This window comes from Aedes albopictus, chromosome 2 (genome assembly GCF_035046485.1).
Source record: "Aedes albopictus strain Foshan chromosome 2, AalbF5, whole genome shotgun sequence".
Taxonomy (NCBI): Eukaryota; Metazoa; Arthropoda; class Insecta; order Diptera; family Culicidae; genus Aedes; species Aedes albopictus.
In genome coordinates this window covers 385,957,807-386,101,985 of record NC_085137.1, presented here as the reverse complement: position 1 = coordinate 386,101,985, position 144,179 = coordinate 385,957,807, and the positions used below count along the sequence as shown (strand labels likewise).

Here is a 144,179-nt window from a genome sequence, read left to right as displayed (position 1 = left end):
AACGTGTTAGCTTCTTTTATATAACTCATTTTGCAGCTCGTTGCAAAACTACATTTTTCAGTATTCTTCGTATTTATCCAACCCGGCAAGCCTCGTTGGATAAATGTACTACTTGTGCGAAAAAAAATCATTTTTGCAACTCGTTGCATAAATAACTATCATTAACTTTCCACTGCATTCATACATTCAAAAATATCTTCGGAATAGATTCAACGGATGTTGGCAAAGTGGAGGCGTATGACGAGATAATTATGCAGTTAAAGGATAAGTTCAATCACCCTACAGCTGACAGAAGCGAACAGATTAAAATACTATCTGTACTTCCTAAGTCTTGGTCGGTAAATAAAATCACAAGAGAGTTTAACGCACCAATGTATATGGCGAGGCAGGTGAAGGATCTTGTTTATGAACAGGGTATTCTTTGTACCACCGAAAAAAGAAGGGGGCATGGTATTGATGACGATACAAAACAAATAGTAAGAGAATTTTTTGATGATAATGATATCAGCAGGCCAATGCCAGGAACAAATGATTTTGTTTCTGAGGTTCGAAATGGAAAAAAACAACAAGTTAAAAAACGACTTTTGATGACGTCGCTCAAAGAGGCTTATATGATTTTTGTAGATATGTACAAAACTGTGAATATTGGTTTCACAGTATTTACACAGTTGCGACCAAAGCATTGTATTTTACTTGATTCTACTGGTATACATCATGTATGTATATGTACTATTCATGAAAATGTAAATTTAATGTTCAACAGTATAAGTATAAGATGAAATAATACAAAAAATGCTTTGCGATATTTCCACCAGAACAGATAATTGCTTTTTCCGTGCTTGTGAAAAGTGTGCTTGTAATGAACACATTGAAGAGGAACTTACATTGATATTAGAATCAAATGACAAAGAAGAGATTATATTTCTTTCAGCAGTGGTTGAATACTGATCGCTGTAATTTAGAAACGATTATTAAACCTGTTGATGAATTTGTTCCGTATCTTGTTGATAAAAATGACAAACTTATAACACACGACTTTATTCATAAACAACAATCATCATTTCTCAGAAATAAAAAAGATACATTAAAGGATGATGAAATTCTTGCGATTTGTGATTTCTCTGAAAACTATTCATTCATAATTCAAAACGCTGCTCAAGGATATCATTGGAACAACTCGCAAGCAACAATACACCCATTTGAAATTTACTATATGAAAGATAATAAACTTGTAAATGTTAGCTTCATTATCATATCGGAAGTAATGGCTCACGATACAGTTGCGGTCCAGTTGTTCATCTCAAAAATGATAGATTTTATGAAACAATTAACGAACTTTTCTAAAATTTATTTTATGTCTGATGGGGCAGCATCACAATACAAAAATAAGAAGAACTTTGCTAGTCTATGTAGATTCCAGTCAAAGCATGCATTAAGAGCAGAATGGCATTTTTTGCAACGTCCCACGGTAAAGGTCCATGTGATGCTATTGGTGGCACTCTCAAGCGAATGGCAAAGAGAGCAAGTCTTGCTCGAGATTATGGAAAAACCATAACAACTCCACGAGAGTTATATAACTGGGCAGTTGTACAGACAGATAAAAATATAACTAAATTAAATTTCTGTTACGTATCCACTGAACAGTACATTAAAATGTCAGAAGATCTCGAAGAAATATATAATAACGCCAAAACAATACCAGGCACTCAGAAATTCCATAGTTTTTTGCCTATTCCTGGCGAGAAAGTAAAGGCAAACAGGTATTCTAATTCAGAAGATGAACCAAAAATATTTAGTATGATCGGAAAAAAATAGAAGAGAACATGTTTGAAATTGGCTCTAAGACACATATATATATATTTGAAAAATTCATAATTATAAATAATTGTATATTTAAAAGTGCACTTCAATACATATTGCGATCAAACATTACATTTCCTAAGAAAATACATTTGTAATATTTTGAAGTTTTTTATGTATAGGAAAACCCTTCCAAATGATTGAATAAATAACACAAAATCTCCTAGAAAATTGAGTTTCATTGGATTCTGGGATTGTTATGGCCTTTACTGGTTTTATTGTTGATAACAAAATACACTGAAAAAAAAATCATTCGAACAAGAAAAAGTTTTTGTCAGAAAAACTTTTTTTCCTTAAAAGTGCCCATCTTGTGATGTATGGACGGTTGGTAGGGAACATAATTACCTGTCTTGAGACAAAATTTCATCAAAATCAAAAATGGTGTTTTTTTTTAAATCAACTTTGAATTTTTAGAAATGATTTTTTTCAGTGTAGGGCTCATTTTGGATTTTTTTCAGTATTTTTTTCTTAAAATGTGACTTGTCGAGAAAGTCGAGAAAAAAAATAGAAAAATGAGTATGCAAAGTGGCTTATCTGGGCAAGGTCTACACACCAAGAAAGTTTGGTTGTAATCTGAGAGGGTGCTGCCAACATTTGTTCGAGTTGGCGCGAAATCCGTCTATACGTATCTCATCGCGTTCCAACAATTGTGTCAATTGGTTCAGAATTGGCTGAGTTATAGCAGAAAAGTGCCCAAAATAGGATCCCTGCTGAGATGGTTCCACTTCCCTATACAAAATCCCAGAGTTGTCTGTCCTTCCGTCAGGCTTTGAAATGTTTCATAGAATAAAAACTGCAATAATCATTGCACTGGAGCTTTGCATCTGTATTGAATTGGTGCATTATTGCAATGGTGAATCGTTGCATAGGTACATCATCGCATCACAGAAAAAAATGTTTAAAAGTAAACGATACGTAAATCGTGATTGCTGTGAATTTCAACGAATTTAAATGAAAATACGATTTAAATTTGAGTTGAAATTGATGCACATGCCTGGAGCATTGAAAAACACGCAATTTCACTCTTTTATCAACTCAAAATTCCATCAAAGTGCGTTTGCATCTTCGGATTTAAATATAAATTGAAAAGCATCCGATTTTCCATTAACTTAGCTTTAAATTTCCAACCGTGTAAATTTACATTTCGCTTAGAATTAATGCAAATGGCGTCATCTGTTTCAGTTTTGTTTGGCCAGCGACCGAGAGAGTTCATCTTATAAAAAGCACCGGAAGACGCGCTATTTGTTAGTTTTGGGCCGCGATTTTTTGTAATTTAGAACGGCTCGCGAGTGTAAAAAGGATTATGGCTGCTCGGCCAAGTGTAAACTACGATGTATGCCCATCGAATCTGAACAAAAACCACTCATATTAGTGGCACTTGTAACTACAGTCTCCGCGCATCTTCCGGTGCTTTGTTTTGTGATTCGCTTGCGTCGTGGACAGGAATGATGGCCCAGTTTATGATGATTCAGGGAAACTGATGTTTGTCCCTTCACGTAGGGATCAGCGCGTCAATTTGTTTTCGATTAGATCGGTAGCAATCCAAATGGAGCAAAATATAAATTGAGCAAATCGTTTAAATTTAAACGAAGTTGAATTTTACACGACTCACTTTTTAGCTCGTGTAATTTTAAGATCTAACGCAATTTTGCGTTTATTTCGATGCTCCAAAAATGTGCATCGAAATCAACGCAAAATTACACGAAAATTTTAACTGTGAGGTGCATCGTTGCATTGTTGCGTCGTTGCATCGTTGAATTGGTGCATCAGTGCATTGGTGCATCATTACATTGATATATCGTTGCATAGGTGCATCGTTGCATTGGTACATCTTTGAATTGGTGCCTCGTTGCATTGGTGCATCATTGCATAAGTGCATCCATAGGTGCATCGTTGCATTGATGCATTGACGCATCGTTGCATTGATGCATTGTTGCATCGTTGCAAAGGAGCATCGTTAAATTGGTGCATAGTTGCATTGGTGCATTAGTGCATTGATGCCTCGTTGCATTGGTAGATCTTTGAATTTGTGCATCATCACGTTGATGCATCATTGCATTAGTACATCGTTGCATTGGTGCACCGTTGAATTGGTGCATCGTTGCATTGGTGGTACATCAATGTGACGCATCAACAGTGACATGGGGAGACTTGATCCCTCGAGGATTACACACACATTGTGCATGTGAAAAATAAAATTCTATTTGGAAGCCTCTATTCCCTGATAAAAAATATCATAAAAATACGATAAATTTTATTGTTACAACACCATTTTTTCGAAAACTATTCACCATTAAACGTATTGTAATTTACACTGCACACTCACCATCACCCCTATTGTTCTATACCATTCGGCGAATGGTAAATGGCACTTTTACAATAAAAATGGTGGTCGTTATGTATCTTAACCATAAAATTTTGAGATAATTTTCACACACTTTTTCACGAAAAACAATAGAATGTATTGTGTTTTTATGAGACATTTTTAGGGCAATTTTCAAAAGAAAACAATATATCTTAATGTTTTTTCATTGTTCTTACAATACAAATACAATTAATTGAATGGCGTCAAATGAATCGTTGTTGTAATGAAAATACTATAATATTTGTTGTTATTTGTAAGCAGTTTTCGCTTTTGAAAATCCATAGAATTTATATTTTCCGCTAACATTTATATCCAGCATTTACGAGCACTAACGGCCGCCAGAATGAAATGCACATTTCACGATAAGAGTCAAACACTCTGTTGTCTATCTGGTATGTGTTGCTTGGCGGCTGTTGATAAGATCTATCATCAATCTTTTCAAATAACTGCCAAATATCACAAGTCAGACCTCAGGTCGTATGATCCATACCATAAATCGTTCACAATTCATGTGGCCATTAGTATCTGTAAATGCTGAAGAAAAATGATACCGAGAAATATGAATTCTTTGGTTTTTAAAAGACGAAATCTGTTTACATAACAACAAATATTATTGCATGTTTATTTTAACATCGGTTCAATTGACCCCATTAAACAAATTGTATTTGTATTGTTATCAATGGTAGTTTACTATTTACTAGATTCCTTTAATTTATTGGAAAACATTAGAAAAATCGTTGTTCATCTTTTTCTTGTCGTAACGTCCTCACTAGGCTAAAACCTGCTTTTCAGCTAGTTTTCTATAAGTACTTCCTCAGTTATTCATTGAGAGCTTCCTCTGCCAACACGGCTTGACGTCTGTCAGTCGTTGAAGTTTTAGCGAACAACATTCGATAACCGAAACATCTACTGTACTCAAATTTAAAACGAAAACTATAAAAAAAATATGTCAAGTGATTTTCTATTTGATTATACAAACATGATCCAAGCAACAATAATATTTATTGTTATTTATTTGTTACGAATTGTTTTTAAGTGTAATTGAGAAATAAACTCTTTTTTAATAAAAAGTCCATGAGAACTTTGCAGGCACTTTTGCAACTATATAAAAACAACTTAAATTAATTTTTACTGATAGTAACTTTAAATTATTATAGAACTATTGAAAAACAATCGAATCAATTAGTCACTAATAAAGCTAATGTTCACTTATTGTACGAACTATATGGGCTTGATTTCTATTGTAAAAAGTAACAATATATCTACTATGTGTTTTATTGTGAACAATAAAACCAGTCATAAGTTAATAATATTTACCATGTAATAAATGGTAACTTTTTATCCGGGTTTGCTCGGAATTCTAGTATATTCAATGATAAAACTTGTCAGATAATTATTATTTTATTACACACCATTAAAAGGGGGATCAAGTCTCCCCATTTTCAAAATACGGCGTATCCTTAAGGACAAGGTATTTGGAGTACATAGCTCAAAATTTCTAGAGCACCATTTTTTAGAACCGTTGAACGGATTTGTATGAAAATGCATCACGCTAATTGTTCAGTGGTTGTCAATAGCGTGATGCATTATAATCCAAATCCATGCAACGGTTCTAAAAAACGGTGCTCTTGAAATTTTGAGCAATGTACTCCAAATACCTTGTCCTTAACAATTTAAGGAAATCTTATAATTCAAATACACCGTATTCATCAAAAATACAAGAAAACTTGAAAAGAAAATGAATAGGAAGCTTCTGGAGTTATTTTCCCTTTGAAATAACCATGTGTTTAAAAGGGGATCAATCGTGACCCATTTTTGAAAAATACATCATAAGACATGCCTCCATAAAAACACAGTTATGTAAACTTTAACAATAATATAAAGTCCTTCTGTTGCGTATAAACTTGCAATAGATATTTACCTGCCATTCTGTATGAAAAACGGATCTAGTTTTGTATTTTTCCTCAAGTAACAGGTAAATGAGGAAAAAGGGATCAAGTCTACCCAGTCTCCCCTACCTGTGAAATATTTCACATATGCATTGATGCAATAGCTTTCGTGGAATCTTATAAAAGGTTTGCTTCTGAGAGATTCTGTGCTTAAAAATCATCATTGATATGAAATCCTAGAGTTGTCTGTCCTTCCGTCACGCTTTTAAATGTTTCGTTATACATATTGTTTCACACGGTGTGACAGTTATACAAGTATTACCTTTACATTGTTCCGTCGAGCATTGGTGTATTGTTGCATTATTGATGCATCTCTGCATTGTTGCATTGTTTCATTGATGCATCGCTGCATTTCTGCATTGGTGCTCTGAGATACTATACGAAAAGCTTCAAGAGTTGTATTTGAATTATCCTCAGACACTGATAGTTGGTGATTTTAACATTGATATTAGAACAAATAGTTCATTAGCGTCCAAATTCAACAGTTATACGGAAACTCTTGGTCTAAATTGTGTAAGTCTTGAACCAACACACTACTACCCTGATGGGTGTTCTCTCCTTGATTTGATGTTTAGGGACCATTCATAAACCACGTAGACTTTTTGGGGGGGGGGGTCTAGCAAAAGTCTACGCTCCATACAAATTTCAAAATTTTTGTATGGACGAAAGTCTACGAGGGGGGAGGGGGGGGGGTCTTGGATGGCCAAAATTTGGTCTACGTGGTTTATGAACAGCCCCTTACAAGTAATCCAGATTTTGTGCTTAAGTTTAACCAAGTTTCAGCTCCGGGGTTTTCGAGGCACGACATAATTTTTGCATCGCTAAATATATCACGAACTACGAGTGCGTCGGCTCCTCGGTTTTACAGAGATTTTAATAAAATTGATCCCTTGTTACTTCAAAGGGTTGTAGAATCTATTGATTGGACGCTATTGTACAGTATTACTGATGTTGATGTAGCATTGGATTTTTTCAATATGCGCCTTCTACAGGTATTGGATTATTCCGTTCCTGTTCGAGTTTCAAAACCAAAGCAAAATCCTTGGTTCAATAATGGCATTTCAAATGCCATAATGGAACGCAATATAGCGTATCAGTTGTGGAAAAATCAAAAATCGCCTGAAAGCTTAAACCAGTACAAAAGACTGCGTAATAGAGTAACAAATCTAATTAATATTGCTAAGAAAAATTTCATCTCGGATAGCATTGGTGGATCTAGCTCTAGTAAAATTTTATGGAAGAAATTGAAGAACGTTGGTGTCTACAATTCTTCTCGTCATAACGATCAATTCAATAATTCTGCTGATGATATCAATAATGCATTCGCTTCTAGTTTCACCGTTGACAACTCTTCGCTTCCTGTGCCACCCATCAATGAATATGGTTTTATGTTTTCCAATGTTACCGTGGAACAAATTTTTCTTGCAATGAATTCAATCAAGTCGGATGCAGTGAGACTGGACCATATTCCGTTGAGTTTCCTAAAAGCAGTATTTCCGTTTTTGTCTGAGTGTTTTTGTTACGTTTTCAATTTGTGTATAAACTCGGGTAAATTTCCCAAATCGTGGAAATTTGTAAAAGTAATTCCGGTTCGGAAAAAACCACACAATTCAGATATAACTAATTTGCGCCCTATTAGCATTTTATGTGCCTTGTCAAAAGTTTTTGAAAAACTCCTTAAGACGCAAATCTTAGATTTTATTCAACACCATGGATATCTGAGTGATTTTCAGTCTGGCTTCAGGTCAGGTCATAATACTACCACTGCATTTTAAAAAATACATGACGATATTCATAAGGTAGTTGATAAAAGAGGAATCGCTCTGCTATTATTGATAGATTTTTCGAAAGCCTTTGATCGAATATCCCACAATAAACTGCTGCTTAAGCTTTCCCATAATTTTAGCTTTTCCCGGTCTGCAATTAAGCTAATACAATCTTACCTGACAAATCGCATGCAATGTGTATCAATTGATAAGCATTTATCTCAGTCAAATAATATAGTAAGTGGAGTACCCCAAGGATCCGTTCTAGGACCGTTGCTGTTTTCGTTGTACATCAATGACTTACCTTTCGTACTTCAGCATTGTGAGATACACATGTTTGCTGATGATGTGCAACTTTACATCTGCTCTTCTAGTCTAGGCATAAATGACATAGTACGATTAATGAACGCTGATCTCGAAAGAATACTTGTCTGGTCCACCAGAAATCTACTTCCAATAAATGTTGAAAAAACTAAGGCAATCTGTATTGCACGAACGCGTCTGGTTGAGCATAAACCACCCATTATTCTTGGTGGAAATCCAATTGAGTATGTCGAGAGAGCAGTTAATCTTGGGTTTGTTATAACAAGTGATCTTGAATGGGACAGTCAAATAAGTCACACTTGCGGCAAAATTTATGGAAGTTTACGCCAATTAAAGCTATCTTCAAGCATGTTGAGTAGGGATGTTAAATTAAAGCTGTTCAAATCGCTAGTGCTGCCTCATTTTATTTATGGCGCAGAATTCCTGTTAAATGCTTCAGCAAGGTCCATCAACCGATTACGCGTTGCACTAAATAATTGCATAAGATACGTTTATAATCTTACTCGTTTTTCTAGTGTCTCACATCTCCAGAATCAGTTGCTGGGTTGCTCTTTCGAGGATTTTTTGAAATTGCGTACAGTTCTGTGTATATTTAAAATAATGAATTTTGATTCTCCTAATTATTTATATCAGAAACTGCAGCCTTTCCGTAGCTCTAGAGGCAGAAGCCTGATTATTCCGCGCCACAATTCTACGCATTACGGAAACACTTTGTTTGTGAGGGGTATTTCTATATGGAACATGCTACCAACTCAAATCAAAAATAATCGTACACTATATGGATTTAGGCGAGATTGCATTACATACTATAATGGAGAAACACAGCAAAATTAGGGAAATAGTTTATAGTTGATAAGATTATAGTTTATAAGATAATTGAAATTCATACTGATCTAAACTAGTTGTAGTAATTTAAAAGAAATTTGCCTTACTCTGCAACAATTAACGGAATAAATAAATAAATAAATAAATAAATAAATAAATAAATAAATAAATAAATAAATAAATAAATAAATAAATGCTGTAGAAATACAGGTATTCTTCGATATAACGTACCCTCGATATAGCGAATTCGATATAACGTACATTTTGCTTCCGATATAACGTACAACATTGATTTTTTTTTTCAGGAATAACTTTCAGACAAACTACGAAATCACTCAAATCAATGTTTTTTTTTTAAAGAAAGACAATTACACCGTCTTCGACCTTGCGGCCTCTACAGACTGAACATTACACTAACATTTGACAACGGACTACACATATAACACCCAGTGGCCCAGTGGAGAATTTTTCGTCCGACGAAAAGTTTTCCCCAACTGGAGCGGGAATCGAACCCTTACGAGACTCCTAAACGACTGACGCCGCTAACCGCTCGGCCACGAAACCATTGTTGCAGCATTAGCCTTTTTACCCAAAATTTGCGCCATTTAGTGTACGTTATATCGAACCAAAATGTACAGGGGATAGACAAAATGATCGGGACAGGCAAAATTTTCGTTTCTCAAAAAAAAAATCAAATAGTTGTAGCTTTTTGAAAAGTGCATCAAACATTCTCAATTTTTTACTGTAAGTTGATCAACTAGTTGTGCATCAGTGGACAAAATTTGGAAAATATCGGACTATTCTGCACGAAGTTATAACGATTCTAGAAAAAGGTAGACTTATCCGATAGCCAAGTTTGAGCTGTTATATCTCCGGATTCAATGAACCGAATGTAATGAAATTTTGACCATTTATGACTTATATAATGAGCTTTGAAAAACTTTTGACTTAACTTAACATTCTTAACGTGGAAGAAAATTATAACGATTAGATTATTTTCTAATAAAACACCAAATTTTCTTAAATTTCAACATCGTTTCAAATTTCAAGATGCTGATTATAGTTCATTTAAATTCCCTGTTATTGTCTTGAATACAGATATGTTTTGAAAGAAAATATCAATATGGCCCGCAATTCATTGAAAAAGAAATGGGATGAATACTAAAAATATACCAATTTACTCAAAAATCATAATATTAATGAAATCGCTATAACTTTTTCTCTTGTTAATAATTTCCAATTCGGTCAAACGTTTTTAAGAGCTCATTATATAATTCATTAATGGACAAAATTTCATTGCATTTGGTTCATTGAATCCAGAGATATAACAGCTCAAAGTTGGCTATCGAATAACTCTACCTTTTTCTAGAATGCTTATAACTTCGTGCAAAATAGCCCGATATTTTCCAAATTTAGTCCACTGATACACAACTAGTTGATCAACTTACAGTGAAAATTTGAGAATATCCTATGCACTTTTTGAAAAGTTACAGCTAATTGGACAATTTTTGAAAAGTGTCAATTTTGCCTGTCCCGATCATTTTGTCTATCCCCTGTACGTTATATCGAAGCACAAAAAACTAAATGAGTTTTTCATAAAAACTCATGTTTTCCATTATTGGTTTTGTGAATTTCACTGAAATCATTAGGTGGGATTAATTTCACGTCGAATACATCAACACTAGCATAAAAAATATTAAATTTTTCTCTGCTTCGATATAACGTACACTTCGATATAACGTACAAAGAGAACATTTTTTTGTACGTTATATCGAAGAATACCTGTATCTAGAAATTTCTTTCATTCCATGAATCAGAACCCTACAACATTCATATACCAATCAAGGTTGGATACATAATACTATACCTTCTAGCGCTTCCAAAGAAGTGCACTATGCTGAGTGGAATATTTCACAATGCATACATTAGCCTTCAGGGAAGCTTATAGAAATTTTCCTTTCAGGAGATTCTAAGATTTTCTTGATTGGATAAAAAACACATTTTTTAGAAACGTGGCTAGCCACTTTGAGTTCGCTAGTAGTTATTAGATAAACTATATAATGCTTGTCGCACTGTCAAAGTTACCCCGTTTTACGGTATCCTAAAAATCAATGGTCTCCATTCACCGTGCCACGACCCATAGGTTGTTTTGATCATATTCAAACAAAATACATAGTATAAAGCTTCTGATGCACGGTGAACGGGTCCCTTCTATCACGGTGAATAGTGACTTACAACGGAATCAGGCGACCATCCAATTTTTTATTTTATTTAAACATTTGGGAAAATCAAAAACAGCCTAGAAAAAAATGAAGAACGTAAAGTAGCTTATTTAGACAAGGTCTACACACAACGAAAATTTTATTGCAATTTGAAAGAGTGCTACCAGCATACGTTCGAATTTGTACGAAAACAGTCAACGAAAAGATACTTAAATATTGCCTTTTCTGAATTCACTGCATTGCTTCCAATTTCACAAATCGAAATATGTTTGGCAGCACTGGCACTTCTTCTTCAGAATCCTAATGAGACTACTGAAAGGGCTGAAGACATTGCATAGATGACCCGATTGTAGGATAATATACAGAGAAGAATTTCTACTCAGTGTCTGAGTTAATCTTACTCAGAAATCGAAAAATCCTTTGTTTTCTTACTCAGATTCCGTTAAAAGTGGGACAACCCATTGCCAACGGGTTGTCCCACTTTTAGCTGAAACTGAGTAAGAAAACAAGGGCTTTTTCGATTTCTGAGTAAGGTCAACTCAGTCTTTGAGTAGATTTTTTTCTCGGTGTACAAGTTTACCTATTACCATTGAGATGTTCTGTTATTTATTACTACTAAGGTTAGAATATGATACATACAACGGCTATATTTCCTTCTTTGGATACATAGAGTTATAATAAATGATCAACTAGGCGTATTGGAGATCATAGCACATAAAAAAAGATAAGCATCCAGGAAAATTGATATTTAATATCATATTTTTTCTGATGCATTATGTGATTTGATACAAATATCACAACGGCGAGGCCCACTGTGCAGACAAATGAGTTTGAAGAAAGTTCGAAAACTTGCTGCAATCAAGGATGGAAAATGCTGAAGATTGTAGCTGAGCATACAAAAACAAACCAAACCTACTCGTAAACAAAAGAGGTGCGAGAACGCTCGCACTTCTTTACTCGTGAGTAAAGGAAGCCAGCAGGTACTCGCCCGTTATTCGCGAAGCTGCTCTGCGACTTTTGCAGTTTGCTGAAAAATACATCTTCTTGACTGGAAATTCTGCTTTTCAGGGACAATGGTGTACAAAACATTAGTTTATTATGAATAATCACTTGATTTTGTATTGAAACCACACCTAGTTCTTCATGAATAAAAACTCACGAATGTATTTGTTTTCGTTTTGTTTTGTGCTCACGAAGCAGAAGGGTGCGAATAAACTCACACACGACTTACTCTCGAAAATGTAAGTAAGCCTCGTGCTGGGTTTTCACTCGCAAGTTACTTTACGAAGAGAACATTTCCATCACTGGCTGCAATTAGATTACAGTCGGGTCTTTTTTTTACGCGGTTTTTATTACCTCGAAACGTTGGGCAAGTAATGAACATCGTTTGCTAATTTCAAGACTGCGTAGCCGTTATTAATGATAGTTGAAACGATTAGGTATCAGGAGGCCAGCTCCAGAGGCAAGTTATCCTCCATTTGGGACATTTGTGCCATCGCCATACATATAAGCCTATTTCATCATTTACCTGAGGGAGAATGGGACAAGGGATGGAATGGGATTAGGAAAAGGAAAGGTGATAAAATCGGAACGGGTGCCCTAGAAGAAGGAATGAACGCATAAGCGCAACAAGAGCTCATAGCCCATGCCACAACGGGTTTAATCAGTGCCCTGAAAAGGACACTGTAAAACGCATAAACGTAAAGAGAATTTATAGCTCATTGGAGGTAGCTTGTGACGTCATGCGACTTTCAATATGACATTGAAAGGCACGTCATCGAAAGCATCCCCAATATTCAAGAAATCACCCAAGCAAATACTACGTTTGAGTGAGTAATTTCTTGAAAACTTTGTGTAAAAGAGTCACTGTGGACATCCCAAATTGGGAGGCATGTGATTTAACATGAATAGGCATGTTAGCCAGACGAACATCACATATGTATGTGATAATCGACAAAGCGTATCAAGCATTTCAGAAAGAACGAGGTAACCAGATTAATCTGACACTCATTCCATCTTTATACAACGCAGTCACCCAGTCAAAACTAAAGAGTAATTTCACGCCATGAAAATACCCAATAGAAAACTACAAGAGTTCAAAACATGTTTGAAATACTCAAATCCCTCTGGACAAAAATAGGACAAAACCCCATTTGCTCCTGGAGATTTGAAGTAAGCGATTATATAGCTACAATTCTTGAAGCTAGAGATTCGTAACTATACAAAAGAATGGTTTATCCGAAGATATTTTGAACTTGAACAGATCAGAGTTCCATTCAGGTATATCTCGCGGTCCGCACAGACCGCAGAGGGCAAGCTTCTATCAAAGCAATAGTTATGGTATACCACAATGGTGGACGTTGTAGTAACAAAATCACAATGAAACTCTCTTGGAGTAGCAATAGAAGTGAGTTATCCATAAAATGTGGTCGCAACCAATTAGTACAGGTTACCCAGTTTGTTGAGCAGGGACGGCTGAATACGCAAAGTTTGCGAAGAATCATTCAAAAGTGTAAAGAAGGTCAAATGAAGACTCCTCATCTGACACATGCCAATCAGTCAACTATGCTCATGCAGAGTTGGGCTAAATGGCGGCCGATGGCGGCACCAAGATTGACATACATAGGTGCACGGATCAAAAAGGCGAGGGTTGCTTTTGCGAGTTTAAGAAATGTATAGAAAAACAACCAGATCAGTCGACGCACCAAAATCCGAATTTTTAACTCGAACGTGAAATCTGTGCTGCTATACGCCAGTGAAACCTGGTTTGTATCAGCGGAGAACACGCAACGGCTGCAGGTCTTCATCAATAAATGCCTGCGGTATATATGTAATTCGTGCATGGTGGCCTCACAATTGGACCTCCAACGTGGAGCTCTATCGTCGATGTCATCATAAGCCGATAGCGACAGAAATTCGGAAGCGAAAGTGGAAGTGGATCGGCCACACTGTGCGCAGAGGCGGAAACGAAATCTGCAAGCAAGCGTTAGATTGGAACCCAGCCGGACATAGCAACAGAGGCAGATCCAGAGGCTCATGGCGGCGCAGCGTCAACAACGAAATCAAGCAAGTCAACAGAAATTTGACCTGGCCAGGCGATGCGATGGCGGGCAATTGCCCAGGATGGAGATCTATCAATTCGGCCCTCTGAACCAAAGTGGGTGCTCAAGACCCCTATTAAATGTTCGCAAACAAAATATAATCATTCTTTTCAAAACTGTAGAAAAATTGTGACTAGACTGTCAAAAATATCTAGAAAGGAATCATAAGTTTGACAATATCGCCTTTTCTAAAGTTTGGATTTTAATGGGGTTGTGAGAGTGACATAGAAAAAAAAATCATAAATATTTGTGTCGGCCTAAATTGAACCTATAGCTATTTTTATAGACATCTCTTATTTTTAATGACGTGTCTTTTCGAATCGGATTGTTTACCACCCAGCTCTAATTCCTGGTCTTTGACCACCCTATCATCAACTTGCCCACCATTCACGTCAGGGGTTTTTTCTTGGAAGTTTCCAAAGGCCGAGCTAGCAGATCCACAATTATATTTACCAAACAAACTCTGTCTCGTCATCAGTGCTGAAGCCAATTCAACCAACTTTTTCGCAGTGGCAAAAATACGTAAAAGCAAACTTTAAAAAGTTGTACAAAGTAGTTGCTCCATTTTTTTTATAAAAATACTGTATAAATTACTGCGTCCTATTTTGTAAAGTAAAATATTTTCAATTCATATTTCGGATTGACATTGCAAGAGCTCATGCACTTCAGAGACTTTGGAACAATTCCAAATTTTTAGTTGCCACCCGTTACTTAAACAAAAAATGTTATAAATGATGCGCAATTAAACGCTTTTGATAAGCGCTTTTTGCATCACACAAATGCAGCATCTGGACAAACGTCAGTCAGTCAGTAATCTCCACCGAAACTGGTATTAACAATGCTTCAGCTTCATACAGCTCATGCTGATAATACAATATTGGTACGCATTTGCCTTGCAAATTTTACTGAACTCCAGTTCAATCCGGATGACTTCACTCAAATGTGATGCACGTGTCACTTATCATCTCATGTTTTTGCTAGAAGGATAAAATTGCCAGATTATCCGGTTACAGCTTATCATCTAGTTAACTGTTTTTTTGTCTCTGAGATGTATCTGTATCCAAATCTTATGTAATAGAATGATGTGCAACTATCACTGTTCTTGCGAAAGGGCCGGTTATATGATGAATAAAAATTCGGCTATTTATTTACAAAGGGCATGCTTTAATTGAGAATTAAACACTTAAAAATAAATCATATTTATTCGCTCTCCTGGCTTACTGGGAACCGTCTTATATCAATGATGAACGTTGACACACCCATCGCTTAGCATTTTTTATCGCACATGTACTGTGATTTTCTACACCTACTACGTCACTGTCGCTTCGAGCGATAAAGCCCCCCGTGGGCCATGGCTTATGGTCAAACAAGGCTAAATGAGTTCACCCTTTCAGATAATACGTAATTTTTGTGGTAAATTTCGCTGAACTTTGTACGAGATGAGCTTGGTGAGCTCATTGTCGATTCATTTCTACATTCATCAATAAATTTCCCGAGTTCGATTTCGCCGTTCTGCTGAATGATGGAGGTTTCTTATTGTAATGGAAGAAATGATAAAGTCATAACGAACTAAGTCGAAACCGGTTGATGAGGCATGGAAAGTACCTTCGGTAGATACGTATTTTTTCCAATGTAATGTTTTCGAACTTTGAAACTTTGTTCGCTGCGTTGTCTACGTGGACGGAGTCACTGCCACGATTTTGGAATCCATTCCACAAGATACCGGATCGAACGTGGTTTACTTATCACGCATGATTGAGTCGAGTAGGTACCTACACCTGTGAATATTATTATTGGAACAGGTGAGTCTTGCCATCGGCCATTACTTTCAATTGATTGATGTGCCAAATCTTTGCGCATTGTGTGGTTCTTATCATCTTTTTGTTTGCCATTTTTAATATCTACATACTGGGAAGAGCGATCAGTTTTTTTTTCTCGTTCAAATCTGTGACTTATCATTCGAACTGCATTTTGTGATTCCATGAAGGCAAACCTCTCAGATTTTTGATAGCCAAAAAGAATCAACTTCATGGAGAGGATTCCTGCTCTGAGGTCAATTTTTAAAAGTGTTTCGATACCCTCATGCGACATTTTAAGCTTTATGAATATGGAAGTTTAGCTATTCCAGATTCCTGTGAAGATTTCTGTCACGGTAGAACCTTGAAGGAAATTCTTCTAGAATCTTGGAAAAGATTCTCTCAGTATTCTAAAAGGGATTCATCCAGAGTGCTGTGAATAATTCTTCCAGGATCCAGAGAAGAGTTCACTCAGAATCTAGAGAGGGCTCTCCAAAAATCCTGGAATGTTTCTACAGAAACTTAAATCGGGATCTCCAAAAATCCTGAGATTTCTCCAGAAACTTGATTGTAATTCACTCTGAATCCTGAGATTGATTTCCACTGAATGATGAGAGAGATTTGAGTAGACAGTGGAGAAAAATTTCGCCAGTACTTTTGGAGGGAATTTTCCAGAACCTGTGTTAATCCAGAGAGGGAATCTCCAAATTGCTGAGAGTGATAAGCCCCGAATTGAGAGAGGGGTCCTCCCAGATTTTTCGGAGGGCTTCTCCCTGAATCAGAATCAGATTACTCCAGACTCCTGATGGGGATTCTCGCAGAATTTGGAGGGAGACTGTCCCAGAACCCTGAAGGATTTTCTCAAAATACTTGGAGGAATTCATCCAGAATTCTTACAGATTGCCTTATGATCTTGAGAGTGATGTTTCCGAATTTTGGGAGGAATTTTCCCAGAATCCTGAGAGGAATTTTACTACAACCGTGAAGAGGATTTTCTCAAAATCTCACAGAGCTCTGAGTTGTGTTTTCTCAAAATTCTGAGGGGGATATTCTCAAGCGCCGGACTAGCGATACGGAATCGTGGGTTCGAATCCCACCAAAATAAGTGTTTTTTTTTCACAAATTTATTAGGTACGTATATCTTAGAGATTACTCCAAATCAAACCAGAATCATGAGAGGGGTTGTCTCAGCAGAATCCTAAGAGAGATAGCACAATAATGCTATGAAATATTCTCATATAACTCCGAAATAGATTCCCCCAAAGTTCTGAGAGGAATTTCTTACTCCAGATTGCTGACAAGGATTTTCTCAAAATTCGGATGATTTATTTAAGCATATTGAGTGGGATGCTTCGTTAGCTCTTCAGAATCTTGAGAGCGACTTTCCCAGAATCTTAGAGAGATTGCCAAAAATTCTGAGAAACATTCTCACAGGATTCTGAAATACATTCCCTTCCCTCAAGAAATACATTACGATACCGACTCTCAAGAGCCCTGAGAAAAATCGTCCAAATATCCTTGGAGTAATTTCTTCAGAATCCTTGGAGATTACTCCAGATTTCTGATAGGTATTCACTCAGCATACTTGGAGAGATTCACTCAGAATCTTGATAGGGACCACCTTACAATTTTAAGATGGATTTCCTCAGAATCATGAAAAACATTCTACCAGAATCCAGAAGAAAATATTTCTTTAATCCTGAGAAGGATGCCTCCAGAATCCTTAGAGAGTTTGCTCAAGAATCCAGTGGGATATTCCCACACAATTCTGAGTTGGTTCCCCCAAAATTCTAAAAGAGACTCATAAGAGGAATTCTCCCAGAATCCTGAGAGGGATTTTCTTGGAATTCTTGGAGATCACTTCTAATTGCTGATAATTATTGAAAGGAATTCTTACAGAATCCCCAGAAGATTTCTTACAAAATTCCTTAAAAAGTTCACCCACAATCCTCAGAAAGATTACCCAAGAATCCTGAGAAACATTCTCTCATAATTCTGAGAAGAATCATTCTTTTTCTTCTTCTTCTTTATGGCTCTACGTCCCCACAGGGACTTGGCCTGTCTCGCTTCAACTTAGTGTTTTTTGAGCATTTCCACAGTTGTAATTGAAGGGGCTGGCTTACTTTGCCTGCCATTGCATGAATTTGTATATTGTGAGGCAAGCACAATGATACACTATCCCCAGGGAGTCGAGAAAATTTTCCCGACCGGAACGGGGATCGAACCCGCCGTCTCCGGATTAGCGATCCATAGCCTTAACCACTAGGCTAACTGGAGACCCCGAGAGGAATCATCTCAGAACTGATTGGGAGTTTCGCAGAATCCTAAGAGATTACTCCAGATTCCAGGTGGGGATTCTCCCATAATATTTAAAGAAATACTTCCAGAACCATGAGAGGGATTACCTCAGTTCTTAAGAAAGATTGCCTCAGAATTATGAGAGATATTTTCCCAGAATCATGAGAAGGATTCTCCCAGAATTCTGAAAGAAATTCTCCTACAAGATTCCTAATAGAGATTCTCTCAGAATACTTGGAAGGATTCTCTCAGAATCTTGGAAGGATTCACATTAGAATTTTAAGGTGGATTTCCTCAGAACCATGAGAAGCATTCTACCAGAATCCTGAGAGAAAGATTTCCTCAATCTCGAAAAAGATGCTCCCAAAATCCTTAGAGAGATTTCCCAAGAATCCAGTGAGATATTCCCCCAAAATTCTGAGAGAGGTTCCTAAGAGTAATTCTCCCAGAATCCTGAGAGAGACTTCCTAAGAATCTTTTACTTTTAATTCCTGATTGAGAGGGATTCTTACAGAATCCCCAGAGGATTTCTTACACAATTCCTAGAAAGGTTCTCCCAGAATCCTTAGAAAGATTGCCCAAGAATTTTTATAAATATCTTCGCATAATTCTGAGATTCCCCCAAAGTTCTACAAGTGCTTCTCAAAAATCCTGAAAGGAATCATCTCAGAACCCTGATTGGGATTTCACAAAATCCTTAGAGATTACTCCAGATTCCAGGTGGGGATTCTCCCAGAATATTTAAAGCAATAATTACAGAATCATGAGAGGGATTACCTCAGTTCTTAAGAGAGATTGCCTCAGAATTATGAGAGGGATTTCTTCAAAATCATGAGAAGAGTTTCCCCAGAATAATGTAATAAATTCTCCTACAACCGTGAGAAAGATTCTCTCAGAATCCTGAGATCCATGCTAAAGAATCCTGAGAGATGTTCTTACTGAACTTTGAGATGAATTCTCCTAAAATTATGAGAGGAATAGGACGCAATCAGTGAAGTACTAGATTGAAAGTAGTGAGCTGTATTTTTGTATGGTGAGATGATCAGTTCTCCATTTCTGCAATGAAATGGTGCAAACAGCGTGGGTTATATGATTTCTTGACTGATTTGATGCTGTTTGAGCAAAAGTTTTGATAACCGTGTTGTTGAAGTTGCAAGAAATAAATAATACAACAACACAGTTACCCAAACTTTTGCTCAAATAGCATCAAATTAGTCAAGAAATCATATAACCCACGCTGTTTGTACCATTTCATTACAGAAATGGAGAACTGATCATCTCACCATACAAAAATCCAGCTCACTACTTTCAATCTAGTACTTTACTGATTGCTTCCTATTACTTCAGAATCAGGTACCTGATATAGATTCTCCTAGAATCCTGAGGAATACTTCCAGATTTCTTAGAAAGATATTTTCAGAATCCTGTAAAGGATTTCTCTTGGGATTTCCCCTGAATCTCGAGAAATGTTCATCTACAATCCTGTAAAGGGATCGCCCACATCCTTAGTGGGATTGCGCAAGAATCCTGAGGGATATTCTCACAGATTTCTGAGATAGATTTTCCCAAAACTATGAGAGGATTCCTTCAGAATCCTTGAAGCCTACTTAAGATTCCTGATAGGCATTCTCCCAGAATTCTCTGAGGAATTCTTCCAGAATCCCTCAGAGAGGTTGCCTTAGAATGTTGAGATGGATTTCCTCAGAGTCATGGGAGGAAATCTACCAGAATCTCTTGAGGAAGTATGGTACAACCATGAGAAGGATTATCCCAGAATCCATAGAGATGTTTCTCCAAAAACCCGTGAGATATCTTATAATCTTCCTAGAATCCTTATAGGGATTACCTCAAAATCCTTAAAGATAACTCCAGATTCGTGATAATGATTCTAGAGAAGAATTATCCTAGAATCCGTATCAAACCTGCCAGAATCCTTGAAAAGATTCTGAAAGGGATTCTCAAAAATCTTGATAGGATTTCTCTCAGAATCCTGAGATAGATTGCCCAAGAATACTGAAAGATACTCTGAGATGGAACCACCCAAAATAATATGAGGATTTCTACCAGAATCCTCAGAGATTACTCCTGGTTTCTGATGAAGAATCTTCCAGCATTCTTGGAGGGACTCTTCCAGAGGGATTTCCTTAGAATCATGACAGAGATTTCCCCAGAATAACTGGGCCCATATAGCCGAGGCAGTAAACGCACGGGTATTCAGCATAAACATGCTGAGGGTGACGGGTTCGATTCCCGGTCGGTCCAGGATCTTTTCGTAAAGGAAATTTCCTTGACTTCCTTGGGCATAGAGTATCTTCGTGCCTGCCACACGATATACACATGCAAAATGGTCATTGGCAGAGGAAGCTCTCAGTTAAAAACTGTGGAATTGCTCATAGAACACTAAGCTGAGAAGCAGGCTTTGTCCCAGTGAGGACGTTACACCAAGAAGAGAGAGATTTCCCCAGAATCTTGAGAGGAATTATCCTTCAATTCTGAAAAGGATTTTATCAGAATCTTGAGAGAGATATTGCTCAAGAATTCTGAAAGGTATTCTCATAGACTTCGGATATTACTTCAGAATCTAGATACCAATTCTCCCAGAAGTCTGAGTAAATCTCCAGAATACTTAGAGGGAGAAGGATTGCCTCAAAATCTTAAGAAGAGTTTCTCCAGAATCTTGAATGGATTTCTCCTACAACCCAGCGGAGAATTCTCCCAGAATCCTTAGAGATTGCCAAAAAACTCTTTGAGATATTTTCACATAATTCTGAGATAGATTTCCTGAAAATTCTGAAAGGGATTATCAAAATTCCCGAAAAGAAACCACAAAAAATCCTGAGAGGAAATTTTTCTGGACCTTTAGATATTATTCAAGTTTCCTGATAGGGATTCTCTCAGAATACTTAGAGGGATTCTTCCAGAATCCTGAGAGGAATTGCCTCAGAATCTTGAGAGAAAATGCCCTTGAATATTGAGATGGATTTCCCGAGATTGATGAGTGAAATTCCATCAGAACCCTGAGAGGACGACTCCTACAATCGTGAGAAAACTTCTCCCAGAATCCTTAATGCCTAAGAATGCTGTGAGATATTCACAAAATTCTGAGATAGATTCCTGCCAAAATTTTAAGAGAGATTCTTGAAAACCCTGAGAGGAATTCACCCAGAATTTTGAAAGGGACTCCTTTCGAATCTCTAGATATTACATCAGACTCCTGATAGAGATTCTTGAAGGAGATTCTCCCAGAATCCTAAGAGGAATTATCATAGGATTTTTCGAAAGATTCTCTCAGAACTCTTAGGAAGATTGCACAATATGTGATATTCTCACATAATTCTGATGTGGATTCCAAGTTTTGAAAGGGAAGCTCAAATATCCTGAGAAAAAATCTCCAGAATCCTGAGAGGGTTTACCTTTGAATCTGGAGAGGGAATTCCTCTGAATCCTTAGAGATTACTCCAGATTCCTGATAGGACTCTCCCAGAAACGTGAGGATTCTCCCAGCATACTTGGAGGGACTCTTCCTGAATCCTTAGAGAGATTTCCTCAGAATCTTGAGATGAATTCTCCTAAAATCTTGAGATGGAATCCAAGAAACCTTACAGAGATTGCCCAATAATCCTGACAGATATTCTCACATAATTCTGGGATAGATTCTTCCAAAACTTTGAGAGGGGTTCTCAAAAATCCTGAGAAGAATTCTCCAAAAACCGTAAGAGAAACACTTGAGGGATTCATCCAGAATCTTAAAGGAAATTGCCTCAGAATCTTAAGATGGATTACATTAGAATATTTAGATGAATTTTTTCCAGAATCCTGACAGGACGTCTCCTACAATCTTGAGAAGGATTCTCCCATTTCACTTATGCATTTTAGAGGTGGCAGGAGGGTTTGGTAATTGATGGGTTAAAGATACCGTTATTCAAAAAATAAAGATAGATAATTGAGCAAACTTGTCCATGTGAATCGGGTGATGTTCCCACTAAGTTCGTCGAACAACACCTGCCTTCAAAAGCATTTCCCGTTTGGCGTTTGCCACGAAGTCACCGAATGCAATTTCATCATCCAAATTCGATAGCCAAAATAATTATCAATCGGACCACTTTCGCTTATCGCAAGCACCGTACCGTATGGCTGCGCTGCGGTGCTTTTGGGTGGTGATTTGGTGGATGAATTTCCGCATCGGTAGTAGGTGATTCAAAACATCAGTAGGTAGCATGTACTAAACGGATGGTGATAAGTCCGTAATCAGAGCTGGCTTCCAGTCAGCCAGAACGAACGTACGGCGGTCGTACGACTGGGCGATTATAAGAGGTTCGACGAAGACAACGACTGACACACCCTCTCTCCTAGGGGATGGCGTGGCAAAATGGTCAGAATAGGGAAACAATCGATTTAACATCCTCGCACTTTTTTGCAGAAATCTTAAAATTAACTTTACATACACTTTCAATAAATAGCAAATCAAACAAATAAGCTAGCGATTGATATTTCAACTTAGTCTTATCATTCCATTCCATTGGGACAAAGATTGTTTCTGAGCTCAAGTGTTCTATAAACACTTCCACAGTTAATATCCAGAGAACTATCTTTGCAAATTTTCCTTTGTTCATTCGTATATTGAGTGGCAGGTACGAAGGTACTAAAAGACCCTGAACCGAGCAGATCGATCCTGCTACCCTGGACAGGATATTGCTAAATACACGTGCGTTTACCATTATGGCTATATAGACACTGTATCGATTACTACAATAAATTGCCGAAATTGTGGTAAACTGTGGCGCATTTCATACCGATTACCCCTAACTGTTTCGCTAAAGATCAGCTGAGTGAGTATGCAAAAGTAAAGCACACCACATTGATGGCTGATCACGCCAAATGTGGTGTTGTACTCATTCAACTCCGTCGTGCCGTCCTTCAATCATATAATGGATTGCATTATGCGTTATCGGGTACGAGGATGTGATGTGATTTCATTGCCGAGGTCGAGCGAATCGCTTTGCGCAGTAAAGTGCATGCACAGTGGTTCAGAATGTTACAAATAGGTTACATTACATCGGTCACGCCCAATACTCGCTTAAGATCACACTCCACCTGGGCTGCCCATCGTACTCTGCGCTTCACGCCTTCTTGTACAACCGGATCAGTCGCTAACACCAACTTTGCAGGGTTGTTGTCCACCATTCTTACCACATGCCCTCACAACCGTTTCCTTCCAGCTAAGGCCACCTTCTGGATGCTGAGTTCGCCGTAAAGTGCAGCGAGCTCGTGGTTTATCCTTCTCCGCCACACACCGTTCTCCTGCACACCGCCGAAGATCGTCCTTAGCACGCGTCGCTCGATAACTCCGAGAGCTTGCAAGTCCTCCTCAAGCATGGCCCATGTCTCGTGTCCGTAGAGGACCACTGGTCTTACCAGCGTCTTGTACATGGTGCACTTGGTGCGTGGGTGAATGTTTTTAGACCACAGCTTCTTCTGGAGCCCATAGTAGGCCCGACTTTCACTATCTACTGCCGTCGTATTTCACGGCTAGCATTATTGTCAGCCGTCAGTAAGGATCCGAGGTAGACGAATTTTTCCACCAGCTCGAAAGTATCCCCATCTATCGTCACATTACTACCTAGACGGACCCGGCCGTGTTCGGTTCCGCCTTTGCTTTGGACGCATTCACCAACAGTCCGACCTTTGCTGCTTCACGGTTCATGTGGGTGTACAGCTCTGCCACCGTTCCAAATATTCTGGCGATAATGTCCATGTCGTCCGCAAAGCACACAAATTGACCGGAGTTTCTGAAAATCGTTCCCCGGCTGTTGAGCCCGGCTCATCGCATCACACCTTCCAGAGCGATGTTGAAGAGTAGGAATAAGAGTCCATCACCTTGTCGCAGTCCCCGGCGAGATTCGAATGAACTGGATAGTTCACCCGAAACCCTCACGCAGTTTTGCACACCGTCCATCGTTGCTTTAAGCAGTCTAGTCAGCTTCCCAGGAAAGCCGTTTTCGTCCATGATTCTCCAATCTCCATAGCTCTGCGCGGTCGATACTGTCGTATGCCGCTTTGAATTCGATGAACAGGTGATGCGTTGGGACCTGGTATTCATGGTATTTCTGGAGGATTTGCCGTACGGTAAAGATCTGGTCCGTTGTCGACCGGCCGTCGATGAAGCCAGCCTGATAACTTCCCATGAACTCATTCGTTTTAGGTGACAGATAACGGAAGATGATCTGGGATAGCACTTTGTAGGCAGCATTCAAAATAGTGATCGCCCTGAAGTTCTCACATTCCAAATGGTCGCCTTTCTTGTGAATGGGGCAGATTACCCCTTCCTTCCATTCCTCAGGTAACTGTTCGGTTTCCCAGATCCTGACTATCAGCCGATGCAGACAGATGGCCAACTTTTCTGGGCCCATCTTGATGACTTCAGCTGCGATACCATCCTTACCAGCTGCTTTGTTGGTTTTAAGCTGGTGAATGGCATCCTTAACTTCCCTCAGCGTGGGAGATGGTTGGGAGCAGCTTTTTTTTTTAAATTTCAAGTTTTGTACTCATATACGTGTGGAATGACCATGCGTCTCCATCACTAGGAAAATGACGTTTATTTTAGTCATTTTTGTATAAATATTACAACGGGCTTTGGTAAACTCCAGTTAACCCTCGAGCAGTCGACACCACGCACACGTTGTGTACCACATGCGTGCTTTTTCGTGGGTGTACTCAGTACATGACGCGAACGCTCCCGGGTTAATAAAAAATATCAGCGAATTTCACTGCTGCAGAGTGATAATCCTCCAAGAATTGCTACAGGCATTCCTCCATAAATTCCTTCTGATTTTCCTACGGAAGTTTCTTCTCAGATTTCTTCTGGAGTTCTTTCTAAAATTCATTCAGGAGTGCCATCAGAGATATATCTAAGAGTTCTTTCCAACATTTCTGCAGAAGTTCCTTCGAGGCACACCAGGAGTTCCTGCTGAAATTACTCTAGCAGTTTCTTCTGGTGTCTCTCCAGGAATTAAATCTGGGAATCCACAAGAAGTTTCTTCTGTAATTCGTGAAGAAGTTTTTTTTTAGGATTTCCTTTTTGGTGAATTCCTTCAACAGTTCCTTCTGGTAATTTTTCAATAGTTTCTTCTGTGATTTTTCAAGAAGTTCTTCCTAAGATTCCTCAAGAAGTTTCTTAGAGTCTTTCTTGATTCCTGCAGATGCTCCTTCGAGGATTTCCTAAGGAGTTCCTTTACGAATATCCCCTTAAGTTCCTTCTGGGATTAATTCGAGATTTTCCAAGATTGACCAGAAGTTGCTTCTGGAATTTATCCACGAGTTCCCTCAAAGATTCCTCTTTTTGAGAATGTCCACCGTGGTTTCTTCCAGTATTTCTCCAAAAGTTTCTTCCGGAATTCACTCCTTCCTTTTATGATTTCTTTAACCACAGTAGGATGTTGGGATCAATATGAGCCAGATATGCACGCTGAACGTACACTACGCCATCGACGTGCGAAAAACCTAAGGTACCTTAGGAGGGTTGAGAGTCTTCAAGGATTTTCAAGGAATTTTTTGAGTTTCCTGGGTAATTCCTCTGGAAAACTCCAACGTGATGTTTTGTGAGTGATTCAATTGATATTTTCCAAGGGGTTTATCCAGGATTCCTTCAGAAGTTCCCTCTGTGATTCTCCCAGGATTTTTTTCCTCAAATTTCTAAGAAGTTTCTCTAGCATGTATCCAGGAGTACTAGGAATCTTCCAGGAATTATTTTTGCGATACCTCCAGGAATTCCTTCTGAGATTTCTATAAAAAGTCCCTACGGGAAATAGGATTCCCTTTGGAATGTCTTTAGCAGTACTTTTACCGCAATTGGGTTGTTTAGTGAATAAAATATTACTATTTTCTATGGCCCAATCGAAAGAGCTCATTTTTCTGAGTATAACGTGATTTTATTGGATTTCAATACCTTTGTTTTGATGGTTAAATTAACAAAACTGATTTACTTTTCGTGGATAGAATGACAGTTCAATCGATAAAATGACAGTTCGACCCGAACAAAAAAATTTCCCCATACAAACTTTAAATGCATTTTAAAAATACTTTCCGGACTCCAAAAGTTATGAAATTTTGGATTTCGGCAAATTTTTGGGCGGAGAATCAGAATATGAAATAATCGGGATACCCCTAAAGAACCCAATTCGCAGAATGAAATCTTGGTGAAATGTAATCTCAGAAGGAGCATTTGAAGGAAACCCGGAACGAACATCTGGAGGAATCTATACAAAACTGATGGAGATATTCCAAAAACAATTTTGGGGAACGGAGGAGGAACGGCGGGATGGATATCTAAGTAATCCCGGAAGGAGTTCCTGAAAGAATTCTGGAATAAGTTTCCTGGACGAATTCTTGGAATTTCTGAAAGAATGCCTGGAAGCAAATTTTCAAGCATTCCCGGAGAGAACATCCGGAGGAAACAAGGAATAAATCTAGGAGAATTTCCTGAAAGGATGTCCTAAAAGGTACTTTTGGTGTAGTCTCCAGAGAAAATCCTGAAGGAATCCCACCAGAAAGTATGGGCGAAATTCATGAAGGAATTCTAGAAGGAGTTCCTGGAGTAATCCCAGCAAGAGTTTATAAAAAAAACCCACAAAAATAGTTCTGCCGCCAATATAAACACATTTTTTTGAAAACCAATACTATTAAGGAATCCCAAGAGATCAATAATATAATACAAAAATATTGGAAAAAAAAATCATAGATTGAAAATATATTACAGCCAACGAGCCTAGTTTGAGGATGATTGACAAATTACACACATGCACGAAAAAAAACAATAAATTGGTTTCGTTGGTGTAAAAAAGAATGGCACCTTCACATAGAAAAAATATTAAGGAAATTAGCCGTAAAACTATCAAAGTTGCCCCGTTCATTTTTTGCAATAATGTTCGGCAAGCCCCGTTGGATCCGGGATGAATAAATGTATGACTCGTGCTGAAAAAATCATCATTTTGCAACTTGCAACATTAATAACTATTTGTTCACTAGGGTCGTTGCCGTTAGTCTTGGTCGTTTTTATTCTGTTGCTGATTTTCCGTTGCATGTTTTCAAGGGTCATCGAATACCATCCTTAACCTTTGAACATCATTCCTTAACCTTTTTGGGTTACCAAAATGGCTACAAGTGTTTATTTCGTTTGTTATTGTGTTTGAACCATCGATTTTCAGCGAAATTTTGAGATTTGAATAAGTTGACCCATCCGCATCCCCGTGACAGGTCCCGCGAGGCCTTATTGGGGATACTTCTAGTTTTCAACCTAAACATGCCGTGCGACATATCAATCTTCATTATTTCGAGAGAATGGGGCAGAAAAAAATAACTGAAGTATGTAATAACTGATATGGCTGCTCCGGAACACCTGGAACAGGTTCCGCGGGTGCCTCTCAAACACATCAACACACGAAATAATCACTTTTAGTCATTTGGCATAACATAAAACTTCCTCACCCTCTGACCCCAGTACAATCCGGAATATCTCTGGAATGGTTCCGGTTATTGCACGGCCACTTGAGTGTAATAAACTTGCACCAATTTATGATCGATTGAGGGCGACCTTGGATTGTCGGACTACATGGCAGATATTTTGTGTATGTCTACCCGAGCAGAGTCTAACAACAAAATGATAGCAAATCGAAAACTCGATTTGTATTCATCAGCAAATTGATATCGCATTTTGATATCAGTTGGTCTTGACTAAATTTGATTTCAAACTTAGATTTCGTTTTGCTGTTACTTCAAACTATTATAAAAAAAAAATAAGTTTTTAAGTCATTTCAAAACTTCCAGGCGACCTTGTATGATTACTCTAAGAATATACCAGCAGTGTAAAAAGATAGCATTTAGGATTTCATATCAATTAAAAAACCCATATATTTAACGATTTTTCCATTTTTTCGTACTGATAGCAAAAACAGTTCTCAATTTGCTATCACTGATAGCAGGAATTGTTTTCATCTTGTTGTTACAGGAACATTTTTCTGCTTTCATTTTTGATGTTTTAACCGTTAAAACGACCAAAATGACAACAACCTGAGTTATCATAATTTGCAATATCACAACATCAAAATTTGTTTTCAATTTGCTGTTATACTTTGCTCGGGTAATGGCTCATTTAACCCGTTAACGCCCACGGTGTCACACAATTGAAATCTTAAAATAAATTTGTTATCAAAGGTCAAGTTCCATTAAAATAAGCATGATTTGGCGAGAATGGTCTATGGTGTAGTTCCAAAAAAAAATCTTCATTGTAGGCCCTCAATATCTGATAATTTTCTCGAGTTCTATTTCAGCACAACTTCTACGCTATCGTTATATTCTGATCCGTATAAACTGCTCTAAACAAGTGTGAGAGATGATAACCACTCGGGAGGAATCCCTTAAGCAATCACAGCAGGAATCCTCGAAGAAATCTTTGAAGGAATTCCAGCACAAACCCCGGAAGGAATGCAGAAAATAATAAATAAAAGAATCCGTTCAGGATTTTCCAATGCAACCCCTGCAAAAATCCGTGAAGAGAACTCCGGAGTAATCCGTACAGCAATCTCGGAAGCAATATCTGAGGGAATCTAGGGAATAAATCTGGGAAGATTCTCGAAAGGAATGCCTGAAAAATTCCTGAAGGTATCTCGAAAAAAAAACCTCAGCTCATCCAATCTCATCTCAATTCTTCACCCTACTCTCTAGCCTCTACCTTACTTTCTTCTTTTCTCTCTATTCCAACCTTCTATCGTACGCTCTATCATAACCTTCATCCCTACCATCTGACCTACCATCTACCCTATCCTCTACCATAATCACTGCCCTATCATTTATTGTACCCTTTAGTCTATATTGTGCTTAATCGCACCGTCTACCCTAACCTTTTTCTTACCCTCAACCCTACTCTCTATCCTACCCTCTTCCCTACCGTCCACCCTATCCTCTACTCTAACCTTCCACTCCACTCCCTCTTTTCTACACTGAAAGACGGCTTGCGGTTGAAATTAATATTCGGATGGTCAATTTAAATACACAACACCACTAAATTTGCGCAGACTGGTTTTCGTTTTATTTCAACAGATAAATGTTTTCAATTTTACCATGGACCCGATTTACAATTTAAAAAAGTTTCTGTTGGCAACCGGGTTCGAACCAAGAACCTTGTGGTATATGTCTGACAATGATCATCTCTCAGTGTCTTTAGAGTCTTGTCCCGCACATTGCCCGCCCGGGGTAACGCCTGCGCTGTCGACAGACAGCTGCTGATGAGATCATAGCAGGCCACGACTCTGCTTCTTTCTTCGGTCAGCGTTCGCCCACGTCGGACGTGCTGCAGTGCATCGGGTCGCTGCGCTGGGCGATTCTCATCGAGAACCATAAGCCAAATTCCCACAATGGCAATCCTGCCAGGCTTTATTGCGATTTTTTGCAATAAAAATCAAACATAGGTGTAAATGTCATAAAATATCATGTAAACTTACAGTATATGTCATGTAATTCAACATGACTCTGAGTATTTACATGACATACAACGTAAATTTACATGATATATCATGTAAACCATCATAACAGTAAGTTTACATGACGTGTAAATCTCATTATTTTTATCTGTGTGGGTCGCACATCATACTCTCTGCGCTCCACACCTTCTTGTGCCTACCGGATCAGTAGCGATTGTAGTCCGGCATTCTCGCAACGTACCCTACCCACCATGTCCTTCCGGATTAGGACACCTTCTGGACGCTGTATTTTCCGTAGAGTGGCGAGCTCTTGGTCCATCCTTCCCCACCACACACAGCTCTCCTGCATCCTTAGCACGCGTCGCTCGAAAACTCCGAGTGCTTACAAGTTCTCTCCGACTATAGGGGAAAGTGGGGTAAGATGCCATTTTTCAAACTTTCATCATTTTCAATGATAATTAGTCTCATTTGTTAGGCTTTCAAAGTGGTAACAGCAACTAGTCAATATTTGCTCGATACTTCAGTAAAAATATTCACTAAATTAAAGCATTGTCATAGATTTTAAGCGATTTCAAAAACTGGTTCGTAAAACGGAAGTGGTGCAAAAGGCCATCTGCCATGGGGTATGATGCCACTTCATGAAAACATTCAAAAATTACGTCCATCAGTTTTCGGACAATTCCGACTCCCTTTTCCCCCTCTGTCATGCTTTTTTCGTATACTCAATAAATGGAGTGTCACCCCCCTCCCTGAAAAACGATGGTCGTCATATTTGAATGACCCCTAACATGGATAGTGATAGCTCTTTTCCGGCCTCTTAACCTTCACTTTCCCACATTCCTACATCTACTCTAACCTGTTCTTTCCTATTCTCACTTCTACTTTTATATCCTTCAAAAGAAGAATATTAAAGATGTTAACAAGTCCAAAGGCTTGTGCAGTATCTGCTGTGTGGTCCAATCTCCATGTAGGTAGATATCCTATGCACACAACCATTAGGTAGACACTACACTTTCATCATTCACCCCCGGCTTCCACCTGATCTTCTACGAGGGCGGCCTTCCAAACTCTGCACTTCTACGCTTCTCTTCTCTCTTTTTTTATACTTCTTCACTTCCTTGTTTCAACAAAAGTAACATAGTTGCTTCAATCATTTCGGTTGGTGGTTCTTTTCCGACTCTTCAAGAATTATAAGACAGAGTGTAGTTGGGTCACTGTCCTTCAGTATTCGGGCAGTGACCCCAGATATTGATCTCCGTTTTCGTGGCTGTTAACCGGTTCGTGGACAGATCTTTCTCCATCTTCAGCATCTGCCACCCCTTTCAAGCTACTAATAGGTCTTCGTTTTCCCCCTGGTGGTGGGTATTGAAAGTTGCGTGGATGGTGACGTTGTACGGTAGACTACTAAACTATGAACCAGTGATTCCCAAAGTAGGCGAAATCGCCCCCTGGGGGGCGAAAATCACATCAAAGGGGCGAAAATTTGAAAATTTATAATTGGGGGCGAAAATTCTAACAAGGGGGCGATTTTTCAAAAGCTGTAGAATAATTACAACTCTTTAAAACTAAACTAAAACCAGTATCTATTGGTGATTGTAACAAATTTCCAAAAGTTGCTTTCTGTTTTCAGTTACTTTTTCGCAATGTGTTCTTTAGTATGAAATCACATGAAAAACATTGAAATTTCAATTTACAGAATGTAGTTGAAGCAACTGGCTTAAAATCATTAGTCCACGTTATTTGCTGAGACGAGGCTGGAAATTTGAACTAAAAAAATTACGATACAGTAGGGAGAATCTAACCCTCCTGTTATTTTGCATTCTTAAACAAGAAGTATTTGACACATTCCACGCACTTCTACACCGCGGTTTTTGAACTTCATCGAACGGTGTTTCCGGGCTCTTGCTGTCGATTTTGATTCTTTTTGCACCAAAATGAAGATTATTACTTATATTCTCTTACAGTACTCGAAACTTTGAAAACTGTTTCGAGAAAGTACCAAATTTGTTGGCGTTCAGTCAAAATTGCAGTCATTTTTTGCGATGGTGTCCCGTTGTGCTGTATTTCTTGATTTCTATTGAAGTAAAAAGGTCCAATTCACAATTTGAAAGCATTAATTGAATCTTCTATTCAAATCTGATCGTTAGATATGCTAGTTAGCATATATTTAACAGCATAACAATTTTTGGAAGTAAAAGTTTGATTCTCGCGCAAGGCGTAACGCGTGGAATGTGTCATTGATAGGTTTTTTAAATCAGTGCTTACTTTTGATTTGATGCAATATGTTCACATGTTATGTGTGTTACAATTTCACTTATATCTCCAAATATGACATGGGGTGCATAAGTAAGCATAAGGTTTTTTTCGGAAAGATTTCCAAACTTGTTGTTTTTTTTTCAGAATTTGTCAAGACTTATACATTCGCTTTGTTGAAGGTTTTGCAAATATCTTGCAGTTAAAAATAATTTATCGAGATGACGCCTCAATCACTATCGCAGTGAAATTGCTAAAATTTGATACACTACTCAGAATGTTTTACTTAACATCTTTGAATGAAACATAGTGTCTTTGTTACCTCCATGGCGCAGATCTTCAATATTTATGTCAAATTTCGTAATTCCACAACTCTTTAGCAACAAATTATGTTTCTTCATATTTGGTGAATTATTTAAGAAAACATTTAACTTTCGATAAAGCTATATTGCATGTAAAACAAGTTTCTATCAGAAAATAAAATATTTTTTTTTTTCATTCTGATCATGGAACGCTCTCACATTTGCTTAGTATTTGTAAAAAAGTAAAGGAGATACAAATCCTTAAAATTCTAAAAACATATGATAATGACTATTGTTTACGATATGTATATATTGTACTTCAAATTTTAAACAGCAAGTAAAATGAAACTGATGAAAATTTGTGGTTAAAGATCTTGGTGCGTTGAGATACTTTTGAAAGAGTTCCATAAATGTCGTAACAGCAGATAGCTTGGAGGACTACACATTCAATGGAAAACAGAGATTTGGCGTAATTGCAAAGCTTCAAAAACTAACGGGGCGAAACCTTATTTTACCAGCTTCAAGGGGGCGATGGCTCCGACAGGTTTGGGAAATACTGTTATGATCCAATAGTAACTGACGGAAAAAACTACACGGACACTTCCTGCGCTATTTTATTAAAACCACGATTTAAAATTTACACGAAATCTCAAAAACATTCCGCACTGAACTGCGAACACTTAGAAATTCGTCCACTACCTCGAAGGTATTTCCATCTATTGTAACGTTTGCTTCCCTGGATTTTTTTCTATCTGGTAAAATGGACACTTCAGTCTTCTCCTTATTTGTCTCTTTCTCTTTCTCCTTCTCTTACTCTTTATTCCTCTTCTTTTTTTTCTTGGCGTAACGCCTCAACTGGCACAAAACGTTCTTCTCAGCTGTTATTAACTGGGAGCCTTCTCTGCTGATGACCATTTTGCATGTAGTTTTTGTCTATGTAAATATAGGATGCTTACGTTACGGGTAGATTCTGCATCGAGAATTGAGCCCGTAATGCTTAGCATGACGTGGAATCCTTACGTCTAATTGGCGACAAACATATCTAAAGGTCCAATCTGCAAAAGAGAGGCTTTCTTTCTCTCGATTATCTTTAAAATATTACGATGTTACAGTGGACATTTTGACAACTTGTGATGTGTAGATAGGAAAAGGGTTGTTTAATCTATTTTCCGATGCAAGAAGTAAATCAAAATTTATAAATACAAGCACATTATAATCGAAAGAGAGAAGACTTAAAGAGAGACTCCCACCTGCACTTAGGGCCTATAGGAATGTTCGGCCTGAATTAAATAATCAATCTGAACCATAATGTAACTGATAAGACCAGTAATCGACATACACGATTATTGTTTATAGTCACAACAGGAAATTTATTTAGAGAGCGTTCTTTTTACGCAACAAAATACCTACAATTTCTGTTAGAGCTTACGTTTTTTTTTGCGCATGAACATGGCGGAAATGCGTAAATTATGCACGCTCCTGCACTTAGTTTAATCTTGGTTTATCAGTTTATCTTCGAAATTGTTTATGCATTTGGATGAATAATGTATCGGATTTAGATATGGGTTTATATCGATACATTTCCTCATATGACAACATTCTGTATCCATTCAATGGTAACTCAAACCGGATTTCCATTGATAACAAAATAAACCGCAATAGATACAAACTGAATCACGTTCGAAACATCGGATTTATTTCACCGATACTGTGCCAAATTTCAGTTGAATCCCCATCGGACACTATCACTTCCGACCGAGTGCGACCACCGTGCTGATAAGCTTCCGTCCACCTCCATCATCATCGGTCAGGGAAACAATCAGAATCAGCTGACATCGCGAAGCCAAGCCGCCAGTCCGTTCAAGTTTGGTTCGCAACAGTATCGTATGGTCGTCATACAGATGTATGATGTCGCGGTTTTATTCCCCAACTCAATTATGCAACACACCCCGATCCGGCGAATCTTCAAATGTTTTGGGCAAACAATCGCGACGCATCACAGGAATAAGTTGTAAGGAAAATGAAACCCAAGCCATCCATCATCCATCTACCGGGAGAGTGATTTAGAGAGCGCGAATCGCGTGGAACTCACCGCGGGCTGAGAATCACACACCACACCATACCGCATGGACCGCTAAACAACAACGACGACGACGACGACGCGACGCGCAACCGCGAGCGTAGCAGTAGAGCAGTGAATTTCCCGCTCTTATACCATGCCGCGGTCGTTGTTGTGTTGAAGACGGTTTGTAGCGCGTTCTCATCGGCACCTGGGATCATCGGACGATTCCGATCATCTGGCGCATGTGACGCGACGATGACGACGACGTTTCAAGAAGAAATTACAATAAATCTGATGCAAAAACAATTGAATGTAACGGTGTGTTGGAAAATGACAAAAACTTGTAATGTAAAGGATCCATCAGACATTGATAAATAGGGTATTGGTTCCCTTATTAAGCATGTGGCTCCCATTTTCAACCTACGAAAAACAAAGGATTGAAGCGCTGTTTGTTTTGTTTCTTATTTTTGTATTTTTGTATTTTTTGTAAAAGAATGAAATCAATCGGTGCCGTAATCGCTTGATTTCGAATAGGATGAATATGGGAGCGTGAGATTACTGATGGCACACATACCCTATTAGACATGTTGTCCGGCAATCCCAGGTTGCCATCTTTCAGGTTGTGTTGGACGTTTTTTCCCGAGTAGAGGAGAATAGCAAATTTATAACAACAGAATCACATAGCCCAGCGTTTTTCAAACTATGGGTCGTGACCCACTGGTGGGTCGCGGGCTGATTTCTAGTGGGTCGTGAAGGCTCGGGAAATATTGTAATAAATGTGCTCATTAACTTATAAAATGAAATTCTAAGCTATTTCCTAGTTTACAAATACTTTCTTTGAGAATCTGCATGGTTTTTTTCCAGCAATAAGATTTCTAATAATGTATATTCAAACTACAAGTCTGAGTCTGACAGTACATTGTAATGTCTGCATTCTGAAAACAATTCTGAAACTATAAGTTTTCAATCAGAACATTTGAGATTCTAAAAAAAAATAACTTGGATTTTTGAAAATTAAAAAAAAAAAACAAAAAAAGAGTTGATGTTGTTGCTTGCAGTTTGTATTTTCAGTTAGATTTACATATAAAATTCAGCAGCTAAAATTTAAAAAATTTAAAAATTTGAAAATTTCAAGAGGACTTATCTAACTATCCAGTAGTAATATAAATTTAAAAACTCTTCTTTATATTTACTTAGTCGCCGTTAATATAGAATAGCATTTCCAGAATGGGTTGGACTAAATTGCATTATTTTACACAAAAAAGCACGAAACAAAATGCTTGATTTTAAATAATTTAAACGACAACTTTCAGAAGCATTAAGTTGTCACTATGGGGACTGTTTTAAAATCTCTGTATTCTTTATTTCTAAAATGTGTGATAGCATACCTAAATATGTAGTGTTTTATAATATGGAGCCAACCTTGTTTGTTTTGTATTAAAAACTTGCAAGCTTATCTCATTTTCTTAATACAAAAAAAAATACTGAAACTAATCACTTGGGCAACTTAACCTTATTTCGACTTTTCCGAAGAAAAACGAAAAAAGCACTGTAAAAACCTTGAAGTTTAAACAACTAAGTTCTACAACTATAACTGTATCAATACGTATGAAAGCGATACAATAATTAATACATTTATTTAGTCAGGCTAAATTCTCAAAAATGACGTGTGTTATGAAAAGACGTGCTGGTGGGTCGCTAAGTTCTATAGCAATCAAAAGTGGGTCGCAAGCAGAAAAAGTTTGAGAACCCCTGACATAGCCTGTTTTTATATCATAGTTTATTATTATCAACTTAATAGACTGTTTCAGAAATTATAAATACACTAACGATCAACTACCATTTCAAATTGCGTGCATCATTCCGTGAAGCGCTGGCTGCGTCCTGTTGTTTACATCCTAATAAAACAGATAACACCGGTTGTCTGCGTATTTCGCGAGTAATTTTGAAAATGCGCGGCGAATAGAGATAAGTGATATTTCAACACACGAACACTAGCGCAAATTTTTCCTCACAAGTTCACGCTGATTGAAAGGCTGTTCAGATTGCATATGCAAATATTATCCAATCGAATTGGGTAAAACGGGTAAATAATGATAAAACTAACGTCCGGGACAAGAGTGCAAATATTTTCCTCGCAGTTTCACAACTACATCTACAAAAAAGGCACGCATACATTTGAACGTGATTACCTCTATTGTGCACAAATGGTGCACCGTGCGTGGTCTTTCAATCAGAAAATTGGCTAAAGAGGAGAATGTGAGTATTGGAGCTATTCAAACCGCATTACGGAAGTATGGGGAATTGTGTTCTTTCACTGATTCTCCCGGACGTGGTAGAAAATTCGGCACGGTTGACCCTACAATCGATCGGAAGGTGAAGGACAGACTTGTTTGAATCCCAACATGGCCGCCACAATGGCCGAATTAGGCACCTACTCACGATTTTGAGGGCACAAATCTCTTCGTAAACAAAACCAGCGCACCTGATCTTCTTATTTTAAGCTTGTTACGAGTGAGCAAGAACAGAATAATGAAATGCACTGTTGTGTCAAGCTTGCTTCTTGAGATTTGTGCGTTTGAAGTTCTGATGCACTGTTGAAGCGGGATTTCAAGACGTTTGTCCTGAAGGCTTGTTTTAAGCAGCATCCATCAGCTTCGGTTCGCGATGTGGCGAAAAAGGTTGGAACTTCAGCGGCCAGTCGTGGTCACCAGACCCAAATCCGAAAGCATCAAGTCAAGATCATTTGATTGCGATGATTATATCGTTTGATCAGCTCCAGCAGTCTGCAATATGTTTGACGCACCGTTGCACTATGGGGCACCATACGAACAGGTGGCCAAAAATATTTTCTCGTTAATTTCATAATGTCTTGCTCCTATTCGTACGGTTTATGCCTGAAAAATATGAAAAACAATTCGTAAAAACACGCTTCGCTAAGAGATTCAATACCAGATTTAGACTGCACTATGATTGATCTACCGAGAAAAGCACCCATGACGACCAAATGTTTCCTCAGAGGTATTTAATGACCAATAGGGTGATTTTATATAGCAATATCTCAATCATCGCCGACAACTTGATTGGAATTGCAGAATAGCAGCTAGTAGCAGCCAATTTTGATTTCAATTTCTTTCAGGGATCCTACACAAAGACATATATGTAGACCCAAAGCGAAACTTTGCGAAACTTTTCTTGTATGGAACGTTCTGCATGGAGAAAATTTGTTTATTTTTAATGGGGTATCGTTTACAATCAACATTTCTACGTCTGATACGTCTTTCGAAAGGTTTATAAGCAAGCTTTTAGAAACTACTTTAAAAGTATGACATTTTTCATACCTTTCATATCTTTGACTTAAGATATGTAAAGTTGAACATTTCATTCGTTTTACCAAAAATCGGCAATGGTCTCATTCTGCTACCAATATCTCGATAAGTATAGAGATTAGCAAACTAATATACTAGAGTTTACTGGTCCAAGTGGTCTACTTTCAACTGCCGTAGGTAAATTTCAAATTGAATAAAGTCAACTGAATCCCCTTTATGCGTTGGGAGCAAACCACCAGACGGAAATCTTAATATGCTATGTACAGGGGATACTCAAAATAACTGGGACAGGTAAAATTTTCACTTTTCAAAAAATGTTCAACTCGCTGTAACTTTTCGAAAAGAGCATCAAATATTCTCAAATTTTTACTGTAAGTTCATCAACTAGTTGTGTATCAGTGGTCAAAATTTGGAAAAGATCGGGCCATTCTACACAAAGATATACAGTCAGGTCTTTTTTTACGCGGTTTTCATTTACGCGGCCGCGTAAATGAAAACTCCATATAAAAAAAAATTTCATCGTCTTATTTTTACATGATTCGTCGAGAAATGGTGAGACTTTTTTTACGCGGTTTTTCGAATTTTGAACTGAGTTTTTTTTTACGCGGTACGTATCCCCCGCGTAAAAAAAAACCTGACTGTAAAGGTTCTAGAATAAGGTATAATTATCCGATAGCCAACTTTGAGCTGTTATATCTCCGGATTCAATGCTCCGAATGCGATGAAATTTTGATCATTTATGACTTATATAATGAGCTATTAAAAACTATTAAACTTAAAATTCTTCACACGAAAGAAAATTATTTCGATTAAATTATTTTTCTAATATAACACCAATTTATCCAAAACTTCATCATCGTTCCAAAATTCGAGATAGTAATTATAGTGCATTTAAATTCCCTCTAATTGAATTGAATATATTTATGTTTCGAAGGAAAGCAACCAAATAGCCTTCATTAAATTTAAAAAGTAATGGGATGCATATGAAAAATAGATAAATTTACTGAAAAAAAAACATGGAATAAATGTAATCGCCATAACTTTTTTTTCTTATTAATAATTTCAAATTAAGTCAACTGTTTTTCAAAGTTCATTATATAAGTCATAAATGATCAAAATTTCATTGCATTGGGTTCATTGAATCCGGAGATATAACAGCTCAAAGTTGGCTATCGAATAATTATGCCTTTTTGTAGAATCTTTATAACTTTGTGTAGAATGGCCCGATCTTTTCCAAATTTTGACCACTGATACACAACTAGTTGATGAACTTACTGTAAAAATTTGAGAATATTTGATGCTCTTTTCGAAAAGTTACAGCGAGTTGAACATTTTTTAAAAAGTGAAAATTTGGCCTGTCCCAGTTATTTTGAGTATCCCCTGTATTAAGAGGAACCGTACGTATGTACGTACGTTTCCGTGTAGCTGCCGGCTTAGAATAGCACTACGGACCACCTGTTCCGGGGGTAAAAGTCCACCAAACAGGTAACCCAAATCCAAGGTGTCAGGCAATCCGTGCTGATGGATTAATGGTTGAGAGGGTTTAAAACATGCTCGATCTTTAACGAAGCCGGAGCGTGAGTAGATCACCTTTTTGGGTTGCGTTGCGACGAAGGATCTACCAAACTAAATAAACCCTTGTCCTTACTGCATCCAACTATGGAACAGCCTATTCTAGTAATTGAAGGAAAAACTTTGGTCCTTATTACATTTCATATCTTGGTAAAAGTGAAAAGTCTCGGTTTGGTTTTGGCCGAGATGGATCTTGAACCATGGAAAAAATGAATTAGTAATCCTAATCTTTTATTGGGTATTCAATGGTTTGGGGCAGTAGAGACTAGGGTTCCAATGCATGGTCAATATCGGTTGACTTTTTCGTTAAGGGATCCGATGTTGACTGATAAAGGAGTGTGGTAAAAGTGAAACCTTTCAATCAGAATCCTTTCTTGCAATTAAGTTGAAAATGACTACTGTAAAAAAACCGAATACTTTATATATCTCAATAGTGATAAAGTAATACGACATGCACTAGGGTAGTGGACATATATTGGCCCGGGGCAAGTATTTTGGCCCACCTTGGGAATTTTATTAATTTTATCATGTAGATAATATCTACAAATCTTAGCAAATTATTATTGGAACCTTGGCAAATTATTGGAACTTCCAATAAAAATTTGCCAAGATTTTGTAGAGATTATATCAGGCCAAACATTTCAATAGGTCCAATCTGCATTTGAGAGGCTCTCTTTGTTCACTTTCACTTCACACGAAATAATCACTTTCAGCCATTTGGCAAAACAGACCCCTTCCCCACCCCCTGACCCTAGCACAATCCGGAATATCGTCGGAATGGTTCCGGATATTGCATGGCCACTTGAGTATAATAAACTAGCACCAATTTATGATCAATGGAGGGCGACTTTAAAAAAAATCGGATGAAATTTGACGAAATGCCAGCATTTTGAAAATGAGTTGTCGGGGGTCGGGTACGTGAAGGTTTAATAAACCTCGAAACAGGTTCCCCAGGGCCCATTCCGAAGGCCACCATAGGGCCGGAGCGGGTTTGAAGGCCTATTTGTGTCCTGCCGGACAGCTACCATCGGTCTGAAAAAAAAATGCCGTAGACACCAGCATTCTATTTAGCAAAGCATTTGATCTACAACTAATGGGACACCATTTGCAAAACATGCTGCGCTCCCAAAACTAAATCAAGAATATGTCCACCAAAACTATACATTCCTCAGTAAAACTCACTTCGGCAATCTTGTTCACATCAATTCAAAGAAGAAATGTCTAGAAGACTCTATTATTCAAAACATCATAACAGAGCTGATATACGCATTTCAGTTTGAACCTTTTAAAAAGAAGATTTCTGCGATGGTGTCCCGTTACGAAATGTAGCATGTTGTATAAAGTAAATTGGAACCAAAACTCCATAGAACAAGTATTGCATCAGGAAGTACATCTAATAAGCTTGTTATAAAACCTGTTAAACCATATGGCCATGAATATTATATTCGATTGCAGACGTCATTTGTTCACGAAAGTTAGGGGGCGTCCATAAATGACGTAGCTTTTTTTGAGCGATTTTTAATACCCCGCTCCCCCCTCGTAGCATTTCCTCACAAATTCAGACACCCCCCTCTATAAATGACGTAGCTTGTTAAACACCCCCCCCCCCCCCCCCCCCTCAACAAAATTTTCATGTAAAAAAAACTCGAACTTAGCTCTGATTTCACTAATAAATCTATTAAGAATATCAAATTGATTTCAATTAAATAATATTCACCTTTGAATTCACCACGACATTCGAAGGACCTTACAGCAGGTCATTTTGGAATTACTAGAGAAGTTTATTTTGGGATTCCCATTTTTGAGAATGTCTCCCTTTTTAGTTCCTCCAGTACTTCCTTTTGGGATTTCCCCAAGGATTTTTTTGTATTCCATTAGAAAATTCCTCCTTATTGTATTCCTTCAGGGGTTCCTTCAGAGATCCCTCCAATAATTCATTCCGGAGTTCCTTCTTAGATACCTCCAAAAGCTCCTTCTGAGATTTCTTCAGGAGTTTTTTTTTTTCAAAGGTTTTTCTAAAAGTTTATCCATGGTTTCCTTCAGGAGTTCTTTCAAGGTTTTTTCTCCTCTTTTCCACCAGCAGTTTCTTTAGACATCTCTACAGGGATTTTAACCGGAATTTCTTTTGAGCTTCCATAAGAACTTCTTTCTGTGTTTCCTAAAAAAGTTCCTTTCGAGATTCCTCCAGGAGTTCCTTCTTGGCTTCCTTCAGGAATTCACTCAGATATACATTCCAAGATCTCGGTAGGTAACCCCTCCGGTATTCTATCAAAACCCTCCCAGGAGTTACTTCTGTTATTATTATTATTATTATTATTAGCTTTATTAAGGAGATTTTCAGCCCGCGGCTGGTTCATCTTCAAACTACTTCTGTGATTCCTCCAGGTGTTCTTTTTTGGATTCGTTCAGGAATTCCTTCCTGGATTCTTCTGGGATTCCTCGAGGACTTCCTTCTAGGATTTATCCAGGATTTTTTCCCGGGACTCCTTCAGTAACTTTTCCCAACATACCTCCATTCACTCCATCCAGGATTCTTCCAGGATATCTTAGAATTCTACAAGGAATCCCTTTACGGATTCCTCCCATAGTTGCTTCTGGAATTCGTCCAGGATTTTCTTTCTTAGATTGCACCAGGAGTTATATCCAGATAATCTTTTTTGATTCCCCAAAAGTTATTTTCTGGATTGCTTCAGAAATTCCTTACGGGAATCTTTCAATTATTTCTTCCGTGCTTTTTTTCAGAAATTAAACCAGGAGTTCCTTCTGACAATCTACAAATATCTCCATCTAAGATTCTTCCAGAAGTTAATTCAAGGTTTCTCCGAAAGCTTCATATAAATTGCTCCAGGTACTCCTCACGGAATTTCTTTTGAAATTTCTCTATTTCCTTTCATGATTGTTCCAGGAGTTCCTTCTGAAATTCTTCTGAAAGTTCCTTCTGAGATTCCTTCAGATCCTTTTGAAATGTTTTCACAAGTTTTTTTTTTTTATTCTGGGATTTCCAGTAGGAATTCCTGTGGAAATGTTATCCTTCTCCTGTTTGGGAAACCTATGAAGAACATAATGAGAAATTCCTTACAAAGTTACTGGAGGAGTTCCTTAATAAATTGTTGGATGAATTCTTCGAGGAAGTCCTGTAGAAACTATATAAGGAACTCTTGGAATCTTGCCGTAATGTCAAAAGCTTAGAAAAATTTTCCTTTGTAACCTTAGCGGCGTGCAGTGCCCTCTATATCAAGCAGCAAACTATTGGTCTTGAGAAGCATTTCAGCGAAATTGATTTTTGTCTGCAAACACAATATATTATTCTTTACGCAAGATTTCAAAACCACTTTCTCAGATACAGTTGTTGCGTCTGATAGCTGCATGTCTTAAAAAATTAAGCCAACATTTATTTCCATTATTTGTTATTTACAATAATGTAAATGGAAAAAAATCATGCAATTTTTTTTTATTTACTGATGGATAATAATACTTAATGCAAGTAAAAAGTTTATTATTTATGAAATATTTTTTCTATAGGCCTAGTAGAAAGCTACGTAGCATATCTCAAACCCCTACCCCCCTATCGTCACACTTCGTCACAAAATCACAAACACCCCCCTCCCCCCCAAAAAGCTACGTCATTTATGGACGACCCCTTAGTTCCTCGCGGTGTCCCGTTACGCTGGAATGTGTCTGATACACTTTTCAACTATTTTTGCAGTACAAATCGAAAGACGACTGTTTTGACCATCGTTCAATGCAAGGAGACAGTCATAATACAAATAAACAGCTGAGATATTAACGAAAGAGAGTGAAACCAAAGAGAGCCTCTCTTCTGCAGATAGGACCTTTAGACATGTTTAGCCTGATATGATAAAATTAATAAAATTCCCAAGGTAGACCAAAATACCTGCCCGGCCAAAATACGTCCACTACCCTATACAAAGAAAACGAAGTATACCACAATAGATCAAATATTGGTCGCAGTGGTTATGTCCCGTACAGAGAAAAAAACTTATGGAGGAATTCGAAAAGGAACTCCTGAGGGAATCCTCGAAGGAGCATCTGCAGGAATCCAAGAAAGACTCTAAGAAACTCCTTGAGGAATCTTAGAAAGAACTCCTTGAAAAAACATAGAAGAAACTTTTGAAATAAAGCCTGTATCCGCAATAATTGGGACACAGAAATATGGCTGTAACTCTGAAATAGATACATTGAAATTGCTCAAATTTTGCCTGATAATATCTCAATATGTGTTCATTTCACCTGCAAAATTTCATGTGAATCGATGAAGTACCTTTTGTTGTAGAAATGCAACAGTAGAACGCGAGCAATTGAATTTTGTACAGCCCCTGGCAGGGATGGTATGCTCCTCAGTGTGAGTGCAAGTGTGTGCGGTTTTAATATGAAAATGAGCTGCACTGTGCACATTTTCAGTGTGGAATGCCATCCCTGGCCCCTGGTTTAGCTTGTCAGCGCTGTAACTTTTGAATTTGATAAAGAAAATGACTGAAATTTTGAACACAAACCTCTCAATCTACTTTACTTGCATAAGCAAAATTTCAATGTACTATCAACAATTTTATAGTCGAAACATATTGGGGCTGACCGTGATTTTAGCCTCTCAGACAACAATTAGTGAGTACGCCTTATTGTTTTGATTGTATTGTTGAAAGAACTACACCAATAATCATCAAATTTTGCAGGCATAATATAAACATAATCAACTATCTTCTATGAAAATTTCATGAAAATTGGCAGAGACATTCAAAAGTCTCGAATGGGCAAACATCGCACAGAAAAAACACGAAACATTATCACTAACACTATCCCCTATCAACACCAGTAACTTTCAATCCAATTGATAATAGTTGATGAAATTTTGCAAGAAAGTGTCTCTATAAGTATCATAACTGCTTACGAAGTTTCATAATTATCCTCACATAACTTTGAATTGTAGCGGAAAAGAATCATCTAGTATGCGAATGAAAATTGGTGTTGATTGTACAAAATCTTAAAAAACCACGTCTGTTTGTTTCTCATCCACAGTTAAAAGTAATGCATCGGTTTTTATGAAATTTTGCACAAATAATAAACATACATCAAAGAGTTCTCAGTTAATTTTTGGCCAATTTTTATTGATTCAGTACAGAGTTACTGTCGTACTTTTGTGTCCCGATTATTGCGGATACAGGCTTTATTACCAGAAGGAACTGCTGGCGGAATTCTCAAAAAGGAAATCCTAAGGAACTTCTTGACGAACTCAAGAATAAACTTCTTGTGGATATCCAGATTTAACTGCTGGAGGGACACCAGAAGAAACTGCTAGAGTAATTTCAGCAGGAACTCCTGGGGTGACTCGAAGGAGCCTCTGCAGAAATCTAGGAAAGAACTCTTAGATATATCTCTTTTGGCACTCCTGAAGAAACTGCAGAGGGAGCTTCAGAATGAATATTAGAAAGAACTCCAGAAGAAATCTGAGAAGAAACTTCCGTAGGAAAATCAGAAAGAATTTATGGAGGAAGTCAGAAGGAATTTCTGAAGGAATGCCTGAATTGTTTTAATTTTTCTGTGATGAACTACATAACATTTCAATTTTCAAAAACAATTTAAAAACTTCAGTGATAACTATTGATACAAAAGTTACAGATAGGTTGAATTGTGACAATAAAAATGCACCAAGACAAAAAATTGGGTAGCCAAAAATGCTCAAGTCAAATCACTACGGTGTCTTCAGCAAATTTATTGATCATCACACAAGAAACATATTTGCCGAAGACACCGTAGTGATTTGACTTGAGCATTTTTGGCTACCCAATTTTTTGTCTTGGTGCATTTTTATTGTCAAAATTCAACCTATCTGTAACTTTTGTATCAATACTAGTTATCACTGAACTTTTTCAATAGTTTTTGAAAATTGAAATGTTATGTAGTTCATAACAGAAAAATTAAAACAATCGGTTGAGACATAACTGAGATATGGCAATCCAAAGTTGATAACTGTTTTGGATAACGCTAATTTTGACAAGAAAAAATCTAATGGGCAAACAAAAAATGTTTGTTACTCAAGAAACATGAATAGGGACTAACAATACCAAAACAATAAGCCAAATTTCGTCAAATGGTCAAATTTTATCATCTACACAAACAATAGTGTACTCGCAATCATAAGTGAGCTGTACGACCACCGTCAGAACTCTAAGCAAAGATATGTGTCGAATACGAAATTAAGAACGTTGAGGGTTTAAATAACTGTTACCTCGTGCAAGCAAATAATCACTAAAGTACCCCTCGTTCGCGATGCGAAGGTTTTGCTACCGAATGATAGGTGTCGTCGCTTGAGTTCGGTAAAATAGGTAATAAAAGGGTGACCCAAAACAATACATTATAGGCATTCGCAACTACGAAGCATAAATAAAATCTGTTTGCCTATTGGATAACTCATATGATCGTTTGTGTTTCAAAAATGGAAAATATTGTTTTTTTTTTTTAATTTCCCAAAATATAATTATTAAAGAAAGAATCAATCAGCTTTAGTGGTTTGATTCGCACAACAAACATGATCATTTATATTCAATCACATAAAGAGCGTTCATGTGCTACTGTTATGACATAGGGATGATCCTATAGCGCTTAAAGCAAATATTCATGAAAGATCAAAAAAAAACAAATAACAAATAAAAGAAATAAGAACCTTTAACGTTATAACCTTATTAGGGGGATTTACTTAACAGCGTTAACTGATTAAACTGATTAAACGTTTATTATAAATAAAAGATTAGATTTATATGTTTATAAAAGATTAGATTTATATATAAATAAAAGATTAGATACGATGCGAAGAGGACACAAATGTGTTAACTTTAACTTAACAATTCGTGAGTTAAACATTTGAAAACCAATGACGGTACCGGCCATGTCCAAACAGTCATCAATAAATGGAAGGAATGTTAGTTCGACAAACGTTGCTACCGTGGAATCCACAGCATTGCCCTAGTTGTCACAAGAAGATATCAGAAAGCCTGCTCCAGAAGCACGTTATCCTCCTTTTGGGATATTTGTATCATATGTCTCGGGAAGGAGTATTTGTTAGTAAGATAGGATAAGGCGTATATCTTGAAGCCTCCTTTGGTAGGTGATATAAGTCATTGGCTATATGAAATTCGAGTTTTATCACGATTATGATTAATTTTGCCGTGATGATTCCCTCACACATTGATAAGGGTAACAAGGCAACGCTTGTTCAATATTAATCGCATCAGCACATCGATGAGCCATAAAAATCGACTCCCAAAGAAAAAAAAAATGTCACTTTATACTGATTCCGGATTTCACACTTGCGTCCCCTTCACACTTCCGTGGAAACCGACATAAAATAAAAAATTTCATGCGATACTCGATTGTCGATTACTTTTTAAAGCACGAAAAAGGGACAAAACTGAATCCATTTCAACCAACCTTATAATACGTGGTCGTCCACTTTCACATCGAATTGTCGTCATCACGTTCGAATAAATCACTTTCCTCCAACAAGCTCCGTATTTAAAATATTTTGATTTTTTTTTTAATTTATAAATTACAAACATTCGATCAACATAGGGACTAATCAGGCGTAGCAACTAGTTACTAATGCATAGATGATGGCAACGATTGATTAGCTGCTTGGTATCAACAGACGATCTTTGCCCTCGGTTTAAGGGGCAAACGTCAGCAGTGGCTCCGATCCGATAGAAACAAACTGGGGCTTAATGTCCGTCATTCTTGAGGAAATCCGCATACTGCTGCTCGTTCATCAGTTTCGACAGTTCTTCCGTTTTCGTCAGTTTCAGCTTAAACAACCATCCTACAATGAAGGTTACAAGAAAAGATTAGCTTCTGTGAATGATAGGTAAGCGATGACAATTTGTCACAGACCATTTTCGTAACAAGACGAGTTTACCAATCCGGGTGTTTCTTCAACGGCGCTATTTTTCTCTGTAACCACTCCGGACACGGGGGAGTACACTTCGCTGGCCGCTTTCACACTTTCCAGTGCTCCGCACTCGTCCTTCTGCGATAGCTTGGTTCCGACATCTGGGAGCTGTGCGAATACTACGTCACCGAGAGCTTCCTATGTGGTTAAAAGTGAAAAAGTGGATTGGCTGAGAAACGAATACAACACACAAATAGCCCAATAATTAAAATTATCCCTGAACGTGATTTTATCATTATTACTATTGGTGCCAAGATAAGTTTGCATAAAATATCCTTCTTGAAGCCAGGCAGGGAAATCCACGGGAATTCTTTTGATTTCTCAATGAAAATTGGCAACTTCCGGGTTATAATGTTTGCCATGAAGGTTTATTGGAGTTTTTTTAGATATCAGCCATGTGTTTCCAAGAAGATTGAAAAAAAAAACTCATGGATGCGCATGGTTGTTTGTGCCTATGCTGCCCATGTTATGGCATGGCCGTTTTGCATCATTTCCATTTTACGAACAAACGCTAAACATCGATTTAAGGTTGAAGGATTCGTCATTGACAAAATCGTCATCATTGAAAATTCGAAAGCAGTTTTCTCGTTCAAAGATGAAATTTCCGCAATGAAAATGTATTCACTGTATTACGGGTGCAGAATGGAGTACAGTGAATCAATACATTTTCAATGCAATCATTCAAGTTTTGAGTGAGAAAACTGATTTCTAATTTCTGATGACGACGATTTTATCAATGACGAATCCTTCAACCTTAAAAGCATTAGTTTCGTGAATGGAGTCTCCAGTTAGCCTAGTGGTTAAGTCTATCGCCAATCCGGAGACGGCGGGTTCGATTCCCGTTCCGGTCGAGAAAATTTTCTCGACTCCCTGGGCATAGTGTATCATTGTACTTGCCGCACAATATACAATTTCATGCAATGGCAGGCAAAGAAAGCCCTTCAATTAACGTTGAACCATTCGTCATTGAAATCATCGTCATCATCAAACATTTGAAAGCAAATAAAAAAGAACATCGGGTTAAGTACGGTTCCTTTGAATTCCACTAAGAATTTGCATCCTTTGACAGATACGTATTTCGACCTCAACTGTAAGGTCGTCTTCAGTGTCTTGTACTTGACTCGACTAGTACAGAGTCAAGTACAAGACACTGAAGACGACCTTACAGTTGAGGTCGAAATACGTATCTGTCAAAGGATGCAAATTCTTAGTGGAATTCAAAGGAACCGTACTTAACCCGATTTTCTTTTTATTTACAGATATTCCCCTAATAAGCCCAGGTTAATCATCATCATTTGAAAGCAGTTTTTTCGTTCAAATCAATCATTTTTGCAACGAAAATGGATTCACTGTATTCCACACGAGGAATAGAATACAGTGAATATATTTTCGTGGTCAATGTGTTGATTTACAGCGAAAAAACTGCTTTTCTATTTCCGAGATATGATGACGGATGCTTGAGCCTTAATAACTGTGGAAGTGCTCAAAGAACACTAAGTCGAAGCGAGGCAGGCCAAATCCCAGTTGGGACGTAAAGCCATAAAGGAGAAGAGAGAGAAGAAGAAGATGTTTCGTGAATACTTGCGCTGAAGTATCAAAATAATGTTTAGTTGCTGTTGACATTGTGAATGCCTTACAAATTATACTATTTGTTATTAAAACGACGAAAGATTGGAAAATGACATCTTACCCCAGCTTACCCTACCGTGAATTAGGATTGAACAATGAGATTGAATGAACTGTGTGAACTATTGAAAACTATTGAAAAAATGTTTCATGGCGAGTGGGGGTATTGTGGACTATATCAACAAAGCGTATCAGCCAAATGTTTTGGGTTACTTTCATAAAACATGGAAAAGAAAATTGTTGCAAGTCCCTGGCAATTAAAATTTTTATCTTAACCAATATAACGGACGATGCTAGACAAATATCGGGAGTGTAACTTGCAAACTCACCATTTGTTTGTTGATTTCATAGCACCGTCCAATTAAGTGAAAAGTAATAAACTATGGCAGATAATGTCACACGCTATGTCCAAAGGGAAGTATTATAAAAAGTGAATGTACCTCAATTTTTTTTCGCTTGAACCATATTTTCGGACCTCTAGATTCAGAAAATGGGTAGTTTAAAATAATCCATCTTGGGTTTTATCCCATATATTTTTATATGGGACGAAATTGGCCTTAAAATTACCTTTTTCGATATTTATATGAGAAAATAGGAAAAAACTCAAAAATATCAAAAAACCCAAGATAAATTATAGAATCACATTTGAGGTACATTCGATTTTCATAATACTTCCCTTTGGACATAGCGTGTGTCAGAACATGGTTTTCCGGTTGAAACTTTTCGGCTGTAGCGCAACGCTGGATGTATCAAAATGAAGTGTTTATATCACTATCTCGTTTGTGACCTTGTAGTGCATAAAACAGAGTGAAGCACTTTTAAACTTGCTGTTTAAAACTGCACTAGAAGGAACGATCAGAAGGTCTGCCCAAGTAACAATCCTAATTCTATTTGGTTTTATTTGTTTTTATGATAGTTTTATCGGAACATTGCATATTCTAGTTGATCTTATCGGAGTTTCAGCTGAGCACAGCTATTCTTCGTCAATATGTGGTTTTAAAAACACCTCCAAGAATACTTGAGGTTCAGTTCATAAAACCATAAACACAACAAGAACTGTTGAACTTATTTTCAGTTTTATAAGGTTCTTTTAGCTACCTTCAATCATCCATTCTTGATCAAGAGCAACTGTTCTCGCATAAGAACAGTTTGGTACATGAAAAATACAAGAAAAAACTCAAGCATTAGATTTTGATTCTCATCGTTCCATTATTGCTGCCAATCAAGAACACCTACCCGGAAACCCAACCGCGACGCGGTGCAGTGCCAAGTTCCTCCGGTTTCAGCATCCGAAATAAGGTGGGTATGGTCAGCCAGGACGTCGATTCCCGTGCAATCGGGGTTCCAATCATCGATCTTCAAAATCAACAACTACTTACCTGATGGAAGTGCTGACCGGAGGAATGAGGCACTGCGCCGGTTATCGATAAAGGTCTGCCTGGTTGGCAACGGTACCGGTCTGATGATTAAATTCATCGGACGAGAGTCACAAAATCCACCGCGGTGCGATAATTTATTGTTTGTTTACTATTTGGCGTACATGATTTATGACGTTCTCGGCGGAGTTTGCATAAACCTACATCAAGAACGTTATAAACCTGAGTAGTCTTGAGTAATACTTCTTACCCATGCATAAGATGAAATAAATTTAAGACGTTTTTGATGGAGGCCAACCAGGCTGCATTGAGAACGTTATAAATAATAGTATTCTTGAGTTATGCTTTTAGCTCTGGCATGAGTTGAAAGAAATTTAAGACAATCTTATAGTGATGTTGATTAAAACCATCGATGATGGACCGACCACCGGCCTAGATTTCAATGGAAGCCATGTTGAGAAAACTCATGAGCAATGTTCGCATGACCAGGAATAATATTTTTCAATATTTTATTGGTGCGTTATAATGGAAGCGCGTTGCAATTTTTGGAAGTATCTTGCAACATATATACGATGAATTTTGCTTGGCATTTGGCATCCTTGTTACATCACGGAAATATTTCCAATTTGTGTTATAAATTAATCCCGATTACAATAATGTGTTATTTTCATTGCGTTTTTAATTTCAATTTATTTCATCAAACTTCTCTGTCGACATAAAAGCTGCAACAGCAACAACAATGACAAATTTATTATCGTTTTATCGTGCACTTGAAGAATTCTACAAGGAGAGAGCAATTCGGCTTGAGGACAACTTGGGAAGTACAACTAGTTTTAAGAGAAATTTAAAAACAACTTTCCAAGAGCATCTTAGGATGGGCCTCTTTGGTCTTATGGCGGGTTTATGGTTGAGTTGATGCCGTTTTGCAGAGCAATTCGGTTTATGCATGGTTTTAAAGAACAGGTGTTGAAGAATACTTCAAAAGCATTATAAAATTAATTTTGTTACTTGGGTGGCGAACCAAGGAAAAGAGCACTATCATAATACGGTCACACATGCTCGGCTTTTTTGCAGACGATATTGATCTCATCAGCATCGATCGCAGTAAGCTTAGCTCCTTCGAAGAGGGAGACAGAGGGAGGATAGGCTTGATGTATTAACAAGATTTTTAGCCCTACGCTAGTAACTATGTAGTGTCGGTAGCGGTTAGTTCAAGAAAAGCACTACAAACCACCTGTTCCAGTGGTAGGAGTCCACTAATCAGGTGACCCCTAATTCTTGGTGTTACGTGACTCTATGCTTACCATGCCTAGGAATGAAATGTGAGTGGGGGTCTAATAAAAAGCTAATTGTAAACGAAGCATATGGAGCATCCTTCACAATATTTTATCCTTACTGCGCTAAACGGAGCAATAGCGTGGTGAATCTTGTGTTTCTCCGAGACAATCAGCTGCCCTTCTTTAGCCTCAAACTTGAATCTGAATAAGGGCGGAATTATGAAGATGTCATTGATTAGTTTAAATTTTCACCTACATGGCTTCGTATCATGCGATTTACACAGTGTATTCTGCGCATCTTCGACATTGGCGATTTCCAATTGATATCCGTGGTTGTTGAGAATTTATTATTATTTACTGCTTTCAGTAAAAATAAAAAAGGCAAACTCGCGTGTCATGCCTCGAGCATGTGTGCTCATCAACAACGCAATCGGCGCTACACTCATCCCCGAACTAACCACCAGAGATGTATGTGCTGTCACAATTGATGTATCCGATGGAAATCTCAACAGGAAATACGTCTATTGTTCGGTTTATTTACCGTATGATGAACCGCCCCTACGGATGCTTTCAAACTAGTCATCCCATACTGCACTTCAAAAGGCCTTCCACTTATTGTTGACAGTGATGCTAATGCTCACCATATCATCTGGGGCAGCTCAGACATTAACTTAAGAGGCTCCAGTTTGATGGAGTACTTACGTAGTACAGATCTTGCATTACTTAACATAGGCAACCGCCCAACCTTCATGGTATCTGCTAGAGAGGAAGTGTTAGACATAACGCTTTGCTCTAGTAGAATTAGTCACGAGCTGACCAATTGGCATGTGTCAGATGAAGAATCTTTATCTGACCAACGCTACATCTTTTTTGAACATTTAACCCTCTAATACCCAAGTTTTTATTTTGATTTAAAATTCTTTTTTCGTCATCTAAAATCGGTTTAAACATGTTTTGGATGACGATTCTTTTTAATTCTCGATTTTGTGAATTTTGATTTTTGATTTTTCTAATTTTTATTTTTGAACATCCCTACTAGGGTGGTCCACACTTATATGAAAAAGTAAAATTTCGAAAAATGTCTAGTCTTACCTCCTAAACCAATTGTTTTGGACTCCCAGAAGCTACGTTCAAAATTTGAGCAAAATCGGTTGAGCCTAAGGGGGCGCTCAAAACGCTTGAAGTTTGTATGGGAAAACTTGGCCAAATGTATGCAGAAATTTTAAGTTTTTGAATTTTGCCGCTAGGTGGCGCTGTAAGCGTTCAATAAATAAACCCTTTGGTATTATTGTACGTGACTATATGCCAAAGAACTTTGTCGAAGACCGCGAAGTGATCCGACGGCTGTGAAAAAAGTTATACCCTAGGCAAAGTAAGGCAAAGTATTGAGATTTAATTATTGATATTATTCCTTTACATGTATTTAAAAAAAAAACAATAAAGTTTATCCTCACTTTACCTAGGGTATAACTTTTTTTGCAGACGTTGGATCACTTTGTGGTCTTCGACAAAGTTGTTTGTCATATAGTCACCTACAATAAGACCAAAGGGTTTGATTATTTAACGCTTACAGCGCCACCTAGCGGCAAAATTCGAAAACTTAAAATTTCTGCATACATTTAGCCAAATTTTCCCATACAAACTTCAAGCGTTTTGAGCGCCCCCTTGAGCTCAACCAATTTTGCTTAAATTTTGAACGTACCTTCTGGGAGTAAAAAACAACTGATTTAGGGGGTAAGACTTGAGTGTGTATTCAACTCCCTTAAACTCTTCTACTATGATAGAATGATTGAGGAAAAATTTAAAATACGTAAATTGTTGCGATTGAATACAAAAGAAACAATGACATTGAAAAGGTGACCAAAACATCAATTTTTCAATGATTTTTAAAAAATGTTAATACGCTTTAAAAGACACCAAAAACCATTGTGAGATATACAGAACAGTCCTCAATATCAGCTAAAAATATAGAAGTTTTGTTTGCCCGGGCAAGAAAAAATACAAAAATTCTCAAACTATACCCCGTCTAAAGGCGGGATTGGGTATTAGAGGGTTAAATGTTACTTCACAAACATTGCGTTTCAAGAATCCCCGATCAACAAACTGGGATCTTTTTACTGATTTAGTTGCGGCCAAATTTCATGAATACTCACCATCCATTGACACCCCAAGTGATTTAGATGATGCCGTTGATACTACAACTACCTTCATCATGCAAGCTTTTGAAGAAGCATGCCCTCTACGGTCTGTGAAGATCACAAGAGGAACCCCTTGGTGGAACTCTGATCTGGCGAAACTCAGGAAACAATGTAGAAAGAGTTGGAACAGACGATGTTCGGCTGGTTTGGAGGCTTTTAGGTCGGATCGCAAGGCCTACAGGAAAGCTCTCCGGTCTGCTGAACGATCCGGCTGGAAAAACCTTTGTACAAATGTTTCAAGTTTGAGTGAAGTCAGTCGGTTAAACAAAATAAAATGCTTGCGAAATCTAAGGATTTCCGAGTGACCCAACTTCGTTTGCCAAATGCCCAGCCAGCAATTTGGTTTCTATATCGAAATTGCAACTGAAATAGTCACACATATATAGCACCAAAAAATCGTATTTAATGCACGAAACAGGCATATACATACTAAAGTGGAGGCCATATCGAAACATATATACGATTACTGCGATTTCATCCAACATGATTTACGATTTCTCGAAAAATTTCTACGATTTCGCTGATTTTTTCCATCTAAATATACGATTTGCATGATCCTATTACGATTGAGTGTACCGATATATGACTCAAGATTTTCAAATAAAAAAAAACAATTGGTGTTCGATGGGAATCGAACTTAGGTCCTTTGATTGATAACTGCGCGTTATCTCTACTGGCTATATTGCCAAGTTGGAAGTAGAGAGTTCAAAGTGAATGGGATGAAACGATTAAAAATTAGCATAATACGGTGCGGTACTTGTGGTGGGAGCGTTGTTGTTGTGCATTGAGTGGCAACAAAAGTGGTGCCGTGCAAGAGGCTCGGAATTCACATCGCTGTTGGAATCTATACACCACTAATTATAAGTTAACTGCTGTATGTAAATAGTATGAAAACCTAAATATTTGGTTGAAATTATTGCTACTATAGTTGGCATGTGTAAATAACAAAAAAAAAAACAAATTTGCGATGAATAAAAACCTTTTCTCTCCTCCATCATACAAATATGTAAACAATACCATTTACGATTTCCGAGATTGAAATTCGAATATTAAAAGTGCAGTAACAATCATATGCGACTGTAAAAATGAATATACGATTTCTACGATTTCGTTCACTTAGTAAAGACGAGTGCACCGATGAACATTGAGTTCACTAAGCCTGAAAATTATTGACAGCACAGCGGGGTCGACTCTCAACAACTTCTACTCAGAGATGCATTACCAAAATCGCTGATATTTTTTTTTCTTTGATTTCTTACATGAATTTCCATTTAAAGTGATGCATATGCATATACTTAATGCACAAGCTCATATTTTTGCAACTTCATCGTGAAAACTAGTTACAATAAATTAAACAAATCTGGAGCTCGATTTGAATAGGTCGTATGTACATTTGTCGATATAAAATTCGATCAGTTTATTTTAGTTATTGTAGCAATAGGGAAGATATTTTGGAGATTTTTAATGATGGAACGGAAAGCCTGTTTTGTGATGATTCTGCTGTATGTATCAACTTTGTTCAATTTCAACGGTTTTTGCTATAATAAGCGAATCCAACTGATCGAATTTTTAATCGACAAAAGCACATACGACCTTTTCAAATCGAGCTCCAGAAATATTTAGCTGGGTAGAAGTTGTTGAGAGTCGACCCCGCTGTGGTGTCAAAATTCGCTGCCCGAGTGAACTTCCAGTGGGCGGTGCACTCGTCTATACGACGCAAGTATGGCAAAAACAATCAATATACAATATTATTATCGTTGTATACGATTGCATCGATTATGATCGTAGCTCTAGGAAGACAGCTCGAATTAGCAGATTTATGTACGATGTAAAGTGACAATTTTCACGATTCAAAGAAATCACATATACGATGCTACCGCACTTGAAGCTCAACACTCAGAACGTATGATTCTTTACGACACTATCCGATTCTATGCGATCCTACCGATAGTATCTAGCACCTCTTATGATTGGAGACGACTATATGAAACGAAATCGAAATTGTAATTTCATTTGGCATAACATGCGGTTTTACGCAATCATTGTCAACAAATATACATATAATTATACAATTCTTATTCAATACATGAAAATATACGATTTTTTCCACACAATGATTTACGATATGTGGTTGGCTGGGTGGCGATCTGACTTCCTCTGATGAGGAAGTCCTGGAATGCTTATTCAGTACACACTTCCCTGGATGTGTGGATATTACATCTTCGGATGAAGCTGATGTCTTTTCTTGTAATTATGATTCCCTGACCTCGGCTCGGAGTATCATAACTATAAAATCGATTGAGGGGGCACTTAATAGCAGTGCTCCTTTCAAATCTCCTGGAGCAGATGGGATTCATCCTATTTTTCTTCAGAAGGGATTTGATTATTTCAAACATGTTTTGAAAAAAATACTTGTTTGCAGTTTTGCTACAGGGTATATTCCCAAATCTTGGCGGGATATTACTGTGAAGTTTATTCCGAAAGTGGGTCGTGCGTCGTATGAAGAAGCAAAGAGTTTCAGATCTATCAGTTTGACCCTTTTTTCGTCTGAAATGCTTAGAACGCATTGTGGATCATAACATCCGGGATGTTCATCTGGCCAACGTGCCTCTTCATGTGAACCAACATGCCTACCAATCTGGAAAGTCCACTGTGACTCTTTTACACAAGATTGTTTACGATATCGAGAAAGCATTCGTTCAAAAGCAATCCTGCTTGGGTGTTTTCTTACATATCGAAGATGCCTTTGACAATGTGCCTTTCGAAGTCATATTGGAAACCGTACGGGGTCGTGGTATAGCTCCAATGATTTCCAATTGGATTCACCAAATGCTCAAAAACCGACATCTCTTCTCGACATTCCGTCAAGTGGCGATTAGGAAATTGAGTGTTTGTGGATGCCCCCAAGGGGGAGTCTTATAACCACTTTTGTGGAATCTCGTAGCGGATACGCTATTGAAGCAACTCAATAATAGCGGTTTTCCTACTTATGGTTTTACCGACGACTATCTAGCATTGTTAGCCGGTATGTGCATCAGCACCCTTTTCGATCTGATGCAAAGTGCCCTTCAGGTAGTTGAAGCACCGACGAACCGACGTGACAGCTAGAACAAATAAATTCAAATTTGTTGTCCCCGACGCCATGATGAAAAATAGCCGAACACTACTGCCTCCTCTATAACGATTCGCGTTGTTTAAGCTATCAAAACCCAAACTCAAACCCCTGTGTATTCATATAGGAATAGGTTCGTGCCTGCGCTGATTTGACAGAAGCGTTCGCTCGCTTTGCTGGTCGACCGTTAAATTTGGGGGGGGGGGACAGTTTTGAAACACCACTGTCACGTCGGTTCGTCGGTGGTTGAAGGTTGGTGTCGCCTTTCGGTTAATCGGAGTAAAACATCTATTGTTATTTTTACGGAAAGGCGAAACCGTAATGGCGTTCGACCTTTGCGTCTCTTTGATTCTGAAATCGATGTGACTGAACAGGTAAAATACGTTGGAGTTATTCTTGATTTCAAGCTTTCCTGTACACCTCACATTGAGTTTAGAATCAAAAAAGCTTGTATGGCCTTCGGGCAATGCCGGCGAACCTTTGGTACTACTTGGGGAAAACCCAAGTATATCGAATGGATATACACAACTGTTGTTCGGCCAATATTGGCCCATGGATGTTTTGTGTGGTGGCAAAAGGGTGAAATGAGAACGATCCAATCAATGTTAGGCCATCTCCAAAGGATGTGCTTAATGGCGATGTCTGGAGCGTTCTCTTCAACTCCTACGGCAGCGCTAGAAGTTCTCTTTGACGTTGCCCCACTACACATTCATCTCAAACAAGAAGCACTTTCTTGCACTTACCGTCTACGGGTACTCGGTCTACTAGACGAAACTTGTGTGAACCGCACCTCGTTGTTTCCACTTTTGGTGAATGAATTAAATGCTTTGGCTGTTTTCCTACTCTCCGCATCGACCAATGTGGCGCTAGTTTCTGTGCGCGAAAAATAGCTAAAAGTAAATCGCAAAAATATGGTATGGCAAATAGCATCTAAAGGCGTATTTCTCGAAGTGGAACACATTATTCGAAACAATATTTGGTAGCCGTTATAAACAATGATTTCCGGTTTGGTGCTTACCAAATATTTTTTCGGTAAAAGCTTTTCATTTCGAGAAATTCGAGTTTAGATGGTTTTCGACATATGAAATAAAATCATTTTACTTCTGCTGACCAACATTGAACGCACTCCCTGCGGGTAATCCATTGAGACAAAATTGTCCTTGCTCCAAATGATGTTACAATGAATTAACTATATCGGCTGTTTTCCTATTCACCGCATCGACCAATGTGGCGCTAGCTTCTATGCGCGAAAAATCGCTAAAAGTAAATCGCAAAAATATTGTATGGCGAATACCATCTAAAGGCAAATTCTTCAAAGTGGAACACATTATTCGAAAAAATATTTGGTTGTGGTTGTGCACAATGGTGACCACTATTAAGCCTACCAAATATTTTTTTCGGAAAAAGCTTTGTATTTCAAGTAATTCAAGTTTAGATGCATTTCGCCATACAAAATTAAATTGTTTTACTCCTGTTGATCAACTGTGGCTGCGCGCAAAGCGGGTAGTCCATTGCTTGTAATTTCCCACATAGGACATTTCCCACGAAATTCCCTTACCGAGAAGAGTGGACATCTGGATATCTGGACAGAAGTATTTAAGACGGCATCGTATGTTAAACTGATGGCTCCCTTCTCGAAGGTCGAGCAGGTGCTGGTGTTTATTCACGTGAACTAAGGCTGTATCGGTTTTACTCACTTGGTAAACACTGTACCGTTTTTCAGACCGAAATCTTTGATGTTATGTACGGCGTGCAATCGACACTTCAGCAGCACGTTATGGGCAAATTAATATACTTCTGTTCAGACAGCCAGGATGCTATTAAAGTACTTGCTTCGGCCAACCCCAGGTCGAAGACAGTTATCGCTTGTCGAACTCAAATCGAGGAGCTGAATTCAGCAAACGCTGTTCACCTTGTATGGGTACCAGGCCATTCTTCCATCTCTGGAAATGAATTGGCTGATGAGTTAGCTCGCACTGGAACATCACATGGCTTCATTGGCCCTGAGCCAGCTATTCCGATATCGAAGTGTTAGGTAAAGCTTCAGATTCACACCTGGGCTGCTACTCAACACAGACAATATTGGAATAGTTTGGAGTCATGTCGTCAAACCAAATTGTATTGTACTGAGCCATCTCCAAGGGTGGCGAAGTATCTTACAAATCTGTCCAAGCAGAATTGCAGCATGCTGGTCAAAGCGTTGACTGGCCACTGCTGACTCAGCTATCACATGGTGAATATTCAGCAAGCTGATTAATTTGTATGTTATAGCTGTGAATCCATTTATGGAACTTCGTGTCAGTTGCTATGTAACTGTCCAGTTTTTGCGCAACTACGTTTCCGAGTATTCGGTAAACACTTATTAAGTGAAACTGAATTCAGAAACCTGAATCTTCAGGATATTCTGTTGTTCTTAACTCGCTGTAGTATAGGCTCTCTTCACGCTTTTTGCATTATCACAGTGCCTTTTTCAGGGCGCTGCTTGAACACATTGTGCTACGCCATTCCTCGTCTTAAATACAGTTATTAAATGTTATATGGTAAAAACGATAATTTTGAATGAAAAAAAAAGCTTGAAGATCTTTTCAAAGTTTTCAAATGACGAATTTTTCAACGTTAAGGATATACAATAGGCCGTCCCTATTTTTGCAAAAGTTGGAAATGTTAAAAGTTCAATATTGCAAAACGATCGTTTTAGCTTAAAAACCATCATGTCAAAATTTGAAGTCCCTATCTTAAGGCTAAGGGTCCCCCACGGGGCCTAAAGTTCTCAAAAATTGTATGGGGTCAGAAAAATCATGAAATTCTTTCGACGAAAAAAATATCCTATTCTACTAGAATCGATGATTTTAGGACCCTAAAGGGCCAAAAATGTGCTCAGAATTGCGATATTTTTTTTCGTTTCTGAGTTATTGACAAAAAACTACCTAAAAATGAACATTTTGACCATTTTTTGAAATTTCTGAGGAAACCTGCCATATTTTGTCCGATAACTCAAAAACGAAAAGAGATATCGCAATTCAGAGCACATTTTTGGCTCTTTAGGGTCCTAAAATCACCGATTCTAGTGGAATAGGATATTTTTTTCGTCGAAAAAAATTTCATGATTTTTTTGGTCCCATACAATTTTTGAGAACTTTAGGCCCCGTGGGGGACCACTTAGCCTTGAGATAGGGACTTCAAATTTCGGCATGATTGTTTTTAAGCTAAAACGATCGTTTTGCAATATTGAACTTTTAACATTTCCAACTTTTGCAAAAATAGGGACGGCCTAATATACAAACATATTTTTGTGTGCAAACATTCATGAACCTCAATACGTACATATTGCTTTAAACATTATTCCGAAACTTCTTGGCTCCTAGAAATGCATCATCAATGAACAAAGACTCATAAAGATTGTGGACCTACCTGTGCAAAGTTCGAAATGCCAACAGTGCCAATTTCACCCTCGACGGCGACCCACTCGTGTTTATCAGTAAATAACCTCTCTGAAAGTGAAAGCACAGAAAGAAAACAATTTTCTTAGTATGTATTGAATTTCCTTATCATCATCGCTCGTAATGCATGTTTGAAATAATTTGCCTACGCCAACATTTCTCCCTACGTAGGAGATTTTAATGAACGAACGAACATGACATCAATCGTCTCGGATGTTTTGGTCGATTTCTGTTTCTAACCTACGCTAATCTAACTAGGGAAATGTCTCCACACTGAAACACAATGACCTCTATCGGAGCTCGCCCCAAACACGCAGCATCAAACAATTTTTACGATGGAGATTACCCAACCCAGTAATGGAGCACGATCCTCGTGGCTTCCATGCCGTGGCCATTGATTGTGATGAAATATGAAACACACGAAAAAAAAAGTGTCGTTGATTCGTCAATCACCTTGAACCGAGCAGATTACTCCCATGGATGTGAACGTGGTGGGGTCACAAATTTTACTACTGCAAGGTTATCACACCCATATTTCACAGACTGATGGCAGCAGCGTGCGAAACATGTCTGTCGGAACAGAGGAATTGCTGACCGTGTAGATATGAACCTAGGAAACGACCAATTCTAGGCGATCGATCACGTCAGATGGACATGCACAGAAGACGGATGTTGAAGTTTTTTTTTACCAACGAAATTTTCACCAAATAACAGCCATGTGAGACATACGTTTGTAGGTTAACAGAAAGTTCTCAACATTCAATGTGTTACCAAGTGGATCTGTTCAACAAATAAGCCAGAAACACATGCTATATTTCATGAGAATCATTGAAGAAAATTTGAAGGTTCAAGAAACAATCATTCAATCATTAAAAATTCAAAAACAGCTTTACCGCTAAAAATTACAAAGCCGCTATTAAAAAATCATTTCCCTGATATCCAGATAGAAAGTAGAGTGCTGTGATAAACTTTCATCAACATCGATGTGTCTCGAGAGAAAAAAAATGTTTTATTTAAATTCAATGCTACTGTACTGTTACTGTTGATATGAAGTCATTTAAAGGGATCTCTGGATAAAGTTCTGACAGAATCCTTATATTAATTCCCGAAGGAAATTCTGGAAGAATCCATGGATGAAATATCCAAAAATGCATATGGAAATTTCTTAAAAACTCAGCAGACAATTCCTGAATCAATTTTTCTACAAATTCGAAGAGGAATATCTAAAGCAATCCCTGAAGGAAAAAAATGAGCTTGATTGATCGCCTGTGGGTGCTACTCCAGTATCGCCAGACCAGCTACATTCACACAAAGAACCAATGAGATATCTGCCGGGGAATAGTAGGCATCTTCAGTGTGTAAACGTTGGTGATCTCCTATTTTTTTGGCGACAATAGCGCCTGTCACGTCATGTTGCTGGTCAATTAGGGGAAGGGGAAGGAAATGATGATTGCAACCGTTTATATCCGATTCATACAGATGTGGGAGTGTTGGTGGTATATGGTTGACAAAGGGTTCACACATTGGTACGTGGATGCCTGGCGTAAGGTGAAAGATTAGTGTGTTATTACTGCTATGTTAAGACTAGTGTGTTATGATGCGGCACAGTTCGCTTCATTGCATAACTCGTAGGCGTTATATGATAGATTGACACTGTGCTGTGAAAGGCGTAAGGAACGGAAATGTCTTTTTCAACACGTTTCTGTTCTAGCGATGACTATGGACATTTGAATATACATGAGTTGTATATGTAGAAAAGAGGGAGAAAGTACATAGAAATATTCAAAGTAGGAGGGATGGGACGGGCCAGGGATTGGAACCCAGGACCTTCTGCATACGAATCAGAAGCGGTAGCCACCAGACTATCAAACCCGTCGTAATCCCTGAAGAAAAACTTCAAATCTGGAATGTATCTGGATGTATCTATGGAGGAAATCCATGAAGAAATTTCTAAAATAATACATGAGCGAAGAATTATTTTCAATTATAATTCATGTAAAAAATGAAAAAAGTGGAAAAACTAAAGGAATTTATTGTAGAATGCATGGATATATAGCTGAAGAAACTCCTGAAGAAATTCTTGAATGAGTTCCTGTAAGAATTTCTGAAGCAATCCCTGGGAGAAAGACTGAAGGAATTTTTAGCGGAACTTCTGGAGCAATTGCTGCAGGAATTATTGGATGTATCCAGGGAAAAATACTTGGATGAATTCCCAAAAGAATCTCTAGGAGGGTTTCAGTAAAAATCTCTGGAGAACTTCGTAACTTAATTGCAGGAAAATTCCAGAACAAATTCCTGGTGGAATTTTCTGAAAGAATCCGTGCAGAAATTTATGAAGAAATCCCTGCAGAGATTTCAGAAGGAATCTGGAAGCATACTTGGAGGAATATCTGGAGGAATCTCTGAAGGAATCCCTGATGGAATTCATGAAAGAACGTATGAAATACCAATTCATGAGGGAACCCCAAAAGGAATTTGTAAAAGAAACACTTGAGGAATTTCTGAAGGAACAGCTTGAGGAATACTCTGAAGAATCTATGGAGGAATTCTCATTGCATTCGGGTCATTGAATCTGGAGATATAACAGCTCAAAATTGGCTATCAGATAATTATATTTTTTCCTATACTCTTTATAACTTCGTACAGAATAGTTCAATCTTTTTTTTCAAATTTTGACCACTGATACACAACTAATTGATCAACTTACAGTGACCATTTGAGAATATTTGATGCACTTTTCAAAAAGTTACAGCTCATTGATCATTTTTATGGAAGGAGAAAATATTGCCTGTCCCGATCATTTTGTCTATTCCCTGTATATATAAATGAGTTTGAAGTCCCTTTGCAGGAACAAAACTCACGAACGGATGAACCGATTAGCATGACTCTTGCACGGTTCGATTCGTATTCATGGTGGCTGTGTTAAAAAATAAAAAAGTTACGAAAATGATCCAAAAAAGTAAGAAAATTGACAAAATGTGTTTTTTATGACCTGGGAATAAAATCAACACGATCGAAATGAAACCAATCTAGAGTGCCATACTGCAATAACCTTAATAATTGTCAAACCACTACAACTTAGCAAGGCAAATTCTGCCGGGACAGCTAGTTATCATATAAATAAATCGATTTTTCCTTAACTGTCCTTCTAATGCAATGAGATACATTAACAAAGATACATGCTTGGCATCTAGGCATGATTACTGGATACAATATTAAGTTCAAAATCACTATATAAGCTCAATATGATATCCCAGAATTGAATTTCATAAACAAAACTTTTATGAAAGTGCTATTTTTCAATAAAATATGCGATTTATTAAAAGTAGGCTTTCAATTCATTAAACCATTGCCTACCTTTAGGCCTTATTCGCGGTTTTGAGACTTACAATCCTAAAAAAACTCATAAGGTACACGACTTTTAAGAATTTGGACAATATATTCGAATTCAGAGCCCCCAAACTTAGTAAGTGAGGGAATTTTCAACACAAACCAACATTGTTTATTTAAGTGATCAATGTTACCCCAATTCAAAAATAAGATTAAGAAGTCCGTTTAAACATATGCTAAAGTTTCACAATACTTTATGATGTAGCTTAATACATACTTACAGGGTCAGTACTTGTTTTAAAAATATGAAACATGTATCGTTTGCTTAATTAAGGGAATCATAGTTAATTTTTATTGGCTTTTTTCGGTGATATGAAATATAATTATGATAAAGTCTTGCGGCGATTAAACCTAGTAAATATTTAACAAGGAAATTAATCAAGAAACATCGAAAATTTTGATCAATGTTACCCCGGATTATCTGTATATCTGTAGTAAAATTTAATATGTGAAGGTGAGACAAATAGCTCGCTGCTATCGGTTAGATCTTACCAATAGCTAAACGTGATATGATGATGGAGTTCAAGGAGTAAATTTCAGATATTCTTTTCAGTACTTTTATCTCTTATCTCAATAAAACCGTTTCAAAATATGCTGTTATTGAGCTGTTTTCCTCTACTCGGGATATCTGCTCGGATCATCAAGTCGTTATTTAAAATAGTTTTACAGATGTCCAGATGCTAATGAGTATGCAGTGATATTTTTTTATCGACATTAATTGTATATTAAGCGAGAACACTGCTTTTTAGCTTTTGAAACCGATGATGGCTTGTTTCTCTTAAGATTGAAGAAGTATTCATTGATATCATCGTCATCATTGAAATTTCTTTCTCGTCAAAACCACAAATATGTATAATGAGAAAGTGTTCACTGTATTCCACATGAAAAATGGAATACAGAGAATACATTTTAGCACAAACATTTGTGTTTTGAATGAGAACGAGAAAAGAAGTCAATGATGACTACTTCAACTTTAGTAAGTGCTGTGATCGATCACAGCAATTACAAATTTTAACTTTCAATTATAACTATGCTACATTAATGTTTATTTCAATTGATTTCAACATTAACCCCAGAACAGAAATAATTGTACAATTAGGGTGGCCCACACTTACAAGAAAAACAAAAAAATCGAAAAATGCCAAATCTTACCTCCTAAATCAGTTGTTTTAGACTCCCAGATGCTACGTTCAAAATTTGAGCAAAATCGGTTGAGCCTAAGAGGCGCTCAAAACGCTTGAAGTTTGTATGGGAAAACTTGGCCAAATGTATGCAGCAATTTTAAGTTTTCGAATTTTGCCCCTAGGTGGCGCTGTAAGCGTTAAATAAATAAACCCTTTTGTATTATTGTAGGTGACTATATTCCAAAGAACTTTGTCGAAGACCGCGAAATGATCCGACGGCTGTGAAAAAAGTTATACCCTAGGCAAAGCGAGCCAAAGTATTGAGATTTCATTATTGACATTATTCCTTTACATGTATTGGAAAAACAACAATAAAGTTTATCCTCACTTTACCTAGGGTTAAACATTGTTCACAGACGTTGGATCACTTTGCAGTCTTTGACAAAGTTGTTTGGCATATAGTCACCTACAATAATACCAAAGGGTTTGATTTTTGAACGCTTACAGGGCCACTTAGCGGCAAAATTCGAAAACCTAACATTTCTGCATACATTTGGCCAAGTTTTCCCATACAAACTTCAAGCGTTTTGAGCGCTCCTCTAGGCTCAACCGATTTTGCTCAAATTTTGAACGTAGCTTCTGGGAGTCCAAAACAGTTGATTTGGGAGGTAAGACTTGGCATTTTTCGAAATTTTTGTTTTTCATATAAGTGTGGGCCATCTTATTGTACTTACATACATTTAATTCCATTGAACATAGAAACACATAAAATAAAGTAAAACAAGCATAAGCTGCTAGTACACAGGGTCAAATATTTGTCCAAAAAGAAACCAATGCTCAAACATCTTGTTTGACACGATCGAATTTTCATTAGTGTCAAACTGATGTTTCTTGAGTTCTTTCCTTGTTAAATATTTGACCCTGTGTACTACTGGTCATAGTCGCATCTAAGTCAGTATGGTGAGCTATGTCAGTTATAAATATTTATTATTTATACAAACGGAAATAAATACAAACTGGTTGGTCACAACGTAGACCACTTTTTAGACAATATTGTAGGTTTTTTGGTGATCAAAATTCAAATATATACGGATCACTTTGAAATGTCTTAGCTTAAAACATTAAATCAAGTATTCTCGAGATTCCTCCTAGGGATTATTACAAAATTGGCCCAGATGTGCGAAAGGCCACACCTTTAAACAAGTACTGCTCCTTTTAGTGCGTGTTGAGCTTACGCAAGTATTCTTTGGGATGCTTTTAGGGGAATGTAGGGTAATATGCACCCCCTAAGCAAACTTGGTCAAATAACTAAGATTAAGATGATTTTATTTCTTTCTTGCGTTTTAAGAGATAGTTTACTACTTTGTCTAAGAGATGCCAAGTTTTGGTCCACGTTATATCAAATTTACTGAAACTAATAAACAATTTTAAAAGTGTTACGTTTTTGGCAATGAAAAACTGTTGGAGGCATAACGCACCTTGAGGTGGGGCAAAACGACCTCTGTCATTTTCCGCTTTGAATTCTAATGAGATACAAGGCGGCTCCATCTTACTATTTACTGCAGCAAATGGGAGGTGTAGGAGGTGGATGGTAGTTAATGGATTGATTCCATATAAAAAGCGCGCAATCGCTTAAGTTCCGTGCGAATCGGATAATCTTTCCAAATGTGAGAAATCGTCATTTTCCACACCTTTCATTCGAATATTCTAGCCATTCTTCGGCTTTACCGGCTTAATTTTACGTTTGATTTGCTTGCAACTGAAGCAAACTTCATTTATATAAAAAAAAATTGCACGAAGGCGTATTACCCCAGGTTTCCCTTTCAGGACACGCGCTCCTAATTGATTCTCAAACATCACCGCGCTCTCGCTCCATACTACGAGCGAGGTTTTTTGGTAGTGTTGTACTTTTTATAACGGCGCGCCTCCTGAATGGTTAAAATTAACTAATGATTCGTCTGGATAATTTTGTTTTTTTTTACAGTCTAGGCCGTAGGGGATCAATATTGTTGCTATAACGCCATCATCAAAATAACAGCAGGAATAGTTAGTGCTTTCTTTCCACTTATAATTGTACTTACTCTAACCAGTGCTGAGAATGTAATTTCGACATATATAGCTTAAATCACCTACAGCTCATTTCAGGTTATGCCTGTAGATATAGTAGCTAAACCTGAAAATATGGTATTTGAAAAACTTGTGCGACTACACCAGTTCTACCAGAAAGTAACGGAAAAACAGCTCTATCTCGACTACCTTCGAAAAATATCGATCGATATTCATCAGGAATATCAATTGACATTTTTCGAAGACAGTCCTTAATTATTAAAGCGAGAGCGGGTTTTTCCGCAACTTTCTTGTAGATATGGCCCAGCAATATTTCCAGGTTCAGGTTCTGAAATTAGCTGAAGGTGATGGATTCTGCACAGACAAACAGACGTCTCACTCTACTCACTTCTCATCGGTACCCTTTTCAACTGTTAGTTCAAATATTTTGTAGATCGCCAATCTCTCGGTCACGGCGCTCGCATCGTTTTTGCTCCTGTTTGATGTTTACTCACTACCGCAACCTACTGAGTGGTTTGCGTAACAAAGCTTGGTTAGCATTGGGCGATTATGTTTTCGTGACGATGATTTTTATCACAATTTGTTCCTAGTGATACGTCTGTTTGTCTGTGGATTCTGGGTATGTCGAAGTGATATTTTCAGCACTGACTATAGCTCATGCCAGATTGCGGAAATTTGTGTTGTATTTCTTGTGATTTACATGTATAATCATGTTAACTTCTGTATTCTGTATTTCTGCATTGTACAGCATGTAGGTTTAGTGTATTTTTACACTTATTTTTAACTCTGTGTTTTAAGACTGCGTAACTCTGTTTCGGTTGCATTTTGAGCGATAAAGTCGGGCCTTCTGTGTATTGCACAATTTCACTTAATTGCTTAACTGGTACCCTCTTAAATAACACGACAGAACTCTATTAGAACTTAACTTTTAATACAATCACACATGCCACGTGTTCAGCCATGCAACATTTTTTTTAACCGCCGTAACATAGAATTGTATCTTCCCTTATGCATCATATACAACACTTGTCACTAGTTTGTCTCTCCGCTGTGCTACAAGATATCTCGGTTTGTTTTTGTTTTTATCTTCACTAACCCAACTTTTACCGAGCACTTCATTCAAATCTTATCATTACAATGCATTAACAGTTCGCTTTCACTACGATCCACACTACTCTCCCATAATTTACCTTTCAGTAGCGCACTGCTGGTGCTGAGAAACCGCCACTGATATCCGTAGTGTGACTTGAGGGTAACATTTACCAGCTGGCCGAGCCGAAGAGAGGTACGGATATGACATAACACCATTTTCGACACTGAAATGTAGACGGTGGCTCCTGCTCGACCCGGGGAAGGGATGTGTACTGATCTCGATGAGTATGTTCGCTTTACTGAACCAACAGACCTCGTCCCAATCAACAACTCAGCTACGACGGGGAGTTGAAAATCTCGCTTATCAATAATCCGCACCGGCACACGAACTTCTCACCATGAACGATGACGGATAGTGTGTGTATAGTGAAAACGGCGATGATTGCCGTTTCACTTGATCTGTTATTATTGTCTCTGTTACTTTCCCCCAGCAAGTTTATAACTTTTGCTCAGCACACATAAACAATGTTCGATTTAATCATCAGCACACCGCCTGCTGTTTTTCGGAGTGATAAGAAAGGTCAGCTGAAACGATAGTAAACTATTGGATCATACGCTTATGGAAACACGGAGGTACTAGCGATGTTTATCACATCGCATCGCTCTGGAACTCCATTCTGCCTGTTGTCAAAGCGAGAAGATGTGTCAGTGGTGTTGTGAGCTGCTACTCGCACAGGGTGTAGCATGATATGTTGGACATTTTCAAGCAACGAAGCAGGCAGTCTAATATTTTTTAAATCTTATATATTGGTACCTACAGATTACAATTGAGGATATTACCAGGTACAGAGGACTATTTTGCATTGCTTTCTTTAGAAATTTAGTTAGCTGTTATTCAAACTCCTTATGATAGTCTGGGATGTGAGGTCCTACCAGTGAAGAGAATTGTCAGACAAAAGAGGCACAAAACAAGCAACAAAGAAGGTGCGACGATTAGTCTTTATCCCTACTGGTAACAGATAATGACATGATCTCGAAATTTTTTGTTGCAGACAAAACGGAAGCTGAATTTGTTACGTACTTTTCAACTCGTGAATAATCAATTATTGCTAACCCAAAGTCGAAACTGTTTGATGATAGAACTTCACCAAAGTTGCAGTGTTTACCGACTCGAAGTTACCGTTCGAAAATCGCAATGCAAGGCTTAAAAATCTCTAAACTCGTGGTGTACGATGTTAATCCCATTATTTTCAAGTTGGGACAAACTTATGTCGCATGGGTTTGTTTGTCGCAACAAATACAGGTTGCGACATTGTCATTATTGTTGCGCGATGGTTGAATTTTGATTCACTGGGTCCTACAGAGGCCCGAACATCGACTCGGATCATTATCTTGTAGCCACTAAAATTCGGGTGCGATTATCCAGCGTCATGAGTTCAAGAAACAACAGGACGATGCGTTTCAATATCCAGCGCTTGTCAGCCGAAGGGGTTGCTGCACAGTACCATCAGAAGCTAGACGAGAGGATAGGAGAGACCAACGGATCTGGAGATGTCAACAGCTCATGGGGAATTATCCACGAAGCAGAGACAACAGCAGCGCAAGAGGTGATTGGTATCGCTCAGCAACGCCAACGTAATGGTTGGTTTGACGAGTCACGAACGAAAAGAATGCTGCCAGAAGTCGAATGCTAGTGGCCGGTACTCGGCAGAACAGAGAGCGGTACAGGGTTGCAAGAGCAGAAGAGAAACGAATCCACCGCAGGAAAAAAAACGGCAACACGAAGAGAGTGTTATTGCTGAAGCGCAGGAAAGTATGGACAGGAACGATATGCGGAGGTTTTATGCAACTGTCAATGGCGCGCGGCACAAGACTGCGCCAGTGCCCGCCATGTGCAATGACCGGGAAGGAAATTTGCTGACAGACAAAACAATGGTGGCAGCCAGGTGGAAGCCCAAGCAACACACTTGTTATAATAGAGTTACGACAGCGCAAGTTTTGGTTGTATAGAAGTTTATTTTACGTAATTCTAACATAGTGTTGAAATAGCGTAAAATAAACTTCTATACAACCAAAACTTGCGCTGTCGTAACTTTTATATAACATGTGTGTTGCTTGGGAGGAGCACTTCGAAGATTTGCTGAATGGTACCAGCGAAGGAGCACCCAGGAACAGGATTAACATAATGGATGACAGTCAAGCAGTGGAACCACCAACACTGGATGAGGTTTAAAAAGGCCCTTAAGGAGCTGAAAAACAGCAAGGCTGCTGGGAAGGACGAGATTCTTAAGCACGGAAGCGAGCAGCTACATCAATCAATCCACCAGATTATTATAAAGATTTGGGAGGATAAAGAATTGCCCACCAGTTGGTTGGATGGCCTCATATGCCCAATCTACAAGAAAGGGCACAGACTGGAGTGCGTCAATTACAGAGGGATTACCCTTTTAAATTCGGCGTATAAGATACTGTCGCATGTCCTGCTCAACAGACTGCGACCTCTTGAGGAGTCCTTCATCGGCGAATACCAGGCTGGTTTTCGTGAGGGCCGATCAACGACGGATCAAATGTTTGCCCTGCGGATGATCCTAGATAAATTTCGGGAATATAACTTGCAAACTCACCATCTGTTCATTGATTTTAAAGCAGCAGCGTACGATTCAGTGAAAAGAAATGAGCTTTGGCAGATAATGTCAGAACATGGTTTTCCGGCGAAACTAATTAGGCTGATACGCGCAACGCTTGATGGATCAAAATCAAGTATTCGGATCGCGGACGAAGTATCTACGTCGTTTGTGACCTTGGATGGATTGAAGCAGGAGGATGCTCTTTCAAATTTATTGTTCAACATTGCACTCTAAGGAGCGATTAGGAGGTCAGGCGTGCAGAGGAATGGCTCAATCATCACAAGGTCGCACATGCTGCTCGGTTTTGCGGACGATATTGATCTCATCGGCATCGATCGTAGGGCAGTGGAGGAAGCTTATGCTCCTCTGAAGAGAGAGACAGCGAGGATAGGCTTGACGATTAACTCTACCAAGACGAAGTACATGATAGCGGGTAGAGACAGAAGCAGGCCTAGTGGTGTTAGTGCTGAGGTAGTGATTGATGGGGAAGTGTTCGAAGTTGTTGAAGAATTTGTTTATCTTGGAACACTTCCCAAGTAACACATCGAAACATATTCCAATCAAAGCAGCTTTAAAATATGTTATGTAAACGTTTTTTGAAAACATCTGTAGTTGAAATGTGGTTATCAGAAGTTTTTAGAGAACATGTGTGCCCGAAGTAATGTTGTCAATATGTTTTTAAAAAACAAGCGCGAAAATCAAGTATTTCACCACCACGCAATGGTTTTGCCATTGAAGTTTGTTAAACTTGTTATTTTCAAGTTTTCGTAACAACGTGTATAACATTATTCTTTCACATGAAGCACACTATCGTTTACAAATGTTTGTTTACATTCACTTATTAGTCGACTCGCAAGCGATCATCGAAATAGACTTCTTGAAATCTGGCAGGAGATTTTTCGTGACGCAGATGAATTTGTAGCCTTTGTTTTGCTGGCCTCTAGTATAGAAACAGAAAAAAAACATCAGAAGCTTCTACAGCAGCAGGAATATTTCGTCCTTGGTCATGGTTGGGTCGTTTCGTAGACCTGGTGCTGGCGATCGAGTGGATTTGGAGGTTTTTCGGTACTAGTGCCTCCTGCCGCTTCAATAGTCCTACAATCCACGTAAACCATCCTGAATGTCTCTCCCACCTTATGGTCACTAATGATCTCGCATACTTCCCGAACAACGATTAACCAGAACACCCTCAACGAACTATCGAAGATCCGCAATCATCCGCTCCCGCTTCGGAAGACATTACGCTGCTGCAAAACTTATTTAACCTTTCTTCGCTTGCTGTTGCACCGAGGCCGGGAGTTGGCCTCTGCTCCGCTTCGATGGCAAAAGTTTTACGCTCTCCTGCTTCTCCTTTGGAGTGCTGTTGATATTTCTTCGTGGCTGATGACCTTTCCCGGCGAGATTGCAGTGTTCTTCGGATTAACCCATTGCGGCGATACCACAACGAAAACTATTACAGAGGCACATTAGGTAGCGCCTAGCATTTTGCAAGAACTATCTTCAATAAATATTTTGCGATTTTTCTGTTTGTTTACAACACGAGGCACCTGATTGATGTTTTGCTACCCAAGCACTACACATGTTACCGAACAGTCACGGCACAACAAATTTTAGTTGCATAGAAGTCACTGTGACTTATATATAACAAAAAGCTAGAAGTAAGTCACAGTGACTTCTGCGCAACAAAAACTTGCACTGCCGTGATTTTTTATAACATTTGTATTGCTTGCGTGTACTCAGATGTTTCTAATTACAGTGTATGACAAAAAATGTTCGCCACCTAAAGAAATAAATAAAATTACTAGCAATATTGTTGTGTGCGTTTATGATGCAAATGGACATCTGCTTAAATACACAAAGTGCTTAAATGCACTTACATCAGATTATTTGATAGAAAATCTTACACCATCTGGTGTTCCCCCATTTGATATTTACGTGCTTAATTTTTACGGTAATATACATATGTGGAAGCTATATGTGGAGATTGGCCTGAATCATCAAGCAATAGCTTCGGTTTACTCAAATATTAACCGAAGCATCAGGCAGCTTGTGAGAGTCTAAAATTAAAAAAAATCACATGATGGAACTAGTGATGGATCATATTGGAATAATGGATGCATTATGCTCGTTAATCGAAAAAAAAATGTTGATCCTACCGATGAGTATAAATTTAAAAATACTTTTACAATGGTAATAAATTTGTTGAAAACATAGAAATTTTAAAAAATCACATGTGTGAATGTTTTTGGTTGATACTGTATAAGCCTCGTACCAGCCGTATGATGCTGCCGCCATATTGATTGTTCCTATCAAGAAGAAGCTTATCGAAGAAATCGAATGACGGCCGTAGAAAATCATCAAAAATATTTAGAAAAATTCAGTCGACCGGATGGCGCATTAATTTTGTGGAGGTAAAATATCGTAATCCACGGTAAAATTAAAAGCGCACACGTTTTTTGGCATCCCGATCACCTAACTTCGAATTGATTTGGCTCTATTGCGTTTTTCAAATTATTTTGTGAGTCTCGTACATCGTAAAATTTACTTTGCTTTTTTCAGATGTCAAAATAAAACAACACATATTCAAGGACACTTTTATGTATTTGTGCTATAATCTGCCATGAAAAGTTGACGGTTGGTGTTGGAAGTTTGTATTTTAAAAGTAATAAAGACTACAAAAATACTTATGTATTTTAGCTACGACATATATTTTGAAACATCTCGCTAACATGTTTGTTTGTTTTCATGAAGTTACAAGAAAACTTTTGCAAAACTAAAACTTGTTGCAGAAGACGCATTTCGTGCGCTTTTTCGGTCATGCAAAAGTCATGCAACATGTTGCCGTATCTTCATTCCATGACTGTAAAATGTTTTGGAGAAGTATAGCAAACTTCTCGATAACAAGGTGTGTTGCTTGGGTTGTGACATGTGACAATGACGTTTTCCGTGAAGTGAAAAGGCGTACAGTCCCGATTCGTTCGTTGGCGGCTCGTTAGATGGGCTGTCTCGATGGTTGGATGTTCGCTAGCTGGGGCAAAACCCAACTAAAAAGCACTGTCAATGTCAAAATCAATGTCAAAACGAGTTTGACGTCTGACCGTCGTCGCATCGCAGCTCCTGTATACAGACCGTTTGCGCAAGTATGTGAGTGTTTCGTGACGTATTTCTCGTCACTTGCATGTGTCTAGAGCATTTCGATCAGTTGTCAGTTGCCTCAACGAACGAACACGATTCGCTAATCGGGGCGCAGTCGTGACCCAACGAGCGAATCCTCACTGTATTGCAGCTGCGAATAGGGTCTTTTACGGATTGCGTAGCCAGCTTAGGTCCCGTAACTTGCAAATGCAAACATAATTCGCTCTGTATAAGACGCTGATTCTTCCGTTTGCCCTCTACGGTCACGAAGAGTGGACGTTAAAGGAGGTAGACCGAAAAGCTTTTGGAGTTTTTGAGCGCAAAGTGATGCGGACAATTCTCGGTGGGAAACAAGAAAATTGAGTGTGGCGCAGACGCATGAATCACGAGTTGTACCAAGTATACGAAGATGCGAATATTGTGAAACGTATAAAATACGGCAGACTACAGTGGGCTGGACACGTAGTGCGAATGTCGTCAGAAAGAATAGCGAAAACAATATTCAGCAGAGAACCCGGTAGAGGTAGGCGACTTCGTGGGCGGCCGCGAACTCGCTGGCTGGCAGTATGGAAAAAATACCTCCATGAGTCGATATCGAGTCAAGGAACGTCGACTCATGGAGGTTCGACTGTAGTTGATTGTAGGTTTTTCCGCTAGATGGCGCAGATGGGCTCAACAATTTCGGAATTTCTGCATCTTGAGAATCAGAATTGAAGAATTTCAGAATTTCGTCTTCGACAAGATTGATCAGGACATCAAGAGCTTACCGATGCTGAACTAGTTGGTTCTAGGTTTATCCACTATGTGGCGCTAGTGAGTAATAGAAATTCTTAGCTTCTGTTTCTTAACAACCAGAATACATACAACAATTTGGTCTTCGGCAAAATAGATCAGGACATCAAGAGCTATCCGATAGTGAGGTAGTTGTTTCTAGGTTTATCCGTTAGGCGGTGCTAGTGATTCCTTAAAAAAAAACCTCTGTATCTCGAGAATCAGACTACATAGGATATATTCGTCTTCGACAAGGTCGATCAGGATCTAGTTGGTTCTATGCTTATCTACTAGGTGGCGCTAGCGAGTCATAGAAATTCTTATCTTCTGTTTCTCAACAACAAGACTACATAGAAAATTTTTGTCTTCAGCAAAGTTGATCAGCACATCAATAGCTATCCTATAGTGAACTAGTTGGTTGTAGGTTTGTTCGCTAGGTGGCGCAAGTGAGCTCTAAAAACTCTGGACTAATATTGGTAAAGTAGTTTTTAAGATAAAATAAAACTGCATGGCTACTGATTGATAACAAAACTAGCTAGGTATCAAACAGCCGTATTATTTCATATATACTATAGTTATAATTTATAACTAAATCAGGCCAAACATGTCTAAAGGTCCTATCTGCAGAAGAGAGGCTCTCTTTAGTTTCCCCCTCTTTCGTTAATATTTCAGCTGTTTATTTGTATTATGATTGTCTCCTTGCATTGAACGATGGTCAAAACAATCGTCTTTTGATTTGTACTGCAAAAATAGTTGAAAAGTGTACCAGTACATTGCAATAATTGAAAGAGAAAGTGAACAATGAGAGCCCCTCAAATACAGATAGGACCTATTGAAATGTTTGGCCTGAAATATAATGTTGAAATAGTAGTTTACGCAACAAGGTGCAGAATGACGATTTTTACAGCACGAGTCGTACATTTATCCAACGAGGCTTGCCGAGTTGGATAATTACGACGAGTGCTGGAAAAATCGAGTTCTGCACCGAGTTGCGTACAACGTTTTTTGCAATTTCATAAATTACCCTTGAGGATAGTTTTCAACAAAACTTTTCCATCAAACTGCACATTGATGTTCATAGCCAATGTTTAAGAAAATCTGATCATAATAGGTTATACTGTGCAGTTGTCACAATTTTTCAAAACTGCGTCCAGAAAGCATCATGAAGTTGACCAAAACTGAAAACAGTGTTGTAATGGTTCCTTACGCAACGCAAATCAGTGCTGTAATGAACCATTACAGCACTGTTAATTTGGTGTGGGAAAGTAGGCCTTTTCCTGTCAGATTTGCGTGTGGTAAAACAGCCTATTACGATGAGAAATTGCAAAAAAAATATAGTATAGTATAATTAGTTATCAACCTGAACTCGATGATAACGTAATTTTCGATAACCTGCTCTGTGCTATCAATTTGTTATCTTTACTCGGGTTTATTGTGACTCTCATCTCAAAGACATTCGTTTGGGTCGAACGTGACTCTGGAGCCGACCTGCTGATGCAAAATATATATATATATATATATATATATATATATATATGGATAAATTGAACGTAATTTTAGTTGATCAAATTTGGTAAGAGATTTCAATGATTCATAGTGTTGCCGAGGTAGAATTTTACTGGAGTTCTTTATTCAGATGGAGCACACTGGTGGTTGCTTGAATCAGCTTAAACTGGAATAGTTTGTTTCATTTTTCATATTAAAACATTTAAAATTCTTTAGCCACTTGACAATAATAATTATCGGCTTCGGTTCAACCCAGATCTAGTGATCAACGCACTTGATACTTCCTACTCGTTTTATTTGTATCCCCTACAGTGAAGCTAATAGCATATGACTACTCTCACTGTTTGCGCGAGGGTAAAATGGCTGATTTTTGTCGCAACGCATGAAAATTTTGAACTTGTGTATCTCTAGAATAAAAGACTCAGGTCCAGCTGTAAATTACGTGAGCCGTGAAATACGATCACACATCATTAGCGGAAATCGTTGCTACTGTGAGCTCCGGAAGAAGCTGAGAAAGATGAGAATGAGAGGTGCAGAACGCTAATAAGGTAGTCCTTTATAAAATGAAACATATACCATGCTCAAAGACCTTTGCGAACATTAGAAGTTTTCGAATTGCTAAGGATAATCTATGGCGCTGTACAGGATAACGGTGTGTGGTGGCAGAGGGTGAGCCACGTGCTCGCTACGCTCTGCGGTTGCCAAAGCCAGAAAGATAGGGTGGGCAGGATATACTACTAGTATGCCGAATATCAACCCATTATATATAGAAATTATTAGAATGATGCATATTGGAATGCCTAAAAACTGTTGAAAACTATCCATTGATAAACTACTAGTAGATTTTTTTTAGTTATTACTAACGTAAACCCTTTGAAATGTTCCAGACATTTCAAACTGTATTTTTTCAATTAAAAGAATATCAACTAAAAGGTGATACGGTCAAAATTTGGTCGCACAATTTGTTTCATAACTCGAAACTGCGTACAACAAAACAGCTGATTTTTGGACCAGTAATGGTACCATAAATTTTCATCAAAATCGGTTTAGTATTTGCGGAGATATTGTGAATCCTGAGATCTGCAATTTTAAAATTTTGTGCAAAGAGGATTCATAAATAAGAACACATTTTTACTGTTTTATTTATAGAGCCAGAGATGTTCAACCGATTTCAATGAAAATTTTTCTGTATGTGAAGTATGCATATCAAAATGTTGTGTAAAAATTTCATTCAATTTGATCCAGCCGTCACAAAGTTATATTTGCATAAGTGGCACCCGGTCAGTTTTTTTTCATATTCAAACTGCTACAACTTTGAAAGTATTCATACAAAATGGCTCAAACTTTTACTAAGAACATATTTTCATAATAGTATTATACTGTAAAATTTTGATAAAAATCGGAGCAGTATTGGTAGTTCTATAATCAAAATTGTGCTTTACTGACCTTGAATTTCCGAAAATTTACTATGGAGCACCTTTGTACAAAATTTTAAAAAGGTAGGTCGATGGTTTTATCTATATATCAACCAATACTTAATCGATTTTGATGAAAATTTTATGGTATAAGCTACATATAATGTAGCATTACTGGTCAAAAAATCAGCTATTTTGGTGTACGTAGTCAAAAGTTATGAAAAAAGTTGTGTGACCAGAATTTGACCGTATCACCCTTTATTCCTTGCATCATGATCAGTCATCTAAAATAGATTTACATAGCTTATAGAAATAAGGTAACTGCACAATTTCATGTGCATATTCCCCACTGTATGTTGAAACGAAAATTTTACCGTTTATTTCCGTTTAAATGACTACAATAACTTTCTTTTATGGGGTTGAGGTACTCCAGAAAAAAAAACAAACATCTACTGTGATTGTAACATAATTTGGACGTTAATGGGTTAAGAAATCCTGAATTATCTCAAAGGTAGGGTTTGGGACCATTTGGGCAGGAGCACCTATTTTGGGCACTTGCTGCTATAGCTAAGTCAGTTTTCAGCCAATCGACTTGAGTTTTTGAATACGATAAGATACTCATAGTATCTAGCCATGGACAAAATTTCATATCAATTGGTTTGAAATTGACTGAGTTATAGCAGCAAGTGCCCAAAATAGGTGCTCCTGCCCAAATGGTCCCAGACCCTATTTTGGAATGGTTCTGAATTTCACATAAGTTAACGGATCTGGGTTGGTTAGACTAGGTAACGCAGTTTTATAGCACAAACAATTACTATTACAACGAATGCAGATTTAAAAAAAATGAGTTTCTTTAAGGTTTAAACAAGCATAAATTTTTCAAAGGTACATAACAAAGCCTACTAGCCTTTGAAGAATATTAGTAAATATGGTTCATTATGTATCATTATTCAGTGTAGCAGGCTAGAATTGTAAGTGTAGATAAAAAGTTATGCTCCATGATCGATTGGATGATCTAAATTATCATAAAACTGTCATGGAGTGACCCTTGAGAAAAGAGGTTCGTGGATCCTATTTGGTCGTGTAACGTTACTATCTTAAACGAAACCACCTCATGTTACAGTGGTTGTTTTTATCAACTACGCTCCATAACAGTAACGATGGTCAATAATATGCTAAAACTATATAACAACGCTTATTGTTCCTCGAGCTACTTTGGTAAATACAGTGGATTATGTAGCAGTTAGGGCGGATCCGGGGCGATACTAGGTTCGCACTATAAATAACGCGGTGGGAACGGTTTAGTGGGACGGGGATGTAGTTCTGTCGTAGGTGGTCCCTAGCTCCACCGCCAAATAAACAGCATCAGCCCAAATAAACATACAACAAAGTAACATGTATGCACATCCTTGATCAGGAAATCACATACATAATCAACCCATAACGAATAGGCTGAATGGAATTATAACTTAGCGATGTTAGTAGGGGGTTATGGGGCAAGATGGCCATATGGGGCAAGATGGCCACCCTGTCTTTTAAGCATTAATTCGCAACACAAAAATATTTTCTGCATGGGTTGTGATTATAAACAATGCTTTATGTATATAATGTGCGAAAAAGTTAGTATTAGTTTGAAAAATCTGCTATAAAATAGTGTTTGAAGTATGAGTGTTCAAAAACAGTGTTTTTCTATAGTATCAGGTCATCTGATTTTAAGGATTAGTAATGAAATAACATCGTTTTAAAAATTATTTTTAATTTTTAATGGTGTCCATATGTGACTGTTGTTCAGCCTCGACAATAAAATTTCAATGTTTTTAATTAATTATGTCATAGAAAAAATGATAAACATATCGTAATCATTCGGGGCAAGATGGCCACCTGTGGTAAGGCCTATGTCGCCATCCAAAAATCAATCTAAAGCAGCCTTAAAACTGTTGTTGATGTTTAGAGATATTGCAATACCACAGAAAATTGCTTTTCATATTAGTTGAAGCTGTTAAAAGTAATTACGATGGAGATGATACCTCAGAAATACTTTGAAGTTATTTGCTGTTGAACGGTGATTGGTTTCATTGAATATTTTGGCACAGGGATGGAAAATCGTAGCTAAAACCGCTATAAAGGTTCGTTACAAGACGTTGAATTACAGTATAGTGCATGAGAAGAGTAGTAATGTATCTAAATCGTTTCGAGAAAAACAAGTTTGCTGAAAAAATAGACCAAATCATAGAACATTTCCAAATAAATTTCTATCAATTTTTTTCAAACATTATCATAAAGAAAATGGTGGCAAATACTACACCATCTGTTGGCAAAGCCTTGCGGATGATTCGACCTTGGTTTATTGAACGTTGCTTAGGGATTAAAACATACTAATTGTAAAAATTTAGCTCTGTGGCCGTCTTGCCCCGATGGGGTGGCCATCTTGCCCCGTATGGCAAAAAATCTATGTCGAAAGTAACATTTTTCAAATGAATTTATTTTACAATGGTAGTGCAAAATAAAATGCTTTTTTGTGTTAATAAGATAGAAAAGACATGAAACAAAGGGAATGAGTGTTAAATAGCCATATTCTAATGAAAGTATATGCTCCCAAGGCGCCTGAGCTTAGGGTGGCCATCTTGCCCCACAACCCCCTACCACTTCCTTCCGCATTGATAAGAAACTAATCCGGCCACGAGCTCTAGGAGTGAAACAAAGGCATTTGAAAAGCCTCGTTTTGAGACATTTTCAAAACAATTCAGACATATTAGAATGCAATATGCATTCGATTACCTATGTAGTATGCATTATGTACATTGTACGCGCGAAAACCGCTGCCATTTGTACTGAACTGCATCGCAATTCACCCATTTCTTTCATTCGATTCGCAGAGTCGACACCATTTTCATGACAGCCATCAGAGTCAGACAGATGTTGCTTCCATCAGGGCGCTTCAGTAATCGCATCGCGCCCGTACACAGACGGCGTAACGGATTGACCCTTCGCGGGGGTTAATTCTGTTTACTGCCCGACATGGAGAGCGTACCCTTCATTATCTCCGCGCACTGGTAGCCAGTAGACGGCGTCGCGAAGGGCGCTGCTGGAGTAACTCCGGGACCCGGGTTATCTCGATCGATGGAAGGCGGGTGGTTTCATTACAATAGTGTTTTCTTTATTTAACTGCTAAAATACATAAACATACAAATACATAAACGAGTTTGTTGCATTCGGCACTAGGCTGCCATCGACTAGGGTTTGCGCATTACTGGTACCTAGAATTTCTGAGTACCGATCTCAAAGGAGGTCGATTTTCGAAAGGGTTCACCCTTGGCATCGGAGGGCTATAGTTGGGCGTCGGTAGATCCGCGTCGTTGCTGGCTGGAGGTGGTGGGGCGGGTGCGAATGTCCGCAAACCGTTGCCTGGACCTTGATTGGCGTTTGTCACGTTGAAGCTGTTGCGATAGTTGAGTTCCTGGGCGACCTTGGCTGCGGCAGCGTCTCGTCGAACTACGGTGTTCATGTTGAAGTTCTTCGGTGGTGGAGGCGGTGGAATGGGTTTCGGTGGATCGGGACGTATTTCTTCCGGTTCGGCGGATGGTTGTCTGGCAAGAGGTTCAAATGATCGAGTAACGGAGGTGCTTGGCTGAGGCGTGTACGTTCTTGGTTGGTTGGAGTAGTCTTGCGGTGCCTGTTGCTGTATTGGGCGTTCTATGATAGTTTCAGTCGGTTGCTCGGAGATACGATCCAACGGTCGGCGGTAGTTAATCGGCGGATTATATGGGCGGCGAATGTCTTCTTGATTGTAGCGTTGCGATGATGGACTAAAATTTGGCTTATCAGCATATGGTGATGGAAACTTGAAATTGTGCTGACTCACCCCATGTCATAGGCGTCGATCGGCGCTCGTCTCTGTCCGCCATTATCCCCGACAAAAGCAGCATTGGTCGTACCGCTCTGGAATTGAAATCAATTAAACAGCGAAATTGTATTAGTCAAACACTCGCAGAACAAACAATTCAAAACGGTGAATCAAGTAGATATCTTGCCCAGTCAACTGATTGATTGATGAGCGAGGGTTCTAACGATTTCCCCAGTTCATTGCACGGTGCACATGTAGGTATCACGTCACGTTAAGTTATCACCACGAGAAGCCGTTAACTGACAATCGTGCCTGCTAATACCATTCCCAAATAAATGTAAACATAATTCACCTTTCGCCGGAACTGATTGTAGTCGTAGATGGTGAAGGTTTGAGTGAACATGTACACGACCAGTGTGACGTTGATGATCCAGATGATGAAGCCGCGGAAGGCCATCACCAACATAATTCCAGAGGCCGTCGCTGCTGTCACGAGGACCTCATCCGCCGGTGTCGGAGCTGGGTATTGTCTTAAGAATAGAGCGTTCTGGAAGAAATGAAAATCAGTAAATTTAGTTTGTCCAACTGTGTGCACTATATACGAACAATTATAGTATCATAATCCACTGCGAACTGAATTCCCAGCGCCAAGTCCAGGATACTGATCGTCACCGTAAAGGCAATCCAGATGTACAGGAATATGTTGATGTATTTAACGTACTTTTTTCGAGCATCTGTAAAATATTTGAAATTCAGAATAATACTCTAACTATTCTAAATGAGAAATTTGAATCATACTTGTTAGTAGTAACAGAGAGCTTATTGCCCAAAATATGTGAAGGATGAGGTAGACCCAGACCCAGGCGTGCAAGTCACCGGGTGAGAGCAGGTTAAGCTCCCGCACGGCTGTCATGTCGATGAAGGGGATTTGGATTTCGCATGTTCCTGAAAGTAGAATTTGGAAATAAAATGAATGACATTTAAAATAGATTACAAATAAAGGTGTTAGTCTGATCATTAGATTATGAACTTAAGAGTAAACATCTGTTTGTTAGTCAAATATTTGACCCTATGTACTAGCATCTTGAATTAACGTTCAAAACACTCAAATTTCTCAACTGTATTATGTAGCTGGAATCTAAAACGAGGTTTTCTTTAAGGATTTGCTCCGTGAATTACCAGAACATACTTCTTAGGATTTCTAAATTAATTAACTTAAGAGCTTCTTTAATAATTTATTTGAGAACTATTAACCTTCCGTAACTCGCGCGGTTGACTACCTGCGTCAGCACCACGCTAATGCTGAGTACAAAAAGCGAGATTTCTTAAACGTGTTGTACAAAATACAACAGCGCGATTGCTCGAGGGTTAAGGGTTCAATATGAAAACATCACAATTCATCAGAAATTACGCTTAAAATTCCTCAGACAAATTTTTCGGAGATTTTTTTTTGGCTTGAAGTATTGCTATTACTAATTTTCAGGATTTTTTTCAAAGATTTCTATACTTCAAGGATTTCAACAGATTTATTCGAAACCATTGCATCCATCCATTTTTCAGTGATTCCGTCGTACATTCTTATGACATTAGGAATTTTATTACTTTGGGAATTCCTCTAGAAATTCGTTTGGGCACTTTTTTAGAAATTTCTTTAGTTTTTTTTTTTAATTCCTGCAAAGTCCTCTATTATAGCAAAGGAACATGATATAAAATGCTCTGGTGGAGTAAAATGACTCATCACAAAAATTCATTACTAGAAGTAACCTAATCATCACGATTGGTGGAAGGTGCCAAGATGTGTTTTCATCAGAGATGCTTCTAAAAGCCTGGAACAAAAGCTCACTGGATTTCCTGGGATATTCCAATGGTAACTTTCATATTATATTTATTTTTGTTACTTGTTCGTCAGGTTGTATGATGATGTTGTAATCAACCATGAGGTTACAAGGAGATAGAGAAACACATAAAAACACGTGGTTTTTGAATCCTAAGATATCCATGGTAGTGGCATCTATCCTCATGGCAGATGGTTTTTTTGCACACCTTCCGATTTACGAACCAACTTTTACAATAGTAAAACCTTGATTAAGAATTAGATTAAGATTAATTAAGATTTGGTGCTGTTAACACTTTGAATGCTTTTCAAATAAGACCGTGTTTAGTTTAGTAAAATTGCATTTTACTCTACCTTACCGTATTGCAAAGAAATCTGACAAAAATCCCGAAACTTTTTGGAAATATGAAATTACAGATGATATTTTACCAATTCTGATTAAAAATGCGATTAGGCTATTATACTGCCCATTAGGCCGTGTCGATTTTTGCAAAATTGCGAATACACTATCCCGAATAGTCACAAATGGTTGGAAATGGACCCAAATGAAGCCCTGCAAAATTAAAAAATTCTAAAAAATCGGTAAGCTAAGGACTGTATCGTTAATTATGAGTACACCTGAAAATTGCTGTATCTGAAAATGTTTTATTTGTTTTGTAAATTAAATTCAATTACATTGTTTATTGACCATCAGAAAAGCCCATGGTATCATTTTATATTTATTTTTTCGAGGATCTTGCCAGCTCTCGCACATTCTTCTTGGTGTTCTTCATAAGGTTTTGGACAACCGTTCCGTCGATGGTTTTGCTTGGGTTGGCCCAGTTTTTCTTGAATTTAATGACGTCCTCTGCTCCTCTATCCTTTTGCCGTAGTTTCCCTTTCATCAAAGCCAAATACTTCTTAATGTGCCTAATTTGCGGGCAATTTGAAGGGTTCATTGCCTTTTCCACAAATTCGACATTGTTTTCTTCATACCAGTCAAAGGTGTCACGCGCATAGTGGCAGGATGCCATATCCGATCAAAATAATGTAGGACCTTTGTGCTTTCAGATGAGTGGCAGAATTGGTTTCTGGAGGCATTCCTTCCGGTATATTTCGACATTCATACTTGGGACGGTGGAGAATGGTGACGATTTCATACCCCTTTGACAAGTTGCTTGTCAAACTAATACATTTTCCCAACTTTTTTGCAAAAAAATCGATTTCTCCGAATTCGGAACATCAGTGCCACGCTTCACAGTCCGCAATCGACTTGAAGTTTTATATGGGAATTTTAATTTTTCAGTATGGGGAAATCATACTTTTCAAACTTTTGAAGAAAAAGGCACTTTAAAGCAACTCTAAAAATCCGCTCCCCCCTGAAGATTGAATGCATATATTAGGCATGGTACACAAATTACGTAACGCTAAATTCGGACATTTCAGACCCCCTCCCCCCCTATGTAACGCTTTTTGTATGAAAACCCAAACATTTTTGTATGGATCGTAACGCAACGCTGGACTCCCCCCTCCCCTATAGCGTTACGTAATTTGTGTACGATGCCTTAGGGAACACTTTGTTAGAAGATAATTTTTTAGTTGCACTTTTGATAAGGGCGTTATTAAATTTCGAAACAATGGACATTTTATTCGCATGATTTCTAACTTCTTTAATTGGCAGCACTGCACGTTTTGCGTGTTGAAGAGAGTGGTAACAGCTATCTACGGCGTCACCACCCGTCGCTGGATGGAGACGCAAGTACCTTATACAAATGAGATAGTTGGGATTGTAAATATTATTGCGATATTGCTTTGTAAAAACTTGGTATCTTCGGTAAAGTTGTTGGCATGGTCATGAGCTGTCCAGTGATGAATTAAATCATTGGCAAACCCATCGCTGGGCGGCGCTAGTGTGCATACAAACTGAATGCAAAAGTACAAACGTATATGTGTGTATCTCAATAACGTGATAATTTAAGTAGGTGGTATCTTCGACAAACGTGTTGGCTGGACCACGGGCTATCCAGTGACGAACGCAATACAGTGTAGACTCCTACTACACGGTTAGTTCGGGGGTGTAGTGAGAATCCGTGTTTTAGGAATCCCAGAGCTTATGGGATTTCGCCTAATTGGGGGTGTGAGCGAATATATCAGAAGTATTACAAGATAGCACCATACTTTCTTTGGCAAAGTTGTAGTACTAGAAAAGATCTACCACACAATGCAAACTTACATCTAATTAGTTGGCAATTTGGCCGATAGAGGCGCTATGTAGAAGTGGTTGCTTATGTTCACAGAAGCACTAATAAGTTATCACATGCGATATCTCAAGATCTACTTGTTTTGGCACAATGCTGTCTTCGGCAAAGTTGTTCAGTAGGGCAAGAACAATCTGGTGATTAACCAATTAGTTTGCCGCTAGTTTCAAACTTCTCTAGCTCACGATCCAGATCAGATAGAAAAGTGCCATCTTCGGCAAAGTTCTTCAGGAAGTCAAGAGCTATCTAACGAATTAACATTTAGTTTGTGATTTCGCCGCTAGGTGACGCTAGTTGTCAAGTATAATTTTAAACTTCTCTGGCTCGCGATCCAGAGCAGAGAGAAGAGGGTCGTCTTCGGCAAAATTCTTTAGGAAGTTCTGAACAATCAAGTGATTCAACATTTAGGGTCTGGGACCATTTGGGCAGGTGCACCTATTTTGGGCACTTGCTGCTATAACTCAGTCAATTTTAATCCGATTGACTTGATTTTTGAAACACGATCAGGAAGGCGCAGTATCTAGCTATGTTCAAAATTCCAAGTCAATCGGTTTGAAATTGACTTAGTTATAGCAGCAAGTGCCCAAAATAGGTGCTCCTGCCCAAATGGTCCCAGACCCTAGTTGGTGATTTCACCGCTAAGTTGTGATCTTTGTCAAGTAAAATTTCAAATTTCTTAAGCTCGCGATCCATAGCAGACAGAAGAGGTTCGTCTTCGGCAAAGTTTTTCAGGAAGTCAGGAACAATCTGGTGATTCAACAATTAGTTGATGATTTCGCAAGTAGGTGGTGTTAGTGATTGTACGTCGTTTCCCGGAAAACCATTTCCCGGAAACCCATTTCCCGGAAAGCCATTTCCCGGAATGTACCATTTCCCGGAAAACCGTTTCCCGGAATGTAGCATTTCCCGGAAAACCATTTCCCGGAATGACCATTTCCCGGAAAACATAATCAATATAAAAAACAACATTTCTATTATTTTCATTATTTTGTAAATATTTCTTTGCATGAAAATAATAAAATTATGTACTACTCTCAATTTGTATTAGTTTTTTTTATGACGAGTGTTATGAATAATCGAAAGCTCTAAATTTCGGTATGCCTCCACAGCTAATCGAAGGGACAAGAACATTGCCATTGTCTCTTTTCCAGTTTTTTTGATTTTACGAATATCAAAGACTCCTTGTTGGTAGCCTAAGCATTTGTCAAAAGTATTGCGTTCCACTTCTTTGAAAACTAAAGTTTGTTTCAAATAACTATTATAGCAGTATAACTTAAAAGAGCAGCCTATGTTTAAAAGAAGGGGAAATATTCGATTAAATAGCGTAAGGGAGGTATTTTGGACCCCTTTAGGAAGTGGATGAACAGTTCAGCGAAAAAAGAAAGTTCCCACTTCAAAATATGGATAATTTCAGTAGGCATTACGTAGAGTAACATGTTTTCTGTCGAGAAAGGCCAAACAGAACTCAAAATTATTGTAGTAAATACAAGAAATATCAAAACTCCTGAAGGATCTCGGGCTTCTCTTTTGGACCACCTGATTTTATTTTGGCCCACCAAATTAAACTTCAATTGATTGATGAAATGAAAGCCAACTCAGCAAAAAATTTAATCATAGTTACAACTACGTGAAGTTAACATCTTTTCTATTCATTTTTTGAGGCAGGGAACGTTTAAAAATTACGTAACGGTAAAAAAAGATGAAATTTTGTTGCAATTGCTAGTTTTTACATATTGAAGTATGATGTTTCATAAAAAATGTTACGCAAAACGTGTACTTGTTAACTATTGCATGACGTCAGTCACCATGCATAAATTACGTAACGCCTCATAGAAGTGTGAAAGTCTAGTGGTTTTGCTAAATATAAAGGCGTTCCACACTATGGTAATGAGTGAACGGCCAACAATGTACCCAAGTAACCAGTAAGCATTTAAAATAGCATTCCTTCAGCATTATAGTAGCCTTTAAGACAAGGCGTTTAATGCTAATTAGCCGTATATGCACCTACAGTGCTACCTCACAGCAGGTTTTGGCAAAATAACGGGCTGTCTTAGTGCTATCCCTTCAGGAACGTCGTGACGAAATGTCAAAGAAGCGTAACGCCTCGTCGAGCAAAAAAAAAAACAAAAATAGTTTGACGTCTGCTTCTCGTTCTCTCAGCCTGCTTCCCCGCTTCATCGTCCTTCCATATTCCAGCCGGTGCTAGATGGTACTTTTTTGCTGATTTTTGTAGTGATGTAGGTTTGAACTTGATCCGGAGATTGATTAATCATATCTGATTCGGATTCTGTTGCTCCTGATCCACGATGCTAAAGCTGTCCCGGTGGCATGTGTTGATTTAATCGCCAATATAAAGAATGACTCGATAACAGCTTCAGATTCAACATCCAAAACTTGTTTTCGTTGAGATATTTCATTGTGGTAGAGCATTACGATCCCTTCTTTTAAATATCTGTGGAATAAGATTGTTTCTTCCCTCTTTCAAACATTCCTATGATCCACCAAAGCATTCACCTATTCGGCACATATTTTCCGACGAAATGATAAATAATTGTTGATTTTTTGATGAACAAGTTCCCAATCCAATCCAGCTGCAGTAATGTTTTCTTTGGTGCTTTTGGTTGAGTAGGGGAAAATGAAGAAACAAAAAAGATGCACAAATTTGTAAACAGAAGCATAGGCTCTGTAAGAGAGAGAGACAAAATGTGTTGCCAAATGCGTAACATATCTCCCAACCTTTTTGCTCCTAGCATTTAAAGAGCAGTTGAAAAGCATTCTGTATGCTCCCAAGTGAAACCACTTCAAGCAGTTGAAATGCTAATTAACGGCCGAAAGCTTTTGAGCAGCACAGCTTATGCTAACTCAAGGCAGCTATGCATTTGAACTGCTTATGTAGGGCAGCAAGCAGTTTAAATGCGTAATACGGGCTGATACACGGCTTATTCAAATGCTTAGTGGTTACCTGGGTAATTTGAATGATACGTAAATTGTCAAACATATATTAGATAACACATTGTCTCAGTCATCAACTGATTGCCGAGAAGGGCAACTTTTCTAAACTGGATGACTGAGCACCTGAAAATTTCAACTTGTTGAAAAGTTGTTATGACACAAATCAAATCGAAATTTTTAACTTGGCGAAAAGTTGTTAGAACAAATCGAACCCGCAACAATCTCATTGTAAAATAAACGTATAACAACCCAGTTCACGGGAGGTCCCAACTTCTTCTATTTATCTGTTTTTAGAGTACATTAAATACATTGGCATGAATATTTTCTCCCTTTAGAAGGAGCTGGAGGGATGGATCTGACAGGTGGTCCAAAATATGTCCACATCTGATTATGTTGAACATATTTTGGCCATACCTCAAACCACCATTTTAGTGAATATTAACGCTCCACCGAGGTTAAGAACAGTTTATTTTGAGTTCTTACAAGGCCCTAACTACATTCACATGAAATAAATATTTATTTGTAAAATTTAATACCTATTCGAAGCCGACTACAAATTTGTCACCTTCTTTGTTTTTGGTGCTTTTCCGTGCGTTTCATTGGAAGTGAAAATATTTTATCTATTTTTGATACTGAACAGCATATTTAACTGATATTCAAAATAAAGGTCATCACATAGTTGAATACTTTTCGTGTTCCAATAAAAATTTACCAAGATTTAGTAGAGATTATGTGATAAATATCATAAAACTCCCTAGGTGGGCCAAAATACCTGCCCGGTCCAAAATACCTCCACTACCCTAGTTAGCAGTTTTATCTCGATAAACACGAAAGAACGGCATATATCAGTAAAAGAAAGGGAATATATCATATGGAAATATTGCTAGCTTGATGCCAACAACTATTCTAACAGTGTAACTAGAAAGAATAGCCTATGTTTGAAAGAAGGGATAATATTTAATGAAAACATGGACAGGTTAATTCCGACAACTATTTTGAAAGATAATTCGGAAGAACAGCCTAGGTGTAAAAGAAGGGAAAATATCGATTGTGTAACATTTCGCCGAAAACCATTACGCGGAATTCTTATTCGTGGTGGAACATTTCGCGGAATGCACCATTTTACCGAAAGTAATTTGGCGGAATGTACCGTTTTGCGGAAAATCGTTAATATGATACAAAAATTAAACTAATCGAGAGACTACATCATGATAAGATCTAAGATTCAAAACTCAAAACAGCAAATGAAGTAGGCAATGTTTCATATCAACAATTAAATTTTTGTAAGGGTATGCTTCGAAAAATCAGCTTATGTATGAAAGAAGGAAAATTCTTCGATAATATTAATTCAGCAGTTGTTATTCTAAAATCAGCATAACGCATAATATTTATCAAAGAACAGCCTTTGTTGAGAAGAAGGACTGATATCTGATATCTGATTAATAGCATATCTGTTAAAAACAGTGTATGTTTGAAAGGTAGGAAATCCTCTGATACAAAAATTAGATTTGTTTAGATTTCTGTTATAACAGTACAAGTTAGTTGGAACATCAAAGAGAAGAGAAAGCCGATCGAGTTATTCCTAAGTAGTGTTACTTGACTTAAGGGTTACGCGGTCACGTGGTTTACAGAAAGCAACATTTTAATAACATATATAAAAATGCAGTGGCATACGTGGGACTGCGCATAACTTGCGAACGAAAGGTCCGATTTTGGTCGTCTTAGTTTTGTTCTGTTAGTTTTCACCCAAGGAAGGTTTATAAGGCAAAAAACATGGAAAAATTAAGAATTTTTGGAAATCGATCTTCCACACGTTTTGACCGGGGACTTCGGCTAGAAACTTGAAACGTCAAAAAACACAGTAGGCAAAACAAAGTTTGCCGGGTTCAGCTAGTTTTAACATATAATGCTTTCAGTCAATAAGGGCGGACGTGTAGAAGCTGAGAAGTATGCTCAGTGCGAAAATCATGATGCTGGGAGATTAGGCTTAAATAATTGACATGAGGCGATTAATCATTGGGCTAAATAGATGTTAGACCAATTGGATTGAAAGATCTGCTTATTATTAAAGGAAAGAAAAATCATATAAGAATGAATTAGTTGCTGGTTTACTAAATAATATTGTAGCACTGCTACTTATAAGTTAACAACTTATTCTTTAACGAAGGAAAATTTTTAAATGTGGTTATCAGTTTGGTCACCAGCAAGTGTTATTTGAAAGACGACCACATTTAAAAAAAGGACAAACCTCTTATAGAGTTAGCAGTGGACCACCAATAAGGGAACGTCCATAAATTACGTCACGCAAAAATCGACCATTTTCAACCCCCCCCTCCCCCCTATGTCACACTTTTTGTATGGGACCTCTAAAATTTTTGTATGGGTTGTCACACTTTTCTGAACCCCCCCCCCCCCTCCCCCCTCAAAGCGTAACGTAATTTATGGACGTTCCCTAAGCAACATAACTGTGCAACTCGAAAAAAAAAACTCGATTTAGAGAAGGATACATTTCTGAAGGTAGGGTCAGCAGCCTGGCAACCAAAAAACATACTAATAGTGTTACTCTAAAGCAGGGTTGAAAAAATCAAATTCAATTGAATGACATTTTGCTGAACTGAATGCTTTAGGCATTCATTTCCAGCTCCACTGTGAGATACTTGAAAGTGAACACAGAAAAACTCAACTACTTTGTGGACGTAATGACTCCACCATCATCAACACACGCTCTGCGCTGATGGATGCTTCATGTCAACAACGGCCGCATGAATGCGACTGGCCCATAAGCAAGCGTGGTGAATTTTCTCTTTTGAGTGCCAATGACAGGGAAAATGTTGTTATTGAATCTCGCCGTCGCCACGATGTGAGTGACGAGAGAATTTTTATTCTCTTCTCACCCGCCTCCGTGAAGGAAAGAGACTTTTACGTCAGAAGCGGTGTGGTGAAAAGACAAAAACAAAAACTCACATTCGTTGCATGCTTTCATTTTTTTGCAACCCTGCTCTAAAGAACAGTCCATTCTTAATAGAAGGAAACATGTTCATTTGATTAGCAGTTTGGTCACTGGCCAAAATATTCAACAGTGTAACTTGAAAGAACAGCCTATTATCAAAAGATGGTGAAATCATCTATAGAGTGCCGGATTTCATCGCCGCAAACTTAACAACACATATACAGTCTTTGACGAAGAAGACAAATGATGGAACATTAAGCAATTCGGTATTCGAAAAGAAGGAACCCAGCTAACACAAAGCCTTATATGATGTTGAATAGGATGCTAAAGTGGAGGCCATATGCGTACCTGCTCCCATTCAATCGCGTGAAAAGTGTGCGTATATCGCCTCCACTTTTGCATCCTATTCAACATCATATGCGATCATGTGTTGACTGGGAAGAATCCCTGATGGAGTTGTTACCAATATAAGCGCTTAAAAGTACAATCTATGGAACAACGATTGATTATTGATTATTACGTCTAATGCCCATCCGTCCTGATGATGTTTGGCCTAATGGCCTTTGGCCCTACGTTCGAAATTCTTGAGAACAGATTACGAATCAAACAAGGCAAATTTTTATTCAGGAAGGTATAAGATTTACAATCAATTAGAATAATCGGAGAGCTAAGGTTAAGCAGAGTTAAAGTTGAGCAGAGAAAATAATTTGTCATTCTTTTGTTGTCAAATGTTAATTTCTTGATTTAGCTTTGGCTGACCAATCCATGCAAAAATTAAACTGTTGATTTTTCTATCGTTTGTAAAATATTAAATTCCGCGAAAAAGTATTCCGCGAAATGGTATTGCGCGAAAGAGTATATTCCGCGAAAAGTAATTCTGCGAAATAATATTCGGCGAAATGGTTCATTCCGGTAAATATTGCACTGCGAAGAAAAATTCCGCGAAATGGTGTTCGGCGTCCAAAATACCCTATGAAATTATTTGCAGCCTCATGTCAACAACTATTTTAGCAATTTAACTAGAAGGAACATGCTTGGAAGAAGGAAAAATATTATGTTTCCAGTTCAAAACCGAATTAGCGACATTTTTTCTTTGACTTTCGCTGCTTTTGCCTTGCGTTAAACACAATGTCGGAAGTGGGGCGCTGTATTGTACACCTGGTGCGCTATACAGCGCCCCACTTCCGACATTGTGTTTAACGCAAGGCAAAAGCAGCGGAAGTCAAAGAAAAAATGTCGCTAATTCGGTTTTGAACTGGAAACATAATATGTGATGAAAACTTTTCAGTTTGATTAAGTCGGTGGTTTGATGCCGACAACTATTTTAACAAAAAACTCAAATGAATAGCCTTAAGAAATTTACTATTTGTGAGAATTACAATAATTGTAAAAATTACGGTCCCTTATGTATTCTGCAGTAAATGATTTTGTGTCCTTCTTATCGATTACTGTTCTTTGAATATCAATACTGTCAAACATTATACAATTATAATTCACTGCCATTATTTACAGAACACAAACGGAAAATTAACTTTAAATATTTTTTTCTAGGAAATGGTGCATTCCGGGAAATGGTACATTCCGGGAAATGGATTTCCGGGAAATGGTCCATTCCGGGAAATGGTTTTCCGGGAAATGGGGGACAACCGTTTTCATTTTGTCAAAACCTCTGTGGTGATTCAACATTTGGTTGATGGTTTCGCCGTTAGGTGGCGCAAGTTGTCAAGTAAAATTTTAAACTTCTCTAGATCGCGATCCAGAGCAGATAGAAAAGTGTTGTCTTCGGCAAAGTTTTTCAGGAAGTCAAGAGCTATCTAATTAATTACCATTTTGTTTGTGATTTCACCGCTAGGTGACGCTATTTGTCAAGTAAAATTTTTAACTTCTCTGACTCGCTATTCAGAGCAGATAGAAAAGTGTCGTCTTCGGCAAAGTTCTACAGGAAATCAATTCCTACTTACTTGGTTCGTCACTGGATAGCCCGTGGCCCAGCCAACAACTTTGTCGAAGGCACCACACAGTTAAATTATCACGTTATTGAGATACACGCATATACGTTAATACTTTTGCATGCAATTTGTATGCACACTAGCGCCACCCAGCGATGGGTTTGCCAATGATTTAGTTCATCACTGGACAGCTCATGACCATGCCAACAACTTTGCCGAAGATACCAAGTTTTTACAAAGCAATATCGCAATAATATTTACAATCCCAACTATCTCATTTGTATAAGGTACTTGCGTCTCCATCCAGCGATGGGTGATGACGCCGCAGATAGCTGTTACCACTCTCTTCAACACGCAAAACGTGCAGTGCTGCCAATTAAAGAAGTTAGAAATCATGCGAATAAAATGTCCATTGTTTCGAAATTTAATAACGCCCTTATCAAAAGTGCAACTAAAAAGTTATCTTCTAACAAAGTGTTCCCTAATATATGCATTAAATCTTCAGGGGGGAGCGGATTTTTAGAGTTGCTTTAAAGTGCCTTTTTCTTCAAAAGTTTGAAAAGTATGATTTCATCATACTGAAAAATTAAAATTCTAATATAAAACTTTAAGTCGATTGCGGACTAGCTTACCGATTTTTTAGAATTTTTTAATTTTGCAGGGCTTCATTTGAGTCCATTTGCAACCATTTGTGACTATTCGCAATTTTGCAAAAATCGACACGGCCTAGTGCTCATGAAGAATAAGTTTGGGGTCGCTGCTGTAGATCCTTACCGGGATCTGTGATCTAGCGCCTATCGCTTCAATCCCTAGCTTGTCCCTTCTCTCCTACTTTGTATCATTCGATTTATGTACTTTCTATCTCTTCTCTACATATACATCACGTGTATATTCGTATGTACATACTAATTGCTAGAGTCAGAAACGGATTGAAAAACCCGTTTCCCTTCCTTCCAACTTTACTAGCACAGTGTCATCACAGACAAACAGACGTAACACTCTTCAAAACGTCTTGGCACATGCATTCAACGATCAATTCAAATTTCATTTGATTTGTGCGATTTTTCCACCAGATGCGCTAGTGTTCGATCACTTTGACGTTTGCCAGTGTACACGTTGCTGAATGATGCAAACAAAAATTACAGGCGATTTGTGTAGTAGTGTGCGTGTCAGTAAAACGTCAAATCGAAATCCATCATGGCCGACAGTGTCGCGCGCGGTTCTACCAACAGGTGGCAGTGTGCTCATAAAAATGACACCGGACAAAAGCTTTTGATAAATTTCCTCTAAGAGTTACGTCTGTTTGTCTGTGGTGTCATTCTATAATATAATGCTTACAAGTTATGCAACCAAGCGAACGGTGATGCATCATCTTCACAGTAATCTTCTTCACACAATCTAACGCTTTACGCCTGACATCCACGCACCAGTGCGTGAACCCTGTGCCACAAATAAACACTTCCCAACAACAATCTGACATCCGTATAACTTTGCTCAGGTGCAGAGAACTCAACGGCCTGAAGTGGGTGAGAGATTGCACTTCTCTCTCCTTCCCCACATTGGCGTGTAACCTAACGTAGCAGACGCCATTATCACACAAAAATAGAAGATCACCAACACTCACACACTCAAACGCCTGTTAGTCCCAAGCAGTTATGTGTGGATTAATGTACGGCGTCCCGACAACGGGTTTACGATCAACTTGGGCAACTATAGACTACTGAATGAATGAATCGTATGAAAGAAACAAATCTTACGAAGTTGCCAATAAGCCTTGGTTACCAGAACTAGGTCGATTCTGGGGAATCGGGTAACTTTTCCCGGCTCTATCTGGTCGTCTCATCCAGACTGGCAAGATGCAGTTTTTGTTGCGATTTCGGGAAGGAGGATGAGCGCATCAAGTGCAACAGATTAGACGGCTGTGAACCTTGTGTTCTGCTTGATCAAGAAGATCAGGAATTGGCGGGATCGTCATTCTACTTCTGGAATGGTACTTCAGTTTAGCAACGGTATTATTTCAAGGGCAAGTCATTGCCAATTATCCGAAACCCTTTTGTCCATGCAGGCTGAATGGGATACGCTCAGCAGAGCATGCCAAGAAGCGCGGGGGCTGCGAGAATTTCTTTCAAGACTTCAACGAAAACCAAGATCATGAACAGCCGCTCCAAGCCGCTAGACACCCGTGAGCGATTTGTACAGGAATCTTGTGTCAAGGAAAATGATGATCTACACTACTGTGCAACCGATCGTAAGGCGTAATTAAACCACCGACGAACCGACGTGACAGCTAGAACAAACAAATTCAAATTTGTTGTCCGCGACGCCATGATGAAAAATAGCCGAACACTATCGCCACCTCTATAACGGCCCGCGTTGGTATGCTAGCTTGATACCAAATCCCCGTGTGTTAACATAGGAAGAGGTTCGCGTCTACGCTGATTTGACAGAAGGGTTCGCTCGCTTTGCTGGTCGACCGTTAAATTGAGGGGGGACAGTTTTGAAACACCACTGTCACGTCGGTTCGTCGGTGATTAAACTCCTAAACTCGCTTATGCATTGAGAGTTTTGCAAAATGCTTGAGGCTCAAAGAGGACTCTGAAGAGATGCAATATCAGATTACCATACGTTCTCGTTTTAGAGTACATGTACAATTTCTCGGAAAAAAGTAGAAAAAAATAGAGGAAGTATTTAGATCACAATTTTACTTGTAAGTTTGGAAGAAAGTTTCATCAGATGTTTCTTCAAGATTTATGCATAAATATTCCCAATTACAGTCTTAATGTCTGTTGAAAGGAAAAAAAAGTTCAAGTTAAAACGTGTGACTGTTGGTGTTGAAAATGGTGTGCCGGAGAAATTTTGTGAACTGAATACCATCAGCGAAAAGCTCGACGGATTGGTGCTTACTAACAGACTTGCTGCAGAAGGCTGTACAATGGAATTCACAGTTACGTGGAAGATTCTGTAAGTTTGTTCTATTTAGAATTAAGGAGACACCCGGAATCAACGTGCGGAAGCGATTTCAATAAGAATGAAAATGTTTCAATCCTTGGTTGTTTCGTGTTTTTTCCTGATCATCGCCCTTTTTGGCCTAGCGTCAAATGAAGAGGACGTGGTCGGAGCGTGAAAAAAGTGGATGCTCTTGGTAGCATTTGAACAGTGGGGTGACACGGCTGTCAAACTCGGTACATCGCCGCTCCACCCAACATCATTTTTGGTACGGCGCGTTTTGGTACCCACTTTCTGGTCGGTTTACCCTAACTTGCTCCTGATTTTCGGGTGTGTGGCTCGTGTGTTGCTAGTGCTTATTTCAGAAATTACATATTTCAAACGAAATCGTTGTTTTTGATGATTGTTTCTCTTTCCTTATCACTTTGCACGATATAATATGTAGCAGCGAAGCAGTGTCGATGTTTCCAGCGCATTTTTTCCATGAATTAAGCAATCAAAACAAAAACATTGGACGCCATGTTGAATTGAATGCTGGGTAGATGATTCTGGCCCTTCGTCATCCCCCTGATTTGAAGCAGTGCAGTTGAAAATCAGATTTTTGACACGCGAAAATCGATGTTTCCCTAAACCGTGCGTCGGACGTACGTCGGGCATAGTGCGCTGGGGAAGCGCCCAGATCCTCTGTCCATCGCACAACGTCCGACGTTAGCTTTCACGTATGGATTTGGAGAAAAATCGATTGTCGCGTGTGGGTAAACTTCGGGTTTCAACCGCGACGATAATATTGATTCTTGAGTCATACGATGACTTCGACGACGGACTATGTGCGGAGATATTTAGTGTAAATATTTTTTGTCTGCATTCATTCAATATATAAAACTACATATATAATTTCATAACAATCCATTCCCATTACTTAATCATACCCGACCATTCCCGTACCAAATCCCATTTCCTTTCTATTTACGAGGGCGTCGGTGAGTCGCTGGCATCTCGATAAATAGATAGGGGAAGATTCAAAAATTACGTCCATCGTTTTTCGGGATTTCTAGACACCCCCCTCCCCCCTCTGTCATGCAATGTCCCTATACCCAATACACGTACGGTCACACTTTTCTAGACCCCCCCCCCTCCCCCAAATGTTGGACGTAATTTTTGAACGTTCGCTAGCATCCCTTCCCTATTATCCCCTCCCATCCTCATAACGTATTTCTTATCGTTTCAGAGAGCGAGCAATGGCGCTTAAGGCGAAACTGGAAGCATTTTCTCATTTATTCGGTTTTTGATTTTTTATTAAATAACGAAGCAATATTTTCAAAATCGGTTTTCGTGCAGATGTAGAGTATGAATCAAGGTATCTTCTGAATTTTTTAGAGGTGGAAAATGTTTTCCATTTTTGCAGAAACCATTTTTTCGTGATATTTTGTTCAAAAATGGTTTCTGCAAAAACGAAAAACATTTTCCACTACTAAAAAAAATTCATAAGATACCTTGATCTATACTCTACATGTGCACGAAAACCGATTTTGAAAATATTGCTTCGTTATTTAATAAAAAATCAAAAACCAAAAAGTGAGAAAATGCTTCCAGTTTCGCCTTAAGCCTAGGCTTGTTAGCCAGGACACATGGTCCAAATACCTGTGCCCCATCCCTGAAGCAAAAAGGCCCATGGAGTGGCGCAATTTCTTAGCTTTGTCACTCCCAACGTTGGTGTTTAATATACTAAAACACTTACAATCACACCAACACATCTACATGATCTACTCAAATATACTTACACAATCTGAATCTTACCGCATCACTCGCTTATAGTGATTCCCCAACCATCCCATTCAAAATATCCAACTCCTTGACACTTATGGGGGAGTCGGTGAGTCGCTGACCTCTTGTAAAGTAGGTGTCATATCATCATATCCTTTCCTATCCTCGTAACGGAGAAGATGTGCGTGGCCGGCAATGGAAGTTTTCATGTCTTTTTACTTCAACCTCTGATTGGATAGCTATTCATTCCCAAATAGCATTCCATAAGCAATTAGAATAGAAGTATCAAGGTTCAACATGACAACTTTCAGTATGCAATCTACGAATTACTCCGTTACCACGCAAAGCAACGCAACGCAACGCAATTACAGTCTAGATGTCTGTTGAAAGGACCTGTATTTAGACTTTTACAGAATTCGCATAAAATCCGTCTCAGATTTTCTTCCTGGAGAACTATTAAAGAACAGGTTCTAGAAATATTCCTTATAGTTTTGCCAGAAGTTTTGAAAATACATGGACATTTAAGTCGAAATTTTTATTTTGCTTTGAATTGATTCCAAAATCAATAAATGAACCACAATGTTCAAAATTTAGTTAAAACTATCTTAAAGCATGCATTATTGTTATGGTGGGACCATTTTGGCACTTTCCCGCTATAACTCAGTCAAGTGTTTGTACACGCTCGGATACGTAGATTATCCAGCCGTCTACAAAAATTAAAGTCAATCCCAACTAACATTTTGATGATCAATTAGTCTTGTGATGTTTTGAGAACCGTCATAAGACATTAATATCATTTATTTTGGTTTATGATAGTTCTAACAACCTCTAGTTTCGGGATTAGTGTAAAGTTTCGTGAGTTAAAGGGGAAAAGTGCCCAAAATAGGATCCCCTGCCCAAATGGCCCCCACCCTACAAGTGCGTACTGCGAATTCGCTCGAAATAGAGTCAACCAACTTTATTGTATCACGCATGCGATCTTCGATTTTGTTCTTATCAACATTCCTCAAAAATCTTACTTGAGGGATTGATAATAGCCTTCAGAGCAAAAGGTTCCGAATCATTCGAAGATATTTTGTGCCTTCGTCCGATGAAATTGACATTCCGCGATAAGCAGCCAGATTTGCTAGCCTTATCAATCGTAAAAGCACGATCCGGAGCCGTTGCCCGTTGTGCGCGCCGAAAGGATTACTTCTGTTGTTTTATCAGCAAAGAATCCCGCAAACTTTTGGACATTCACAAATGTGAGCTGTCTTCAGGAATCGGGTTCGAAGCTTTGATTCATCGCTGGGTTTGGCTATATTTTATCTTCGAACAAAAATGAATAATTCGTTTTACTCATGCTGTCGTGAGTAATTGGTAGCACCTGTTTTTTACGGTAATGTTCATTTAGATATAATTAATCACTCACCTTCGAAGTACTGACGAAAGAACGTTAGGGTTAGCAGCGACCCGAGTGTGTTCGTTTGCCCAGAGAAATCCATGTCGCAGTAGTACGCCACTATTCCGGTAATCGCAAATCCAATCCAAATGAGTGATTGAAACTGCGCTCATCGATGAATGGGGAATCGTCATTAGATGCTGCATGCTTTGAACTATTCTAAATATTTCACGACTACTCACGATTCCGAAAATTCCGGCAAATATGGCAAACGCCCTGAACACTCCATAGTTCTGAAACACCATCTTGCTTCAGCTATTTCCCGACAGTTTATCGAGAAAAAGACCACGACTGGAAATTCGTTGCGCGACGGTTTCGAAACTACTTTACCGACAATGTTCTACATTCACTGTGATACGAAAGCAATGCCCAGAGGCAGCTATATCGTTGATATCGGCATCACAAAACACTGTATTCAGGCCGAACGCGTAATTATCAGTTCAACGGTTCAATCGATACTAAACGGCATACGCTCCGGAACCGATTTTGGAACGCCAAAAATTGACCAACTGGGTGAATTTAAGGTAGATTGGAGACATGCATCCTCTTTGAAAAATCGTGTGAATTAAAAAAGCTTATCTAACTAAATATTAGATAACAAACTAAATCAGGCTGAGCAGGTTATAGCAGCTATGTTGAACACTTGCATACATTCTGGCGCGATACCGGACGCTTCTTCTCGAAATGGTTTGCGTTCAGGCTCTGTTTGTGGAAAAAAATTATAACTTTGAGACAACATCTCATACGCCTACAAAACATTATATTTCCTACACCGCGATCCCCTATCGATGATGTTTGGCAAATCATGATGCGGAATTGACAACACAACACGTCGTCGCGGCCGAGCAGGTGAAGCATCTTATCTAGCTTCTCCAGCACGCCTCCGCACGCGTCCCCCGAAAAATATCCTTCCTTCGTCGTTCCGACCGATGTTCCTATGGGGTAGAGGGGTAACCTGTGTGTGATTCCCGCCGCCGCCGTAGCAGCTACCATCAACTACTGATAACGACGACGTAGTCATAAAATGATTTCGCCTTCACGGTATCCAAGTTTTTATCAACGGGCCAAGACCGTTTCAGTATAGGTAGGTAGGTGGTACATAAAATTCGCACGAAGTCATTATCATCGTAGTTCGTGTGCTACAGGTTTGGCGAACTTCCCCTTCGGAAAAGTTCATTCCGTTTAGACCGTCACAGGAGAACAGACGAACCGATGGATGAAAATTAGACGACGGCGTCAGTTCTGGTCAGCTCCACAAGTTATGGGCCCTGATAAGGCTTATCTTCTGAATGTACCGCTATAAATATAAATACAGGGGAACTTCGGTATGTCGACTTCGATTTTCAACTTGTACGTGATTTCAAAGTGTATGGTAACCCTTTGGAAGTCGTGTCATCGAGGTTACTCCAAGTGATTCACTGAGTAACCAGCTCTTGAGATATAAAAAAAGTTTCAACTCCCAGTATGAGCGCCCTTACAAATATTTTTCGTGTGTTCAGACAAATAAGAAAATAGTTTCTCAGTGAAGTTAGGAATTGCTTTTTTTAATCTTTTGCTTTTCCAAATTTAGAAAAAAATCACCTTCATACGTGGGATTTTTTATTTCGTCCTCCTGAATATAATAATTTTTCCCATATATTTTTATATATGCGCTCTCACAAACATAGAATAATAATTCATGTGAATATTAAACGCTTTATGCTTCCACATGTATTGGATAATTCTCCTTTTAAACTAAAGTGACCAGACGTCTCGGATTCAAGCTAGTCGTCCTGCATTGGAAAGAGTCCCAGAAATGTCCCGCATTTCAACAGTAGCATAACTATAGTTTTTTTTTTCAGATATGTTGAACTGCTTCTGATCTTCTAAAAATGAAACCTTAGACAATTCTAAATAGACAAAAAAAAACATTTAACCAGTTTTAAAACTGTTTTCGAATTTTGGACTTTTAGATCTGAGAGTGTATAAAGTAAAGACAGGCTTGTTACAAGAAGGATGTAGGTAAATTTGCGTTTCTCTACTTTATATTATTGGAGAAAAGGCACTTTACACTGGACTGTGAGCTGACAGTAAAATGGACTTTTGATTCGTAAACCAACAAGATTCATTTGCATTGATTCTTGTAAGCTCTCTCCAATTGTTTCATCAGAACTTTGGTTTATTTCTTTTCAAAAATTTCTCTAATAATTTCCAGTAGCAACCCACAGGATTTTCTTGGATGAATATGTGTCAGAGAAGCATACCATTCATGGAAAGTTTCTTCCGGAATTCCCCTCATCAGAATTTTCCGGAAATTTACAGAAATGATAAAAGGATTTCTATGGAAATGCCTCAACAAATATATGGTGAATCACACTTAAAACTCTACTGGTAATTGGCAAATATTTCGCTTCTAATGAAAATAAATCTTGGAAACATATTTCTTTTTTTTTTAAGTTATATTCTTTTATAGTTTAATATAGATACACGTAATATTGGAAATATTGAAGGAATTGTTTTAGAATTTCTCCCATAAATTATTTGAAGAGTTCCCTCAAGTAATCTACCAGTACTTTATCTTAGAATTCAACTAGGAAATTTCCATAGTTTTGTCACAAACTCTTTCCTGAATTTTCTCCAGCTATCTGTTTTGACAAGATTTTTTCATAAAAAAATATTCGGACTTTTAGAAACAAATCTCTTGAAAAAAAAACAGTCTTTATGTCAGCTTCATTGTACAGTTTCTAACAAAAACTATGAAGGAGCCTGATAAATTTTGCAAGGACGTATTTTTTTTAATATCGTAATGTCCATTTTTCAGAAACTTTGATTTTAAAATCTGCATTTAAAAGATTTACTTTACACTTTATTACATTTTGATTTTCGTCAAATTTTCGGAATTATTATGGATTTTTTTTGTTGAGATTCGTAGATCATTGGACTTTTCGATTCTACCAACAGTTTTTTTATTAAATGTAAATATTTCGAACATCTTATCAAAGTTCTTTCCACAATAATTTCCATCAGTCTCTCGGTCTTTATGTTGTCTCCTGCTTTCCAGGACGGCATTTATTACTTAAATCACAATCACGGAATACTTCTGCAAGTGGTCGGTCTCGTTCAAGTAGGTCACATCCTAAAACTGATTATTGTTAAGTTCTTGATGGAAAACTATATAACTTTTGATCGGTGTGCGGCCATGTGGCCGAATGCCGTTTGGCCGAATGTCGTTTGGCCGAATGCTATTTGGCCGAATGTCATCTGGCCGAAAGGGTCGTTTGGCCGAATGCCGTTGGGCCGAATTCTGATCAAAATGACTCAAAGGTAGTTATTGACATTCTAACTTTTTAATATGATCATCAGTAATATTTCCTTCTTTCAATCATACACACTAAGTTTTATTTCACGAGTTCGGCTGTGCAAACCTCGGTTTGTGAATTTTAACCGAGACTCAGCTAACAAGATAGTAGGTTGCTTAGCAACAGGGGGTGTTATTCTGATTCTCGGCGTTTTTAAGCTGAGATCTCATCAAAACATTAAGTTAACTTTTCGGCTGTGCAAATCTCGGCATTCGCAAACCGAGATTCAGCATGCTAAATTAAGTGTGTAGGCTATTCTTTCTAGTTTTGACTTTCAAGGATTAGTTGACGTTGAAACTGCCAATATTTTATCAAAGATTTTTCCTTCTTTGAATCATAGGCTGTTATTTCTAGTTATACTGATGCGGGGAACAGTGGCATGGTCACTTAAGTTCATCATTCATTTTTCGGCCAAACGGCATTCGGCCATATGATTCTTTCAGCCAAATTGCGTTCGGTCAAACGGCATTCAACCAAATGGCGTTCGGTCAAATGACCCGGAACCCTTTTGATCTCATTGATACCCATTCCAAATTTCTTTAAAGAACGCGGGCTTAAAAACATTTTTATAAATTTTGTGCACCAAAGAAGCTTCTTAAAGTTAATCAACTTTTTAACCTTCGTTCAAAAATAGCCATCCTAGACTTATGTGAAGGATAGCCCGTCAAGCTTTTCTCAAGGCATGATGACCAAAAGCGCCATGCTACCAAAAGCGAATCATCAGCCTTGTCTTGAACATCCTATTTTTGAAACCAAGTTAAATGAACTTTTACACTAATCATTTCTGAAAGTTTTGTAATTTCCACAGAATTCTAAGGTTTTCATAAAATTCTGTGAAATCACTTTAATTCATCCGGAGTTATCAAAGTATTGCAACAGTTTCACTGATATTTGTTGTATTATTGTGAATTAGCAGCTTGCTTATTTATGTAGAAGATTTTGTTGTATTTGTTTAGTAAGTGCCATGGTTAAATTTGACATTTAAAATCTAACAAATATTTATGAAATAATAAGATTTTTTTTAAGAAAACCGTTTTCAGAAACTGAATGTAATTCGGATTTTGAGAAAACATGGTACTGCTAACTTTTCACAATTTTACATATCAATTTTTGAACTGAAAGTTCTAAAATAACAAAAAATCCATGTGAAAATATGTAGGTGTGCCGCGAAATTTTCGAAAATTTTTAAAGGCGCCGCGATAGCAAAAATATGAGAACCTCTGCCCTACTGCAATCTGACACGGAATTTTTAAGCAATTTCTCCAGGAATGCCTTCGGATTTTTTTTTGTATCTCTCAGGGATTCGTTTTGTAAATTCATAGTTTTCTTTAAAATGGTCTTCAAAATTTTCGAGAGATTATTTCTAAAATCAACTTAAAACCTTTATAATAAAGCCTCTAGAACTCCACTAGAAAAGGATCTATGGGTTTCAGGCCCATGCGCAGAAGTTAAGGAAGGGGAGGGGGTTAAATCCCTAACCTCCAGCACTCCCCCCCCCCCCTGGGAACGGCCATCAGGGGTTTCCTCATAAGATCCACCATAGTTTCTTTCGGAAATGCGTACGAGAATTTCTTCAGAAAATCTTATGTTTCACGGATTTCTCCAGAAAATCTTAAATATGGAATTTCTCAAGAAATTGCTCCAAGAATTCATTTAGAGAATTCGAATTTTCCCTGAGAATCCTTCGCTAATTTTATGAGATACCTCAATAAATGTGTCAACTGCTTTATGACATCTTCGGTGTTTTTTTTTTCGAAATTGCTTCTCGGATTCCATTAGAAATTGCTCCAGGAATTCATTCCTAAAATCCAAAAAGATTTTTTTTTTGAAACTTCTTCAACGGATTCTTCAGAAATACTTCCAGTGCTTCTTAAGAAACTTCTCATGCGCTTTCTTCAAATCTTCTCAAACCAAAATCCAAAGAAATTTCCTTTAACCGTTATGTGGCCGGCAAACTTTTTGCTTTTTTCTACACCGTGTATTTTAAATGGGTGCTGGGTACCCGGGTACCCTGCCGGCCACATAAGGGTTAAGAACTGTTTTAGGAAAAAATTCCATGGATTCCTTCTAAAATTCGAACAGGGATTATTTTTGGAATTCTGCTTGAGATTCGTCTAAAAAAATTCTCGGAAATTTCTCCAGGATTTCTTAAATAATTCTGTCAAAGAAAATCGTCCACAGACCTCTTCAGAAATTTGTACAAGTAAGTCCACCAGCGATTTGTTCAAAAATTACTTTACAGATTCTTATAAACAATGCTTCAGGAATGTGTCCAGAAATTCTTCAGGGAATCATCAATAAAGCACTGCAGGAATTCCTCCACAGGTACTTACATAACTACTTTGAGTGGTTTGAGGGATCTTTACCAATTTACTATACTTTTAGGAATTCCTTTTTATCAAAAGAATTCTTCATGATTTTTTCTAAAAATTCCGCAATCAACTTATCTAGGAATTCCCCCAACAATTTCTCGTGAAGTTTAACCATGAAGTTCTACAGAAATTCCTTCTTCAAGAATTTTCCTAGGATTCGTTCAGATATTTCTCCAAAGATTCATTCATTATTCTAGAGATATCTACGAGTATTCTACAGGAGATATCTTCAGAAATTGCTGCTCTTACTCGTTCAAAAATATTTCCAGAGACTTTTTCAGAATTTTAGGATTTTTTTCAAACTTTTTCAAATGTTTCCATTTGCATTTTTTCTTTCCATTTTTTCTTTCAGAAATAAATTTAAACTTGAAAAAATCTACAGAGGAGCCATCGCAAATTATTCCAAGAAATCCAAAAGATTTTTTTTTTAAATTTCTCCTGTGATTCCGTCAATAATATTTTGTGGGATTCTATAGGGGGTTCCTGCAAGAATTGTTTCAGATATTCCTACAGGATTTTTTTTCTCATAAATATTCTTAGAATTTCACTAAAAAAATACAAAGCAGTACTAGGAAGAATCCCTGATTAAACTTTTGAAGGAAATTCTGATAATATTTCGGGAGGAATGCCCTCAAAAATGTTTCAAGAAATACATGCAACTTTTATAGCAATCCTTGAAGTGAGTTGCTGAAGAATCACTGAAGGAACCCCAGGGCCAGTAGGATTTCTTTTTGGGGAACCCGTGTACTGGTTTCAAAATAAATCTTTTTGAAAAATTTCTTCAGAAGCTCCTGGAGAAAACCCAATGATTATTTATGAAGGGATTCCTGGAGAAATTTTCAAATACATAAGAAATTTTCGCTGAAATCATTACAGGAAATCCCCCAAAAGTCTTCTTTCTTTAAAAAAATCTGGGAAAATGTTGACTTCCATGAAGGCGTGCCAGTATAGCTGCGATGAAATTTGGAAACATTGAGAAACTAGCTTTGATATGACCATAACAAAAAATATATAAATTCTGTCTCAGCCTTTTCGTCTATTTCACTGGCAGATTACCACAACAGACTTATATTACTTATATAGACCTATATAGACTATAGACTGGCTCAAATACAAAAATGTCGAAAAATTCCACGGGGCACCCTCTAGAGTCGTGCCTTTGGATGAGAAGAGCAATCTGTGAAAATTTCAGCTCAATCGGTTTAAAACTGAGCTGGCGCAAATGAGTTGAAGGTTTGTATGGGATCTTCAGTCCAAATATATGGGAAATTGGATGACCTCCAGTCTCATTCAGCACGCTGGATGAAAGAGTTTGATTTGGCTCATAATTGAAAAAATAATAGTTGATACCCTAAGGAACAACTTTGTAGAAGACCATACCATGATAAAACTTAATTTAGTTGCGGTTTCAGCTAACGAAAGCAGGATGAGGACATCTTCCCCCGTTTACTCTCGGTTGTTACATGAAGCACGTGTTTGCTGTTCGAAACTTGCGCTCTATATCATAGGCGGCTGTGTTGTCCTTCATTTCAATTGCTCACGCACGTGGGCGGGTATCGAAACAATGAAGAATTACATAGCTGCCTAGGATTCGCGCAAGCTTCGACCGACAAACACGTGCTACGTGTAACAACCGAGAGAAAACGGGGGAAGATGTTCTCATCCTGCTTTCGTTAACTGAAACCGAAACTAAATTAAGTTTTATCATGATATGGTCTTCCACAAAGTTGTTCCTTAGGGTATCAACTACCGTTCTTTCAGTTCTGAGCTAAATTGAACTCGCTGAACCGGCGTACTGAGTGAGAGACTGTAGGTCATCCAATTTCCCATATATTTGGTCTGAAAATTCCATACAAACCTTCAACTCATTTGCGCCAGCTCAGTTTTAAACCGATTGAGCTGAAGCTTTTACAGATTATTCTTCTCATCCAAAGGCACGACTCTAGAGGGTGCCCCGTGAATTTTTCCAACTTTTTTTTTCTCGCCATACAAATGTGGGCCGGTCTAAGACCACATTGTAATTAATAATCGGCAGTTCTCCGACATTACGAAAATTCCCTCGCTGAGTCAATTTAAATATACCAGTCAACAGCTCAAGAACAATAAGCCAAATGGATGATAGTAATAGCAGTCAAACTCATCAACCGACAGCCACACCCCCCCCCCCCCTGTGCACGGGCTTGGCTGCTGATTTAAAAATAAAAAGCCGTGAAAGTTCCACTGAGCCGGTGCAGCCACGCATCCATCCGGCTCATTCCGCGAGCCTGGAGCAAATCTTATGGCATGACATGGCGACCGTAACAGGATAAGTCAGGCTTTTTTCATGATGTTTGCTTAGTTGAATCGAGTTTTTTTTTTCATTTTTATCCCTTTGGGGCAGTGTTGGTAAAAACTCAAATTCTCAAATCTCATGGTTGAGTTGTTTCACGCGCTATTCTTGACTCGCCAAACTCACCACCGAAAAAATCAAGCATGAGTTGACTCGCGATTTCACTCATTGCTTCATTTCTTGGTGTTCTTATTATTTACATCAAAGTTTTTAGGATTATATGATAGAACAAAAGCAAATCTCGCGTACAATAACATTGAATGCCGTTCAAATTGATTCGGGTTCGTTTAACAAGCGAACGAGATTTCGGCGCTTGACTCATGAGAGCGAGATTTTGCATGAAAATCTCGCGCGTGAGAAAATGATTCAGAATCGCGCGCGAGTTTGCTCACGCAGGAGCGGTTCATGAGTCTGCTTTGAGTGTGATTTTACCAACACTGCTTTGGGGCTGAAGCTTGAGCTGGAGGGATTATGTATGACCCCGAAACAAATATGGCTGTATAAAATCATCGGTTCGGGTTCAGGGGCATTTTAAGGGGCTTCCAGGGAGTTTCTCAGGGGCGTTACAGGAGGTTTCTGGGATGTTCCAGGGAATTTCGGAAGCTTTCCATGGGGCTTCAGGGTGTTCCAGTGGGTTTCAGGGGGTGTCAGGAGCATTCCAGTGAGTTTCTTGGGTGTTCCAGGGGGCTTCCGGGGTTCCAAGGGTTTGATGGTCAATCCATGACCCGTTTTAGAGTGTTTCAGTAGGTTTCACGGGGTTTCGGGAGCGTTGAAATGGTTTTCAAGTGATTTCAGCGGCATTCCAAGGGTGTACCTACCAGTGGTTTCAGAAGTGTACCTACCAGGTGACTTCTGGGGGTTCCAGGGGTGTTCCATGGGATTTCAGGGGCGTTCCACGGGATTTTAGAGATGTTCCAACGGGTTTCAGGGGGTTACATATGCATTCTAGGGGTTTTCATCCCAAGAAACGTAACTAGCTGAATATCAGTTTCTTAAACTATAATTTTCTTAAGAATGGTTTGTTCCTCTCCTAAAAAGCTAAAATGTTTGTTGGGATATCACCTGAAATCCCTCTAAAACCCGTGAAAGTTCATTGAAAGCTATCTAAATTTTCCCTGATTCCTCCGGAACCCCCTGACAATGCTTGAAACTCATCTAATACTCCCTTAAAAGCCCCATAAGGCAGCCTCGGAACCCCCGAAAACCCTCCGAATTCCTTCTGAAACTCCCATGAAACTTAAGTGAAAATTGAGTTTGAGTAGTGGCAGCCCCCTAGTAGCATATTGAAAAGTGAGGTATGTCAACCCCCCTGGATAACTGTGTTCGATAGAAATTTATGTGTGATCTCAAAATTACACTGGTGATTGCTGATAGAAAAGTGTTAATTTTAGCACCGACTTTTCAGAGAAACTTAGAAAAATCTTTAAACGAGAATCGAACTCAGATCTTCCGAGTGAGAGTTCACGCCTAACCCCTCGAGGCTGTCTCACCAAGCTGAAGAGAAGGCAATCAAAGATAAACATGTTCCACCATAAAGGAACAAACTGTTCCCAAGTAACACCATTTGTTATGTAAGAGTTTAAATTTCAGGTTTCATACATTACCTGTTGATTTTTTCTTGTAATTTTGACTTAAAAATTTAAACTTATAAAGTGAAAACAGCGAAAAAAATGGCGGCTTATACAACATCTTGCAAGTTCTATAAGATGCATTATAATACACTTACGGAGCTAACAATTACTGCCATGGTTGGTTCCAAACAACTTTCAAATCATCATTTGCTTTATTCAAGTTATTAACCAACTACAAAAACTTGCAAAATACAGATATAATGTGATCAAAATGATTGGTTGTACTTAAGCATTTTTTAATTGATATAACTCATAGAAAACACAAATAAAACACAGTATAAGCATTAGTTGGAATTGGGTTATGTTAGAGTGATAAACATTACAGAATTCATAATTACAACAACTCAATGACAAGTCCATTACGTAAACTGCAAAATTGCCAAAAAAAATGTAATATGTGTTTATAATTACACTCATCTGGTTAACTTAAAAATGGATTTCCTAGAGATGAAGTAAATTGTAAACCTCTCGGATTTAAATTATGGGATGGCTTTTTCTGAGTGACATGGTAGGAACATGGGTACACTGCAAAATATTTTTGCTGGTAATCAGCAAACTTTGCTGATTTTTGGCGTGCTGATTGCATTCAGCAATACAAATTACTGAGTATCAGCAATTATTTTTCAACTTGCTGAACCATCCAGCAATTTTGACAGTTAATCAGCAAAGTTGTGCTGAAATTCAGCAAAAATGTTGCAGAAATTCAGCAATTTCTTTTGCTGATTTTTGGCGTGCTAGAAGCATTCCAAAAAGTTTGGTGTGTAGACATGATTAAATTTTGTCTGCGGTTCGAGATTTGTGGTGAAACTTCGGGTTTTACTTATCCATTTTTCAAGCGCCTCAGAGATTAATAAATATTGCAACTCAATCTACCAAAAGTTTTCTTCCTTGAGTCGATTTTTCTTAATCCACAAAAAAAAAAACAATATGGCAGATTCACGAATTATGGTGCTTACAGTGCTGTTAGAAAGTATTGAGAAAGCTAAGTTTAAGTATAGATATAAGGGAGCGTCCATAAATTACGTCACGCGAAAATCGCCAATTTTCAACCCCCCTCCCCCCTATGTCACACTTTTTGTATGAGACCTCTGAAATTTTTGTATGGGTTGTCACACTTTACTGAACCCCCCCCCCCTCTCCCCCAAAAGCGTGACGTAATTTATGGACGTTCCCTAATTGAATCTATTGCTCGTCAATTATTCTGCCTTAAGTGGAAAAAGAATTTCAGATTATAGAAACATTTCATCTGAACTATATTTTTTTTTCAGGATGATTAGGGCGATTTACGGGAAATAGCATTGTTAATTTCATATTTTTAATAATGTTTTCGTAATTTCATTCGGTACTGTAACGTTAACAGATTTTCATAAAAAGAAACATCTCCACAGTTTCTTTAACAAAATTACTCATATAATACGTTCAAACAACATCTTTCCAACTTACTCACAAATAAGTTATATTTTTGCTTTAAGGACAAACGTCTTGAAATCCCGCTTCAACAGTGCATCAGAACTTCAAACGCACAAATTTCAAGAAGCAAGGTTCACACAACCGTGCGTTTTATTATTCTGTTCTTGCTCACTTGTAATAAGCTTAAAATAAGAATATCAGGGGCGCTGGTTTTGTTTACAAAGAGATTTGTGCCCTCAAAATCGTGAGTAGGTGCCAAAATCGGCCATTATGGCGGCCATTTTGGGGTTCTTACAAGTCTGTCCTTAAAACATAACTATAACGCCAAATAAACTAATTTATAACATTTATAACAGTTCTTTCTTTTGGTGAAGCCGAATCTGTCAAACCGTCAAAATATTTGTTTTGAATAGCTGCGTTTGGTGTTCGGTCCGGATCATCGTCGGAGTATTCCGGTTTTAATGAGATTTCGTCGATAATTTGTCTTGCAACAAATTCGGACCAATACGCGAACGGTTCACGAGTACGTATTTCATTTAAATTATTATTGTTTAATTATTACAGTCAGACAGAATCTCGGTGGAGCAAACATTCACTGGGGATTGATTTTATGCAACGATCCGCCTCCAGCAGCTGTTATTAGTTGCCTAAAAAGATGGTCGGTTGGCATAACTTAAATTTAGATTTAAGACAACAACGTTGGGCTCTGAATGTTTTGTCTTGATAATAAAGAAAAGCACTGATTGCACTGGTTATTGCGAATGTTGGCCGTGAGATAAATTGTCTTTGGTTGGTCCTTGAATAGCTCAGGCGCCACGAATATTGTACGACAAATGACACGTAAGTACTCATTATTTTGGTTTCATGCTAACGTAAAAATACCCGACACGTGAATAGTTGAACTGTAAATAATGCAGATTTAAAACAAATGCTAATATGGAGTCGTGGAAACGTTATCATTGGATGCTGTCATTATACACCTTTACATTTTATGCTCTACTAATGTTGAATATTTGTGTAATGAACATTTTTTCTACATGACATAGACGATGCGCGAATAAAACACATTTCTGCTGTTTGTATTTTTGTTACATAATTATAACTTGAGTAAAACACAAGATTTGTTCTGATACACTTGTATTACATTTATAAAACATCTTTTGAAATTTTTATTTTGAAAGATGTTTTCTGTGTTACTTGGGTTGTACCGGTTCTGCCACAGAGAGCGAGAGAGCAGCGAGGCAGACGACTGAGCATAGCTGTCCTCGTTTACGTTACTGCATGTAAATTTCAAGCGAATATGTCTCAAAATCTGTAAACAGTACGCATGGTTGGCTGATTACTGAGCGGACGGTATCATCTCACGGTAAATGGCTGTAATTTTGTAGCTTCCGCTATAATTTTCAGACGATGCTTAACTTACGTGTTGTTTAATTTTCATGATTTCTTTCTTTGTACAGTCAACTGAATGCTGTCGTGGACAAGATTCCGAAAGGTGATATCCAGATCCTCATGGGCGACTTCAACGCGAAAATTGGTTCCGACAACTTGGACTATGAGCACGTCATGCATGATCGAAAAAATAGTGTTAAATTCGGTGACATATGATACACATGATTGGAGCGTGGGATATCACAGAAGTTTACATGACATATCATGTAAAAGTCATAAAACATCATGTAAACTTCCATTATATGTCATGTAATACAGCATGACTCTGTGTGTTTACATTACATATAACACAAATTTACATGATATATCATGTAAACCATCATAACACTAAATTTACATAACTAAACTGAAGTTTACATGACGTGTAAATCTCATTATTTTTATCTGTGAGGGACGCCATGTTCTCGGAGAAATGAGCGAAAACGGAGAGCTGTTTGCAGAATTTTGTGGCAAGAATGGTATGCTGATTGAGGGATCGCTCTTTACTCATCGACTAGTGCACAAATTGACATGGGTTTCCCGTAATGGCGTCACGGAAAATCAAATCGACCACATCTGCATCAGCCGAAAATGGAGACGGAGCCTTCTTGATATGCGGAACAAACGTAGCGCCGACATAGCGTCCGACCATCATCTCCTAATCGGCGAGATCAGACTACGCATTGCGAGATCCATCGACAGAAGGAGAAAATCGGGCGCCGGTTCAACACACGCCGACTGGAAGACGCTGCGGTGAGAAGGTTCTTCGTCGAGGAGCTAAAGAACCGTGCTGCGAATATTCCAGAAGGTGGAAGCGTAGAAGATCAATGGAGCGCCAACAAGAACGCCGTCATCGCCACCGGCGAGAATCATTTGGGTGAGCTACGCACCCGGAGAAAGCAGTGGATCACAGATGATACCTGGATGAAGATAGAAGAGTGGAGGAACGCCAAAGTCGCGATAGACGCGGTAGACGGGACAAAAAAGCGTGGGCAGACCCCCTAGCCGACGAAGGCGAGAAAGCCGAAAACATCGGCGACAACCGTCTCCTCTATGATGTTTCACGTCGCCTTAGTGGGACTAAGATGAATGCTACAATGCCCGTGAAAGACACGTCTGGACAGTTACTGACCGACCCGGCTGACCAGTTGAAACGTTGGTTTGAGCACTTTGGAAACCTTTTTTAAGTGTCGGTCACGTCATCAACACCTCAGCATGATTCGCCAAGGGTTCGACGCATTACCCGTGTCAACACCGAAGCTCAGTGCAGGAGATAGAAACAGCCATCCGTAGCATGAAATCAAACAGAGCTTCAGACGTCGATCGCATATCAGCTAAGATGCTCATTTTTCGGCCGACTGGATGCAAGGCGTCTCAGTAAAGGTACCCAAAAAGGGTGACCTGACTGTATGTGATAATTGGTGGGGCATCAGTAACATACTGTGTATCGTTCTCTGCAAAGTGATCCTTAACCGGATACAGGAGAAGATTGACGCAACTTTCCGACAGCAGCAAGCAGGATTCCGTGCCAGACGATCCTGTGTGGACCATATTGTCACGCTCCGTATCATTCTGGAGCAAATCAATGAATTCCAAGAAAAAGCTTTCGACCGTCTCAATCACGAATCATGTGGAAAGCGCTCTGGCGCAAGCGTCTCCCTGAGAAAATCATCGGCCTCATTGAAGCACAGTACAAGGCATTTTCGTGCAGAGTACTGCACAACGGTGTTTTGTCCGATCTCATCCGGGTCGTTGCTTGTGTGAGGCAAGGGTGTACTATCACCGCTACTTTTCCTCATCGTAATCGACGAGATCCTGGTAGGTGCGATTGATCGTGAAGCAAATCGTGGAATGCTGTGGCAGCACATTACCATGGAGCACCTAAATGACTTCAAATTGGCTGATGACGTTGCTCTCCTAGGTCAACGGCGCTCTGATATGCAGAGCAAGCTCGATGATCTTGCCAATCGCTCCTCAGCGGCAGGTCTTACCATCAACGTCAACAAGACCAAATTGTTGGATGTAAACACGGTCAACCCTTCCAGCTTTACGGTAGCTGGGCAATCAGTGGAGAATGTTGAAAGCTTCCAATATCTTGGTAGCCAAATGGCGGTCGATGGCGGCACCAAGACCGACATAGGTGCACGGATTAAGAAGGCGAGGGCTGCTTTTGCGAGTTTAAGAAATGTATGAAAAAACAACCAGATTAGTCGACGCACCAAAATCCGAATTTCCAACTCGAACGTGAAATCTTTACTGCTATACGCCAGTATCAGTGTGTATCATTGGAGAAAACTCAACGGCTGCAGGTTTTCATCATTAGATGCCTGCGGTATATGATTCGTGCATGGTGGCCTCACAATTGGATCTCCAACGTGGAGCTCCATCGTCGATGTCATCAAAAGCCGATAGCCACAGAAACTCGGGAGCGAAAGTGTAGCGTTAGATTGGAATCCAGCAGGACATCGCAGCAGAGGCAGACCCATAGGCTCATGGCGGCGCAGCTTCAACAACGAAATCAAGCAAGCCGACAGAAATTTGACCTGGTCACAGGTCAAGGCGATGGCTGGCAATCGCCCAGGATGGAAATCTTTCAATTCGGCCCTCTGCACCACCGTGGGTGCCCAGGACTGAAAGTAAGTATAAATTCCTTAAGCCATTGCCTACTTCTAGGCGTTATTCGCGGTTTTGAGGATTTTAATCCTAGAATAAATCAAAAAGTACATAACACTGTAGAATGTGGACAACATATTTGAAATCAGGGTCCCCTAATTTAGTAAGTAAGAGTATTTTCAACACTAACGAACATTGATCACTGACATAATCAATGTTACCCCAAATCAACCAAATCAAAAATTAGATTATAAAGCCTATTTAAATATGTTTTAAAGTTTCACAATACTTTTTCGAGTAGTTTAACACATACTCAGAGGGTCATTATTTGTTTTCAAAAATATAAAACATGCAACTTTTTTGGGCGGTATTTTCGACTGGATGTCACCTGGTATCTTCAATTGTAATGGCTCGGCAGTCTTATTAAAGAATTAAGCGAACTACAATGTTCTCGCTCCGACGTTTCGGTCCTGGGTTGGGACCTTCTTCAGGTATGTATGTAGGGTTAACTACGAACAAACTACAGACACGACTCTACGGACACAAATCGGACAAAAACAAACTCGATAAAATTATGGACATGCCCTCAAAGATACAACTTGACCAATGGAAAGAAAGGACGGCTATAATGCACCACAGCGCAACGACAGGGCACACATTCGACTACTCCAACCCAGCAATACTAGACACCAGCAATAAACCAACGAGACTTCCCATCCTAGAAATTTGCCACATTCTGACGACGAAAAATATAAACAAACGGACCGATACGGACGGGTTAAGTATTAGCTATACAGGAATCATGCACACACTAAAAAAGTACCATCACCACAATAACACTAATAGCAATAGACCAAACACATCACTAACACAAACACAAAATCAGAATCAGGAACCATCTTAAAAAACTGGAAAACATTAGACTCGCCTACACCCGACAGTGAAACAGTGCAAAGAAAACGCCAAATACTCCCGCTACTAGAACAACATACAATACCGTTGACCGTTTAGTATACCCACAACAGTGAGTAGACGATTTTATAACACAGACAATTTGAAATTAAGATTATAACACAAAATAGGATTCCACAAATGTTTGAACGAAAAGGACAACACGACAGGCTAAAAGTATTAGGACAAGAGCGAACAATTCTTTGTAAGTAATTTAAAACAGACTACAAAAATGTAAATTTAAACACCTTTATGTTTGTAAAATTGTTTTATGTGTAACTTTATATGTCAAATACGAGTCCAATTATTGTCCTTATTGTGAATAAATTATAGATCCCTGAAGAAGGTCCCAACCCAGGACCGAAACGTCGGAGCGAGAACATTGTAGTTCGCTTAATTCTTTAATAAGACTGCCGAGCCATTACAATTGAAGATAAAACATGCAACGTTTGCTTTAACAAGAGGATTATTCAAGAAAGGTCGAACATTTTGATCAACGTTACCCCGGATTACGGTATGTCATGAGGTGTTTTGGCGCTATTATGGGTGCTGCACAAAACAACTTATTGATATGAAGTGCTCCGCGTGTCAAAACTCTAAAAACCCCTGCATTATAAGTCATCATAATACAAACTGCAAGTTTCAAACTGCTTGGATATTGAAAGTTTACCAATAAAAAATGTACATAAAATCGAGGTAAAATTAACATAAAATCAAGTGTCCACTTAATCGATGCATACCTGAACAAGCCGTTTAAACAAGCGGCGCATTGTTCTAACATGTTAAATAGTGGCTCAAGCTTGTAGTTTAGCTTTAGTTAAGCTTAAGCTGATGTCAATGGTTGCTCTTTGGTGATTGACCTGATTTGGTGACATGAATTGCAATGAGATCCAACTGAATAAGGGACTGCAACACTCCACTTATTCTCAAAGTGCAATTTCAGTAGCCCATACTCCTCTCTCTCTCTCTTGTTGGCATAACGTCCTCACTGGGACAAAGCCTGCTTCTCAGCTTAGTGTTCTATGAGCACTTCCACAGTTATTAACAGAGAGCTTCGTCTGCCAATGACCATTTTGCATGTGTATATCGTGTGGCAGGCACGAAGATATTCTATGCCCAAGGAAGTCAAGGAAATTTCCTTTACGAAAAGATCCTGGACCGACCGGGAATCGAACTCGTCACCCTCAGCATGGTCATGCTGAATACCCATGCGTTTACCGCCTCGGCTATATGGGCCCTTAAGTAGCCCATACATTATGGTTCAATATCAGTGCTGCCCAAGTCCTTACATTCAGTTGGGAAGAGAAAGGAATGTTAAAGTGTAACGGTTGTTGCTTCTAGAGATCGAGAGTAATCTGCGTCCCCACAACCAGCACGGATGAGGTATTTGTTAGTAGGGTAGGATGTGATATCTGGGAGTCACTTTTGGTACTTCATAGATTGTTTGTTGATTACTCTGAAGGAGAAGCGACAGAAATCGCTTGGTTGCATAACTTGTTACAAGTTATATAATATATTACGGTGCTGTGAATGTTGGAAGGACCCGTTTCAGTTCTAGCGAAGGCTATGAGTCTATGAATATAAATGAGTTGTATATGCAGAGAGGAAAAAGAGAGAATATGGCGGCAAATTTTTGATTCAGGTTTATCACGATTCTTTTAGTCCAGTGTCCTACCTAACTTTGTTAATATACGAGTAACTCTCGCTTAAATAGACCAGCTCGCTATTTACACCTTGTCTTCAAAAAAAATGTAGATGATGATCTAGAAAACGGCAGATAACTTGTGATAGAAGAAAAAGACATCACTAATTTCGTGATATGTTGTTGAAAATGTGCCAGCTTGCGATTGACGCAAAAATTTTGAAAATCGGCGGTTGCCAACATGGCAATAGAAAGTTTTGGTATATAAATTCAATACGGCCGACTCAACTTTTAACAACTGCAAAGGAAGTACCTCCTTTTCTGTTTTCAACAGCATTTAGTTTTGAGGTGGTTTCTGTAGCAACTTTCGAGTTTTAACGGTTAAAATGTGCCAACAATTGATCAAAATCCAAGGGACCGCATAAATGGTTGTTGCTCTAATTGAGGGTCCTTCATTTTCATTAATCAAATGCATTTTCCTTGGTGTCCGGTCATTTGGCCGAATGCCATTTGGCTGAATGGGTCGTTTGGCCGAATTATGACCAAAAGAATTTAGAGGAAGTTCTTGACAATCTAACTGCCAATATGATGATCAGAAATATTTCCTTCTTTTAATCATAGGCTGTTCTTGCTAGTATTGACATTTAGAGATTAGTTTGTGCTGGAACTGCGCTGGCTGTTCTTTCTAGTAATATTGATGCGGGAAACTGTCACATGGTCACTTCAGTTCATCGTTTATTTTTCGCTCAAACGGCATTCGGCTAAATGGCGTTCGGCCAAATGTCTCTTTCGGCCAAATGACGTTCGGCCAAACGGCGTTTGGCCAAATGACCCGGAACCATTTTCCTTACTTTTTGGAGAGGACTTTCGGAAAATCGCTGCCTAAATTATATTTAAAGACAAGGTGTAAATAGTGGACCGGTCTCAGTGAGAGTTACTCATACGCACTTAGAAATTCTGAAATTTGCACGAAACGGAATCGCCAAAGAACGTAAATGTTTTCAAGACTGAATCATAATTTGGACTCAATTTTACGCGTATCATGTAAGTGCTGGTTGGTTGCGTTAAATGTCAACAAATTCGTTTCACCAGAAACGTAGAAGCAGTATCACGTTCATCAGCCATCTTCTAACTCGGTGAAATAGCCGAGAGGTAAGAGATGCGGCTCACGATCAGGAGATCCGGTGTTCGAATCCATGCATGGCATTATTTTACTTTTCTATGTTTTATCTGTGAAATCGGTTTTAGCGATTGCTAGACGCTAAGAAAAAATAAGTTTTATTTTGGGGTGTCTCAAGATTTTCCGGATTGCTCAGAGTATTTCTCCAGCCAAAAGTATCATCATGAAATGTATCTACCAATGTCTATACTTACTGGCTAAACTTCCTCAAATTGTTGATTTTTTACATGTATTAAATAGAAAAAAAACATGTTAAAAATGTATTTATCGTCAGCTTTTCAAAAAACTTGGCCTCTGAGTAACTCCTACAACGTTTAACGAATATATCTTGTAAAACTTTCAGAGGATTTACATCCGTGAGATTTTCGACCTTCATTAATCATAATTAGTCACCGAAAAACAAAAACCCCGTAATTTGGTAAATAAGTCCAAAATAGATCGATAAACCCTAATCGGACCCGGATTACTGATTACGCTTACCGACCCGTCTGCATCACAGAAAAAAAAGCTCAATATCTTAACGACTTCTGAGTCACCTTTGCCAACTTCGCTGTCGGGACCGTGCTGGGTAGATAACTACCTGAATGTTGACCAATTGCTTCCCTTATCACGATTTGTCCTCGCCATATGTAATGGCGTAGTCGATTTAAAGTGCAGCTCCCCCCATGATCCAACTGGCCGCCGGTTCGGATGGTCCAGTTATACGATCTCAAGTACCTACCGACCGACAGGTAATCGATGGTCGTAACAATAATTGAATTGATTTAGTTAGACTCTTCTCTTCAACAACGTTTATTAGAAACGATTCGTTCGCTTAAACACGAGTGGCTTACAAGCTAATTACTTTTCACGCTGCTCAACAGCGCTCGAAGAGGCACTAAGTGACGATTTACTAAGTAGACTCGTACGGGCTAAGGTATAGAATGACTGATCGTTCGTTTGGCATCGCGCTTGATGGCATCTTTGGCTTCGGTCGATTAGGTGCGAGAGGGGGTTCAATATCGATACTCGGGACCACTCCATTCTAAAAAGATGAGGTAAATATGATCATAGGTACGGATAGTGTTGGGATGCAATTCACTTACTTCCTTCGTCACTTGACCGATCGTCTATGGCACCTGGTTTCGAAATGGGGGCGCTAATCTCTTGTCCGGGAAACTCCTTGTGCTCGGTCAAAGTGGAGGTGACCCGTTTTGGCGTTCCGGCTTCTTCCACCGGTGGGAAGTAGCTCCATGGCAGTTGGCTGCGGACCTCCGGAATGTTCACCGAGCTCCTGGGGCTGGAATGGGGTGGAGGACCCGCGAGGTACGAGAACGGTTGTGGATTCCCAGGCATGTAGGAAAACCGTTTGTCAGTGTAAGGGTTGACGACGGAGCTGGGTCGTAGAGGGCCCGGTTGTTCATGGGGATGGTTGTGGTGGTTGTTGTGCAGTGGGACATGGGAAACCTGGAGGTTCTGTGTGGGTTCGTGGCCGCTCTTCAGCGGTTCGATAGTTCTTCGTACGTCCACCATCGAAGGGGGCAGTTGATGGTAGGGAAGTGGTTCATTAGGCTGTCGTGCTGGATCATTGTAGCGAGCTGCTACCACTGTTGGAGCTGGATGCACAACTCTAGTGTTCTCTGTCATTTCTACAGGAGCTGTCGCCGGCACAACGGTTCGACTTTGTTGAACTGCACGGTCATAGGAAGGAGCCGGCTTATTCTCTGCCCACAAACGGCTTGCAACGCCAAGCATGACAAAGGCAAACGTTAGGAACATGAACCAAAACAGAACTCCCATTCCAGCTACAATCCACATCAGCAGAGGAGGCACCACCAACAGGATTTCATCCAATCGGTCCAGGAAAGGTTCAACTTCGTGCCTATTTTGAATCTCTAGAAGGTCAAGCACAAAGTCCAGTTCCTGAAATATTAATCTTCATTTACTGATGATTCTCCATCAGGACCTCTCCGTACTTACGAAACTTTGTATGAAATCGATTAAGTAGAATACGAAGGCCACAGCACTGTAGATCAGTACCAGAAACAACGTGATGACGTACGGGTATATCCCAATCGCAATACAGCACCGTCCAATGCAGGAGGTGCATATTGAAACTGTAACAATTTAACAGCATATGAAATAAGTTACAAATTTTATTAACGAATCTTAACCTACTCAACGATAAAAATGACGTAATAAACCACACTCCAAACAATATCAATCCGATAATGCAGAATATGTAGGTTCTTTCGGCTGCTGCGGACACGTCCGGGACGATAATCTCGAATTCAGCTGGCACATCCCGGATTCCCAAATAGGTTAGGTTGACGGGACCGCATCCTGAATCTGGTCAAGAAACAAACATTTAAAACGTTATACTAGCGTTAGAAGCCAATGCTGACCGGGAAGTGGAAACTTACAACGCAGGTAGTACAGGTAGATGCCATACTCTTCGGGAGATGTCGTCATGTTGAGGTGGCAGTTGTGCGCCAAGACCCCCGATATGCTGAAGAATACATATGCCGCGGAAAAGGCCTGGAATTAGAAGAGTGCAAGGGTATGTAAATAGTATGTTGCTGGTAATGTATAATTTTCATGGACACACGATTTGAAAGGAATGGGTAAATTTCTGTGACATCAGATTTGTGCGATAAAAAAAAAATAAGTAACATATGTTCCATTTCGAAAGACTTCTGGCCCCTGATCTCCAAGAGGTTGGAGGTTGGCCGGTTGAAAACAATAAAGCCACTGGAGCAGATCAACTGCCAAGCGAGCTTCTAAAATACGGTGGAGAAGCACTGGTGAGATCACTACACTGGGTCATTACCAAGATTTGGAAGGAAGAAGTATTACCGGAAAAATGGATGGAAGATATCGTGTGTCCCATCTACAGAAAGGGCGGCAAGTTGGATTGCACACACTTCGAAAAACTCATGTAATTTTGTGTCATTTTACGCCGACATATTGCAGCGAGCTAAATGACACAAAATTATGTTTGATTTTATTTTTACAAGAGACTGATTCAAGCTTGTTTGTAATTTTACTGCATGTACTTTCTGGCAGTAACATAACCTCAATTCCCCCATTTGTTTATCAAGCTCTACTCCCCAGGTTTTCTTTGTGCAAAATGTAATAAAGACGTGATATCTTATTTCAAAATATTTTATTTAAATTTCATCACTTTGTGTATAAAAGCTTAATTACAATTCGCAGTTTTTCACTATCTCAGACCAAACACCTGACCCGTAAGTTCTCTTCCTGCCACACAGTAACGTACACTTCTCTCCCGCTGGATCCGTGCAAATCGTATCTTCAAACATAGCCACTGCATGCCGCCCTCTTTGCTTGTTTTTTCACTTAAACACTGCACAAATAGATTTAAAAATACTTACTACATAACACAAATATAACGCGGAAAAAGGTTTCCAAAACCACAGCCACGACGTCGTTTGACGTTTAATTGTAAACAAACGCAGCCTGGTTGGTTTGCGTTATGATTCATGTAAAATTTTGGCACATGAAACTGAAAAATATGTGTAATGTTCCAAAGCTACTGGCACATGTTTAAAATTATGTCAAACATATCTTAAACGAGTTTGGCGATGATTGTTTTTGTGTTCACGTGTTCGAAGACGTAAAAATAAATCATAAGTTTGTTTGTGTCATGGTCAATCACGTCAATTTCCTTTATTACGTCTCCATCAAAATTCAGAATTTTTAAGTGTGCAGGAACTACCCCGTGATCACACTACTGAGCACTGCCTACAAGATACTCTCTCAAATGTTATGCCGCCGTCTATCACCGAGGCTGGATTTATGGGTGAACGCGCTACAACGGACCAGATGTTCGCCATCCGTCAGGTGTTGCAGAAATGCCGCGAATACAACGTGCCCACATATCACTTGTTCATCGATTTCAAATCGGCGTATGATACAATCGATCGAGAACAGCTATGGCAGATTATACGCGAATACGGATTCCCGGATAAACTGATACGATTGATCAAGGCGACGATGGATCGAGTGATGTGCGTAGTTCGAGTACTCTCGAGTCCCTTCGAATCTCGCAGAGGGTTACGACAAGGTGATGGTCTTCCGTGCTTGCTGTTTAACATTGCTTTAGAGGGTGTAATAAAGAGAGCGGGGATAAACACAAGTGGAACGCTTTCCATGAAGTCCGTTCAGCTGCTTGGTTTCGCTGAGGATATTGATATTATTGCTCGTTAATTTGAGACGATGGCGGAAACTTACATCCGTCTGAAGAGTGAAACAAGTCGAATCGAATGTGTCGAATACAAAGTACATGACGGCAAAGGGCTCCAGGGAAGAATCACCGCGCCCGCCATCACGAATTTGTATCGACGGTGATGAAATCGAGGCGGTTGAAAAATTCGTGTACTTGCACACCAAATTTTTATCGCTGTAAGTCCAGCAACTCTTCCAGCAAAGTAAAACTTACTGAACAATCAGCAATACCAAATTCCTGAAAAGTGACAGCTCGTTTGCTGAATGATCAGTAATGTGAATTCATAGTTTGCTGGCTAACCAGCAATCGGAGATCGAATCAATTTTGTTTGGTTTCCAGTATTTTTAAGATCCAAACTCTATCAAAACATAGATAAGGAGAGCGGAAAGGGGATTTATTTCTCCAAAATGTCATAGCTGGTAACTTTTTAATTAATTTTCTGCTTTATTTTCAATCAAGTTGATTTGGTTCCGAAGCAGATTCGACTCGAATTACACACTTGCTGATTTTCGTGGCGTCCGGCTCCAGCGCTAAATGTGAAAATGACAATTGGGTTTTTAAATTTAGAGAAATGTATTGATTTTTTGGTTTTATACGAAAGAGCACCTTTTTCTGAACCACTATGATTTTTTGCAGATTTTTAGAACTTTATTTTGGTACCTAAAATCAATTTCAAAAAGATTTTTTTCGAAATCACCTTTTGACAGCTGGCCCACTGCTTGACAGCTCCGCCCAGTACAAAATGCGACGAGGGGTGATTCGATAAATCGCTCCCATACAAACTTCAAATTGATTTTTAAATAGGTTCCCGGGCACCAAAATTCATGAAAAATTGGATTTCGGCTCAGTTTTGCATGCAGATTCAGAATATGGAATTATCTCAACACCGCTAAAGAAGCCAATTATTTTACATTGTGATTCTAAAATTTGAATTGTACTTACTAAACAGTTTTTCCGCAATGCGTTCCTGTATGTTTTTCACAGTTTCAGTTACATCCGAAGAGGAAAATGTGGAGTTTAGGATTTCTCTGGGAAGGAATCACCCCTCACGTGCAGCACACACAACTTACCCAGGCTGACGTTGGTTCGCAAGTGGCAAGAGTGAGCGCGGTTGGGTGACGCCTGGAGTTGTTGCTACGCAAGCAGGGATCCTTATCCTAACATTGTCTGCTTGACAGTTCGCATCACATTCAAATGCGCTATATCGCCTGCTGTGATCATTCTCTTTATCACAGCTTTATTCAGTACATCTTATATCTCACAGAAAACATAGCTAAATAGATTGAAAAGGCACTTTTACATGACGGGGAAATGAAGCAATGAATTTGTTTCAAGCCCGTTTTTGACAGTTCGGCCAGATTGCTGGTTCTCAGCAAAAATGTGAATGCTGATATGCGTTCAGCATTGCATTTTACTGGTTTACAGCGAATAATTAAATTTATTGCTGGTTAAAAATGTTTTGACATTTGAAGTGCTGGTTAGCAGCAAAAAATAAATTGCTTGCTGTTATGCAGTATACCGCAAAATTGAAAACTAGCGAACTGTTGAAGATGTGCTGCATTTCAGCAAAATATTGCATTGCTGAAATGCTTTCAGCAATTTGAATTGCTGGATCACTGAAGGAAAATTTGGTGTGTGGGCTCACTGGTGACCGCCGACAACGACACCAGCAGAGAAGAGGCGCATTGTGGCAGGAAATCGTGTTTACTTTGGACTCCGCAGAACTCTACGATCGAATAAAGTTCGCCGTAACACGAAGTTGACTATCTACAAAACGCTGATTAGACAAAAGATATTATAGTACAAGATAGAGATTGTCGCTAGTGGTCCCATTGTTCTGGCGTCGGAGCATCTCAGGTACATATCTGTCAAAACAGAATGTGGATGTCTTGAAATCACTTCACCGATTATGCTGATCATCGACGATATTCAGCACGATTTGCATTGGGATCCCTAGTTCCTCTCATTTGCCTTTCAATGTTTCTATCTCAACATTTGATTATACCCTGAATCACTTTTTTCTCACATGCGGAGTACTCGTTTCCTAAAACAAAATTAGATTTTTTTTTGTTAGACGGTGTTGAAGAACCTGACAAAAATTTCTATTGCTAATGTTCGGCTCAGATTACTTAAATCATTGATTCCAGTAACAAAAATTTTCTAGATTTCGTCACTCAGTATGGAGGCTGACATATTCTATTTCAGACACATTCATATGTTAGCCTTTCATCGCCACCCGAGTCGCCACCAGCTGAGGCTGTAAACAAACCGTTTGACGGACATGGCCCGGAGATGTTGCGGACAGCGACGAGAGCGACAATCTTCATCTTGTACTATAATATCTTTTGTTGCGTACCATCTATGGCGGAGTGCAGATGGAAGGCGGGACTTGGCGAATGAACCACGAGCTGCATCAGCTACTGAGAGAACCAACCATCGTCCATACCGTGAAAATCGGGAGGCCACGGTGGGCGGGTCACGTCATCAGGATGTCGTATAGCAACCCGACTGAAATGGTTTTCGAGAGTCATCCGACCGGTACAAGAAGACGTGGTGCGGAGCGAGCTAGGTAGGTCGACCAACTGGAGGACGATCTGCGGATCCTACGCAGAGTGCGGAACTGGAGACAAACAGCCTTGGACCGAGTGGAATCAGCCTCCTGTCACCGCAATACTGCCCCACAGGAAAATAACGAGCCAACATCTCTGGTTCCCACTTCCAGCCGCCTCGTTGAATACAATAGCGGCGGCTCGGCGGCTTGGTTCCCCATGACAGCGCAAAGTTTGTAAACAAACATGATTCCAGGAGCAAAAATCAAAAGCGGCGAAACTTTTTAACACAACCAATTTTTTGTTTCACCTTTTAAAATCGTTAGTTTAAGCAAAACATGATTTTTAATTTCGCAATTATTTATTTAAAATGAAGTCGTAATAGTATCAGCTCGTCTTCGTCACGGGAATAAAGTTTCCATAAAATTTATAATTGTTATTGATATGATTCAGCCGCAGTCAATAATCGTTCCTGGATTTTGATGCTGGCCTCAAAAACATGGCCGCATGACAGGAGGCTGAGTGGAATGGAGACGGCTTCTATGTACAGCAGAGGCCACCCCGGCCTTAGCCTGATCGGTAAGGTAAGTATATGTTCAGCTGGATAAAAATAAATGCTGAATAATAAATTTAATTAAAATTTAATTTAAACATTGTAAATAAACCAAAATGCAACATTTGGTACTTATTTGACCAGTGATTTAAGATTTAATAACCCAAGTAACCACGGTGTTGAAGCCTTATTGCATGCAGATATACGGTGTATTTAGAGCAATCATTACTTTACATGCAAACTTAAGGTTGATTTAAAGTGGAAATGGGCAATTACAGAATCAAATTATAATTATACTGGTATAATCTTAAAGCAGTCGCATAATTGCCCAATCCACTTTTAATCAACCTTAAGTTTGCATGTAAGTTTGCATCAGCATGTATATCAGCATGCAATAAGATTTCAGCTCCGTGGTTACTTGGGAAGCTTACCAAAAATCAGCAATCATTGCTTGTTCGATTTTCCTGTATTAGCTTCGATATCAGCTGAATAAGAATCTATTTTGACACGCTAAAAAAACTTATTTTCCACACTTTATGATAGCTGATTATTGTGGTTTACATAAGTCGAACAACCCAAACAAACAAAAGTTCGGATTTCACTTGAAGAGCGGGCTCAGAAGTTCAAATTTGGTTCAATTCTGGCTTCGTCGAACTTGGGGTGCTATTACACTCTTTGCCCAGACGCCAAATCTGGAGCTCGATTTAAATAGGTCGTATGTGCTTTCGTCGATATAAAATTCGATCAGTTGGATTCACTTTTTATAGCGGAAACTGTTGGAATTTAACAAAATTAATACATACAACCGATTCCTTACAAAACAGGCTTTCGGTTTTATCATTAAAAGTCACCGAAACATCATCCATATTGCTACTATTGCTAAAATAAACTGATCGAATTTTATATCGACGAAAGCACATACGACCAACTCAAATCGAGCTCCAGAAATATTTCTGGAGCTCGATTTGAATAGGTCGTATGTGCTTTTGTCGATATAAAATTCGAACAGTTTATTTTAGTCATTGTAGCAATATGGCAGATATTTTGCAAACTTTCAATGATGGAACAGAAAGCCTGTTTTGTGAGGATTCTGCTGTTTGTATCAACTTTGCTCAATTTCAACGGTTTTTGCTATAATAAGCGAATCCAACTGATCGAATTTTTAATCGACAAAAGCACATACGACCTATTCAAATCGAGCTCCAGATTTGACCACTTTTGACAGATAAATTTTGGCAGGTTGTTTGGCTCTGTTTGTCCCTATTCGTTTTTCGAGAGTGACAAATATTTTTGTTTGCCAGGTACACCTTGGTCAAAATTTAACTGTCAAAAGTGGTCAAATATTTCTGGAGCTCGATTTGAATAGGTCGTATGTGCTTTTGTCGATATAAAATTCGAACAGTTTATTTTAGTCATTGTAGCAATATGGCAGATATTTTGCAAACTTTCAATGATGGAACAGAAAGCCTGTTTTGTGAGGATTCTGCTGTTTGTATCAACTTTGCTCAATTTCAACGGTTTTTGCTATAATAAGCGAATCCAACTGATCGAATTTTTAATCGACAAAAGCACATACGACCTATTCAAATCGAGCTCCAGATTTGGCATTGGTCAAAGAGTGTCATACTAGCTTTGGTTCTCCATAAAGTTACACATGTATTGTTTATGAACTTGAAAGTACATGTACCGTCAAGGCGCCATTCACCGTGGGGGCTCCATTCACCGTGTGCCTTCGAATATTTTTCCATTATTTCCATATTATGATTGAATGATACGACAATTTCCCTTCAATTTCACCAATACAACACTGATGTATTGTTACCATGTCAAAACGCTCATTAGAAACATTTAAAAGTATCATTTTGACACTAAAGTGTGTTTACATGAAGCGGGTTTCTGCTCGTTCACTGCATTCATAGTGAAAAAAAAACGAAAACTGCGCTAAGGTGATTTAAGCGATAAACTAAATGTAGTAACGTTTTTATTCCACCAAGAAGCAATTAACCCTCTAATACCCAAATTTTTGATTTTGATCTAAATATCATTTTTCGTGATCTAAAATCGATTTAAACATGTTTTGGAAGATGATTCTTTTTAATTCTCGATTTCGTGAGTTTCAGTTTATGATTTTTCTAATTTTTATTTTTGAACATCCTCACACTTTTATATTTTTCCTGGAAGCCAATTTGGGGAACGGATTTTTTGAGATGAAAACATTTTGAGATTTTATGATTATTGTTGAAATATTATTATTTTAATTTTTTTTACAGAAAATTTTATTTTCCGTGTAATTTTAAGGAAAATAAATTTAGAGTGTATTCGATTCCCTTAAACTATTAAACAAGGATAGAATGATGTGGGAAAAATTTAAAATGTGTTAATTGTAGCGATTCAATACAAAATAAACAATGACTTCTAAAAGGTGACTAAAACATCAATTTTTCAATGATTTTTAAAAAATGTAAATACGCTTTAAAATAAACCAAAAACCATTTTGAGATATACAGAACAGTCCAAAATATCACCGAAAAATATAAAAAAAATTGATTTTATACGAAACAAAAATTACAAAAATGCTCAAACTATACCCCGTCTAAAGGCGGGATTGGGTATTAGAGGGTTAAATTCACATATCAGGTATGTATTTTGCATTACCGAAGTAAGTTTAACAAGAAAGTACGATTACTCGTACTTTTTAATTGAAACAAAAAGGAACGGTAAATGGGTACCCTAAAAATCAATGGTCTCCATTCACCGTGCCCCATATTGTCCCATATATCTAGAAAAAATCGAAAATTTGAACATTCGTTTTTCTAATAAAATCTTGCAAGTTATTTCTTGAAATGAATTTAAACGAAGAAAATTCCCTTGGCTGGGTTGTTTTGATCATTTTCAAACAAAGTAGAATAAAATTTCTCATACACGGTGAATGGGTCCCTACTACCACGGTGAATGGTGACCTACCACGGAATTAGGCGACCCTACTACCCTTTACTAATTGTACTATATCACCAAATTTTGTGAAAAATTTTCTACTTCTGTGGAAATTGCTTTAATTTTAACCTATATTGAAGGCAATTAAAAGCGGCACCAACAATGTTTATAGGACTGGTGTCAAATGAATTTTTGTGTGCCTCTTAGGTTCAAATATAGTGCAATTGGACATATAACACCAACTTGAAATGTTCCGTTTCGAACTTGTTTCGAACTTACTACTTAAAATTCTCATAAATGTTGACCGTACCAAAAGTGAACTTCACTTGAACTTCGGAGACAACGGAGCTCGAAAGAAGTTCTCATTGAATTTTAATTTAAAATTTAAAAATCACTCGGAAATCGAGCAACTTGTTCAAAAAAGTTCACACAGACAACTTCAACGGTGCGAGAACGGTGACCTATTTGTTTTGTGGTAACAATGAGATGGTGATTTGGGGATCGCTTTTTCCCCGTCGACTGCACAAGGTAACATGGGTTTTCTGTGATGGCGTCACGGAAAATCAACCATATGTGCATCAAGCGATCCGGCTGCGCATTGCGAGGATCCATCGATAGGAAGCGAAACCCGAGCGCCGGTTAAACACAAGCCGACTGGAAGACGCTGCGGTGAAAAGGTCCTTCGTCGAGGAGCTGGAGAACCGTATTGCGGATATTCCGAGCAAGCAAAAATACGAGAAGCCAAAGCCGTAGCCCGTCAGTTGTGCTATTCGGCTCTCGAGAAGGAAGTGAAGCATGACAAAAGAGCACAGATGGATTCCCTAGCCGAGGAAAGCGAGAAAGCCGCAAATACCGGTACTCTACGATGTCTCACGTCGCCTTAGTGGGATTAAGATAAAAGCTACGATGCCCGTGAAAGACACCTCTGGACAGCTATTGACCGAGCCGACTGACCAGCTGATACGCTGGTGCTGGCTCGCGCACTTTGGAAACCTTTGTGAAGTGTCGACACTTCAAAACCACACCTCTACATGATCCGCCAAGGGTTCGCCATATTGCTCGTGTCAATACCGAAGCTCCATTATTGCAGGAAACAGAAACAGCCATCTATAGTAGGAAATCGAACAGGGCCGCGGGGGTCGGTCGCATATCAGCCGAGATGTTCAAAGCTGACCCCGTAGTAGGTATCCGCATAACTACTGCATAAGTTGAAAGCTTCCAATATCTTAGTAGCCAAATGACGGCCGATGGCGGCACCAAGATACACATAGGTGCACGAATCAAAAACGCGAGGGCTACCTTTGCGAGTTTAAGAAATGTATGGAAAAACAATCAGATTAGTCAACGCACCGAAATCCGAATTTTCAACTCGAACGTGAAATCTGTGCTGCTGGTCGCCTGTGAAACTTAGTGTGTATCAGTGGAGAACACTCAACGACTGCAGGTCTCCATGGATGCCTGTGGCATATAATTCGTGCATGGTGGCCTCACAATTGGATTTCCAACTCCTCCAAAGTGGAGGTGGGTCGCCAAACGCAGAGGCGGGACATCACAGCAGAGGCAGACCCAGAGGATCAACAAGGAAGTAAAGGAAGTCGGCAGAAATTTGACCTAGCCACAGGTCAAGGCGATGGCGGGCAATCGCCCAGGATGGAGATCTTTCAATTCGGCTCTCTGCACCACCATGGGAGCTCGGGACTGAAAGTAAGTAAGTAAAAATCGAAACTAATGGAGAATCCGAGATGAAGTAAATCGTGTGGCTTCGTTGCCGTGAGGCTATTGTCAACAAGCACTCAGTCGCATCGTTCTGGGGAGCGCGGGTTCTATTCCCGCCACAAGTGTCAGGAAAAGTTTTCGGTTGTGCCACTAGTCGTTGCATGCTAGTCCATTGTCTAGCTTCCTTCAAAGAGCGAATATCTCAATGGAAGCATTTCCTCACTTTTTGGTTTATGATTTTTTTTTAAATAACGAAACATCAAAATCGGTTTTTGTACACATAGGGTAAAAAATATAATTTGGACATGTATATAATTTGGACATGCATGGCGATGTATGCCTTGTTCCGGAGAGCTAATAAAAGTAGATACTTCTGAATATCGATTATTTGATCAAATAGACCCTATTCTGATGACTTCCGTTGAAAATTCGCTTAACAATTAAGAATTTACTTCAAAATTATCGAAAATGTAAATTATTTCACTAAAACCCCTCAAATGCACAGGTATGCAAGACGACATACACTTCACAGTCACATACAATATTCACCTCAAAATCGTTGAAATAATAATTGTAAGAAATTTAAAAGCTTTATTGCATTGAAACATGTTCAATAAAGAAGCATTAGGCAGCCAATCTCTTAATATTCATCTAGAACGCTTAAAATAGGTGGTGTCCAAAATACATTACAAGTTTTCTACTGTAAATATATTTTGGTCATCTGACGAACTACATGGGGATGCAGTGCGATTGTATACTTGGAGGCGTATTCTGTGGGTCTGGTGATAATTCCTCGATTTTAACAAAAACTGTAATAGTTATCAAAATAGACGCCTGTTAAGCGGAGAAATTTGATTATTTGTAAGAAAATATTTGTTAATTTATGCTACTTCCATGATTTAGCAGTATTCATGGCTAAACATTGAGATAATTGCCCTGTCCAAATTATATATATCTGAGGGTGTCCAAAACATATATTCGGTGTCCAAAATGCAATTCTTACAGGCGATCGGAAATCGAGATTTTCTCAGCTTAAAATGCTTTCGTTAAGATTTTTGTCACCAGGAACGCAAAGCACAATCATATTATAAGCGTATTGGTAACTTTGCAAAATAATCAATTGCTTTCTAAGAAAGCTAGGGGACGATTTTTTGAACGTTGTCCTCAGCCTGTCCAAAATACATGAATTACCCTATAGCGTATGGATCAAGGTATCTCCTGATTTTTTTTAGTTTCACTAAAAAATGGTTTTTGAAAAAATGGAAAACATTTTCCACCACAAAAAAAATCAGAAGATACCTTGATCCATACTCTACATGTGTACGAAAACCGATTTTGAAAATATTGCTTTGTTATTTAATGAAAAATCGAAAACCAAAAAAAATGAAGCAATGCTTCCAGTTTCACCTTAAGGTGAAATATCAAGAAATCAAATTCCAATTTTTTATACAAATTTTAGAGGAACTCATCTAACGAACAAAGCATTGAAACAATCAATAACTTTGTTAGTTAAGTTAGTTGGTTAGTTTACCCTGGCTTTGCTCACTTGTAAAAAGAGGTATCTTTTGCAAATCAGATGCATCTGTTTACGAATTTTCAAAATTAGTGCTCTTGAAAACGTGAGTAGGTAGTATTCAAGTCAGTCATTGTGGAGCCATTTTTGTATTTTTTTATGTTTCAACATAAACGTATCCGTGTGTTTAAAGTACAGGGGATAGACAAAATGATCGGGATAGGCAAAATTTTCACTTTACAAAAAATGTTCACTAGTAACTTTTCGAAAAGTGTATCAAATATTCTCAAATTTTTACTGTAAGTTCATCAACTAGTTGTGTATCAGTGGTCCAAATTTGGGAAAGATCGGGCCATTTTTCACGAAGTTATAAAGATTCTTGAAAAAGGTAAAATTATCCGATAGCCAACTTTGAGCTGTTATATCTTCGGATTCAATGAAACGAATGCAATGAAATTTTGACCATTTATGACTTATATAATGAGCTATGAAAAACCTATGAATAACCTGACTTAAAATTCTTAACACGGAAGAAAATTATAACGATTAGATCATTTTTCTAATAAAACACCAAATTATCCAAAACAACTTCAACATCGTTTCAAAATTCAAGATGCAAATTATAGTTCATTTAATTTCCCTCTAATTGACTTATATATAAATGTGTTTTGAAGGAAAATAACAACATAGCCGCCAACAAATTTAACAAGTAATGAAATACATATTAAAATTGACCAATTTCCTAAAAAATCGTGAAAAAAATAAAATCGCTATAACTTTTTCTCTTGTTAAAAATTTCAAGTTATGTCAAATGTTCCAGAGTTATAAAAGTCATAAGTGATCAAAATTTCATTGCAATAGGTTCATTAAATCCGGAGATAAAATAGCTCAATGTTGGCCATCGGATAATTTTACCTTTTTCAAGAATTTTTATAACTTCGTGAAAAATGGCCCGATCTTTCCCAAATTTGGACCACTGATACACAACTAGTTGATGAACTTACAGTAAAAATTAGGTATTTGATACACTTATCGATAAGTTACAGCTAGTTGAACATTTTTTGAAAAGTGAAAATTTTGCCTGTCCCGATCATTTTGTCTATCCCTTGTAGCTTTGAGTTAAATAGATCCAACATGGATGATCGAAACGTCTGAGTAAGAGAACACAAGGTTATTTTGTATCTCAGAATTGGACAAAAAAAACAAGTAATACACCAAAAGTACTTCATTAACAGTTGTAATCAATCAACTAAACATAGGAATGTAAACAATACTTCAAAGTGTTCATATCATCGTATTCTGTTGCTTGCGGTACTTCGACCTCGAACAATTAAGAGTCGTCATCAATTTCTGGTTCTTCACTCAGCTGTATAGATAGATCGGTGTTCAACCAGCATTTCGAATGTTGAGGACAGAAAGGCAGAAAGTAAGAAGAAAAGAACGAGTTACCAGTATACCACAATCTAGTCAATGGACAAACAATTACGCTCAAACTCGCGACGCATTCCTGAGTCACGCTCGGAGCGTAACTATGTTGACTTCCTTTTCGTTTGCTACGTGACCAATTTGTCTTACGGAATAGCTCTATAACTACTGTACCGTAAATAGATATCTCTTAAAACAAATAAACAACCCTACTTATATACAGTGAGCAGCTTCAATGTCTTCGATCCCTATCAGTAAACACTTTTTATCATACACTTGTACCAATGCAGGTGTCGTTCGAACGATCCGAACCAAACTGACCGAGCTGATAATTATCTCTGATCAATCTGTGTTGGAAATATCCATCGAGTCGAGGAGTGATAAATAGAGCACCCCTGATGGCTTAATTATGACGGTCACTTGTCAAGGTTAACGGATGGATCGGTCCAGAAAAGCGCACACCAAGCATAATTAGTGCAGAACGCTTAATAATGTGTGTCACACCTCGATCCGATCGAGCCCTGCTGTCATGCCGCTGTACACCCGATTGGATTATTGCTGATAGGAACATTTATGGATTGCCATATTTGCCGTTGCCGTAGGGGTTGTTTGACCCTATGCGTCATTTGCACATCTTGGGCAATCTAAATTCCGCCACAACATGCCATATAGGTTTATGATGCGCAGCAATTCGCCCGCCCCTGCACAGCGATAAAACTGAAGATAACAATTGTGAATCTCGCTATCAAACTGCATCATTTCCGTTCCCCCGTAGGTGACAGAGACTGCTTTCGAAAGAACTTGAACACCAAAAAAAGATAAATTTTCAATTCAAACACTGTCTTCATTCTTCACTCACCAGCGACAGAATTCCGACGAGCAGTATGGTTGATCGCGGGCCCATTCCGCACATGGTGCAATTGAACACCATTCCGTCCCAAAACCGGGAAACTGCACCGACCGATCGGTAGCGATCACCCTTCAGCACACCACACTACTGCGTACGTCACTCCGCTATGTGACACCGATAACAACCAACGATCGATCGCTTGATCGTGATCGCGCGCGCACACACTTTCTTCCGATTTCCGTCTTCGCTGCCAGTCGATGGATCGATTCACCTCCAGAGAGCACTATGCCAAACAGCAATATTGGTTCAAACACCTCACGAACGCGCGCTTTCTCATTGTTCGTTCAGCAGTGACTGACTCAAATGAGCTCGATGGGACACTCCGAAATACGGCCTCCAGCAGCAGCAGCGGGAAGCCCCCCGCGCACACCTTAGCACCTTTGCGCGGACTAGCCGAAACACCGACACGTCGCCGGTCGTAATCAATCTACGTATTTTCGCGCGATAAAATGTGATTATTTTCGACACGATTTTTTTTCCTTGATCGGAAATTTCAATCCAACGCTGTTATCGGGTGCCTTGTCCGTCCAGCTACCACCCGCGCGATAACGCGAATAGCCCACTCACGCGTACGATACGACCCAGGTTGTATGGTATTGCACTATTCAATTTAAGATGGCATCTCGTCGTCGTAGGATAGAAAGAAATCGTTAATCTTCATTTTAGTTTCACATTTTCCGAAACGCCGAAGAAGTTACGCGCAAATTCAAAAGGTGAAGATCTCGTCTTATCGGACGACCAGGAGAAACTGTCACAGCGCTAAGCACTTGCACCGGCACCGACCGATGTACCTGTGTAAGCATGGGCGCAGGTAAATCTGTACGCATTGGAAATCTGATAGCTACCGAAAATCGGCAGAAAGTTAACTTTTAGCTATCCATTCAAACCTTAATTTATTGAGGGACCGTAAACGTTAAAATATTTCAAATTAAATCTTCAAACATAACTTTTCCAAACTAAATCGATGATTCTAGAACCCGATTTGGCCAATCTTGACCTCGCAATTTCAAGGTCAAATTTGGCCCAATAGGGTTCTAGAATCATCGATTTAGTTAAGAAAAGTTATTTACGTTTGAAAATTTAATTTGGAACGCTCGTTCTAGCTTAAAATCAACTTCAACCCTTTGCGCCACACCTAAATATCAACCGAAATCGCTCATTTTTGAACATCTCACTTATTTTGACCAGTAGATCACTTTCCACTAGGGAAATCATATCCGAGAGCTTTTGTAAAATAAGCCCCATTCTACTCTACGGTGAAACCAACCTCCTGAAACTGGCTAAAGCTGAACGAATACGGTGGGCAGAATATGTTTTGAGAATTAGCACAAGAAGGCGTGGAGCGCGAAGAGCCATCAGGTATCAGAACGCCGGCTCCAGAGGCACGTTATCCTCCATTTGGGACGTTTGTGCCATCACCAAAATAATAGCCTATTTCATCATCTACCTGAGAGAAGAGGAAGGAAATAAGGATGAGGGTGGGGATAAGGACAGGTAGGGAAATAGGAAAAGTACTAACGCATAAGCGTACCACAATGGGTTCAAACAGCGCCCTGAGAAGGACACTGTAATAACGCATAAAGCGAAAGAGAGCCTATAGCTCTTTACCACAGCGGGTTAAGAACAACAGAATATCCTGAATATTCAGGTCTCTGAAGTCAGATTCACTTAATAAGTGTTTTCCGAATACTCGGAAACGCAGTTGCGCAAAAACTGGACAGTAACATATCAAATGATACGAAGTTCCATAATCGGATTCACAGCTATCACATGCAAATATATCAGCTTGCTGAATATTCGCCATGTGATAACTGAGTCGGCAGTGGCCAGTCAATGCTTTGACCAGAATGCTGCAATTTTGCTTTGACAGATTTGTAAGCTACTTCGCTACCCTTGGAGATGGCTCAGTACAATACAATTTGATTTGACGACATGACTCCAAACTATTCCAGTATTGTCTGTGTTGAGTAGCAGCCCAGGTGTGAATCTGAAGCTTTATCCAACACTTCGATATCGGAATAGCTGGCTCAGGGCCAATGAAGTCATGTGCCCAAGCAGCACACAAGTTACAAAGGAGTATCGACAGCGCGAGTTTTTGGTTGGACACGAGTCATTTTCAAGTTATTTTGCCTTTGGGTTAGAATTACATGAATATAACTTCTGTACAACCAAAAACTTGCGCTGTCGACACTCCTTTGTGACTTGTGTGCTGCTTGGGTGATGCTCCAGTGCGAGCTAACTCATCAGCCAATTGCCAATTCATTTCCAGCGATGGAAGAATGACCAGGTACCCATACAAGGTGAACAGCGTTTGCTGAATTCAGCTCCTCGATTTGAGTTCGACAAGCGATAACTATCTTCGACCTGGAGTTGGCCGAAGCAAGTGCTTTAATAGCAGCCTGGCTATCTGAACAGAAGTATATACTTTGCCCATTACGTGCTGCTGAAGTGCTGATTGCACTCCGCACATAAGAGCAAAGATTTCGGCCTGAAAAACGGTGCAGTGTCTACCAAGTGAGTAAGACAGATACAGCCTTAGCTCACGAGAATAAACACCAGCGCCTGCTCGACCTTCGAGAAGGGAGCCATCAGTGTGACATACGATGCCGTGTGACATACAATGCCGGGAAGGGAATTTCGTTGAAAATGTCCTATATGGAAAATTACGAGCAATTGTAAGATCACTTGAAGCAAGAACAATTTTGTCCCAATTCACCAAAAGTGAAAACAACGAGGTGTGTGTTGATGTGCGGTTCACAGGAGTTTCATCTAGTAGACCGAGTACCCGTAACCGGTAAGTGCAAGAAAGTGCTTCTTGTTTGAGATGAATGTGTAGTGGAGCAACGTCAAAGAGAACTTCGAGAGCTGCCGTGGGAATTGAAGAGAACGCTACAGACATCGCCATTAAGCACATCCTTTGGAGATGGTCTAATTTTGATTGGATTTTGAACCCCAAGTTGTACCAAAAGTATGCCGGTATTGCCCGAAGGCCACACAAGCTTTCTTGATTCTGAACTCAATGTGAGGTATCCAGGAAAGCTTGTAATCAAGAATGACTCCAACGTACTTTACCTGTTCAGTCACATCGATTTCAGAATCAAAGAGACGCAAAGGTCGAACGCCATTACGGTTTCGCCTTTCCGTGAAAAGAACAATACAGTAACAAATTTTGAAAACGATGTATAATCAATGCTACGCCATTGATTATACGTCGTTTTCAAAATTGTTACTGAATAGATGTTTTACTCGGATTAACCGAATGGCCATATTGGCGACACCAACCCTCAACCTGAAGGGCGCTTTGCATCAGGTCGAAAAAAGTGCTGATGCACATACCAACTAACAATGTTAGGTAGTCGTCGGCAAAACCATAAGTAGGAAAACCGCTATTATTGAGTTGCCTCAATAGCGTATATGCTAAGAGATTCCACAAAAGCGGTGATAAGATTCCCCGTTGGGGGTATCCACAAACACTTAATTTCCTAATCCCTGCTAGACGCAATGTCGAGAAGAGATATCGGTTTTTGAGCATTTGGTGAATCCAATTGGAAATCATTGGAGATATACCATGACTCCGTGCGGCTTCCAATATGGCATCGAAAGGCACGTTGTCTAAGGCACCCTCGATATCTAAGAAAACACCCAGACAAGACTGCTTTTGAGCGATACAATCTTGTGTAAAAGAGTCACAGTGGCTTACCAGATTGGTAGGCATGTTGTTTCACATGAAGAGGCACGTTGGCCAGATGAACATCACGGATGTGATGATCCATAATGCGTTCTAAGCATTTCAGAAGAAAAGAGGTCAAATTGATAGGTCTGAAACTCTTTGCTTCTTCATACGACGCGCGACCCACTTTCGGAATAAAATTTACAGTAATATCCCGCCAGAATTTGGGAATATACCCTTGCTACAAGTAGTTTTTTTTAAAACATGTTTGAAATAATCAAATCCCTTCTGAAGCAAAATAGGATAAATCCCATCTGCCCCAGGAGATTTAAAAGGAGCAAAGCTATTAAGAGCCCACTCAATCAATTCTATTGTTACAATATTCCAAACCAAAGCTAAAGAATCATAACTACAAGAAAAGACATCAGGTTCATCCGAAGATGTAATATCTGAAAAAGTTAAGATTTCGGATCACAAAAGAACACCGTCTATACAGTTTAAGGCTCGAGTATGAACTGATCTATATTTCACAGCATTCTATTCGATAGCCTAAGAGGCACTCATCTTATAATGAACATTCAGATAGAAGGGGATCATCACTTAGTCGAATTCACATAAACACTACAATATCCACACATCCAGGAAAGTGTGTGCTGAATAAGCATTCCAGAACTTCCTCATCAGAGGAAGTCAGATCGCCATTTGGCAAACGAAGTTCGTTCACCCGGAAATCCTTAGATTTCGCAAGGATTTTGTTTAACCGACTGACTTCACTCAAGCTGGAAACATTTGTACAAAGGTTTTTCCAGCCGGATCGTTCAGCAGACCGGAGAGCTTTCCTGTAGGCCTTACGAGCCGACCTGACAGGAAAGGTTACGAGCCTCCGAACCAGCCGAACGTCGTCTGTTCCAACTCTTTCTACATTGTTTCCTGAGTTTCGCCAGATCAGAGTTTCACCAAGGGGTTCCTCTTGTGATCTGACCGTAGAGGGCATGCTTCTTCAAAAGCTTCCATGATGAAGTTCGTTGTAATATCAACGGCATCATCTAAATCACTTGGAGTGTCAATGGATGGTGAGTATCCATGAAATTTGGCCGCAACCAAATCAGTAAAATGATCCCAGTTTGTTGACCGAGGATTCCTGAAACGCAATGTTTGCGAAGTAACATTTAAATGTTCAAAAAAGATATAGCGATGGTCAGATAAAGATTCTTCATCTGACACAAGCCAATTGGTCAGCTCGTGACTAATTCTACTAGAGCAAAGCGTTATGTCTAACACTTCCTCTCTAGCAAATACCATGAAGGTTGGGCGGTTGCCTATGTTAAGTAATGCAAGATCTGTACTACTTAAGTACTCCATCAAATTGGAGCCTCTCAAGTTAATGTCTGAGCTGCCCCAGATGATATGGTGAGCATTAGCATCAATGCCAACGATTAGCGGAAGGCCTTTTGAAGTACAGTATGCGATGACTTGTTTGAAAGCATTCGTAGGGGATGGTTCATCATACGGTAAATAAACCGAACAATAGACGTATTTCCTGTTAAGGTTTCCAACAGATACATCAATTGTGATAGCACATACATACATCTCTGGTGGTTAGTTCAGAGATGAGTGTAGCAACGATTGCGTTGTTGACAAGCACACAGGATCAAGGCATGACACACGAGTTCGCCATTTCATGTTTACTGAAAGTAGCAAACACCGGGTTCGCAAGGTTTCCTAGATAGAAATTCCCCTTACGGAAGTAAGGTTCTTGGACCAAGGCCACTTGGGCTGAACCATTTTGCATAAGTCTGCAAAGTTTGATTGTTGCTGTTAATTTATGCTGAAGATTGATCTGAGCTATCCTAACCGTAGCCACTACCCAAACTAGGCAAGATTAAACTCTTCGCAACAACAGCACAACAAAGAACAGCAGCAACAAAACCAGACCGGTATCGATTGAAAAACGCCAAAGGCAAGGATACACAGAATACACTGTTTAAATCGCATAATGCGAAACCATATAGGTGAAAATTTAAACTAATTAACAACATCTTCATAATCCCGCCATTATTCAGCCTCAAGTGAGACTAAAGAAGGGCAGCCGATTGTCTCGGAGAAACACAAGGTCCACTGCACCATATTGCTCCGGTTAGCGCAGTAAGGGCAACATACTGTGGAGGGCGCCCTGGTACTCCACAGGCTCCGTTTGCGGTTAGGTTTTTATTAGACCCCCCTAGCCATTCATTCCTAGGCACGGTAAGCATGAAGCCGCATCACACCATGAATTTGGGGTCACCTGTTGGTGGGCTCTTACTACCGAAACAGGCGGTCCGTAGTGTTATTCTTAGCCAATTGAGACAATCGCCACCGACACTACACAGCTATCTAGGCTGATCGAGAAAAGAAGTTAATATTGATAATCAACTTCATACGGGCCCGAACAGCAAATTCGCCAACACCTCCAACTTTTTGCTAATTTTCTTAGAGATAATCATTTTTCACTGCAGTACCTGGTCACAATCGATTTTCGCTTCTCTTCCGAAAACCCTCGCATTGTTCCACTTGAGGAAAAATTTAAACTTTTAGTGAAGGTTATTGTTTAAAATTTGTCTCAAATTTTATGCCGCCGTCTATCACCGATTGCAAGAGAGTTCGTGGGGCAATATCAGGCTGGATTCGTGGGTGAACGCGCTACAACGGACCAGATGTTCGCCATCCGCCAGGTATTGCGGAAATGCCGCGAATATAACGTGCCCACACATCACTTGTTCATCGATTTTAAATCGGCGTATGATACAATCGATCGAGAACAGCTATGGCATGTTATGCACGAATACGGATAAACTGATAAGATTGATCAAGGCGACGATGGATCGAGTGATGTGCGTAGTTCGAGTATCAGGGACACTCTCGAGTCCCTTCGAATCTCGCAGAGGGTTACGGCAAGGTGATGGTCCTTCGTGCTTGCTGTTCAAAATTGCTTCAGAGGGTGTAATTAGGACCCCGCTCTCCTAATTATAAACACGAGTGGAACGATTTTCGCGAAGCCATCCAGCTGCTTGGTTTCGCTGATGATATTGATTATAGCTCGTAAATTTGAGACAATGGCGGAAACGTACATCCGACTAAAGAGTGAAGCCAGACGAATCGGACTAGTCATTAATGTGTCTAAGACAAAGTACATGATGGCATGGACCGAGTGGAATGGAGACGGCTACTATGTACAGCAGAGGCAACCCCGGCCTTAGCCTGATCGGTAAGATAAGTTCAGGTCAATGTGATGGCTGGCAATCGCCCAGGATGGAAATCTTTCAATTCGGCCTTCTGTACCACCGTGGGTGCCCAGGACTGAAAGTAAGTAAGTAAGTAGGGGGGTCTGGCCAAAGTCTACGCTCCATACAAATTTCAATTTTTTTGTATGGACGAATGTCTACGAGGGGGGTCTGAGATGGCCAAAATTTGGTCTACGTGGTCTATAAACAGCCCCTTAAGGGAACCGAGTTCAGTTCTGTGCCTTTAGGGTACGAAGATAGTCAAGTGGCTCCATAGCTAAGAGAAAAGAAACGCGAATTGGGACATGTGGATTCGATTCCCACCGGAGCAAATCAAATCTCAATTTGGTCATCAGTTGAAAACCTCAAAATGCAGCAGTCATGTGCACAGATTTATCATCCCCCACTCTTCAAGTGTATACCTACAATCAGTGTATGACTACGCGAGCAGATTGCGTTGTGTTTTCCTTCCTTCGTTCCTTCCTTCCTTCTTCGGCGACGGACACTTCCGCCCCACCAGCCCCAGCCAGCCACCACGATGCGATGTAACGTAACAGGTGAGCTTACGAAGTAGCAGAGCTAAGCTAACAGCGTGTGCCTCTATGCCCTCGAAGCAGCAACGAGAGAGATATCTTTTACCCATCTGTTTGCATATTTACCCGCACCGATGACGACGCCGAAAGCGTACCGAACCGAACCCAAGCAAACGACCGACGACGACGACGTTGGCCAGCACTGGTCATCCGCCGGGCCGGAGTCGCGTCGCGTGTATTTCGATAGCTTACCCTTTGGGCAGGTTTAGATATCACTTCGATGGCACAACTGTATGTGGGCTGGATGGAAAACGCGGTGAGCCATATCTTTATACAAAATAAACGGTGATATTTATTTGTACTGGAAAATAGTGTTAGTGTCACTTCTGAAGTTGTAACTAACTTACACAAAGTGTAAGCCAATAGGTCTAGCAATCGTGTTGTCAGTAAACGTATGGTGGTTAGGCGGGATGGCAAGATATTAGCTGGATCGTGATCGTGACTATGGACGAACGCTACATTCGCAAATTATTCTGTCATTATTCTGTTCCTCAAGTAGTAGATACTACTGCTGCATATTTAAAGCACTTACTTCAAACGGTCTTAGGACTTCAAATACGTCATTAGGGTGTCTGTTCCCTTACTGAGCATGTGCGCTCCCATTTCCATCCTACTCAAAACAAAACAATGAAGTGCTGTTTGATAATATTTTTTTGTATTTTTTATTGGAAGTGAGCACGAATGATAAAAATGAAATCTTGTGTATCGGCGTCGGTGGTGTAGTGGTAAGCGTGGTTGCCTCTCACCCCAGTTGGTCGGGGTTCAATTCCCGTCGACGCCGATGGGATTTTCTGAGACATAAAATCCGTGATCACGTCTTCCCTCGGATAGGAAGTAAAGCCGTAGGTCCCGGCAATAGAGTTAATAAACTATAGAGGACGAATGTCGCTGCTGTTCCCTTTGTTCTCGCTCGCAAACATGTCGGGTATCTATCTGTCAAACTGCATACTTTTCGCTTTGACACTTATAGCCCGGCCTATCTCCGCCAGCAAGAGATGTTTCGGCAGCGACGCCAGCGACATTCTTCCTCTATAGTTTATTAACTCTATTGTCCCGGCCCATGTGTTGATGGGTTCGATATGTAGGGTCCTCAGGTGTGGTGGCTGTCTCCCTGGGGCGTCGGAATTTAAGGCTTAGCTCCTAGACCCAGCCGACGTAAAACACAACTGGCGCCGAACGGTGCTAGTTGGCCAGAAAAAAGAAGAAGAAGAAGAAATCTTGTGAGAATCAGTAGAGAACACTCACCGGCTGCAGGTCTTCCCTAACAGATGTCTGCGGACCTACGGTATATCATTCGCGTGTGGTCACCGATCTCAGCCTGATTACCTGCTGAAAATGGTTTTCGCTATTCTGTCTTCCGACATTCGCACTAGGTGACCAACCTACAGAAGTCTGACTTCTGTAACTGTTCGTTAACTGTTAACTGTTCGTTTCACAATATTCACTTCTTTGTTTACTCGTACACAACTCGTAACTAATACATCTGCACTTGTGTTGGGGTAGGGACCGTCTTCTACAATCAAAGTAGAAGCCAGGACTACCATTTCCACGACCCATTAAACAACATTTCCATTGCTGCCGAAACCCTCCGTCTCTCCGGATCCACCAAAAAGACATTGCTTCAGAGTGGGGCTAGTGCACATCGCACACTTAACCCTTCAGCGCGTGCGCTGTTGTAAAAAGTACAACACTATCAAAAAACTTCGCTTTTCGTATACAGCACGAGCGCGGTGCAGTTTCAGTTGCTTGATGGCGCGCGTCCTGGAAGGTTAAGGACAGCAGCGTAGTCTACAGCACGCTTTGGGGAGTCAACTAAGGTAGCATGCGGGAGCCAGTTATCCGAGCGGTCCTTACCACTCACTCGGAAGGCAAGCAGGGTTGACACTACGCCTTCTTCCAACTGCACAATAAGTATCAAGAACGCAAATAAGGCCCTATCAGCAAGCACACAGAAGGACGTGGCGACATGAGGCTCCCACCTGCTCTGATCCTGGCGGGGACCTCTTTTCAACCGCGGCCTCGGATCAAATCTAGTCGACCGACACCACGACAGCAACGCTACTAGGATGGTCTCCCCGCGGTCACTTAATCACTATAACATTCGAGTGTAACCATAGGGCACCGGAAGAAGGAACACAAGGGCGCCGCCTATAAGAGGCTGGCAGAAGAGGTCCTTGGTGAGGGTGTGCAGGTGAGGGCTCTGACGCATGAGGCGACTCTGAAGGTCAAAGACATTGACGAGATCACCGAAGTGGAAGAGCTCGTCACGGCACTGCGGCAACAGTGCGATGTGCAGGTGGCCGCCGGCCGTTAAGCTACGGAGAGGGCCAGCAGGGACACAGATAGCTTTGGTTCAGCTACCTGTGGCGGACGTTAAAAAGTCCGTTAAAGTAGGGAGTATAA

At 38.9% G+C, this 144,179-nt stretch overlaps 3 protein-coding genes across 4 annotated transcripts; all 3 read right to left on the bottom strand.

The window, feature by feature from the left end:
- Positions 1-47,018: 47,018 nt before the first annotated feature.
- LOC115270022 (glycine cleavage system H protein, mitochondrial) lies at positions 47,019-68,802 on the bottom strand. The gene is made up of 4 exons (XM_029878934.2): positions 68,256-68,802; positions 60,456-60,535; positions 47,398-47,593; positions 47,019-47,326 (listed from the first exon to the last, which is right to left on the bottom strand). Exons 1-4 carry the CDS (start codon positions 68,371-68,373, stop codon positions 47,229-47,231), a joined length of 492 nt encoding a protein of 163 aa, XP_029734794.2. The 5' UTR covers positions 68,374-68,802; the 3' UTR covers positions 47,019-47,228.
- An 11,979-nt stretch (positions 68,803-80,781) lies between these two features.
- Positions 80,782-118,973, bottom strand: LOC115270030 (uncharacterized). 2 transcript variants are annotated; one of them, XM_029878962.2, is made up of 7 exons: positions 99,711-100,592; positions 99,499-99,631; positions 82,254-82,400; positions 82,062-82,189; positions 81,808-82,002; positions 81,474-81,550; positions 80,783-81,417 (listed from the first exon to the last, which is right to left on the bottom strand). In XM_029878962.2, exons 1-7 carry the CDS (start codon positions 99,771-99,773, stop codon positions 80,859-80,861), a joined length of 1,302 nt encoding a protein of 433 aa, XP_029734822.2. In that variant the 5' UTR covers positions 99,774-100,592; the 3' UTR covers positions 80,783-80,858. The 2 variants fall into 2 exon arrangements, with proteins under 2 accessions (XP_062709137.1, XP_029734822.2); XM_062853153.1 differs by lacking the exons at positions 99,499-99,631; positions 99,711-100,592 and adding an exon at positions 118,906-118,973 and having other exon boundaries at positions 80,782-81,417.
- A 228-nt stretch (positions 118,974-119,201) lies between these two features.
- LOC109400750 (uncharacterized) lies at positions 119,202-135,007 on the bottom strand. Its single transcript, XM_019673247.3, has 6 exons — positions 134,203-135,007; positions 120,828-120,942; positions 120,583-120,753; positions 120,385-120,521; positions 119,511-120,327; positions 119,202-119,449 (listed from the first exon to the last, which is right to left on the bottom strand). Exons 1-6 carry the CDS (start codon positions 134,272-134,274, stop codon positions 119,421-119,423), a joined length of 1,341 nt encoding a protein of 446 aa, XP_019528792.3. The 5' UTR covers positions 134,275-135,007; the 3' UTR covers positions 119,202-119,420.
- Between the last annotated feature and the right edge of the window lie 9,172 nt (positions 135,008-144,179).

Coding starts and splice junctions, on each gene's coding strand:
- LOC115270022 (XM_029878934.2), bottom strand. CDS start 68,373: ATGGTGTTATGTCATATCCGTACCTCTCTTCGGCTCGGCCAGCTGGTA. Junction 47,594..60,455: donor GCATTTCGAACTTTGCACAG/GTAGGTCCACAA, acceptor TTAACCACATAG/GAAGCTCTCGGTGACGTAGT. Junction 47,327..47,397: donor CTCGTCTTGTTACGAAAATG/GTCTGTGACAAA, acceptor CCTTCATTGTAG/GATGGTTGTTTAAGCTGAAA.
- LOC109400750 (XM_019673247.3), bottom strand. CDS start 134,274: ATGGTGTTCAATTGCACCATGTGCGGAATGGGCCCGCGATCAACCATA. Junction 120,522..120,582: donor TACGTCATTTTTATCGTTGA/GTAGGTTAAGAT, acceptor AAATTGTTACAG/TTTCAATATGCACCTCCTGC. Junction 120,328..120,384: donor TCGATTTCATACAAAGTTTC/GTAAGTACGGAG, acceptor TTAATATTTCAG/GAACTGGACTTTGTGCTTGA.
- LOC115270030 (XM_029878962.2), bottom strand. CDS start 99,773: ATGGTGTTTCAGAACTATGGAGTGTTCAGGGCGTTTGCCATATTTGCC. Junction 82,190..82,253: donor CTCTCTGTTACTACTAACAA/GTATGATTCAAA, acceptor AATATTTTACAG/ATGCTCGAAAAAAGTACGTT. Junction 82,003..82,061: donor TGGATTATGATACTATAATT/GTTCGTATATAG, acceptor CATTTCTTCCAG/AACGCTCTATTCTTAAGACA.